Below are 144,179 nucleotides of genomic sequence, written 5' to 3'. Positions count from 1 at the left end.
CCCAATGGATGAATTGCAAAAAGCAAGTGCATATTTACTATCTGGATGGCAGGCTAAAGGAATAAACAAGGTATGCAAAGTGGTGCAATGGATCGCTGGGTCCTACCACCTTGGTGAAAACTTGCTGGGACCAGAGGGGTATATATGCCTCTTGCAAAGGCTTCAGCAGATACCATTGGGGAACAGGCTTTGACCCCATAGGTGATATCTTTTCCCTTCAAGGTTTAGTAATAGAACATCACTGGAACAGAACAATACATCCACACAGAGCAAACTTGAACTAATGTAAACTTCTTACGATTAATATTCACACTTTTATCATATAGTGACCAGTGGTGTTGTAAATACCTACAGAGTTACATATGCCAAGTAAGAAAACATATAAGTGGCTACATGTTGTGTGATAGAACTTCAAGACCTTAGGCATAGTTGTCTATAAAAATCTCATACAGCAATTATGTGAAAAGCAACATGAAAGCAAATAAGAAGAACCCGTCAAAGTCTAGAACTCTTGATTAGTTTGATTCCATAATAACCCAATGGATGATTTGCAAAAAGCAAGTGCATATTTACTATCTGGATGGCAGGCTACACGAATAAACAAGGTATGCAAAGTGGTGCAATGGATCGCTGGGTCCTACCACCTTGGTGAAAACTTGCTGGGACTCGAGGGGTATATATGCCTCCAGCAAAAGCTTCATCAGATACCATTGGGGAACAGGCTTTGACCCCATAGGTGATATCTTTTCCCTTCAAGGTTTAGTAATAGAACATCACTGGAATAGAACAATACATCCACACAGAGCAAACTTGAACTAATATAAACTTTTTCTTACAATTAATTTTCACACTTTAATCGTTGTAAATACCTAAAGAGTTACATATGCCAAGTAAGAAAACATATAAGTGGCTGCATGTGGTGTGATAGAACTTCAAGGCCCTAGGCATAGTTGTCTATAAAAATCTCATACAGCAATCATGAGAACAGTAATATGAAAGCAAATAAGAAGAACTCGTCAAAGTCTAGAACTCTTGATTAGTTTGATTCCATAATAACCCAATGGATGATTTGCAAAAAGCAAGTGCATATTTACTATCTGGATGGCAGGCTACACGAATAAACAAGGTATGCAAAGTGGTGCAATGGATCGCTGGGTCCTACCACCTTGGTGAAAACTTGCTGGGACTCGAGGGGTATATATGCCTCCAGCAAAGGCTTCATCAGATACCATTGGGGAACAGGCTTTGACCCCATAGGTGATATCTTTTCCCTTCAAGGTTTAGTAATAGAACATCACTGGAACAGAACAATACATCCACACAGAGCAAACTTGAAGTAATGTAAACTTCTTACGATTAATTTTCACACTTTATTCATATAGTGACCAGTGGTGTTGTAAATACCTACAGAGTTACATATGCCAAGTAAGAAAACATATAAGTGGCTACATGTTGTGTGATAGAACTTCAAGACCTTAGGCATAGTTGTCTTTAAAAAACTCATACAGCAATTATGTGAAAAGCAACATGAAAGCAAATAAGAAGAACCCGTCAAAGTCTAGAACTCTTGATTAGTTTGATTCCATAATAACCCAATCGATGAATTGCAAAAAGCAAGTGCATATTTACTATCAGGATGGCAGGCTAAAGGAATAAACAAGGTATGCAAAGTGGTGCAAAGGATCGCCTGGTCCTACCACCTTGGTGAAAACTTGCTGGGACCAGAGAGGGTATATATGCCTCCAGCAAAGGCTTCAGCAGATACCATTGGGGAACAGGCTTTGACCCCATAGGTGATATCTTTTCCCTTCAAGGTTTAGTCATAGAACATCACTGGAACAGAACAATACATCCACACAGAGCAAACTTGAACTAATATAAACTTCTTCTTAAGATTAATTTTCACACTTTAATCATATAGTGACCAGTGGTGTTGTAAATACCTAAAGAGTTACATATGCCAAGTAAGAAAACATATAAATTGCTACATGTGGTGTGATAGAACTTCAAGGCCCTAGGCATAGTTGTCTATAAAAATCTCATACAGCAATCATGAGCACAGCAACATGAAAACAAATAAGAAGAACCCGTCAAAGTCTAGAACTCTTGATTAGTTTGATTCCATAATAACCCAATGGATGATTTGCAAAAAGCAAGTGCATATTTACTATCTGGATGGCAGGCTACACGAATAAACAAGGTATGCAAAGTGGTGCAATGGATCGCTGGGTCCTACCACCTTGGTGAAAACTTGCTGGGACTCGAGGGGTATATATGCCTACAGCAAAGGCTTCATCAGATACCATTGGGGAACAGGCTTTGACCCCATAGGTGATATGTTTTCCCTTCAAGGTTTAGTAATAGAACATCACTGGAACAGAACAATACATCCACACAGAGCAAACTTGAACTAATATAAACTTTTTCTTGCAATTATTTTTTACACTTTAATCGTTGTAAATACCTAAAGAGTTACATATGCCAAGTAAGAAAACATATAAGTGGCTACATGTGGTGTGATAGAACTTCGAGGCCCTAGGCATAGTTGTCTATAAAAATCTCATACAGCAATCATGAGAACAGTAATATGAAAGCAAATAAGAAGAACTCGTCAAAGTCTAGAACTCTTGATTAGTTTGATTCCATGATAACCCAATGGATGAATTGCAAAAAGCAAGTGCATATTTATTATCTGGAGGGCAGGCTACACGAATAAACAAGGTATGCAAAGGGGCGAAATGGATTGCTGGGTCCTACCACCTTGGTGAAAACTTGCTGGGATCCGAGGGGTATATATGTCTCTTGCAAAGACTTCAGCAGATACCATTGGGGAACAGGCTTTGACCCCATAGGTGATATCTTTTCCCTTCAAGGTTTAGTAATAGAACATCACTGGAACAGAACAATACATCCACACAGAGCAAACTTGAACTAATGCAAACTTCTTACGATTAATTTTCACAATTTTATCATATAGTGACCAGTGGTGTTGTAAATACCTACAGAGTTACATATCCCAAGTAAGAAAACATATAAGTGGCTACATGTTGTGTGATAGAACTTCAAGACCTTAGGCATAGTTGTCTATAAAAATCTCATACAGCAATTATGTGAAAAGCAACATGAAAGCAAATAAGAAGAACCCGTCAAAGTCTAGAACTCTTGATTAGTTTGATTCCATTATAACCCAATGGATGAATTGCAAAAAGCAAGTGCATATTTACTATCTGGATGGCAGGCTACACGAATAAACAAGGTATGCAAAGTGGTGCAATGGATCGCTGGGTCCTACCACCTTTGTGAAATCTTGCTGGGACCCGAGGGGAATATATGCTTCCAGCAAAGGGTTCGGCACATACCATTGGGGAACAGGCTTTGACCCCATAGGTGATATCTTTTCCCTTCAAGGTTTAGTCATAGAACATCACTGAAACAGAATAATACATCCACACAGAGCAAACTTGAACTAATATAAACTTCTTCTTAAGATTAATTTTCACACTTTAATCATATAGTGACCAGTGGTGTTGTAAATACCTAAAGAGTTACATATGCCAAGTAAGAAAAGATATAAATTGCTACATGTGGTGTGATAGAACTTCAAGGCCCTAGGCATAGTTGTCTATAAAAATCTCATACAGCAATCATGAGCACAGCAACATGAAAACAAATAAGAAGAACCCGTCAAAGTCTAGAACTCTTGATTAGTTTGATTCCATAATAACCCAATGGATGAATTGCAAAAAGCAAGTGCATATTTACAATCTGGATGGCAGGCTACACGAATAAACAAGGTATGCAAAGTGGTGCAATGGATCGCTGGGTCCTACCACCTTGGTGAAAACTTGCTGGGACTCGAGGGGTATATATGCCTCCAGCAAAGGCTTCATCAGATACCATTGGGGAACAGGCTTTGACCCCATAGGTGATATCTTTTCCCTTAAAGGTTTAGTAATAGAACATCACTGGAACAGAACAATACATCCACACAGAGCAAACTTGAACTAATATAAACTTCTTCTTAAGATTAATTTTCACACTTTAATCATATAGTGACCAGTGGTGCTGTAAATATCTAAAGAGTTACATATGCCAAGAAAACATATAAGTGGCTATATGTGGAGTGATAGAACTTCAAGGCCCTAGGCATAGTTGTCTATAAAAATCTCATACAGCAATCATGAGAACAGTAATATGAAAGCAAATAAGAAGAACTCGTCAAAGTCTAGAACTCTTGATTAGTTTGATTCCATAATAACCCAATGGATGAATTGCAAAAAGCAAGTGCATATTTACTATCTGGATGGCAGACTACACAAATAAACAAGGTATGCAAAGGGGTGCAATAGATCGCTGGGTCCTACCACCTTGGTGAAAACTTTCTGGGACCCGAGGGGTATATATGTCTCTTGCAAAGGCTTCGGCACATACCATTGGGGAACATGCTTTGACCCCATAGGTGATATCTTTTCCCTTCAAGGTTTAGTCATAGAACATCACTGGAACAGAACAATACATCCACACAGAGCAAACTTGAACTAATATAAACTTCTTCTTAAGATTAATTTTCACACTTTAATCATATAGTGACCAGTGGTGCTGTAAATACCTAAAGAGTTACATATGCCAAGTAAGAAAACAAATAAGTGGCTATATGTGGAGTGATAGAACTTCAAGGCCCTAGGCATAGTTGTCTATAAAAATCTCATACAGCAATCATGAGAACAGCAACATGAAAACAAATAAGAAGAACCCGTCAAAGTCTAGAACTCTTGATTAGTTTGATTCCATAATAACCCAATGGATGAATTGCAAAGCAAGTGCATATTTACTATCTGGATGGCAGGCTAAAGGAATAAACAAGGTATGCAAAGTGGTGCAATGGATCGCTGGGTCCTACCACCTTGGTGAAAACTTGCTGGGACCAGAGGGGTATATATGCCTCCAGCAAAGACTTCAGCAGATACCATTGGGGAACAGGCTTTGACCCCATAGGTGATATCTTTTCCCTTCAAGGTTTAGTAATAGAACATCACTGGAACAGAACAATACATCCACACAGAGCAAACTTGAACTAATATAAACTTTTTCTTACAATTAATTTTCACACTTTAATCGTTGTAAATACCTAAAGAGTTACATATGCCAAGTAAGAAAACATATAAGTGGCTAGATGTGGTGTGATAGAACTTCAAGGCCCTAGGCACAGTTGTCTATAAAAATCTCATACAGCAATCATGAGAACAGCAACATGAAAACAAATAAGAAGAACTCGTCAAAGTCTAGAACTCTTGATTAGTTTGATTCCATAATAACCCAATGGATGAATTGCAAAAAGCAAGTGCATATTTACTATCTGGATGGCAGGCTACACAAATAAACAAGGTATGCAAAGTGGTGCAATGGATCGCTGGGTCCTACCACCTTGGTGAAAACTTGCTGGGACTCGAGGGGTATATATGCCTCCAGCAAAGGCTCCATCAGATACCATTGGGGAACAGGCTTTGACCCCATAGGTGATATCTTTTCCCTTCAAGGTTTAGTAATAGAACATCACTGGAACAGAACAATACATCCACACAGAGCAAACTTGAACTAATATAAACTTCTTCTTAAGATTAATTTTCACACTTTAATCGTTGTAAATACCTAAAGAGTTACATATGCCAAGTAAGAAAACATATAAGTGGCTACATGTGGTGTGATAGAACTTCAAGGCCCTAGGCACAGTTGTCTATAAAAATCTCATACAGCAATCATGAGAACAGCAATATGAAAGCAAATAAGAAGAACTCGTCAAAGTCTAGAACTCTTGATTAGTTTGATTCCATAATAACCCAATGGATGAATTGCAAAAAGCAAGTGCATATTTACTATCTGGATGGCAGGCTAAAGGAATAAACAAGGTATGCAAAGTGGTGCAATGGATCGCTGGGTCCTACCACCTTGGTGAAAACTTGCTGGGACCAGAGGGGTATATATGCCTCCAGCAAAGGCTTCAGCAGATACCATTGGGGAACAGGCTTTGACCCCATAGGTGATATCTTTTCCCTTCAATGTTTAGTATTAGAACATCACTGGAACAGAACAATACATCCACACAGAGCAAACTTGAACTAATATAAACTTTTTCTTACAATTAATTTTCACACTTTAATCGTTGTAAATACCTAAAGAGTTACATATGCCAAGTAAGAAAACATATAAATTGCTACATGTGGTGTGATAGAACTTCAAGGCCCTAGGCATAGTTGTCTATAAAAATCTCATACAGCAATCATGAGCACAGCAACATGAAAACAAATAAGAAGAACCCGTCAAAGTCTAGAACTCTTGATTAGTTTGATTCCATAATAACCCAATGGATGAATTGCAAAAAGCAAGTGCATATTTACTATCTGGATGGCAGGCTACACGAATAAACAAGGTATGCAAAGTGGTGCAATGGATCGCTGGGTCCTACCACCTTGGTGAAAACTTGCTGGGACTCGAGGGGTATATATGCCTCCAGCAAAGGCTTCAGCAGATACCATTGGGGAACAGGCTTTGACCCCATAGGTGATATCTTTTCCCTTCAAGGTTTAGTATTAGAACATCACTGGAACAGAACAATACATCCACACAGAGCAAACTTGAACTAATATAATCTTCTTCTTAAGATTAATTTTCACACTTTAATCGTTGTAAATACCTACAGAGTTACATATGCCAAGTAAGAAAACATATAAGAGGCTACATGTGGTGTGATAGAACTTCAAGGCCCTAGGCACAGTTGTCTATAAAAATCCCATACAGCAATCATGAGCACAGCAACATGAAAACAAATAAGAAGAACCCATCAAAGTCTAGAACTCTTGATTAGTTTGATTCCATAATAACCCAATGGATGAATTGCAAAAAGCAAGTGCATATTTACTATATGGATGGCAGGCTACACAAATAAACAAGGTATGCAAAGTGGTGCAATGGATCGCTGGGTCCTACCACCTTGGTGAAAACTTGCTGGGACCCGAGGGTTATACAGTATATGCCTCCAGCAAAGGCTTCAGCAGATACCACTGGGGAACAGGCTTTGACCCCATACGTGATATATTTTCCCTTCAAGGTTTAGTCATAGAACATCACTGGAACAGAACAATACATCTACACAGAGCAAACTTGAACTAATATAAACTTTTTCTTACAATTAATTTTCACACTTTAATCATATAGTGAACAGTGGTGTTGTAAATACCTAAAGAGTTGCATATGCCAAGTAAGAAAACATATAAGTGGCTATATGTGGTGTGATAGAACTTCAAGGCCCTAGGCATAGTTGTCTATAAAAATCTCATACAGCAATCATGAGAACAGCCAGAGGTGTATAGTCCAGGGGTCAGAAAGTAGAAGTCCTGCCATATGTTTATTGCACCCATTAACTCAGCCAGCTGATTTAACTAATAAGTTCTATCTCCTGGCTGAATTAGCAAATCCAGTTGATTGGAACAAAATACTGAGGAGGACTTTTACTTTCTGATCCTGGACTTTACACCTCTGGCCAAGTTTGCTCTGTGTGGATGTATTGTTCTGTTCCAGTGATGTTCTATGACTAAACCTTGAAGGGAAAAGATATCACCTATGGGGTCAAAGCCTGTTCCCCAATGGTTTCTGCTGAAGCTTTTGCTGGAGCCATATATACCCCTGGGTCCCAGCAAGTTTTCACCAAGGTGGTAGGACCCAGCGATCCATTTCGCCCCTTTGCATACCTTGTTTATTCGTGTAGCCTGCCCTCCAGATAATAAATATGCACTTGCTTTTTGCAATTCATCCATTGGGTTATTATGGAATCAAACTAATCAAGAGTTCTAGACTTTGACGAGTTCTTCTTATTTGCTTTCATATTACTGTTCTCATGATTGCTGTATGAGATTTTTATAGACAACTATGCCTAGGGCCTTGAAGTTCTATCACACCACATGTAGCCACTTAAATGTTTTCTTACTTGGCATATGTAACTCTTTAGGTATTTACAACGATTAAAGTGTAAAAATTAATTGTAAGAAAAAGTTTATATTAGTTCAAGTTTGCTCTGTGTGGATGTATTGTTCTGTTCCAGTGATGTTCTATTACTAAACCTTGAAGGGAAAAGATATCACCTATGGGGTCAAAGCCTGTTCCCCAATGGTATCTGATGAAGCCTTTGCTGGAGGCATATATACCCCTCGAGTCCCAGCAAGTTTTCACCAAGGTGGTAGGACCCAGCGATCCATTGCACCACTTTGCATACCTTGTTTATTCGTGTAGCCTGCCATCCAGATAGTGAATATGCACTTGCTTTTTACAATTCATCCATTGGGTTATTATGGAATCAAACTAATCAAGAGTTCTAGACTTTGACGAGTTCTTCTTATTTGCTTTCATATTACTGTTCTCATGATTGCTGTATGAGATTTTTATAGACAACTATGCCTAGGGCCTTGAAGTTCTATCACACCACATGTAGCCACTTATATGTTTTCTTACTTGGCATATGTAACTCTGTAGGTATTTACAACACCACTGGTCACTATATGATAAAAGTGTGAAAATTAATCGTAAGAAGTTTACATTAGTTCAAGTTTGCTCTGTGTGGATGTATTGTTCTGTTCCAGTGATGTTCTATTTCTAAACCTTGAAGGGAAAAGATATCACCTATGGGGTCAAAGCCTGTTCTCCAATGGTATCTGCTGAAGTCTTTGCAAGAGACATATATACCCCTCGGGTCCCAGCAAGTTTTCACCAAGGTGGTAGGACCCAGCGATCCATTTCGCCCCTTTGCATACCTTGTTTATTCGTGTAGCCTGCCCTCCAGATAATAAATATGCACTTGCTTTGCAATTCATCCATTGGGTTATTATGGAATCAAACTAATCAAGAGTTCTAGACTTTCACGGGTTCTTCTAATTTTTTTTCATGCTGCTGTTCTCATGATTGCTGTATGAGATTTTTATAGACAACTATGCCTAGGGCCTTGAAGTTCTATCACTCTACATATAGCCACTTATATGTTTTCTTACTTGGCATATGTAACTCTTTAGGTATTTACAACACCACTGGTCACTATATGATTAAAGTGTGAAAATTAATCCTAAGAAGAAGTTTATATTAGTTCAAGTTTGCTCTGTGTGGATGTATTGTTTTGTTCCAGTGATGTTCTATTACTAAACTTTGAAGGGAAAAGATATCACCTATGGGGTCAAAGCCTGTTCCCCAATGGTATCAGATGAAGCCTTTGCTGGAGGCATATATACCCCTTGAGTCCCAGCAAGTTTTCACCAAGGTGGTAGGACCCAGCGATCCATTGCACCACTTTGCATACCTTGTTTATTCGTGTAGCCTGCCATCCAGATTGTAAATATGCACTTGCTTTTTGCAATTCATCCATTGGGTTATTATGGAATCAAACTAATCAAGAGTTCTAGACGTTGACGAGTTCTTCTTATTTACTTTCATATTACTGTTCTCATGATTGCTGTATGAGATTTTTTATAGACAACTGTGCCTAGGGCCTTGAAGTTCTATCATTCCACATATAGCCACTTATATGTTTTCTTACTTGGCATATGTAACTCTTTAGGTATTTACAACGATTAAAGTGTGAAAATTAATCTTAAGAAGAAGTTTATATTAGTTCAAGTTTGCTCTGTGTGGATGTATTGTTCTGTTCCAGTGATGTTCTATTACTAAACCTTGAAGGGAAAAGATATCACCTATGGGGTCAAAGCCTGTTCCCCAATGGTATCTGATGAAGCCTTTGCTGGAGGCTTATATACCCCTCGAGTCCCAGCAAGTTTTCACCAAGGTGGTAGGACCCAGCGATCCATTGCACCACTTTGCATACCTTGTTTATTTGTGTAGCCTGCCATCCAGATAGTAAATATGCACTTGCTTTTTGCAATTCATCCATTGGGTTATTATGGAATCAAACTAATCAAGAGTTCTAGACTTTCACGGGTTCTTCTATTTTTTTTTCATGCTGCTGTTCTCATGATTGCTGTATGAGATTTTTATAGACAACTATGCCTAGGGCCTTGAAGTTCTATCACACCACATGTAGCCACTTATATGTTTTCTTACTTGGCATATGTAACTCTTTAGGTATTTACAACACCACTGGTCACTATATGATTAAAGTGTGAAAATAAATCTTAAGAAGAAGTTTATATTAGTTCAAGTTTGCTCTGTGTGGATGTATTGTTTTGTTCCAGTGATGTTCTATTACTAAACCTTGAAGGGAAAAGATATCACCTATGGGGTCAAAGCCTGTTCCCCAATGGTATCAGATGAAGCCTTTGCTGGAGGCATATATACCCCTCGAGTCCCAGCAAGTTTTCACCAAGGTGGTAGGACCCAGCGATCCATTGCACCACTTTGCATACCTTGTTTATTTGTGTAGCCTGCCATCCAGATTGTAAATATGCACTTGCTTTTTGCAATTCATCCATTGGGTTATTATGGAATCAAACTAATCAAGAGTTCTAGACGTTGACGAGTTCTTCTTATTTGCTTTCATATTACTGTTCTCATGATTGCTGTATGAGATTTTTTATAGACAACTGTGCCTAGGGCCTTGAAGTTCTATCATTCCACATATAGCCACTTATATGTTTTCTTACTTGGCATATGTAACTCTTTAGGTATTTACAACGATTAAAGTGTGAAAATTAATCTTAAGAAGAAGTTTATATTAGTTCAAGTTTGCTCTGTGTGGATGTATTGTTCTGTTCCAGTGATGTTCTATTACTAAACCTTGAAGGGAAAATATATCACCTATGGGGTCAAAGCCTGTTCCCCAATGATATCTGCTGAAGCCTTTGCTGGAGGCATATATACCCCTCTGGTCCCAGCAAGTTTTCACCAAGGTGGTAGGACCCAGCGATCCATTGCACCACTTTGCATACCTTGTTTATTCCTTTAGCCTGCCATCCAGATAGTGAATATGCACTTGCTTTTTGCAATTCATCCATTGGGTTATTATGGATTTAAACTAATCAAGAGTTCTAGACTTTGACGGGTTCTTCTTATTTGTTTCCATGTTGCTGTGCTCATGATTGCTGTAAGAGATTTTTATAGACAACTATGCCTAGGGCCTTGAAGTTATATCACACCACATGTAGCAATTTATATGTTTTCTTGCTTGGCATATGTAACTCTTTAGGTATTTACAACACCACTGGTCACTATATGATAAAAGTGTGAAAATTAATCGTAAGAAGTTTACATTAGTTCAAGTTTTCTCTCTGTGGATGTATTGTTCTGTTCCAGTGATGTTCTATTACTAAACCTTGAAGGGAAAAGATATCACCTATGGGGTCAAAGCCTGTTCCCCAATGGTATCTGCTGAAGTCTTTGCAAGAGACATATATACCCCTCGGGTCCCAGCAAGTTTTCACCAAGGTGGTAGGACCCAGCGATCCATTTCACCCCTTTGCATACCTTGTTTATTCGTGTAGCCTGCCCTCCAGATAATAAACATGCACTTGCTTTGCAATTCATCCATTGGGTTATTATGGAATCAAACTAATCAAGAGTTCTAGACTTTCACGGGTTCTTCTAATTTTTTTTCATGCTGCTGTTCTCATGATTGCTGTATGGTGTATGAGATTTTTATAGACAACTATGCCTAGTGCCTTGAAGTTCTATCACTCTACATATAGCCACTCATATGTTTTCTTACTTGGCATATGTAACTCTTTAGGTATTTACAACACCACTGGTCACTATATGATTAAAGTGTGAAAATTAATCTTAAGAAGAAGTTTATATTAGTTCAAGTTTGCTCTGTGTGGATGTATTGTTCTGTTCCAGTGATGTTCTATGACTAAACCTTGAAGGGAAAAGATATCACCTATGGGGTCAAAGCCTGTTCCCCAATGGTATGTGCCGAAGCCTTTGCAAGAGACATATATACCCCTCGGGTCCCAGAAAGTTTTCACCAAGGTGGTAGGACCCAGCGATCCATTGCACCACTTTGCATACCTTGTTTATTCCTTTAGCCTGCCATCCAGATAGTGAATATGCACTTGCTTTTTGCAATTCATCCATTGGGTTATTATGGATTTAAACTAATCAAGAGTTCTAGACTTTGACGGGTTCTTCTTATTTGTTTCCATGTTGCTGTGCTCATGATTGCTGTAAGAGATTTTTATAGACAACTATGCCTAGGGCCTTGAAGTTATATCACACCACATGCAGCAATTTATATGTTTTCTTGCTTGGCATATGTAACTCTTTAGGTATTTACAACACCACTGGTCACTATATGATAAAAGTGTGAAAATTAATCGTAAGAAGTTTACATTAGTTCAAGTTTTCTCTCTGTGGATGTATTGTTCTGTTCCAGTGATGTTCTATTACTAAACCTTGAAGGGAAAAGATATCACCTATGGGGTCAAAGCCTGTTCCCCAATGGTATCTGCTGAAGTCTTTGCAAGAGACATATATACCCCTCGGGTCCCAGCAAGTTTTCACCAAGGTGGTAGGACCCAGCGATCCATTTCACCCCTTTGCATACCTTGTTTATTCGTGTAGCCTGCCCTCCAGATAATAAACATGCACTTGCTTTGCAATTCATCCATTGGGTTATTATGGAATCAAACTAATCAAGAGTTCTAGACTTTCACGGGTTCTTCTAATTTTTTTTCATGCTGCTGTTCTCATGATTGCTGTATGGTGTATGAGATTTTTATAGACAACTATGCCTAGTGCCTTGAAGTTCTATCACTCTACATATAGCCACTCATATGTTTTCTTACTTGGCATATGTAACTCTTTAGGTATTTACAACACCACTGGTCACTATATGATTAAAGTGTGAAAATTAATCTTAAGAAGAAGTTTATATTAGTTCAAGTTTGCTCTGTGTGGATGTATTGTTCTGTTCCAGTGATGTTCTATGACTAAACCTTGAAGGGAAAAGATATCACCTATGGGGTCAAAGCCTGTTCCCCAATGGTATGTGCCGAAGCCTTTGCAAGAGACATATATACCCCTCGGGTCCCAGAAAGTTTTCACCAAGGTGGTAGGACCCAGCGATCTATTGCACCCCTTTGCATACCTTGTTTATTCGTGTAGTCTGCCCTCCAGATAGTAAATATGCACTTGCTTTTTGCATTTCATCCATTGGGTTATTATGGAATCAAACTAATCAAGAGTTCTAGACTTTGACGAGTTCTTCTATTTGCTTTCATATTACTGTTCTCATGATTGCTGTATGAGATTTTTATAGACAACTATGCCTAGGGCCTTGAAGTTCTATCACACATGTAGCCACTTATATGTTTTCTTACTTGGCATATGTAACTCTTTAGGTATTTACAACGATTAAAGTGTAAAAATTAATTGTAAGAAAAAGTTTATATTAGTTTGAGTTTGCTCTGTGTGGATGTATTGTTCTGTTCCAGTGATGTTCTATTACTAAACCTTGAAGGGAAAATATATCACCTATGGGGTCAAAGCCTGTTCCCCAATGGTATCTGATAGGGATGTCAATTTTCACAAATTCCCATGATCGATCGTCGTTTAAATTAACGATCAATTAATCGATTAATCGTTAGCCTTAATACTGCAATATGCATCAACTGCAGTGGCATGTGGCCAACAGCATGACAGGGTCTGCAAATGCTAATGTTCCTCACCAAATCAATTAGAATGGTTTTAAATATAAATAAAGGGCTAGTAGGATTGTAAAATGTTTCGATGTGATTGATAATTAAATTAATTATTTAATAATCAAATATAACTACTAATACAACACGTCACCAACGCCGCCTCATATGCGCTAGAATGTGTGACTGTTGTGGACGCGCTCTTCCTGGAACAACTGCACGCGCTGAATGAATCTGCTACCGTTAAACTGGAGCACTTTGCTAGCACGTTATTTATCTAAAAGAAACGCATCCTATATGAGATTAATCAGATATATTTAAAATAAACATAATATTACAAATTATATCTGCACAAAATGACGCAAATTCATGCACAAGTGAACTTGAACTAAGTTACGTGCCATTCATTCAGAACTACTCATGTTGTGGACGCGCTCTTCCTGGAGCAACGCGACACGGCAACTAAACCCAAATAATTCACAATGTTTTATTACAGTATTGTTCTCTTTATAATGTTATGTAATATTACAGTCCCAATAGTCATTATTAGTCGTGCACTGCCGTTTGAGCTGCGCGCGCTGAAGCTGACGCTTTACTACAGTGTTCTTAACCAAATGCATCCAATATGAGATAAATCAGATATAGATAGGCATACACAAAATAAACAGTATTACAACTTACATTTGAACAAAACAAAAGGCTGCGAATGCACACGCAAACTTACATGATGATGAAGGTGTAAAATGGTCCCAAACATAACTCCGGCGCGCTCGCTTTACATGTTTCGCGGTTGAGCAGCGCGCCGCGCACGAAGACCTGCTTAATCGATGATCGATAAGTTCTATCGATTAAATGTATTATCGACAATTAATCGATCGTCGATTAATCGTTGACATCCCTAGTATCTGATGAAGCCTTTGCTGGAGGCTTATATACCCCTCGAGTCCCAGCAAGTTTTCACCAAGGTGGTAGGACCCAGCGATCCATTGCACCACTTTGCATACCTTGTTTATTCCTTTAGCCTGCCATCCAGATAGTAAATATGCACTTGCTTTTTGCAATTCATCCATTGGGTTATTATGGAATCAAACTAATCAAGAGTTCTAGACTTTGACGAGTTCTTCTTATTTGCTTTCATATTACTGTTCTCATGATTGCTGTATGAGATTTTTATAGACAACTATGCCTAGGGCCTTGAAGTTCTATCACACCACATGTAGCCACTTATATGTTTTCTTACTTGGCATATGTAACTCTGTAGGTATTTACAACACCACTGGTCACTATATGATAAAAGTGTGAAAATGAATCGTAAGAAGTTTACATTAGTTCAAGTTTGCTCTGTGTGGATGTATTGTTCTGTTCCAGTGATGTTCTATTACAAAACCTTGAAGGGAAAAGATATCACCTATGGGGTCAAAGCCTGTTCCCCAATGGTATCTGCTGAAGTCTTTGCAAGAGACATAAGCCGCTTTTCCACCGAAATTACCCGGAACAATTTGTCCCAGGAACTTTTTTCCCAGGAACCTTTTTTGCCCCAGACCGGTTGCTTTCTGCGTTTACACCGCGGTCTAAAGTACCGGGAAGGTAAACTGCGCGCAACTGCTCCTCCCAGTCTGCGACGGACAGTAATCAGTTTTGAGCGCCACATTTATAAGTATGAAGGAGATTCAAACTGTGCTGCAGTTATTGGTTTACTAACGAGGTAGGCTAATTAACATAACAAAATAGACGAGCACTGATACTAAAGCGTGTTCAGAAAGCTCGTGTGCGTATAAAATTAGACAAGGTACGTTGTGAGATGACTGGGACGAACGCGCAAAAATTTCCTTTTGCGCAAATACTCTTAAAAAAAGCCTGAACCCCGTCTATCAATCATAAATAGTGACAGTCTTGTAAATAGTTGTTTGTTACCAACCTCAATGCGCTATTTCAATCCTGTTATAGTAAATTTGTAACATGGTTTGCCTTGCAATAGATGACAATGTGTAAACATATAATGACTTAATATTAAAAGCTGTGGCAGAAAAGAGACGAGCACTGATAAAGCGTGTTCAGAGCTCGTAATGCTAACGTTAGATATAAAATTGTATGTTATCAGCTATTGCGGACATTGGCCGTGAGATGGCTGTGACGAACGCGCAGAAAGTTTCCTCTTCCACAAATACCCAAATAATAAAGCCTGAAACTCGTCGCCAGTCCCCCAGTTTTTTTTATTAAATTCCATATTTGCAGACAGACAACTTTACTGCATGAAGCCACTTTTTAAAAGGGAGGTTAAAAATAAAGAAAATGCTGCGTGGAGTCATCCAACCAAAATGCGGCGTGAACACAACCAATCAGCTTGTGCAGCGCACAAGTCCCACCCCTGAAAGTTCCTGAACTTTGAAAAAGTACTACCTCGTGAGCAGGGACTATCGGAGGGGGAAATATTTACCCGGAACTTCATTTAGACCCTGGTTCCTGCGGTGTAAACACATCGAGTACCAGCCCAAAGTTCCTAGTTCCTGGGGAAAGTTCCTGCGGTGGAAACGCGGCTATATATACCCCTCGGGTCCCAGCAAGTTTTCACCAAGGTGGTAGGACCCAGCGATCCATTTCGCCCCTTTGCATACCTTGTTTATTCGTGTAGCCTGCCCTCCAGATAATAAATATGCACTTGCTTTTTGCAATTCATCCATTGGGTTATTATGGAATCAAACTAATCAAGAGTTCTAGACTTTGACGAGTTCTTCTTATTTGCTTTCATGTTACTGTTCTCATGATTGCTGTATGAGATTTTTATAGACAACTATGCCTAGGGCCTTGAAGTTCTATCACACCACATGTAGCCACTTATATGTTTTCTTACTTGGCATATGTAACTCTTTAGGTATTTACAACAATTAAAGTGTAAAAATTAATTGTAAGAAAAACTTTATATTAGTTCAAGTTTGCTCTGTGTGGATGTATTGTTCTGTTCCAGTGATTTTCTATTACTAAACCTTGAAGGGAAAATATATCACCTATGGGGTCAAAGCCTGTTCCCCAATGGTATCTGAAGAAGCCTTTGCTGGAGGCATATATACCCCTCGAGTCCCAGCAAGTTTTCACCAAGGTGGTAGGACCCAGCGATCCATTGCACCACTTTGCATACCTTGTTTATTTGTGTAGCCTGCCATCCAGATAGTAAATATGCACTTGCTTTTTGCAATTCATCCATTGGGTTATTATGGAATCAAACTAATCAAGAGTTCTAGACTTTGACGAGTTCTTCTTATTTGCTTTCATGTTACTGTTCTCATGATTGCTGTATGAGATTTTTATAGACAACTGTGCCTAAGGCCTTGAAGTTCTATCACACCACATGTAGCCACTTATATGTTTTCTTACTTGGCATATGTAACTCTTTAGGTATTTACAACAATTAAAGTGTAAAAATTAATTGTAAGAAAAACTTTATATTAGTTCAAGTTTGCTCTGTGTGGATGTATTGTTCTGTTCCAGTGATGTTCTATTACTAAACCTTGAAGGGAAAAGATATCACCTATGGGGTCAAAGCCTGTTCCCCAATGGTATCTGCTGATGCCTTTGCCGGAGGCTTATATACCCCTCGAGTCCCAGCAAGTTTTCACCAAGGTGGTAGGACCCAGCGATCCATTGCACCACTTTGCATACCTTGTTTATTCGTGTAGCCTGCCATCCAGATAGTAAATATGCACTTGCTTTGCAATTCATCCATTGGGTTATTATGGAATCAAACTAATCAAGAGTTCTAGACTTTTACGGGTTCTTCTAATTTTTTTTCATGCTGCTGTTCTCATGATTGCTGTATGAGATTTTTATAGACAACTATGCCTAGGGCCTTGAAGTTCTATCACTCTACATATAGCCACTTATATGTTTTCTTACTTGGCATATGTAACTCTTTAGGTATTTACAACACCACTGGTCACTATATGATTAAAGTGTGAAAATTAATCTTAAGAAGAAGTTTATATTAGTTCAAGTTTGCTCTGTGTGGATGTATTGTTTTGTTCCAGTGATGTTCTATTACTAAACCTTAAAGGGAAAAGATATCACCTATGGGGTCAAAGCCTGTTCCCCAATGGTATCTGATGAAGCCTTTGCTGGAGGCATATATACCCCTCGAGTCCCAGCAAGTTTTCACCAAGGTGGTAGGACCCAGCGATCCATTGCACCACTTTGCATACCTTGCTTATTCGTGTAGCCTGCCATCCAGATAGTAAATATGCACTTGCTTTTTGCAATTCATCCATTGGGTTATTATGGAATCAAACTAATCAAGAGTTCTAGACTTTGACGGGTTCTTCTTATTTGCTTTCATGTTGCTTTTCACATAATTGCTGTATGAGATTTTTATAGACAACTATGCCTAAGGTCTTGAAGTTCTATCACACAACATGTAGCCACTTATATGTTTTCTTACTTGGCATATGTAACTCTGTAGGTATTTACAGCACCACTGGTCACTATATGATAAAAGTGTGAAAATTAATCGTAAGAAGTTTACATTAGTTCAAGTTTGCTCTGTGTGGATGTATTGTTCTGTTCCAGTGATGTTCTATTACTAAACCTTGAAGGGAAAAGATATCACCTATGGGGTCAAAGCCTGTTCTCCAATGGTATCTGCTGAAGTCTTTGCAAGAGACATATATACCCCTCGGGTCCCAGCAAGTTTTCACCAAGGTGGTAGGACCCAGCGATCCATTTCGCCCCTTTGCATACCTTGTTTATTTGTGTAGCCTGCCCTCCAGATAATAAATATGCACTTGCTTTGCAATTCATCCATTGGGTTATTATGGAATCAAACTAATCAAGAGTTCTAGACTTTCACGGGTTCTTCTAATTTTTTTTCATGCTGCTGTTCTCATGATTGCTGTATGAGATTTTTATAGACAACTATGCCTAGGGCCTTGAAGTTCTATCACTCTACATATAGCCACTTATATGTTTTCTTACTTGGCATATGTAACTCTTTAGGTATTTACAACACCACTGGTCACTATATGATTAAAGTGTGAAAATTAATCTTAAGAAGAAGTTTATATTAGTTCAAGTTTGCTCTGTGTGGATGTATTGTTTTGTTCCAGTGATGTTCTATTACTAAACCTTGAAGGGAAAAGATATCACCTATGGGGTCAAAGCCTGTTCCCCAATGGTATCAGATGAAGCCTTTGCTGGAGGCATATATACCCCTCGAGTCCCAGCAAGTTTTCACCAAGGTGGTAGGACCCAGCGATCCATTGCACCACTTTGCATACCTTGTTTATTCGTGTAGCCTGCCATCCAGATTGTAAATATGCACTTGCTTTTTGCAGTTCATCCATTGGGTTATTATGGAATCAAACTAATCAAGAGTTCTAGACGTTGACGAGTTCTTCTTATTTGCTTTCATATTACTGTTCTCATGATTGCTGTATGAGATTTTTTATAGACAACTGTGCCTAGGGCCTTGAAGTTCTATCACTCCACATATAGCCACTTATATGTTTTCTTACTTGGCATATGTAACTCTTTAGGTATTTACAATGATTAAAGTGTGAAAATTAATCTTAAGAAGAAGTTTATATTAGTTCAAGTTTGCTCTGTGTGGATGTATTGTTCTGTTCCACTGATGTTCTATTACTAAACCTTGAAGGGAAAAGATATCACCTATGGGGTCAAAGCCTGTTCCCCAATGGTATCTGATGAAGCCTTTGCTGGAGGCTTATATACCCCTCGAGTCCCAGCAAGTTTTCACCAAGGTGGTAGGACCCAGCGATCCATTGCACCACTTTGCATACCTTGTTTATTCGTGTAGTCTGCCCTCCAGATAGTAAATATGCACTTGCTTTTTGCATTTCATCCATTGGGTTATTATGGAATCAAACTAATCAAGAGTTCTAGACTTTGACGAGTTCTTCTATTTGCTTTCATATTACTGTTTTCATGATTGCTGTATGAGATTTTTATAGACAACTATGCCTAGGGCCTTGAAGTTCTATCACACATGTAGCCACTTATATGTTTTCTTACTTGGCATATGTAACTCTTTAGGTATTTACAACGATTAAAGTGTAAAAATTAATTGTAAGAAAAAGTTTATATTAGTTCGAGTTTGCTCTGTGTGGATGTATTGTTCTGTTCCAGTGATGTTCTATTACTAAACCTTGAAGGGAAAATATATCACCTATGGGGTCAAAGCCTGTTCCCCAATGGTATCTGATAGGGATGTCAATTTTCACAAATTCCCATGATCGATCGTCGTTTAAATTAACGATCAATGAATCGATTAATTAGTGATGTAGTACTCGAGTCCGGTCTCGGACTCGAGTCCGGTCTCGAGACCGATTTCTGCTTTCTCGGACTCGACTCGGACTCGTTCTTATAAAGAATCGGTCTTGACCCGGACTCGACCCTTCAAAGACTCGGTCTTGACTCGGACTCGACCCTTCAAAGACTCGGTCTTGACTCGGACTCGGCATAGGCGGTCTCGTCCCATCACTAGAAAATTTTAATTGACTGTTCGCAAAGACCCGCCCCCCTTAGTTACTGTCGCCATGTCCGACAAGCTACGCCGTTCTCACGCCACACCATGTTCTCACGCAGTGAAAAATACATCGCGGAGCAGAGAGGAGACTGACAACACGCTGACAGACAGGACAAACCAGGTTACTTTTCGGTTACTTTTGATATTAAACATATTAAACAAAGTCTCACCTTTCAAATTTGGTCATTTTTTAAAAGAAATTTAAACAATAAATACCGTTTTGTTGCTCTTTAATGTGCTGTGACAGATCGCTGTAGAGCATCAGTTAAAGCTGCTCGTGAACCGATCATCTCTTCCTTCTAGTTAATTTATAGCCTCAAATAAACATGAACAAACATAAGAAGCAATGTTGTTTTAACCACGGAAAGGCGTCAGTAAACTCCGTGTTTCAAGTTCAAATCCTCCCATGTTAATCTACTAACTCTCCTGACTGCTTTGTCGGACAAAATGGCGGATGGCGAAGTATGATTGGTCAGATCACCTGTCAATCAAGCTCCCTGCGAAGGGTCAAATTGCTCTGCATGTCCTAACTATGATTTAAAAAAGTCAGGGTGGGCTTAGCATGTTGATGACAGAGCAGCACTGTTGAAGCAGTTTAGAAAAATAGGCAGAAGATGATGCATGTGGTAGGGATTTTTTAATGATAGTAAAAGCATAGTCCATATTAAGACGTTAAGACTGCTCCTCTAAACAATTCCCAATCTAGCTTAGTCTGTAGGCCTAACTGTTGATTATTAACTGGGGTGATATTAAATCATGAATATGAAAACTGACATGTTTTTATGGTCTTGGTCTCGACTCCTAAAGACTCGGTCTCGACTCGGACTTGCTTCCTCAAAGACTCGGTCTTGACTCGGACTCGACTGAATTTGAAAACCAGCGGACTCGGTCTCGACTCGGACTCGACCCTTCAAAGACTCGGTCTTGACTCGGACTCGACTGAATTTGAAAACCAACGGACTCGGTCTCGACTCGGACTCAACCCTTCAAAGACTCGGTCTTGACTCGGACTCGGCATAGGCGGTCTCGTCCCCATCACTACGATTAATCGTTAGCCTTAATACTGCGATATGCATCAACTGCAGTGGCATGTGGCCAACAGCATGACAGAGTCTGCAAATGCTAATGTTCCTCACCAAATCAATTAGAATGGTTTTAAATATAAATAAAGGGCTAGTAGAATTGTAAAATGTTTCGATGTGATTGATAATTAAATTAATTATTTAATAATCAAATATAACTACTAATACAGCGCGTCACCAACGCCGCCTCATATGCGCTAGAATGTGTGACTGTTGTGGACGCGCTCTTCCTGGAACAACTGCACGCGCTGAATGAATCTGCAACCGTTAAACTGGAGCACTTTGCTAGCACGTTATTTATCTAAAAGAAACGCATCCTATATGAGATTAATCAGATATATTTAAAATAAACTGTAACACTTTACGGTAAGGGTACATGAATTTTCATGAATTCATGTATAAATTCATGCATGAAATATGCATTCATTCATGCATTAATATCTCATGAATCATCAGGAACTTACACGAGTTCAACGTTTTTCATTCATGACTTCATGGATGAACAACACCTTAATTAAAACATTAACTAAGATGAGTACATCATCATGAATTATGATTTATTACGCATGATCATGATGTTTTCTTTGTTCATACAAAAAATTGGTCTTTACCACCCATTGTGGATAGAGCTATGGTTATGGTACATGAATCATGAATTCATGCATAAAAAAGTATTAATTCATGCATGCAAGACTACTCTTCGAATTATTAAAGGAATGTACAAAAATCCACATTATCTAATGCATGCATACAGGCTAGAACAGTATATCAATTAACGTGAGAACTTTTTTTCTGAATTATGATCTGAGTTATCCAGCATGTTCATGTCTTCTTCATAGCCTGCAGGTAAATGGACAGACCCCAAAATTGGCCAATCACAGCACATAACATTCGAATTCTGTTGGCATTCAAATACAGTAGTCATCATTAACTAAGCATTGTTTATCTATGACTTCATCATGTTTGTGGCCCCTCAACTAAAGTGGTGACTTGGTGCTTTGAAACACTGATGAACAATGTGGCATAACTGTGAAATGACATGAACATGAAAGTTCAAGCCTTTGCAAACAATGTACTGTGGACAGAAATGGACTTTGATCTTAACTTGCAACGTGATCTCATGAGAATACGTGTATTTTTACGTAAAGTGTAGTTCTACCATACGTACATTTATTAATGTTTTATACACAGAGAAATGTATAATACTGACAGTGGACAGCACAAAAACGTAATTTATTTACTTATAAACAACTTACAAACAACGACGTACAAATTTGGGCGTATTCCTATTTAACTTATGCATATTAAAATCGTGGCATTAATGTTTTGACACATAATACACTAAAACACAACATAAATTCACAAAAGAAATCAATTTTATTAGCTTAATGTGATCCAAATCTTTAGAATCCATACGTTGTTTGCAAGAAATAGATCCAAATATGCCCTTTATCCAGTGATCATCTCCATTTCTCAGCAGAGACCGTCAACGTCAAATCCCGCGCTCGTGGTGAATTCAAATTCAAAAATTGCGCCCGAAGCGTTACGACATGTTTTACGGCAGTGATATCAAACGCTCATTGGCTCTCGCATGCTTCGTAACAGATTGCGACATGCCGTGTTTAAGTTGTTTACTACATTTGAAATGGAGAAGCGCGCGCGCTTTCACAGAGCGAACAGCAAACCGAAACCGGATTAACATTTTCATGGATTAATAACTTAAATTCTGCTCTGTAACGTTACCTCATACCATTATATAACGTTACTGCCAGAGAGGACTGCGACACATCGTCATGTGAACGACTTTTGGTACCGGTTTTAACATTTTCTCAATAAATAAATGATTGTGATTGTCTGTCTGCTGTTTTAATTTATAATTGTAGGTACGTAGTTTTAAGAAATGGTTAGGGGTAGGGGTAGGATAAGTGGCTCAAACTATCTTTTAATGCTACATTGTTAATAAAGCTGCCATTTCCCTACACATATCTGTCCATTACGATTTATCCTTTTAATATTATCTATAAAATGGGTATGTTTAGGTGTGGAGTTAGGGTTAAGGGATCATACATTTATAATCTATTAAATGGTAAAAGGGAAATTATACAGATATCTATGATATGAAATATTCGTAAATACTTTCACGTACGTTTTTAGCTGTAAAATTGTAATAATGTTATGTAACTTTACTGCTTTATTCTGAAACCAAACGGTATAAACCAGTTAAATCAACAGCCGGAAAGAGCTGAGAAGGAATTCAGTAGCCTACATACACCATGAACTTTATTTTAAGTGTCTGTATATCTGAAAACTCTTTACAAAACCATAAAGCTGTTTTACAATTTCATGATATGGAGGAGACACATCAGTAGCTTTATACATTACTCTTTACCCAAAAAGAGATCAAGCTGTTTGTGAAACAATTTTTTAAAACAGCTTTATGGTTTTTAACTGGTTTACCATTTAAGAATAAAGCAGTACAGTTAAGATCAAAGTCCATTTCTGTCCACAGTATATTGTTTGCAAAGGCTTGAACTTTCATGTTCATATTCATGTCATTTCACAGTTATGCCACATTGTTCAGTGTTTCAAAGCACCAAGTCACCACTTTAGTTGAGGGGCCACAAACATGATGAAGTCATAGATAAACAATGCTTAGTTAATGATGACTACTGTATTTGAATGCCAACAGAATTCGTATGTTATGTGCTGTGATTGGCCAATTTGGGGGTCTGTCCATTTACCTGCAGGCTATGAAGAAGACATGAACATGCTGGATAACTCCGATCATAATTCAGAAAAAAAGTTCTCACGTTAATTGATATACTGTTCTAGCCTGTATGCATGCATTAGATAATGTGGATTTTTGTACATTCCTTTAATAATTCGAAGAGTAGTCTTGCATGCATGAAATAATACTTTTTTCTAATGCATGAATTCATGATTTATGTACCATAACCATAGCTCTATCCACAATGGGTGGTAAAGACCAATTTTTTGTATGAACAAAGAAAACATCATGATCATGCGTAATAAATCATAATTCATGATGATGTACTCATCTTAGTTAATGTTTTAATTAAGGTGTTGTTCATCCATGAAGTCATGAATGAAAAACGTTGAACTCGTGTTAGTTCCTGATGATTCATGAGATATTAATGCATGAATGAATGCATATTTCGTGCATGAATTTATACATGAATTCATGAAAATTCATGTACCCTTACCGTAAAGTGTTACCCAAATCAATTTATGTACATTTATATGTAATATATCCAAGTCCTTCAGTCAGAATAAATCAAATATCAAAAGGTTAGTTATATATTAAAGGTTAGCTATTCACTTAAGCTAAAGGTGGAAAGCAAACCTGGCTAACAACCTTAGGCTATTTGTTGTTTTTGGTAGGCTTATTGGTATTAAAGGCTGTGGAGGTTTTAAAGACTTCAGAATTTTTACTGCAATTTAAGGCTGTTAATATCTTTTATAGGCCATACATTGGATTCGAAAAAGTGAATTTAAAACTTGAGGAAAATCTGTTAAAGCAAAACATTTAATTTTAATTGAAAATAAAAAGTAACCCCAAAAAAGTAACATTTACACATCTTCGCTAATATTTGGCAGCAGAACATCAAGTAAATTGATTTCATGCCAATTTTAAACTGAAGCTAGCATCTCGTCTATGGCTTGAATACATTCTCAATGTGTATTGTAATGTTTCATTGCTTCATTCTTATATGAAAGCGATTCAAAGGTGCACTCAGTAGGTTTCCGTGGCTTATTCAACAAAGCAGTGGCAGGTCTTTGATTAAATATGGAATGATTTAGTTATGATTAGCATACAATATATTTTATTCCATTCTGATTTCACAGGCCATTTTAAACCACTGCTATTAGTTTTTTTTTTTTTTTTATCCTAAGATTAATGACCTGTATGTCATATGCGCTTCTCTTAAAAAATAAACACAGAAACAAGTACATTAAGATCAAAAGGGTGTTTAATATTTTTTGCAAAAAAAAAAAAAAAAAACGAAACAAGTAAAACGGTTTGTGTTGATTGATTTTTACAAAACAATAAGCATTTCACAAATCTATCACACACTAAATGCCGGATTCAACAATTCAGGAAATTAAAAGTAACAAAAATAACATTTGGCCCCATCCCCTTCACCTAGAGCAACATCATCCTTTAAAGCTGATCTGTGGCCAGTTTTGCCATTTCCTTACAGGACTGAAGGTTTAGAAAAGTGGCGGATCAGAGAACAAATTCATCCTGTTCCCTTCACTCAGCCTCCTTCAGCTCCTCGCAGTAGATTCAACATTTATGGGAAAAACTGCTCAAACAGTATATGCAGGACGCTCATGCAACAAAGGTATGCGGACACAAACCTCTCCCCTAACCCCCCCCACCCCACACCCCAATCAGCAATGGTCTGGGAGTCTTCAGTATGGCCGGCCGCGTCTCTCTTCTCTGTGATCTGCCCTTTAGGATGGAGATTACACACGTCAAACAACATTCATGCTGGATTACGACTGATTGTAGAGATGAGAGGTTCTCTTTACCTTCCGCCAGCTTTGTATCCTCCTCCACCGTAGCCTCCGCGGTCTCCACCCCGGAAACCCCCGCCTCGGCTGCCCCTGAACCCGCCACGGTCCCCGCGGTCACCTCCGTACCCGCCCCGACCTCCACGCTCTGGGAAGAGTGGGTGGCAGCATGAATACAAGCGTTGTGCATCATTTATGCTTGCCATTGAGAAGCCATCAAGTGTTTTAAGTGGTCAAGTGTTTTATTAAACCAAGCGACAACCTTCCCAACTCTCTCGAAACCAACATGGAAGTGACAAACTGCAATTCATTGACCACTAGAGGCAGGGTCTAAAAGAGTCAATTCCATAGTTAAAATGCTCAACTTTACAGCAAATGTGTTTACAGCCTGGTACAAAAAGCTAATTTTGCCCTTCATGAAAACTGTGAGGGGGTGAATTTTTTTACAACTCATCCATTTAAATTATATTAAGCATTAAAGTTGTGCATAATTGAGGGCGTGGCCACTTGAGTGACAGGTGGGTTGCCACTTCTGTCACTACTAGCCATTTGTCTGCTTTCTGTTAGCGTAACGTCAGCTCAGCTAATCCGCCTCTGCCCATTTTCAGATATTCTGGGAGTGACGCTTCAGAAACCTGCTGTGACGTCAAAGACTGTAAAGAAATGTGCGCAGTGTCCATGCATTAAACTTACCACCTCCGTAACTATCACCGCCTTCAGGTTTAGGAGTTCCACACTTGTTGCATTCATATCTTCTGGCAAAGTTCATGTTTCCACAAGAGCTGCAAGGAGAGGTATATAAATGAACATCTGACTACATACTCCTCTTAAACACAAATGCACAAATGACTACATGGTGCAAACCTGTTGGGACAAGGCCAGTCTCCTCCCCTGACATCAAACGAGGGACCCCCACCAAAGCCGCCTCTGCCTCGAAAACCTGTGCGCACAAAAAAAGCATAGAATTAGTAGGGGTGTAACAATATGTCGTGTCACAATACAAAAATGTATTGTGTATATTCACCAAAATTAAAACTCTGTAAACGTTAATTTTTTCACAGTAGTTTTCGTGTCAGTACTACATTAAACTACTATATATAAATGTTGAATATAACATAATAAAAGTATAATGCAAAGGGGGAATATTTGTGTCCTGATAATGCCAAAATGTCTCATGTTACCAGTAAAAAGTGGTCTACATTATTTTAAATATCTAGTCAGCGAAAGTGCAAGAATTCATCTAAAATTAAAAATGAGCCATTTTCAGCTTCAGAATGATCAATTTTTATTCTGGTGTCACTATCGTTTCATGCTTTGGGTTTCCAAAGTCCAAGCCTATTCATTTACACCCACAATGTAACACCAAATTTAGCATTTTGATGGAGTATTGCAATAATATCGTATTGGGAGTTCAGTGTCGTGATATGTATAGGATCATGACATGAGGGTATCGTTAAACCCCTAATAATCAGCATAACCCTCGTTTCAATCCAAGCGGGTCTAAAAGATCGAACTGGTTTATTAGGCAAGTAAAGCAACTAGGAAGGACTAGTGAAGATGTCCAGCACACACCCCCGCGGCCGCCGCCACCTCCTCCACCACCTCCTCCTCTGCCTCCTCCTCTCTGGGTGAACTCTGCCCTTCTCGTAGCAAACGACACCTTGATGGGTCTTCCCTTAAACTCCTTTCCTATTTTCCATGAAAAGGAAACAGCATTGTGAAAAGTGATTTTGGGGCTATCAGAGGCAAAGACACAGCATCGATGTTTCTTTTACCATCAAACCAATCAATGGCAGCTTTGGCTGAGGGGGGATCGTCAAAGGAGACTGTGGCTTCACCCTTCAATCGTCCAGTGGCTTTATCCGTGTACAGATTGATCATGGGAAGGCCAGTCTTCTTATTGAGCTGTTGAAGAGATTAGTTAGAGTAGATTAAGCAACTGTAAGTCAGGGTTCTTCAGGTCACTGTAGTTCATGACTAGGACTCTAGGATTTCCAGGATGCAGAAAACAGACGAATCTTGGAACCCAATCATAAGTGTAATTTACTGTATAATGCAGAACGTCATGGAATTTGGCAAACTTTGGATGAATAAATGAGGGTTGTACACTTAATCGCAACATGTACTAGTGTCAGTGAATTTTACACCGCAAAAAGACATTTAATATAACATTTAAATATGAAGTCTGCATGTAGTGCCACTCGTAGTGTTTTCAGCATCTGCTGTCTTGCTAGATGAGGGCATGAACTTCATCTGACATTTGTCACATGCACACTCAAAAGGTCTTCATGACCACCGACAAAGCTTGGTTTAACTTGACATACAAATACACACTGTATTGTACAGTCGAAGTTACTTCTAAAATTAACAAAAAAATCCTGTTCATGTTAAGAACATGTTGTGCCGCACTTTGTTGGCCAAAGGAACCACTCCATTTTCATTTAATTACATTTTAAAATATTTAATTAATTTATGCCTTACTACCTTATTCTTTATACTTACTACAATTAACAAATATGTATTAAATCAAATCCAGAAAAACTAGTAGAATTTCTGAAAAAAATTAAACATTCATAGGGCCCCAATTTATTGTAAAATAATAAATTAAGCTGTTAAAGTTTTCTGAATTCAATTGTTTAGACATGCTTGATCAATTTAAATTAAACCATTAAAATGTAATCTAGAAAAAAAAAAAAAATCTAATTTGGGAGAAATAAAATGGAATGAGAACACACCCTCTACGCTCCAAGTTATGAATTCAATTCTTTCATTCTTTTTGATAACTAAACTTTAAAACTGAGTCGAGAAAAAAAATTAAATAAAAACATGAATTTGTATAAGAAAAACATACTTTAGGGGAAGAAATAAACTGATTTCATAGGGCCCTGCATGACCTTCTGGCGAGTGAACTTGCCTTTATGATCCCGATTTGTTTGAAGAAGTCACCCACTTCCTGAGTGGTGACCTCTTCTCCAAGACCTTGGACAAAGATGGTATTATTGTCTGAGTTATCCTGATCGCCATCTGTAATTGAGAGCATACATTCATGTTGGAGTCATGACACCATTACAGTACATTTACACACCAGGGTAACTTCCACTACCTTCATGCCAACTCAAATAAAACCACTACATTCTCTCTCTCCCCCCAGTGTTCTCTCACTTCTGAATTTAGGGTGAAATGCTTTGAGTGTGACATTCGCACTTACCTCCATCATCCTTCTGACCATAGTCTCTGGGTCCTGAAAAACAACAAGACACGAAAGAGAAACACAACTTTGAGAACTTATGTCATAAATCCTTATTTCAATACAAAGTCTATGAATAAAAGAAAATAAAACCAATCTGCTTTGCTATGTAGATTTGACCTTTACAGTGACAGTTTAAGCTATGCACCAGTGTCCAAAATTGCTGCACCATTTTTCCAAGACCTTTGTAGACCAGGACAAATTTCTGTGTGTCTAGCAAAAATAAATCCAAGTATTGATCTAAATCATGTTTCTTCTTCACCATGTGCAGGTGGCATCCAGAAGACTGACATTTAATTCAGTTTCCTCATGCAAAGATACCATTTTACAAGAGTAAAGCTGGGTAGTTGTTAGACTTTATCCCACAAGAGTATTACCAGAGAGGACAGCAATAATGATGTTCCTTTGGGTTGACATAACAAGGTGGCTCAAGAGTTCATTTGCCAGCTAATCTTTCTGTATTTCTTATTTCTTTTCCCCCACTGAGACAGTTCTGATGCTCATCACTTACCACCGTAATTTTTGTAGCCACCACGGTCACCACCACTGCAGAGGAAAAATTGAAGATATGATGGCTTTCCTTTGTTGAAACCTGGGAGCGCAAGGCTCCCTCTTTACCAGTATTCATGCCATGGTTTACTACTGAGGAGGAAACGGCTCCCATTGACAGTTTGGTTAAGGATGATGGGCCAAATGTACATGAAACATTTCAAATTGAAACCAAAAGGCAAGCCTCTTTCAAATTAGAATGTTTTTGGATTAACTTCAAGATTTGATGCGCTCTCTGAATTGAGACGGAGATGTAGCTAAAACCAGAGCAGAGCACGGAGGACAACCTCCCTGCTCCCTCTTTCATTTTTTTTTTTCAAGAAACAAAACTAGATTTGAGCGTCTAACTGTTGTGGCACTCGTGTAGACGAGCACACATTTGTCTTCCATTATGAGTGCTTATGAGCTCCAATGGCTGTGGTCCAACTTTAATTTCACTCACTTTGATACCTGTAGTATAAAATGTAGACCAGTTAACACAAAAAGAAACAACACCGTACAGACAGCGATTCATGTGGAGTGACTGAGAATTGTTCCTCGTAGCTGAACCTTCCAATGTGAAAACTCTCCCAAAGGGAAGAAAAAAAAAAGTTGATTGGAACAATGGAGACCAGGAGAAATGAGCATAAAATTAACTGGAATTCGACCAGGTTCCCAATCATCCAATCAGCTTCAGTGGATAACAATGGGCAACTTCAGTTTTTTTTTTTTTTTGCCTTTTTTTCTCTTCCAGAATTAGCATTTAATTCAAGGGAAACCAACCAATTAATTTGGCCTTGAAAAAGTGTAAGAGGAAGGGTTGTGCTTGAGTCTCTCCTACACATAATATTTTACCATAATTAGCTTTGTAATTCTCAATTTAAATTCTCAGCTTGGTCTAACAAAAGTCAGACTTTTAAGATCTCGCCAATTCAAGAGCAGATAAAACCTTGAGGGCAAATATCCATAGATGTGCCAGTTACGCATATCATTGTGTGTTTTGAGCTATAACATGTCCTGTATGTGAATGTGATGCTTTATGCATATATATGCACTACACATGGAGAAACCTGGCTACTGTAGCCTATAAGCTATTTATAATAAAGCATCCAACAACTAACTGCAATTAGTTGACATTATATTGGGTGGAGTGTCACTTCAGAGAAACAAACAGATGGTGTTGTCCATTAAGAGTACAACCACTTCAAATAATAAAGTACAGTGGAAGCACCTTTTGCAGAACAAACTTAATTCTCACCAAATTAGTTATGCATAGCAAAATGTAAAAAAATAAGTTAAAATTAAAGTCTTATCAACAGCTTTCAGGTCTAATAGCATGTTTTTCATCCGAGTGCAGTAATACCTTCTGGGGTGGGCACACTTACCCCATACCGGAGGGTGGGCCTCCTCGGCCACCTCTGTCGAAGCCTCCGCGGTCATAACCACCCCGGTCAAATCCCCCACGACCTCTGCCCCTGTAGCCCTCAGTCCTGTCTGAGCCTCCGTCATCGCCATACCTGCGCGCATCACCTGCAGGGGGGAAGATGGGGGTTTAAAGGCACTTTCACACCTGGCTCGTTCAGAGCGTTTGATTCGGACCTGGTGTTTTCTCCCTTAGTTCGGTTAGGCAGACACATGAAGACAGCAATCGCTCGAATCCACGCCAAAACAACTGCTCCAAGATTGCCTAAATGATCTCAGCCCGACTGAAACCGAACTCGGGGCAGTTCGGTTGAGGTGAGAGGAATCTGAACCAACGAAGCAAGCGGTCTCAATTTGTAACGGGAAATGTTACATAAAAGCTGCCGTATCCGATTCTGTCCGTGAGCTCATTAACCATCGCAGCTGAAAACTAAAGAACGCCTCTTCATCTTAAAATGTTGTGGAACTGCTCTTCTCACGCATTGCAAGAATCCAGACGAAGCCTTGATTCCCGCTATAACTGCATTATTTATATAAATATATATAAAACACAATTTTAAATGTATATAACTTATCAGTACGAGCGGGAATTATGGCTACATTTGTATAAGTGTTTGCGTGAGTCTCAACATATATAAATAAAGATATACAGATATTAAATTTATAAATGAATGTCAATTCATCTTAAAGGATGACGCAGAAGAACCTGACCAATAAGAGGACAGTTTTACTTAATTTTGGTACGCTCTGAAATGTTGCCTTGTGAAAGTGAACCGAACTAAGAAAATGCAAAAAAAAAAAAAAAAAAAGCAAGTGATCTACAGGTTTGAAAACACCCCAAGACACTTCTCTCAAAACTGGACTAAAAATGATTTCCAAAATGCTAACTGGACGCTTACTTGCAACATGCAAGTGTCATGAGACTGTAGCATAGTATATTATAATTGTATCTTACTATAAATGTCTTAATTAAACTAAGGCCTAATCCTGGCTTAGTCTAAAGCCTTGTCTGAGAGACCGGGCCTAAAGGTATTCAAGGCCTTAAGGTTTTGCTGGACAGAAATGCTGACAGGTTAAACTCACTGACGGAATAATATATAAATGTAATTTTAATTATTTTTTTATTATTTGTAGGTCAGATTGGATCAAAGTCTACGCAAGACACATCGCAGTACATCACAAAGCAATTACCATCATTACGGCGCACATATCCACCTTGAGAGCTCCCATAGGAGCCACTGGACTGCCCGTACGCTCCTCCACCGGCACCCGCCGCAGCCGGCTGACCGAAAGACCGAGGCTGCCCGTATGACTTGTCACCATACCTGCAGTGAGAGAGGATGAGGGAAACCATTCACAAGTTGGTGTGGGTAAAAATGTGCACAGGTTCCTTTGTTAACAGTGAAAAAAGGCTAGTAATAAATATAAAAAAAGGTTAAAATTGTTTTTTTAATAAATAAATCATTTAAATAAATCAATTTATGTAGCACTAACTTGGCTTTTTTTGGGGGGGGGGGGGGGGGGGTCATAATTGTAACAAGTGTAAACAATTAAACATCCAGTTTAAGCCAATATGTAAATGTGCATATGATCATATGTGCCTCCTTGAACATTATCATCTTTGCCGTGCAAAGGCAGCTAAAGTGTCAAACAGAGGCAAAAAATAAATAATTCACGCTTGACACAGGAGGACCAAAGTTTGTAATAAGCATCTTTCTGAAATACATTTAAACATTCTCGCATGTCATGCACAACGCCAACTTAGGGCTTGAGAGAAATGAGGTGGTGTGAAAAAGGAAAGCCAGATCTCTCACCCAGGAGAGGCTTCAGATGAAGCCTGTTGACCGTAGCTGTCCAGGCCCGGCTGAGGCTGACTGTAGCCGGCAGAGGAGTATCCCTGAGACGACTGGCCATAACTCTCTCCTGTGGAGAAACAACAGTTACACAACAGCCATCTTTAACTGAACGGCTCTTTCAAATCACTTTATAGGTCACGTACCACCAGCCTGTCCGTAACCACTGAAGCTCTGTCCACCGTAAGAGCCACTTCCATTCCCCTGACCATACGCCTGCTGGAAAAAATCAAATCAAATGAAGCTACAACACTAAGAAGATGCATATTACCAACAGTCATTTGGTCAAGCATTACCTGTCCACTTTGAAAGCCTTGGGCTCCACCATAAGATCCGTAACTGTACAAAAAAGTAGAAATAAAAATTACACAAACTGAAACAAACAACAAATTGGGAGAATCTGATGGTACCAGCTTTACTCTTACAGGGCTAATGACTCAATCATACGAAACACTAAGATTTGAAAATCTTATCGCCACATTTACATATAAAGACTTACTTACATTAATGATTAGTACTATTACTTTGTGTGCGTGTTTGTAGTAAATATCACTTACCTTTGTTGAGCACCAGGCTGACCGTAGCCTGAATCTACGAACAGAAATACACAATTAGACAGAAAATATAAAGTGTAAACAACACTGCATCGAAAAGGTTTTAAATGGGTTTCATTCTAACGTCAACTGAACGCTTAGAAAGTCATCTATGTAATCATGAGTAAAATGCTATGCTAACAATCACACCACGCCGCACCATGAGCATGGAGGCTAAAGGCCCATCTAAAGTCTCACATTAACCTACCAGCCGGCTCGTTGTGTATAATTTAACATATAACTGTTTATTTAAAGAGTCGTATAGCTTATGTCGTCAATGTTGTTTTATATTTAAACAATGGCAAATCCCGCGTCGGCCATTTAGCCGCTAATGCTAATCGTGCTGCGCTAATTATCCTTTATGTCTCACAACATAGAACAGCAAACAAATAAATAACAATTATTGCGTTGTATGAGCTACTTTAGATTATGTATGTATTTTTAAAAAAGTGTTACCTGAGGCCATCTTTTCTGGAGGAAATAAAATGAACTGACCACCTATTCCAAAAATAAGAAATTAAAAACCCGGCACGAGAGAAACGCGCACTGCAGCTCTTATGAACTTTGACCCGAGACCGGATATAATACCTTCTACTTAGCGGGACCGTGTGGATTCATCCATTTATTTATTTATTTGACACATATAACATAATAAATACTGGCGCAAATATGATTAAGCGCAATTTATTGTGAAACTGTTAATAGATAAAGTGAAAACATAACGTTATAACATATAGTTTGTCAATATGTATATGGATAAAGACCCCTGTTTGTTGAAAAGTGGTATCAACTTTGCGCCTTTTCTGTCACGTGATTTCCACCAGGATTGTGTGACGTCACGGTGTGATCGTGCTTACTTCATTAGTTTTCACGTTAATAATTTTACTGTTTTCATAAGGTTAAAATGCCTAAGGTTGCCACCCGTCCAATAAGGGGATTGTCCCGTTTTTAAAAGTGAAGTGATTTTGTCCTGCAAAATGTCTAGGTAATTTGTACCTAACGTTACACATAATGGGATAAATAATGTATTTACAGTGTAGAGAGAATACTAACAGCAAATATAAACAAAACAAGAAATAGCAGAAATTGTCATTTGTGCATGATTGCGTCTTAGCGTCCTTGATTCCCTAGCGACGGACTCTGAGGTCACGCGCCCTAACTTGCTCGTTTTAAACATGCCGATCTCCGCCCATGAGACACAAGAGGGTCTGTGTCTATAGATTTAGAGATGTAGAATTATGAATATATGCTCAAGCTGGACTGTCCGACATAAAGCAGCATGCGGCCGGTGACAGCCTCATCCGTGCTGCTAAAGAGCAAACGACCTAGACTGAAACTGTTCAGTTCCTGAAAAAACAAAAACAAAAAAACAAAACTATATATAACAGTATATATTTAAGAAATATTGGCATGCATATACGTTATATATATTTATATATCATTTATATTATATATTTTATAAATAAATAACACGTTTTCTTAAATGTATAACATGCATGTGTGTGTATTTACAAAATAATTACACAGTACACAAACATATATTATTTAAACACAAACTTTTATTTTGGATGCGATTAATCGCGATTAATCTTTCGGTTAATTATATATATATGAAGAGTTCAGATGCAAAAGCCTCTAAGTGCCATCTGAAATTTTCTTCTAGAATGATCATTTTATCAAGCTTGTATATTTAAGTTCAATAATTTCACTTAAATGGCAGTGCAAATTACCTATTAATTGTCATTTAAGTGAAATTACTTAACTTAAATACACAAGCTTTATAAAAATGATAATTCTAGAAGAAAATTTCAGATGGCACTTAGAGGCTTTTGCATCTGAACTCTTCATATATATACAGTCCAAACTAAAATTTATTCAGACACCTTCAACAATTCTCACATTATCACAGTTTATTTGCCATAGTTTAGAAAATTGTAATAAAATATGACAAGAACTCAGAGTAAAACGTACTCGGTTACTAACGTAACCTCGGTTCTCTCTAGAAGAGGGAACAAGTATTGCGTAAGGTTAGCTTACGCATCGGGAAAGTCTTCTTTCTTCGAGATCTGAAGCCAAAAAATTATCCTTAATTTTGTATACATTGTCAACGCAGTGCAGCAGCCGACAGACCTAGGCAGGCTGATAAGCGTGCTCATTGGCTGCTCGGCGGCAACTGCTTAAGCCTATGGGTGAGCGCTCGGAACGCGGCAACCAATGAGGGCGCTTCGCGCCCTACACACCCTTCTAACCGTCAGAATGGGTGTGGCCAGCGTGTATATATTCAGCGCTCACAGGCTAAATTTCTGGTTTTCGCAGTCTGAAGCGCAAAGCTCGTGGCGCGACACGGCAGGTTACGCAATACTCATTCCCTCTTCTAGAGAGAACCGAGGTTACGTTAGTAACCGAGTACGTTCTCTTACGAGAGGTCTCTCGTATTGCGTAAGGTTAGCTTACGCATCGGGAACCCTTTGTCAACGCCGTGTGCGCCGAGCATCCAGCCCATGAATCCCAGGGAAACCGGGGAAAAACACTCTGCTGGGAAATGTGGCCGGTCGGAGAGACGGGCCAGCGCAGTACAGGTACTTAATGCAGCATATGAAATAGAGCGGCGCGGCCGGTCTATAAACATATAACAGTACAAACATTAGGGCCGGCAGAGCAAGCCCATACAGTACATAAGCACTCATAAGGGTAGGAGAAAAACGACATAGTCGGTCTCACATGAAGAGAAAAAATTCCCGCGCGACAGAGAATAATACGGGCGGCCAGCAGCGCGGGCCAGCACCGACAACAGCGCGTAACGGGAAATAGGACACAGAGCGGATCAGCCGGTCTGAGTCAAACACTTCACCCTGAGTATAGTACCAGAATAGCGCCAGCATATGAACGTAGTCTGCACACGAGAAATGGGCAGAGCATACACATCACTTATACTGACAGTATTTTCGCCTGTAGGGCAGGAACTTCCAGGTTATAAAACCTCACGAATGTTGACGGGGAGGCCCAGCCCGCCGCCATACAAATATCGTGAATAGAAATTCCGCTGGACCAGGCCCACGACGAGGCCATGCCTCTAGTAGAGTGGGCTCTGATGCCCAGAGGGCACTGCAGGTGTCTGGAGGCATAAGCTGCTGCTATCGCGTCCACTATCCACCTGGACAAGCTCTGCTTCGAGGCGGCAAGACCCTTGGTGCGTCCGCCGAAGGAAACAAAGAGCTGCTCTGAACGCCTGAAAGCGGCGGAGCGCGTGATGTAAACTCTCAGCGCCCGGACCGGGCATAGGAGGTTATCACTGTCCCCATCATCGGATGCTGGCAGAGCCGAGAGGGAAATAACTTGTGCCCTAAACGGGGTTCCAATCGCTTTGGGGATGTAACCGTGTCTCGGTCTGAGAATGACTTTCGAGTCATTCGGCCCGAACTCAAGACATGCAGGGCTAACAGATAGCGCGTGCAAATCACCCACTCGTTTGACTGAAGACAGAGCTATCAGCAAAACGGTTTTAAGCGGTTCAAAGGGAAAAGCCTTTAGGGGCGCCAGGACCAAGGACAGATCCCACGAGGGAACCGAGGGGGGCCGCGGGGGGTTCATCCGTCTAGCTCCTCTGAGGAAGCGGATAATGAGCTCATTCCTTCCCATTGCCCGGCCGCGCGTCGTCTCAGCTAACGCTGCAATAGCGGCCACATATACTTTGAGCGTGGAAGGGGATCTGCCCTTTTCCAACAGCTCTTGCAAGAAGGAGAGCACCCGCGGGACCTCGCATGCGCGCGGATCCAAGTTTTGAGTAGAGCACCACTTAGAAAACACCGACCATTTAGACGCGTAGAGCCGTCTCGTAGAGGGGGCTCTCGACTGTGTGATCGTGTTCACGACCCCGTCTGACAGGTCAACGGATATCCGTTGATCACCCATGCATGCAGCGACCAGCGCTCTGGATGGGGATGCCAGATCGATCCACCGGCTTGGGAGAGGAGATCCTTTCTCACCGGGATCGGCCATGGGGGTGAGTGTGACAGCCTCACTAGCTCTGGGTACCAAGTTTGGTTTTCCCATCGCGGGGCTATAAGCAGCACTGAGTGGTACGTTTCTCTGATCCTCGAAATGACCTGTGGCAACAGGGAGATCGGAGGAAAAGCGTACAGCGGGAGGCTGGGCCATGTCTGGGACAGCGCGTCCTCGCTCTTCGAATAAATCCTCGGGCATTGAGCATTGTCTTTCGACGCAACGAGGTCGATTTCCGCTCTGCCGAATAGGTGCCAGAGAAACTGGACTGTCTGGGGGTGCAGAGACCATTCTCCCGGGGGAATGTTGTCCCTGGACAGTCTGTCTGGACCGACATTCAGGTGGCCCGGCACGTGCGCGGCTCTCAGCGAGCGCAGCGAGCGGTAAGCCCACACGAGAAGGCGTTCTGTCAGCCTGCACAGATTCCTGGATCTGACGCCGCCCTGTCGGTTCACATAGGATACCACGGCCGTGTTGTCCGAGCGGACTAGCACATGGTGATCCCGTATGAATGGGAGGAAGCGCATGAGCGCATTCTCGACCGCCATCATCTCCAAACAGTTTATGTGGAGGCATTTTTCCCGGTCTGACCATAGGCCAAAAGCCGGTTTGCCCTCGAACAGAGCGCCCCAGCCTGAGGTGGAAGCGTCCGTCGAGATAACTTTGCGGTGTGAGACAGCTCCCATTGTCACTCCCCGCTGGTACCAGTCGGCCGCTAACCAGGGCTTCAGAGCTGAAACGCAGCTCTGAGTCACTCTGATGCGAATACCGCCGGAAGCCCATGCTCTGTGAGGCACTCTGGCATTCAGCCAGCGTTGTAGCGGGCGCATTCGTAAAAGACCCAGCCGAAGCACTGCTGCGGCTGAGGCCATACAACCCAGTAACCTCTGAAATGTCTTGAGAGGTACGGTGCTGCCCGGCCGGAGGGACGCGGCCAGTCGTCGAATGCAGCGCGCGCGCTGTGTCGACAGGCGGGCCGTCATCGCTACAGTGTCCAGATCCAAACCCAGAAAAGAGGTTGATTGACTGGGCACGAGCGAGCTCTTGGTCCAGTTGACCGTAAGCCCCAGGCTGTCCAAATGGCTTAAAAGCACTGTTCTGTGGGGGATGAGTTCGGCCTCTGACTGTGCTAGGATCAGCCAATCGTCCAAATAGTTCAAAATTCGCATTCCCCGACCCCTCAGGGGAGCGAGAGCCGTGTCCATGCACTTCGTGAATGTGCGAGGTGCCAAAGACAGGCCGAACGGCAGGACGGTGTACTGATATACCTGACCGTCGAAGGCGAATCTCAAGAATGGCCTGTGACGGGGTATTATCTGGATCTGAAAGTACGCGTCTTTTAGATCGAGAGATATAAACCAGTCCCTCGGGCGAATCTGCGCGAGGATTTGTCTGGTTGTGAGCATTTTGAACGGTCTCTTCATAAGAGCCTTGTTCAATCGTCTCAGATCCAGAATCGGTCTGAGGGCTCCGTCCTTCTTGGGAACGAGGAAATAACGTCTGTAAAAGCCCGACTCGCTCATGGAAGGGGAAACCGGTTCTATTGCCCTTTTGCACAGCAGTGTGGCTATTTCTGCTCGAAGTAGATGTGCTAGTTCCCCGTTCACTCTGGTCTCGATACGCGCCTGAAAGCGCGGAGGGCGGCGAGCGAACTGCAGAGTATAGCCTCGTTTTACTGTGTTCAGCACCCATTCTGACGTGCCTGGAATAGCTTCCCACGCTCTCGCGTGTGCAGCCAGGGGCAGAATGGCCTCCGGGCTCTGATCTCCGCTGATCGCGGGCTCGAGAGCTCGAGACGGAGGGGCGGGCGTGACGCGCGCGCTTTTGGTGCTTAGATACGGCGGGTCGCACACAGCGGTGACCGGCCGTTTTACACACAGCGTCCCGGTGGCTTCTGACGGGGAACATATAGTGTGAAGCACGACGCTCGAAGGCGGCGTCGGGGGCGAAGTAGGAGAGAGGATGTGTGAGCGCGTGGAAGCGGGCACAGCATCCGTGTTTATTACTTGACCGGTTGTGAGGGGTTGTGTAACAGAGCGGGCAGTGAGTAGGTGTGGGCACAGCGGGGTGGACACGTGACCTACTTTTATCACTCGAGCGGCTTGTGCCAGCTTTATGCGAGTGGGCTCTGTGAGAGACACGGGGTTTATAGTGCTTGTGTGCAGAGGTGAACACAGATAAGTGGGCACATTTACTGCATTTGAAACACTTGCAGCGCGAGGCGTGCGACCAGGCATAATACTCTCTTTGAGATTTCTCTGGGTCGCTGTGAAAACGGTGGTTGTGTGCAGGCGAGAGGGTGGGTTCACCGGCTCGTTGGCTGCGAAATGAGTGTCTGCAGTAACCGTGGCAACGGGGACTGACAGAACGTGAAGCTTTGACGATGGTCCGGCCGCGGCGGGACCCAGTCGTCGCTTTTCTCCTCGGGCTAGGAGGATTTAGGAGGCTCAGGCTTTACCGCGATCCTCTGCCGGGGTCCCCGGGGAGGCGGCGGTCTGACGCGGCTGGTCGATCGAGAGCGAGGGCGGCCGCCCTGTCGTCGCTGCGAGGATGGAGGTCGAGCTGGACGCTGGGCAGAGCTATGTGCAGGCTGGTCCGAAGGACGGCGTGCAGCAGGTCTGGAGCGTCGAGGCAGAAACAAATTCATTGCCTGTGTGGTCTTTTGAACCTCCGAAAAGCGGTCGACGATCCCGCTAACCGCTGGGCCGAACAGGCCGGTGGGGGAGAGGGGGGCGTTGAGAAACACCGCGCGCTCAGACTCCCTCATGTCCGCGAGCGTGAGCCAGAGATGCCTCTCTGTAACTGACAGAGAGGCCATGTACCTTCCAATGGCCTGGGCAGCGGATTTCGTGGCGCGAAGGGAAAGATCCGTCGCGCTCCTCAAATCCGTGATGGAAGCAGGCTCCGAGCGCTTCTCGTCCAGATCACAGAGGAGGTTAGCCTGGAGAATCTGCAGTACTGCCATAGAGTGGAGTGCTGATGCGGCCTGCCCCGCGGCGGCGAAAGCGCGGCCGACGAGGGCTGAAGTGGTCCTGCATGCTTTGGACGGGAGGGCAACCTTTGAGCGCCAACGAGAGGGCGGGCAAAGGTGCGCTGCGACCGCCTCCTCCACAGGGGGGATGGAATTATACCCCTTCTCAGCGGCGCCGTCAACCTGTGAGAGCGTCGATGAGGCGTGTGAAGACACTCTCGCGGACAATGGAGCATTCCATGATTTAGAGAGCTCGTGGTGAAGCTCAGGCAGGAAGGGTGCTTTTCTGGACGCCGGCTGTTGGCGGCGTTGGTGAAGGAAGCAGCCGTCGAGTCTGTTCGGGGCTGGCTCTTCCGGGGAAGACCAGTCGAGGCCCAGCTGTTCAACAGCTCGCGTGAGGAGGCGTAAAAGTTCCGCGTCCTCGCCCGCTCGAGATCGGCCTGAATCCTGGACTGAAGAGGAGGCGGTAGACCACTCCTCGCTGTCAGAGGCCAGGAGAGAACAGCTGTCCGCGGCGCGTTCACCAGGTTCATCCACATCATCCCCTGACGCGGCGGCATTTTTAGAAAAACGCCCGTGCTCTTTTAGAAGGAGAGGGTGTGTTGCAGTAGGCGAACACACAGCAGTGTAAAAGGATATGACGGCGGATAGCGTAGCAGGCACGGAAGGCTGAAGGCGGCGAAGGCGGCCGGCTTCTTCAGGCGCTGTCCTGGGCTTGCTGGTCGCTGGTTTCAACGGCGGCGGCTTCTCCAGATCCAGCGATGCGAAGTGCTTCGCTGAAGACAAGAAAATCAGAAATTTAGCCTGTGAGCGCTGAATATATACACGCTGGCCACACCCATTCTGACGGTTAGAAGGGTGTGTAGGGCGCGAAGTGCCCTCATTGGTTGCCGCGTTCCGAGCGCTCACCCATAGGCTTAAGCAGTTGCCGCCGAGCAGCCAATGAGCACGCTTATCAGCCTGCCTAGGTCTGTCGGCTGCTGCACTGCGTTGACAATGTATACAAAATTAAGGATAATTTTTTGGCTTCAGATCTCGAAGAAAGAAGACTTTCCCGATGCGTAAGCTAACCTTACGCAATACGAGAGACCTCTCGTAAGAGAACTGTGTCAGAACAAATCCATCTCGATAATGTCAGATAACTTTCATAGAAAGGTTCTGGATGGATTACAATCAACCAAAATGATTGAGACCACTGTTAGCAATATTTACACAATTATCAATACTTTGTTGGGCCACCTTAGCCTCAATGACAGCCTGTAGTCTCCTGGGTTCATGCAAACCTGAACTTCACTATTTTCCCAGACTCGCTGCGGCAGGTTCTTCAGTTCCTGTGTGGTTTTTGGCACTTCCAGACGGAGACGTGCCATCACCTCTCAGAGATGCTCAATCGGGTTTAGATCTGGACTTTGTGGTGGCCAGTTTAATCCTCTTCTGAGTAAAGAAATCAGCAACCTTCTTTGCAGTGTGTTTGGGGTCTTTATCACGCTGAAAGATGTGCCGACGGCCCACGAGCTTCCCGGTTGATGGCAGCATCTGACTGGAGAATTTCCACATACATCTCCATCAATATAATGTAGTTTACCTAGTCCACTAGCTGCCATACACCCCGTCACCATAACATTGCCCCCACTGTGCTTTACAGGAGGACTAAGACACTGGGGTTTCTCCTTTGGTTCTCCACACTTTAGTTTTGCCATCACTGCCAAACATGTTAAATTTGCTCTCATCACTCCAACGGACTGATTTCCTGAATTCTGCATGTGGACATGTGGACATGTGGACTTGTTCTTTTGCAAACTGGAGCCGTTTTATTTGATTTCTCCTGCTGATCAAGGGTTTCCGGGGAATGCAGCCCATTGTCATTCTTCAGCCTGTTGCCTTTTTGACTTCAGCAGCAATTATTTTAGCAGAAAGGTTTTGTTTTTTATTGCTAACTGTCTTATAAGGGTGTTGTGTTTTTCTTTCTTCCACAACAAGGCAAATTCTTCACCTCACCAGTCTCACTAAATTTCTTCACAATGGAAAAGATTGTCCCTCTAGGCAAATCTAACATTTTTGCTATATTTCTGATTGAAAAGCCCTCCTTGTAGAATCTTTCCTCTCAAATCAGTTGATATTTCACTGGTTTTGTCCATCCTTCTGTTAGACTGTCTCACAAATGAATTATGTTGAATAGCAGTCAGCTGTTAAATTTAACTACACAATTAGATAATACCAATTTAGGTCAACAAATTACCCAGCAATGCTTAATTCCGTTCAGTCTGTGGTGTTAAAAGGTCGCATTAGCAGTTAAAGAAAAAACACTTAAGCAAAACATGGTCAGGTCAAAGTGTCTGAATAATGTTTTGTCCCAAACCTTTATACATTTTACTGGTAGTCCACTGTATGAAGGACTTTTGGGTACTGTTTACTTTATTTTGCAATCCTCACTTACATAAATGAACTACAGTGTCCTGCACCCACTAGTAAAAAATATCACAGTTCAGTGATGAGAGTTCAGAGTTCAGTGATGAGAGTTCAGTGATGGTTCACGTGAGAGAAACGCGTCTCCACCCGCGCGCGCTCTGGAGGCGGAACGCGCGCTCTTTATTCGTTGCTTTCAGAGCCGTTCGGCTGCGCGCCAGCTATAACTATTTATATCTCTATCGGCTTTCATCGTGATGGGATCTATTTTCTTAAGGTGATTTTAGAAATGAAGAGTGCACAGATAAAGATGTTTGTGCTGCTGTGCTTTCAGACCGCGGTGAGCTCTCCAATCTCCACAGCTGACCAGGCTCAGGTAAGATCCACTGTCCACCAGTTATCTTGTTTGTATCCTATCTCAAAATAATTAATAATATATACGCTTAAATATGGATATGGTTATATTTTTATTTATTTAAAATACACAGCTAATGAAATAAAACGTATATACACTGTAAAAAATAATAAAGTTGAGCTAACTTAAAAAATAAGGTTAATTTTAAAAATTAAATAATTAACAAAAACTAATTCGCTCCAGTTAAAATCAACTGAACTTGTTTTTTTAGTTGTCTTGACAAAGTTTTAAGTTCAAAAGATTCCCTGGTACTCAATGGATGAACAAAAGTTTTTGAGCCAAATTGAAAAAATAAGGCAACCTATCACACTCAACTTTTTAAGTTAGTTCAACTAAATAGTTTTTTTCAAAACCTTACTTAGATTCTCAAGTATTTGTCCAAAACTTGTCCAAATGTTGTCCCAACTATCCAAATTGAGTTATCTGAACAAACTATTTTTCATGCATTGCAAAAGCATGCATTGCAGCTTAAAAAATTATATTATATAAAAATGATTATTGCTTTGCATTAACCGGCTTGATTTATGCTGCTGCTGTTGTTGTTGTCACTGTTATTTAGCTGTCATGTGTTTCAGAGGTCATATTTTTACTGAATTACAATTGTTGATCATCACCCTGTTTGAGATTTGTGTGCTGAGGTGTTGAGCTATATGTGCTTCTCATTGCAATGTTTGCAACTTAATTGCCCGGGTGTAATTGGTAAACTGTGTGCCTCTAGTTTTAAAAGGCAAATGATGTTCATGTTGTGTTGTTAACTTTAAACATGGAGATAAAAAATTGTAGCTGCTTGCATTTAGTTGCCTTGAAAGAAGTTTTAAGTTCAAAAGGCTACCTGCTACTCATTTCACGAGCAAAAGTTTTTGAGTTAACTTTAACTGGAGTGATTTAGTTGAGCTAACTTCAAAAGTTGAGTGTGATAGATTTTTTCAAGTTGGCTGAACTTTTTTGTTGTTGTTGTTGTTGTTGTTGTTGTTGTTGTCTTGACAAGAGGTTTTAAGTTCAAAAGATTACCTGGCACTCATTAGATTAACAAAAGTATTTAAGTTGATTTTAACTTAAGTGAATTAATTGAGTTAACTTAAAAAAGTTGAATGTGATAAGTTGCCTTATTTGTTTAAGTTAGCTCAACAATTATTATTATTTAATTTTTTAACAGTGTTATGAGCTTCAAGTAAATTAAATCCAAAGTCATGTTTTTAGTTATACAAATGCATACAAGCATGTTGGAGACATGTATTGTCCTGCTTTCAGCTATGGAAAATGAGCCTGCTTTGAGGTCAGAATAACTGGCACAGCCCAAGGGAGGATTTTCATTGTGAGTTCACTGTAATTACATTCCCTTGCATGTTCAACTGCTTGTGTCTCCAGATATGAATGAAATTTAAATGATACCTAGCTGAAAAGATTTGCAACAATCAATATATCAAGAAAAAATTATAAATATAAAAATAATAATATAATAATTTGAGGTTATATCATGCTTTTTAGTTTGCAAGTGTCCTTTCCTCGCTATACACTGGCAGACTTGTTAAATGTATGAACAATGATTCTGTGTTTTGGAGAAAAGCTGCAACAGTTGAATTCTTGGTTTCTCAATAAAGCTATTTCCACTACTTTGATCATGTGTTGCTTCACTGCAGATCTGCCAACAAATTCCAGCAGCTTCAGTCTCATCCTACCTGTGACCTCCGGGTGGTTCAGAAGTGCACTACACACCTACACTTAAAGCAAATATGCAGTTTGCATGCCAATATCTGACTGAGACATTTCCCCTCATACACACATTTGAAAACTGAAAGTACATATACTTGAGTACTACACTTTTTGAGTATCTGTACGTTACTTGAGTATTTTTTTTCTGGAAACTTTTTACTTTTACTTCACTACATTTGAAAGACAAATATTGTACTTTTTATTCTGTCAAGATCCTTGAGTAGAAAGTAGTAACGTCAGTCAGAGGATGAATATTTTCATCTCTAAAACATGATTGTTTTTTGCAGGTGACATGCATATCAGTAATCACTATAGGGTCACGTGTCGTGAAGTTCAGCGATTTCTCATTATTTTCTTTGAACACTAATCAACTGGTGGCAAAATGAACGAAGACAGATCCTCGGCGCAGTGCATGCATCCATGGCAAACAGGTCTTTCTGTTTTGCTGTTTGTTAAAGCAGTATATTGCTGTTGGGCAGTTATACAGCGATGGTTGTGCAGCTGGGTTTTAAAGCTGGTTTGATTTTTTTAAATGTGCATGAATGGATACACATAGATGTGTACTTTTGTTGGGGTGGTAGGAGTGTTAAAAAAAATGAAGATGATTATGGCTGTCTTTTTTGTCAGTTCAGTTCAACCTATTTCTATAGGTTTTATAACATTCTAAAAGCTCTTAATTCCACAGATACTTCTAACTGGTAGGTGGATTTACTAGGTTGCTTCAGAGGCATAAGGTACTGTAAGTATACATACAACAATGCAACAATAATAAAATAATGCATTGACATTTACTTTTGATTCTTAAGTACTTTTAATAACAAGTACTTCTGTACTTTTACTTACGTAAAAAGCGGTCTTTAGAAACTTTTACTTGTAACGGAGTAATATTTGACCAGTAGTATCTGTACTTTCACTCAAGTAAGGAATTTGTGTACTCAAATGATTTCAATGCAGCTTCTTTTATCCCTTCCTGGATGAACATTCAGTATTCTCGTCTAGGGGATTCACAATAAAGTGAAGGGCATCTTCTAAAGTATCAGAGGCACGGAGGCTTACATCTTCTTAAAGATTGTCCTTTTTCATGCAGAGGTCAATAAATGCATCTCAAACAATGCTCATATGGGTAATGGCTACTGTTGTGTCTGTTATGGTATGGTCTATGGTACTACTTCATTCCAAAATATGTTTAATTTACAGTGCCAACAATTTGCCATTTTCCATAAGTGATGTCCCGATATATCTGGTTTTAGTGATCTCCGAGGTGAATTCGAGCTGCTGTCACAGGGCTGATTGAAATGATAATGACGTATGACACATGATGTGTGTGTGTCTGCAGGGTTTTCTGGAGCGATACGGATACCTGCAAAAGGAGAAGGAAACTCATCATAATGCTGAAGTAGAGTCTGCCATCAGGTAAAACCTGTGACCTTGTTAGCACCATGATCTTTAGTTGTTATTGTCCTTCGTAATTCAAGACATAGGAATATGAAGCTAAAGCTGACATGTTTTTGTTAACTAGCAAACTTGGTCATTCATCAAAACTGCATAAAACTGTGGGTGTCAGTTCATTGTCTTAACCTGGTATAAAATCATACCAGCTATCAGAAACATCATAACTGCAGTTCCAGAGAATTTGGGTCACTAATCTAGTGAAGTGCAGCTGCTTATTCGTGTGGTCTCTTGTCTTTCAGAGAGTTTCAGTGGTTGTCTCAGCTGTCTGTCACTGGACGGCTGGACAGAGCCACGCTGGAGAAGATGTCATCAGCTCGCTGCGGGGTTAAAGATGTCGGGAGCGATAGTTCCTGGAGCCGAAGGGTCAACAGGATCTTCACAGGCCACTCGGGCAGACATGGGCGACACGAGCAGCATCTCCGTAAGAAGCGTTACACTCACATAGGTAAAGACCACGGGGCTGTTGAATGCTTGAATCTGACAAATGTTCTAAGGTCTGAAATTAGTTTCAGGGAATCGCACGGCTAAAGTAGTTCCAGGCAGGTCTTGACCGCATAACATGTCCATATCACTTCACCAAATGATTTCAGTTATTTTAAAGGTCTTTACAGCCTAAAACAGTAAAAAAAAAAAAAAAAAAAAAACACAAGGACACTGACCAAGCAAAGAAATATAGTACACAATAGGATAAAATCATCAAATTATTTACATGTTTTTTTGCCACAAAATTATGTTTTATTATGTACGGAAAACACATACTCTCTTTTCTCTCACTCAAATGCACACACTACAGTACGGACACACACTTGCACAGAAATGGGTTGTCAGCGCTACTCTGAAGATTTTATCAGTAAAATAGTTCAGCAATTTACGAAACATTTCTCACTAGCGATGTAATAACGGCGCTGTTCTTGAAGCAGATAAACTTCAAGAGTTTTGATCATTGTTCTGAATCTGATCCAGACGTAGTCTTTGACAAAAAAGTAATTTTCTTAGCTTTTTGCTTTTTGCTTTTTTTTTAAGTCACCAGCCTGTTTTTAAGGGACATATCTCGAATGTTTGAAGACGCTCTCTAAGTGTTGGGCACACCTTAAAACTCTGAAATCCCATTCTGTTCCACACATCGTGTGTATCTTTAACAAAGGACAGCAATAAAGACTGAGAACAAGAACAGTAATTCAGTGCAAATTATTCTTAACGTATTGAACAGAACAGTGATGCAAACTGAATGAATGCATGCAGGTCATGTTTTCATTGTTTGTTTTTTACAAAAAAAAAATTTGATGATAAGGGGTAGACACAACATTTTCTGTCAAACGGTCCTTTGGTAAAATGGATTTGCATGGAGTTGTGAGGTAATTCTGTGCCTGCTGGGTGGGGTGTATGTAATTCTGAGCCGAATAATAATGGGTAAATACAGTGGTAGTCATAATTACTGTCCATATCGAGTGTATACATGCCTAGTAGGTTAGATCATCCACTTGTGGCCCACCGCAACAGGCAAATTCACACAGTTTGCCAAGAGCTGAAGTTTATAAAACTTTTATAAACTAAAAACAGATTACACTGACAGTGTACTGATTACCTGTTTTCAGTCAGGTATTTGGCAGCGAGTTTTGCAGAAGACATTTATTATTTATTGAGTGGGTTAAAACGAACATACACATCTCAGATTTTTGAGCTGTGTTGAAATAAAAGCTCAGTGTTTGTATGTGTGAATTGGACCTGTATATTCAGACCTGTCAGTTTGAAAATGTGCTAATACCTCAGGAATGCAGCACCATTGGTTTAAGTATGTGTGTGTTCATGTCAGTACCTGATGTGGGTTCTCAACACAAAAACAAAATCTGTAGCGACTGTCTCGTGATGACAATATATGGACAATATATGGACAATAATATATGTATATATACAGTATATACACTGTGCACTAAAATATGAACTAGCAATTGTGGTATATTAGAGAAAATCCTAGCATGTTATACCTCAGACAACAGTGTTTGTGTTTTGGAAGTCTGTAATTATGTGTCTAATTCACAAAACCTCTGTCACATGTTAAGCTAGTTATTTACTGAGCGTAGCTCTTGTCAGTTTAAGAAGATTTGGAGAGAGAATTTTGATGTTTCTTAAGTAAAAGTGCACTGAACACTTAATTACTGATACTAGATGTCTCTGTAAAGGGAACTATCTGAACATTTTAAACTCAGCTTGTCCACTCTTTCTATATTTTTAACTGAGTTAGAACATACATTTATGATTAACCTGAGATGAAGAATTTGTGCAACACATCCTACTGTTACGGAATCAGATTCAAGAGAAGGAGATGGAAGTTAACAAGGAGTTTATTTAGACAACAACAGAGCAGGAGAACTGATGGCAGGTAAGTGGTAAGTGCAATAATCGACCTCTTCCTCTGGGTGCTGGACGATCAGGATGAGCAGTGTGGAAGGCTTCAAGTAGAGTGGGATCGAGGATGTCGGCTCTGGGAACCCATGATCATTCTTCGGGTTCATAGCCTCCCCAATCTATTAAATATTCCAGGATACCACCACGGCGCTGGGAGTCCAAGATCTCCTTGACCTGGTAGGTTCAATTCATCTTCGAGAATTGACGGAAGTGGAGGTTCCTCTGCTTGGCCAGGCTTTGGGGAAACAGAGACGTGAGAGTGATGAGGTTTAAGGAGTGAGACATGGAAGGCAGGATGAATTCTGTAATGTGCTGGAAGATGGAGGAGGTACATATTGATCTGCCTGATGATGGTGAAGGGACCAATAAATCTGGGACTGAGCTTCTTGCAGGGCAGACGCATCCTGATGTCCCGGGTTGACAGCCAGACCTTCTGACCTGGCTGGTAGGAGGGAGTTTCAGCACGTCTTAATTCGGCTGTCATCCTGCGCACTGCCTGCGCACTGCCTGTTGAAGCTGGTGGTGACCAGACCCAGACCCTCTCGCTCTCTCAGAACCAGTAGTCGACCGCTGGGGCGTTGGCTGGTTCCCTTGACCATGGGAACAACGGTGGCTGGTAACCGAGTACACACTGGAAGGGAGTGAGTCCAGTAGACGGTTGACGGAGGGAGTTCTGGGCGTACTCGGCCCAGCCTAGGAACTGGTTCTAGGAGTTCTGGTGGCCCTGGCAGAAGGTTTGTCGGAAACGGCCAATTTCCTGGATCTTCCTCTTGGTCTGCCCGTTCGACTGTGGATGGTACCCGGATGATAGGCTTATGGTCACACTTAGTAGGGAGAAGAATGCTTTCCATACCCTTGATATAAAGTGCAGTCTGAAACAATGTCTTCTGGGATTCCATAGTATCTGAAGATGTGATTGAAGAGGAGTTCTGCTGTTTCCATTGCTGTGGGAAGTCCTTTGAGGGGGAGAAGACGACAGGATTTGGAGAATCTATCAATTATTGATTCGCGGCGGAGCGGCGTTGGAGGCATTGGAGGAGGTGAGTGAGTCTGAAGACCACTGGATGGGGCTCATGATTAACTCGGGTGGCAGGATGGGCTCAGGTTTTTCACTAACCTCTTCTGGAGCAAACAGACAGGAAAGAGCGTCAGCCTTCACATTCTTTGAACCTGGATGATAGGAAATAATTAATAATTCCTTACATTTATATAGTGCTTTTCTGGGTAATCAATGCGCATGGAAGGGGGAATCTCCTCAACCACCACCATGGAAATGGAGAAATTAAATCGAGTAAAGAATAAGGCCCAACGGGCCTGGTGGGGATTAAGTCTCTTGACTTCTTTTAAGTACTGAAGGTTTTTATGGTCAGTTATGACTGTGAAGGGGTGTTGTGCACCCTCCAATCAATGCCTCCACTCCTCTATGGCGAGTTTGATGGCGAGGAGTTCTCGGTTGCCAACATCATAGTTACTCTCCACCAGGCTGAGTTTCTTGGAGTAGAAGGCACATGGATGGAGTTTGGCTGGGGTCCCCTGCTGCTGGGATAACACCACTCCTACCCCGGTGGTGGAGGCATCCACCTCCACGATGAACGGTTTCTCGGGGTCTGGGTGGATGAGGAGTGGTGTGCTGGTGAATGTCTTCTTCAGTAGATGGAATGCTTCGTTGACAGATGGTGACCAGGTCAGAGACTTGGGCTTGTTTCTCAGGAGACTTGTAAGGGGGCTGGTTATGGAGCTGTAGCCATGGATGAACCATCTGTAAAAGTTGGCAAAGCCAAGGAAACGCTGGAGTTCTTTGATGGTAGATTGTGTGGGCCAGTTCCGGATGGTTTCCACTTTCCCCTCATCCATCTGGATACCTGTGTCGCTGATGTTGTAACCAAGGAACTGCACTGAGGGTTGGTGGAAGGAGCACTTCTCACCCTTGAGGAATAGATGGAATTCCCTCAGGCATTTCAGGACCTCTGCAATGTGGTGGCGATGGTCGACTATGCTCCGGGAGTAAATGAGGATGTCATCTATGTAGACGAGTACTGACCGGTGGAGATACTCCCGGAGCTAGAGCCCTGCACGGGCCTCAAATCTAGGCCCGAGCCCGGCCCTGTCCCGAGATGCTCAGGCCCTAGCCCGACCCATGTCCGACAGCTCATCAGAATTATCAGCCCGACCCGAGCCCGTTTTTTTTTTTTTTTTTTTTTTTTACACAGCGGCATCCTGCCCTATTTGCAGCCATTAAAATAGGTCAGTTTTGTTAGTTATGTTTCTTTTCATTTCTTTATTAAGTTAATTTAGACAATATTTGGAGCATTTTTTTTTTAAATGACGACCAAGCAGGCGAGCCAGTAGCGAGTAAAACATGTTTGAATCAAATCAACGCTAATACTTTACTTGGCTACAATAAAATCAATAGTTATAAAACACTTCAAGCATATCACACAGACAGTTAGTTTAATAAATGTTTATTTATTAAAACACAGTGAGTAAAACAAAAAGTTTTGAATTACAGAGGCAGGCTCAGGCTGCTCGCAACATCACTCGCAAACGAAATGAGCACTAGCCTACAATCTAAACAAATTAAATTAAATAACTTAAAAACAAACTTGCAGGTTATCTTACCTCAAAAATGCACCACAGAACATGGCCATTCTTTTTTCCAGTAGTTTCCAACAGTTAAATGAAAATAAAGTCCAATCAAACGAAAAACATCAGTACTTTCCAACAGTTAAATGAAAATAAAGTCCAATAAAACGAAAAGTTAGAACAGTCTCTACAGAGCATCGTGGAGAAAAAGAATAGCATCCACAGTGGAAGATTTTAACCCAGTCCTCCTCTCTTCGATCACTCTTCCCGCTGCGTTTTAAGTTTGCCATCTGCGATTTTTCTCTTAATATTCTCCATTATTTGCACATGAAGTGAATCGTGGATAAGGAATTAATAATTCCTTACATTTATATAGTGCTTTTCTGGGTAATCAATGCGCATGGAAGGGGGAATCTCCTCAACCACCACCATGGAAATGGAGAAATTAAATCGAGTAAAGAATAAGGCCCAACGGGCCTAGTGGGGATTAAGTCTCTTGACTTCTTTTAAGTACTGAAGGTTTTTATGGTCAGTTATGACTGTGAAGGGGTGTTGTGCACCCTCCAATCAATGCCTCCACTCCTCTATGGCGAGTTTGATGGCGAGGAGTTCTCGGTTGCCAACATCATAGTTACTCTCCACCAGGCTGAGTTTCTTGGAGTAGAAGGCACATGGATGGAGTTTGGCTGGGGTCCCCTGCTGCTGGGATAACACCACTCCTACCCCGGTGGTGGAGGCATCCACCTCCACGATGAACGGTTTCTCGGGGTCTGGGTGGATGAGGAGTGGTGTGCTGGTGAATGTCTTCTTCAGTAGATGGAATGCTTCGTTGACAGATGGTGACCAGGTCAGAGACTTGGGCTTGTTTCTCAGGAGACTTGTAAGGGGGCTGGTTATGGAGCTGTAGCCATGGATGAACCATCTGTAAAAGTTGGCAAAGCCAAGGAAACACTGGAGTTCTTTGATGGTAGATTGTGTGGGCCAGTTCCGGATGGTTTCCACTTTCCCCTCATCCATCTGGATACCTGTGTCGCTGATGTTGTAACCAAGGAACTGCACTGAGGATTGGTGGAAGGAGCACTTCTCACCCTTGAGGAATAGATGGAATTCCCTCAGGCATTTCAGGACCTCTGCAATGTGGTGGCGATGGTCGACTATGCTCCGGGAGTAAATGAGGATGTCATCTATGTAGACGAGTACTGACCGGTGGAGATACTCCCGGAGCTAGAGCCCTGCACGGGCCTCAAATCTAGGCCCGAGCCCGGCCCTGTCCCGAGATGCTCAGGCCCTAGCCCGACCCATGTCCGACAGCTCATCAGAATTATCAGCCCGACCCGAGCCCGTTTTTTTTTATTTTTTTTTATTACACAGCGGCATCCTGCCCTATTTGCAGCCATTAAAATAGGTCAGTTTTGTTAGTTATGTTTCTTTTCATTTCTTTATTAAGTTAATTTAGACAATATTTGGAGCATTTTTTTTTAAATGACGACCAAGCAGGCGAGCCAGTAGCGAGTAAAACATGTTTGAATCAAATCAACGCTAATACTTTACTTGGCTACAATAAAATCAATAGTTATAAAACACTTCAAGCATATCACACAGACAGTTAGTTTAATAAATGTTTATTTATTAAACCACAGTGAGTAAAACAAAAAAATTTGAATTACCGAGGCAGGCTCAGGCTGCTCGCAACATCGCTCGCAAACGAAATGAGCACTAGCCTACAATCTAAACAAATTAAATTAAATAACTTAAAAACAAACTTGCAGGTTATCTTACCTCAAAAATGCACCACAGAACATGGCCATTCTTTTTTCCAGTAGTTTCCAACAGTTAAACGAAAATAAAGTCCAATCAAACGAAAAACATCAGTACTTTCCAACAGTTAAATGAAAATAAAGTCCAATAAAACGAAAAGTTAGAACAGTCTCTACAGAGCATCGTGGAGAAAAAGAATAGCATCCACAGTGGAAGATTTTAACCCAGTCCTCCTCTCTTCGATCACTCTTCCCGCTGCGTTTTAAGTTTGCCATCTGCGATTTTTCTCTTAATATTCTCCATTATTTGCACATGAAGTGAATCGTGTATCGCGCTGATGGGAAACCTTCTGTGTGCGTGCGTGCGTGCGTGCGACTGTCATGTCAGTCATATGTCAGTGTAATTATAAGATTATGAAAGTTATGAAACGGTTATGAAATGTCTTTCTATGTTTGTTTTTCTATCGCCGTCGTCAACTTCTCATATTTTTTTTTAATTAATGTCTAAAAATATAAAAAGAAGGATAACCCAAAAAAAGCCTGAGGCCCGGCCTGCATGTGAACTATGATGTGAAAATTGGCCCGAAGCCCGGCCCTAGGGGCGTAAATAAGTCGGGGCCCGTCGGGCTCGGGATGAAATGCAGGGCTTAACCCGGAGCACCTCATGCATGAAGTCCTGGAATACGGAGGGGGCATTTACCAAAACATATGGCATGACCAGATACTCAGTGTCCAGTAGGGGTCACAAAGGCGGTCTTCCACTCGTCCCCCTCATGTATCCAGATGAGGTTGTACGTGCTATGCATAGTCAACTTGCATAGGTTCGATGCCTGGTTCTGGAGTGCTGAGGTGCTCTGGCTGGAAGAGGAAGATAGATGGCGTTTGACCCTGGTGATCTTCGAGACACGACTGCATATGGGTGGTGAAGCGGATGGACAGTTGGATGAAACGTTCAAGCCCGATGGCATCATCGTATGCAGCAAGATGCAGCCGCACTCGGGGGTCCAATCCCTGCCGATAGGTGATGAGGAGCAGGCACTCATTACAGCCGCTAGCGGCCGCGAGGGTTCTAAACTTGAGAGCATAATCATTTATTGACATATTCCCTTGACGGAGATGATAAATTTGCTCACCTATTGATGAATCTCCAACGGGTTTGCCGAAAACTTCACGAAAGTGTGTGACAAAATCATTCAGAGACTGGGTTATAGCACTGGATTGAGTCCAGATGGTTTCGGCCCATTGGAGCGCTCGCCCCTTCAGCAGGGAGATGATGAATGTGATCTTAGCCCGGTTGTTGGTGAAGAGATGCGGCTGCATCTCAATAAACATTGCAGGAGAAATCCATTGTGGTGACAGCTGGTGTGATGGGATCAGTGTCGTCTTGGAGCGGTTCCGGTGAGCTCAGGATGTTGTCTATCTGTATTGGTCCGGTCTTCTGTTACGGAATCAGACTCAAGAAAAGGAGATGGAAGTTAACAAGGAGTTTATTTAGACAACAACAGAGTGGGAGAACTGATGGCAGGTAAGTGGTAAGTGCAATGATGATTTGGAGAGCTGGATGCTGGCAGTGAATAGTATGTTTTTTCTTACAGGAGTGATGAAAGGCAGATAATGCAGAGGATGGCTGGAGCTCTGAACAACAGGAGATTTGAAAGCACAGAGAAAGGACAAGACACTGGAGGAACACCACGGAGGAGAATTGAGACCAGATCACTGGAGATGTCAGGTAGCTTGTTTGCTAAGGCAAGGTAAGTAGTCCTCATCATACGAACGAGACCAGACAATGAACTGTGGTGAAGAGTGGGATTAATAGTGTCAGTGATGAGGGTGGGGATGAGATGCAGGTGTGTGTGTGATTAGAACTCTGGTGAGGGAGTGCATTGTGATTGGCTGGTGAGAGAGCCTGGCAGATCTGTAACACCTACTCCATGTCCAACACATTTATAAGGGTTCAAGCACCAATGGATATTGTGTTTGTACTGATTTTATTCTTCTTCTTCTGCTTCTTTTTCTTCTCTTTTTTTCTGTATGGATGTCAGAGACCGTAAATCGTAGAGAACCCAAACTTGGCAGGATTGTCTCAAACGTGTGGATCTACTCAGACGCACAGACATCTGGTGCATGGAATCGATTTGCGTTTAGGAACCCTAAGAACTCTCTAAGAACAAAATAATTTTTGGGTCAAGCCCTTTCAAATGTATATCTTTGATTTAATTTCCATCAATAAAATTGTTCTGCCATTTTGCATTTTCTCAAGAACCTTTTTTGAACTCACACTAATTTTGCACACAGTTCAAACACAGTGCAATACAGTGCTGGCAAAAAGTGATAACATTTTTTGGATTTGTTGAAGTGTTATGAACATGTATGTGAAGGCTTACACTTGTGTTATGAAGCCATTGCTTGTTTTTTTCACAAACTGACCTAAATCTCCTGAATGCAACATTGATGCACATAGAGCACAGGATGATCTGAGGAGCACACGAGTCATGTCAAAACTTTACGGGGCACTACAACTGAAATTTCTTAACATAACATAACCGCATGTTCAGTAATCTATTAATCTTCTTGTGTAAAAACAATAATATGTAACAAATTATGTGAAAAATGGCCGCACCGTGGTGATATAATAACCATCTTTATGTTTTTGCTAATTACTTTTGAATGGAAATAAATACTGGTTCATTTGTAAATCTATGGTGCACTATTAATATTTTATATAATTAGTTTACAAAGAAATCAGTCAAGATGCCAGCCATGGTTAAATATAGTGCTGTCCACTTATAATGAAGAGAACATTTTATGTATTTTTCAAGAAAAGATGGACTATGATTGTCTTTGTTGTACATTTTTAAAGATGTCATTAATGTAAAATACGAAATTAAATATTAATTTAGTATACAGTAGTACATATAAATAGAATTTGTATGAAGATGTTTGAAATGTTCTTAACTCAATGAATTATAGTAATAAATGTAACATACATTGGTTTGATACTTGTTCATACTTCCATAGGAGAGAAATGGCACAAACGTCAGCTCACCTATGGTATCATGAACTGTCCGCGGAGTCTCTCTCCCAGTCAGGTGCGTGTGGCGGTGAACGCAGCATTCCAGCTCTGGAGTAACGTGTCCGGGCTGCTCTTCCAGGAGCTCCAGCAGGGTCCCACCGACATCAGGCTTGCTTTCTTTGAAGGGGAACATAATGATGGGAGAGGAAATGCATTTGATGGGCCAGGTGAAGGTTTCTTTCTTTCTTTCTTTCTTTCTTAATAATTTCATTTAAATAGTTACCATATTCTGTTCCCAATGTCTATGGACAGCATTTGTGCCATGTTGTGTATTAGCATTTACATAAAAAAAATTGGGAAAAGTGTTTAGAAAAAAAGTGTTCTTACTGGCAGTTTAATGTTTAAAATTTCCGGCTATCCATGTTTTCACAGTTATTTAGTAGGGGGCGCTATTACACATCTTCTGAAAGAGTAGAGAATCTCCAGATCAAAACACAGGTGAAAAAGCAGAAACAAGCGATAGAAGCATTTCTTACACACATGTAAAATAACACACTCATCAAACATTAAACAGCATATAAATTGTCTAAAGTTACCAAATGAAATGTCAACCTAGTGTTGATGGACGTGATCTACTCCATATATGATTTAATCATTGTTCTGAAATGCATCAGGAAGAAGTGTTTGAACAAAAACTTTTTGTTCAAAATGTTGCTTCTTTATGAAACTTACCCACATTCAAGTGTTGATGAATAAATAAAAAACAATCTTTACACTTTATTCTTGTTAGCATGAGATTGGTGTGATATTATCACTTACCAACCCTCTTTTTGCAAAGTTATAAAAAAACACTTTAGATACACAAAGACGGTGCACTCATATTACTATGAATGGGAGAAAGGAACACACAATATGGCTGAATAAGGCCCGCCTTCGAAATTAAAGAGCCAATCGCCAATTAGTAAAGTCATCGCATCACTGCAGCTGTCGTCAGAAGCTGCGGTTGCTTACGACTGCACATGCACATTGGCTGCTCAAGCCTGTTGCCTTACAGGGACTTAACAATGTCTTTACAGTGATAGCAAAGCTGGCTATTGTGAGGAAGTTTAAGAATCTGTCAGGGTTTTAGCCTTTTCTTTTAGAAAATATGTGCATCTTAGATGGTGTAAAATACCTCTATGTCTTGCTCTGAGAAGTTAAGTCACCTTTATTTTATATTTATTTTACGCTTAATACAATACAGCTTATTTCAAAGTTTCAAGTTTCAAACTCCATAAGCAGGAAAATCGATGATTAAACCATCTAATATGACATTGGCTGCTCAAGCCTGGGAAATGCAGGGGATTTTTTTCATCATGATTTCAGTGTTTAGAAACAAAATGTATGAGACAGATTTCATTGGTGATTTCAAATATGAAATGAAATCGTGAACTTGGTGAACAGCTTTGGAGAAAGAGATAAAAGCTGTACTTGTATGACTATAATAGAGGCATTTCAAAGATGGCCTGCGAGTGAAATGATTTGCCTTACAGGGACTTTGGTTTGGTCTTTCAACCAGGATTATTTCTTTATTTTTTTAGGTGGCACTCTGGCTCATGCATTTTTCCCATTCCGTGGTGAAGCTCATTTTGATATGTCTGAACGATGGACCCTGAGTGGTCTTAAAGGACACAACCTGTTCCTTGTGACGGCCCATGAAATTGGCCACACTCTGGGTTTGGTTCATTCACCAGTTCGTCATGCGCTCATGTCACCGTACTATAAGAAGATGGGCTCTACTGCTCTGCTCAGCTGGCATGACATCACTGCTATACAACAACTCTATGGTAAACGAGCCATTCTTTTCTTGTTAGAAAGCTGTGCAAGTGTTGATTTTGCAATATTAACTTTTAGCAGCAAAGAATAGGGCTCTGGTCTTTAGTAACAATGTCTTTACAGTGATAGCAAAGCTGACTATTGTAAGGAAGTTTAAGAATCTGTCAGGGTTTTAGCCTTTTCTTTTAGAAAATATGTGCATCTTAGATGGTGTAAAATACCTCTATGTCTTGCTCTGAGAAGTTAAGTCACCTTTATTTTATATAGCGCTTAATACAATACAGCTTGTTTCAAAGTTTCAAGTTTCAAACTCCATAAGCAGGAAAATCGATGATTAAACCATCTAATATGAGTTTAATTAATTTTCTGCTGTAAAAAGACAATAGTGTCAGTCATTAGACAATAGTGAAATTATTCAGTCATTCCATTGTTGATTCAGTTCAGTTAAAAAATCGTGCAGTCAAATAAATAATATTACTGAATAATAAGTGTCTTTTAAACTGCAACTAAGCAAGTCGAAGGCAAGGCAACAGTGGCATGAAACCCAAACTCAGTCAGGTGACAGAAATGGCCAACAGTACGAACAGCAACGAATATAAATTATCATAGAAAGTCTTGATCCCATTTTTTGGCTACAGAAGACAGAATAATCATGCAATGTTTGCCTTTGAAAAAATACCTTCACAGAAAAAAGACACATTTCTTAACACATATTTTTTAGGTGAACGCATCTCAAAAACATTTTATATGTTGCATGGATTCTTATGGAAAGAGAGCATGATTGCATACAGAGAGATTTTTTAGATAACAAAAAAAAACATCAGTGAATCAAGCTATTTCATGATGATTATAAAGACTTCAACAGATAACCATCATCACCTGATCTCATTTCACTTTAGCTTTCTTTGCTGCTTCAAATATGTTTAACAAACACATTGTCACAGCGGCCAAAAAAAGACAAAAGATATAATAAGAGTTAAGAGCCCAACTAATGGAAACACTAATCACTATTATGGTGACTTCAAATGAAACACATTAGAGTTAAAACCTTGTTAATTCTCAATACAAACTTTTGTAGACGTCTGACAGAAATAAAGTCAGTCTGGTTAGTAATAAGTGAAGCTGGTAATGCTGTTTGTGGAGTTGTTTAATCATCCTCTGCTGAGATCTTCACAGATTTAATGTCTTCTTTTCTCTTCAGTTGATTTAATCTAAGGCTGTGGCTGAAATCAGTTGTAGTTCTTGTGTTTCAGCTCGTCTCTTTTTCTGTTCTCTTCTTTCCTTCAGTGATTCTGCTTGTTAACAGGCTTATTAAGGCTGAGATGACTCAATATTTAATATACACAGACTTTGTGGCTCAGATAAGGTCCAGTTCTGGTTTATTTCTTTGCTCTTGGCTGACATGTGGCATTGCTATGGCCTGCTTGTGGCCCAGATCTGGCAAACAGGAGTGAGCCACCCAAAGGCCGTCATTCCACGCTACATGTGGGCCAGATCATCTTTCCACAAGTGCTAGATGTGGGCCGGATATGGGACGTCACAATGTTGATATGTGGGCACATATATGACACCCACACATAGATTTTTGTTAGCAGCAGATGATATCTTAAAAAATGAGTTTTGTGATGAGGCCTCTACGTGGACTCATGTTGGCCTCCTACTGCTTTAAGGATGAATGATATACAGAAGAATATATTAATATAGTGTAGTGCTGCCACCAAGCACTATGTATGTCTGTGTGTGTGTGTGTGTGCCCTTGTTTATATTACATTGTGGGGACCAAATGTCCCCATAAAAATAGTAAAACCTGAGATCACCTACATTGTGGGGACCAGCCAGCGGTCCCCACTTTTCAAAAGGCTTATAAATCACACAGGATGAGTTGTTTTGAGAAAGTAAAAATGCAGAATGTTTCCTGTGATGGGTAGGTTTAGGGGCAGGGGCAGTGTAAGGGGACAGAATATACAGTTTGTACGGTATAAAAACCATTACGTCTATGGAGAGTCCCCACAAAGATAGTGAACCAGACGTACGTGTGTGTGTGTGTGTGTGTGTGTGTGTGTGTGTGTGTGTGTGTGTGTGTGTGTGTGTGTGTGTGTGTGTGTGTGCTTGCGTGTGTGTGTGTGTGTGTGTGTGTGTGTGTGTGTGTGTGTGTGTGTGTGTATTAATATGGCATCTGATTTTTTCCTGGAAGGCTTAAAGTTTTCCTGGCACACTGGAATGGAATCTTCAGTTATGATCAGGACACTGAGGGAGGGTGGTGTTGGTATGAGACCCTTCTCACGCACTGAAGATGGATGGTTGTAGGTTTTCTCCTGAAAGCACTGTGGCGTGTGTAAACCTGCCTGACACATGCTTGAGAAACAGCTGACAGTCTTACTATCTTTCAGTGTAAATAGCTGTCTGTATAGTTTGTTTCACTACAGCCTAGCAAAATTAGCTGTATAAATTGTCTCGCTAGGTAAAGACTGCTTGTGTGAAAATATCAAGAAGGGTTTCATGATATGACGAACTGGTACATTTGCAAATGTGTTTTTGGGTAAATCTCAAGAAGACAGGGCAATATTACACCCCAAAATCAACAGAAAAAGGACAATCACTTTCTTATTGCTGTAATGATCTTCAGTAATTAATATCACAATATAACACTTTTTTTTTAATTAAAATTAGCAAATAAAGTTAAGTACTAAAACACTATCATGATGTATATATAACAGTTTTAATAATATTATTGTTTCTTCCCTTAACAATAAAAAGTATGGCATTTTGCTTGTGTTACAGTTACAGTAACGTGAGTAGACAGGGAAGGAAATGTGCTTAATTGTCATGAAAATAATGTTGTAATACAAACAATCCTAGAATATGATCCTAAAATAGTCAAGTCAAGTCAAGTCACCTTCATTTATTTAGCGCTTTTAACAATATGGACTGTTTCAAAGCAGCTTTACATTGATAATAGGAAATTACGGTAACAGAGATTGTTTTGGCTTTACAGCAGCTCTAGAATAAAGTTATTGTCCAGCTAAAGATAGTTTTGATCAATTCACTTCCGTTGCAAAGATCATTAGTTATTAACTTAGGGTCCGCTAACACGACACCGTTCTAGCAGAAAACCCTTAACGCGCTAATATAAATATATATATTTTTTTTTATCCCTGCGCAAGCTTTAAAAACGCAAACCTGTGAAAACGCTGACGGCATGCACATGTGTATTACGTATTTAGTCTATAGGTATGTGCGTTTCAATATATATGGCCCAGATAGCAACATAGTGTCGGCCCACATCTGGTACACGTGGATTCCACAACGTTTTATCTGTAGAGAGGTAAAGGAAGGGAAGGAGGCCTTCACAGGGGAGAGACTAGTTGACATTTCAGGACTGCGTTATTGTCGTGTCTAGACGCAGGTCCTTCATCAGATCTGGATACGGCCTGGATCCGGCGGAGTGCGGTAAACCTCGGGATAAACAGAGAGACTAATATTAGCATTGACGTGCAATACTTAAGCAGAGCTCACTGGATAGTGGCACTATCGCTTGGCTTATGCGAGCCAGGGGCTGGAAGGCCCCCCTCAACATGAGAGCTCACTCGACGAGGTCTATCGCCTCATCATGGACCATGACTAAAGCACGTCTTTAGGGTTGAATGGTTTGCAGCCGGCTGGTCTTCACAGAACACATTCGCATGGTTTTACAAGTTGAATGTGCTTTCGGTGAGTGATTAACCTCACTTATCTCCTAGTCTTGTTATTGACTACGTGTGCACACTAGTTGCCACTACGGCTGTTTATGCTGTGCATATGTGCATACTGATATGTAATTACTGTGGTTAAGCTGCCCTGTATTCTTCATTGCAAATTGCTATTCTGATTTGACTGATATTCTAGCTGATATGCAAAGGATTGATTGATTCTGTTCCCACAGCATCAAGCTGACGCGATACTGAAGTGACCTCTCTCGAAAGGTAACGTCTCTGGTTACTGTCGTAACCCCAGTTCCCTGAGAAACGACGTGACCTCCGTTATCGCTTCTTTGATAAGCGCTCTGGCTGTGCTGCTGCGTTGTGAGGAAGTGTGTGCATATGCTATACTGCTACTTACGCTGGTCCCAAGCTTTTCTCGCCTTCTATGCTGAACTGTTGATTTTCATAAAGGTTTGTAGTGTCGCTTACACTAGTCACTGTACACCCTGGCGCTGACACCGGCCATAGCCCTCATGTTGCACGGACTATACTGCTTTCCCAATGCTATGTCTCTCTGCGCTCGCTCTACGAAACTGTTATCTAGCCATGCCTCAGTCCCTTGCATTGAGCCTGAGCCAGCTATAAATCCAAAGAACGATCGTGGCCGTAAGGCCACCTTTTGTATTCAGAACGTAGTTGCTTTTGAGCAATTACTGTTCTGTTGTGCGGTGTGACAGCTGTAAGACAGGTTCTACATCAGAGAAATTCCCCCTTTAGCTGATGCATTCACGACACAACCATGTTTTCCATTGTTTCTAAGGGCCACTACGGTTGTAGCTACGGTTGTACGGTTGTTGATTCCTAAGTGAGTCTGATAGATGCTGGAATTCCAAATGTTTAGTGGAAAATGTAGAATTACAGGCTTGCTATAATTAATAATACAAAATTATAGCATGTCAAAAGATTCAATTCTGGATGGCATCAGTGAAACAGACTAGCCAAGAAATCTAGACGCACCCTAGCGGCCGCAAAAATTATTTTGCAGCCAGGGTAATCTAGCAACTCTCCGTTGACTTTCGTGCTGGGAAAACCTAAATTGGGTCAGGCCAATCACGTCGTGTATAGAGTAGGCGGGGCGGGCTTAACATGATGACGACAGAGTTGTGACGGTTCCCTGCTAACGTTACTTGAAAACAAAGAAGAGCTGCTGCTGCTGCTGGCGAACAGTCTTTCGAATCGGCTTTGGCCGCGACTCTGGAGGACTTAGAGTTAAGTTTTTCTTTGAGAAAAGAGTAAAGAACGGCACTTAAGTCATTCTTAAAAAAGGAAGATGTGTTCGTAGTTTTGCCGGCCAGATATGGCAAAAGTTGAATCTATCAACTCTAACGTTAGGTCCGCTGTTGGGAAAACGCTCTGGTTGGTTGAAGCGCTGTCCTATTGCGTGCAGAGGGAATTTGAAAGACAGCCGTTTATCCCGCCCCTCGGATTGAGCCGTGTCTATGGTGAGTTGCCAGACCTAACATCTTGATGTAGGTCTGGATTGCCAGGCTAGAAACAGACCTATATGATGATATATATATATATATCTTTATCATCAAGAAGACAGTATCATCTGATCACATTTTCTCTTGCTTCTCTTGCCACAACAGACACAGTTACAGCAGCCAGAGAAAAACTAATGTTAAAAAGTCAAGTCAAACTGTCCAACTAAAGAAATACGATCACCATAATGGGGACTTCAAACCAAACTATTATTTTCAATAAAACATCAATATCTAAACCTATTCTTAATAAGAACTTCTGTAGACGTCTGACAGAAATAAAGTCAGTCTGGTTAGTAATAAGTGAAGCTGGTAATGCTGTTTGTGGAGTTGTTTAATCCTCTTCTACTGAGATCTTGAGAGATTTAATGTGCTGCCATGCATTTCACCCTTTTTTGCAGTGCGGTGCTTATTCCAAAAAAAATTCAACGTCTCTCTGATGTTGGAGCTTGACGTCAAACAAACGTTGGGTTTAGACGTCAACCCAACTTTCACTTTCAACCAAAATATAACGTTGGATTAGTTGGAGTCCAACATTTCTGAAGTCACATTTATGTACTGTGTTTGCTGGGAAGAGGCACAACTTAGAGTGTCACATACACTGGTACTATATAAGTAATAAGTTCATTGGCATTCTGCATGTGTGTGCAGGTCAACCACCTGGGGATACAGTGAAGCCGCTGGCAGGACGGGCTCTGAGATGGCCCATGCAGGATTGGCAGATTTCTCAAGATCCTACGGGAGGTTCCCTCATACCGCACTACTGCCAGGGTTTCTTTGATGCCATCACTATGGGTAAGAACTGGACATTTTAATTGACACATTAACACTTTTCCTCGAACAGCGTAAAGCTGTCGTTTTTTTCTGTAGACGAGAATGGGACAGTGCTGGTGTTTCAGGGCCATCATTTCTGGACGGTATCTAATGGCAGTGTGAGCGATCCTCTTCCGCTTCAGACTCGCTGGCCGCAGCTGCCGTTGGCTATTGAAGCAGCTGCTTTCTCTCCGCTGGACAGCAAACTCTACTTCTTTAAAGGTAAATACCTCAGGAGTTCAGACCGTTACCTAAACACAGGTAATGCAATATCCAGGGCAGTCACCCATGTTCCAGAGTGCAGTTTTGCCCAGGGTACATCTGGTCTCATGGTGATATAGTGTATGTTTAGTGTATGTTTAAAACTGAATGCAGTGTCAACCCTCAAATCCCCAAAAGCAGGTTTTGTAATTACAACTTCTGTTGAAATTCCATATCATAGAAAGCAAAGTGTCTCAAAAAAACAAAAAAAAAAACAAAAAAAAAACCACGCTGCTCTGCCAAAACGCTCTCAAGAAAAACAAACCATTTTTATATTCCACAGAAGAAAGTAAGTAATAAAGAATTGATACAATTCAAAGTGATTTATAAAGCGCTTTTCACAATACACTGTTTCAAAGCAGCTTTACAGAAAATCATGATGCTGCAAATGTTTATAAAATATTAAAATCTGAATGCCTTACAGTCACATTTAGCAGATTAGAGCTTTTTACGAATATATATGTATATTTAATAATTAATTGAATAATTAATTGAAGTGAGTGTACTCTATGTATGCATATAAAGTTGGATGTACAATATATAAAACTTTTAATAAATTGCCTGGCGAATATATAATTAGCATTTTGCGACAATATAAACAATCAAGCAGTTAAGATTTGCTATAGAGTATATATCAGCTTACATGAGTGTGTATCTAGGTATAGTATTTGATATAGTATTTGTATAATTCGTTATTATTAATTCGTTAATAAAATCAAAGAGTGAGTAAAGGTCATTTTTAGGTTAACTATTCCTCTAAAGAAGCATATTCTCAACGCATCTCCATGTTTTTTCTCCTGGTAGGAAGACGGATGTGGCGTTACTCAGGCTCTGATCTGGACCCTGGATTCCCCAGGAAGAATAGTAAACTGGGCTTACCTTCGCACCCAGACTGCGCCTTCTTCTACCAGCCTCTGGGCCACATGGTGCTCTTCAAAGGGTCCCGCTACTTTGTCCTGAACCTGGAGTCTCTGAGCATTGAGCCGTACTACCCTCGTGCTCTGAGGGACTGGAAGGGTGTTCCCCGGGGGGTAAACGGCGCCTTGACTCGGCCCGATGGAAAACTGTATTTCTTTAAAGAGCAGCAGTACTGGAGGTTTGATCCTGGGAAGCTGAGCATTACTGCGATTGGACAGTGGGAAGAGAGGCTGCCATGGATCGGCTGCCACGCAACTCCATCATAATGAGCTACTCTGACCAGAAGAGGCAGTCAAACTAGATTCACAATATTAAGAGGCGTTTGGGATATGTGCAAATTATGTAAGGCATAAAGGTTTTGTCTGGGAAAAGGACTGAAAAACAATCTACAAATGCAACAAGAGCTGGGCAAAGTCATGTACTCTGGCGAACAAAGAGTTCAAGTCACCCTGTGATGAAAATCAAGCTTTAAATGTTGTTTATATGTCTGCTTTAAAGGCACACTATGCAGTTTCGGTTTTTCTCAAACAGCGACCCCTAGAGTCTCCATAGTCTATTTAACGTTACTGTTATAAATACCACTCACGCAGAGCCGTCTCTGCACTCTTCCGACTGCGCTTCGTTTTCTTTGTCGACTCTGCCATGATTCACGTCTGAAATGCGTGCTAGTGTCTTCCATAGAGGCTGCTGCATATGTTGTTGATGTATGTGACGTCGTGCTGTAAAGCAAGTTGTGATTCTCGTGAGATTTGTTGGGGCACCACCTCTCAAACTTGCATTGCTGGTTTTGCCAGCGCCGTCATCGAAATGATTTCGAAGCTGTTATATTAAGGTACAAATCTTGCATAGTGTGCCTTTAAGACAAACCATGTGTAAATTCATGTCAACACCATTGCTGAGTATTTTCTCCTTAAAACTGCTGTGAGTGAGTGGAGGCGGGGCTCATTTGCAAATTCATTCACCACGTATACTAAATGAGGCAAGGGTGTAGAGTTACATTCAAACTATTTTAAGACATGAAGAAATTAATGTCATTTTGGTGATCAAAGATGAGTTTTAAGGGATAAAATTATTGACTACAGGGGGACTTTAAGATTTTTTATTTAAGTCTCTTCTGCTCACCAAGGCTGCATTTATTTGATCAAAAATATAGGCTAGTAAAACAGTAATGTTGTGAAATATTATGACAATTATAAAATGAACTATTTTCTACTTGAATATATTTTAAAATGTAATTTATTCCTGTTATCAAAGCTACATTTTCAGCATCATTACTCCAGTCTTCAGTGTCACATGATCCTTCAGAAATCATTCTAATATGATTGAAAACAGTTCAATGTTGAAAACAGTTGCTTCAAATATTTTTGGGAAACTGTGATACACTACCATTCAAATGTGTGGAGTAAAATTGATCTAAAACAATAAATAGAAATGAATACTTTTAACTAATAGCATCAGCAGACATTAAGACATTAATGATGTTACAAAGGATTTATATTTCAAGTAAATGCCATTCTTTTGAACTTTCTATTTATCAAATAATCTTCATTAAAAGGAATCAGTTTCCAAAAAGTATTAAGCAACAGAAACAGTTTTCAACATTGATAATAATAAAAACCATTATTTATTACTGATTACCCTTAACCCTTTAGAATTCCTGCAAAATTTGCCCTAAAACACCTAAAAAGGCATACCCAAAATACATTGGATGCTGTTCTTGAACCATTTGGAGCATGCTTTCAGTCTCTTTTGAAAGGGGACACTTTGAGGTTTGTTCCTAAACAGTCAGAATCACTGTACGTCTTACTGGTATTGAGTAATAGAACTTTGAACACTAAAAAAGGCGGGAAAAATTTCCACCTACATTTTTTGTTTGTAAACAGATGCCTGCAGATAACTATAGCTGGGAGGTATTAGCTGGAAAACACAGTGGAATCACAACATGAAGCCTTACCAAGCCAAATTTAAAAGTCGATAACAATACCTTAGATAATGAGTGTTTTACACATGTACAAACAACAACAAACTTCAAAGTGTCCCCTTTCAAAAGAGAACATGCATATACTCCAAACGGTTCAAAAACAGCATCCAATGTATTTTGGGCATGCCTTTTTAGGCGTTTTAGGGCACATTTTGCAGGAATTCTGAAGGGTTAATAAAGCAATAAATAGTTTACTCAGTAAAAATAATTCTCAATATTATATGTTTGTTTGTTGAGCTGTAGAGATCCCTTGCAAGGTTTAATGTTTTAAATGAACAACACTACACCTGAGAGAAAGTTTAACATTTAGAATACAGCAGGGGCGTCGCTAGACACCTTTTACTGGGGCACGTGCCTCAGTATAAATCTGCTGTGCCCCAGTAAATCTGAAGTTTGAGTTTAACAATTTATTTTATTTGTCAGTGTATTTAATAGAAATTATATTATAGGGTAATAGAAATTCTCTGTTTGCAACGCAGTAATAAAACAATCAACGCTTGTAAAAGCAACGCAGTTTAACCGAAAACAGAAACTGAACCGCGCGAAAGAAATCCATGTCCGCGCGCGTCTGTTTCCAAGCAACTGCAGTGCAGCGCGCACATATTTGAAAACACTGAAGTCCGGTCAGGTGTTGACACGCTATTAAGGTAGGCTATGAAAACATGACGAAACAAAAGTTTGTAAATAATACAAAAAAATCGTATTTGTATTCATTATTGGCTTCTGTAGATGTGTGTCATGTAGATGGACATCAGAATTTTTTTTGTACGAAGCAGGGACAGGCAGTAGCGCGGGAAGGGGGGTGCTGCGAGGGCTACAGCCCCCTCGTCATAGCATCAGCACCCCCAAGTGGGGGGCTGTGAACTAACATAATATTGTACTTTAAAAACGTGAAATAAAAATAAACAAATGGACAGCGTTAACTAACTCTCGTATGCCTAATGAAGTGAGTGTTCAAGCTACGGAGAAAATGAAATAAAGTTTTAATTTGTCATGCTTTGTTACGTTCAGAGCACGTGAGCGGAGAGGGCATTTCTGAATATTCCGCTCGCTCGCTCATTCCGCCCAGGGTCGCTCGCTCAACCTGGTTCAAAAATACGTGGAATAATAAGGGCTGCCTCCGACTAAAGTTTTTTTTCTAGTCGACTAGTAGTTGTTCATTTAAGCCATTAGTGTACAAATCGCCCCTTTATATTAATTGTATTACTTAAATAGTCTATATACAGGATAATGAGCGTGTAGCCTGTACATAATATAGCCGCACTCAAGCGCACACGCATAAAGATTGCCACAAAGAACCGGCAAAATTATGAACGTGTCAAAAATAGCAAGGAGACATTTAATTGTTTATTAATAAACTGGTGTTTTCTGTGATGCTGCAAAGATGGAGTTGGCGATGCAGACACGCCATGAACGCCAGAGAGAAATGCATGTGAAATACACATTCCATATGGATTATATAATCAGAGAATAGACTATTTATTTTCGTTTTGAATATTTTCGTTTAAAAGTAGACTTTTCAAGCTTTCTATAATAGATAGCCTATATTTCTAAAATCTGTGATGCACAAGCTGAGTTTCGGCGCCCTCCAGTTCACGTGCAATGCAATCCTGTCGGCGCCTTATTACACTGTCTGCTATATATTTGCGTCTTATTTATTAAATAGCCTTGAAAACATTTAAAACATTGATCAAAATTAAGATACAATTTATACAAAACGAAAATCTTTTAAAAATAGTCTTTCTACAAAACAAAACTCAATGAAGTGGTAAAAATCATGTCTTACCCACTCCATGTCCCCATATATATTGCACATCTCATGATGTAGCCTATCTTTATCTTTCTCATGCTGCATATGCTCACTTTCATAATCAACATTGATTAAATTAAAAAATAACATTAGCCGTTTATATTTAAACATAAATATGAAACTAAATGTTTTCTTTAATGGCTACAACACATGTACAGAGAAATTTCATGTCTTGTCGTTGGCCACAACATAATGACGTCACATATTTTCCAACCCAGCCCCCAGCCCCCCCTCCATGAAACAGCTTCCAGCGCGCCTGGGGACAGGGAAGCAGAAAGGAGAGATGATGAGTTTGAGGGAGGTACGGCTTGATAAACAATTTACATCATCAGACATCAGATGCAAAAGCATCAAGCCTCAGAAAAACCCATATGAAAAACCTCTGCCAAGAAATGGAATTGCACTTTACTATAGGCAAAAACTTTTATACAGAAAAAGAGTGCACAAGTCTCGCATTAGCCTACTATGAATGAGAGAAAGTGCAACGTGCATTATGGCGGAATAAGTCCCGTATTTTGTTCCGATCAGCCTGTAAAAGAAGACGGCCGACGCCGTACTCTCTTCCATTGAAAGTGAAGCCGCCAAAGTCTCCGAGTCTGCGCAGTAGTGAGCGTGAAGTGAGAAACTTAGTTTTGAGAAAGAAAGAAATAATTTTTACCCCCTTGAATTTCTGTTTATATGCATTCTGTTTACATGCATACATAGGCCTACATGCATACATACATACATACATACACACACTCACACACACACACACACACACACACACACACACACACACACACACACACACACACACACACACACACAGTGCTTTAGAAATAGAGTTGAGTTTCTGACTTGCCATTTTTGCATATTCAGTGTGTGAGTGTGTGTGTGTAGATCCGTATATATTTATATACATATATGAGCTACAATATATTGTTTCACAGCAGCTTCACAGTAACAAATTAAAAAATCGCCTGAAAAGCAGCTTGGCCAACAAGCCAGTAGTGTCAATATTCAGTTAATAGTCACTTCAGTGTTGATTCAGTTCAGTTCAATGACTGTAACATTAATCAAACATCCTGTATAATACAGTGTTTTTGGGCACATACATGTACGTGTGACAAACTCCCATACACTTCCACTGCACACTGAACAAGCAAAGACACAAGATAGTAGTGTTTACATAATTCATATCTGTGTGTATGTGGGCTAATCATTTTATGTTTGTGTGTAGAGTTACTACGCAAAAACAAAATTTTTGGAAGAGTTAAAATAGTTTTGAATGTTGACAATACACATTAACATTTTGTGGATCATTCTTTGCAACATTTATCCTTTTTTTAAAAATCTGTTATCTGCTTGATAAATCATTTATGCTATGCTGCCCACTAACATTCTTTTAAAGAATGTTATCCAATTTTTTGCCTTTCAAACACCTTAAAATACACATATGTAGGTCTGAGAAATCCAAATTTTCTCGGGGGAGCATGCCCCCGAACCCCCCTAAGTTACCCAACTACCCAGCCTGGTGTTTTTAAAAAAACCGCCCCTGTCTGCAGCGCTGTATAGCACAGAAAATACACACAATGTTGTGTTCTGTACTACTGTCTTTGATTGTTTGTGATAACAATGAATCATTCTTTCGGATATGAAATTTATATTTAATTGACCTATCGGTAAGCCACGGCCTCCTTAGTTACTTTTGCTATCTCAGACAAAAATGGGGAACCTGTGCCCCAGTAGAGCTTTATGTCTAGCAACGCCCCTGGAATACAGCCTCTTTTTTTTTTAATGCATTTATTCAGGAGACATGAGTCATGACTCTCCATTTGTAGTCAGATTGTCAGATCTGCTAGAGGGAGATCATTCACTGTCAGACTCGTCTAGTGTCTGGAGTCTCGTAGGTCAGCAATCCTGATGCTACACAACAGCTCAGAGAACAACGGGAATTGGCCATTCTTTTTGCATCAAACCTGTATAGAAAACAGATGCAAGGAATGCAATGAAATATAGTCTCTTAATCTGTATTAGACTTTTAGACTTATATTTATATCTAATGCAGTGTAAAGTGATCTGTAAGATTTAGTGTTTGTGGAAGTTACCATTGATCTGTCTTCTCATCGTAGCGCTCCACATCAGAGATGTAGCTGAATCCATTAAAGCCTCCGACAGCAAACAAATGACCATTAACTACCTGGATTTTGAGGAAAGTAAAAAGGAAAATAAATAATGTACAGCTAATGTCTTTAACTTTACATTAATAAATCTTATTATAGATGCACCACTTAATTTAAACATAGTTCGAATGTTTTGACACACATTGATCTTCGAAGCCTTCTACAATTTTAGGGTGCAACTTTCCAATTTTTCTCAATATGGAAGCAAAAAAAAAGTCCCCCATATTCATTATCATCAAATCATTATTTTAATGTTATTTCATAGTTTCACCAGATACAGATTTTAACTGTCCACATCTCACCTCAATGCCAAAGTAGCAGCGTGGGTTGCACATTGATGCAACATCAGTCCAGATGTTAGTGAGCGGATTGTAAGCCTCCGCACTCCGCAAATCACTGGCACCATCAGAACCACCAACCTTTAAATAAATACAATTTTTATTTATGTATTCTGTGCATGTGCATATGCATGCATGCATTTACATACGTGCAGCCTTTAAACTGTGATTGTTCCATATTTCTGTATTTGTGTCATGGTTATCATAGTTAATTAAAACTATAAAACTGTGTTTAATACTCACAGCATACACTCGATTTGCATAAGCGATCACACCAACAGCATTGCGGTGGGTACTCATGGGAGCGATGAGAGTCCACTGGTTTGTTTCAGGGTTGAAGCTCTCAGCAGAGGAGAGACACTCGGTCCCATTAAAACCACCACAGATATAAATCTGACAAACACAAACAAAACATGCATGATGTTCGTGCACAATCACCACAGACTGATCAGAAAAGCAGTGTTTAAAACACTCAGTAAATTTTATGATATTCCTTTCCATTTTAACACTATTCCTTATGCCATATCTCTATTTCACATTTCCTTCATGCTTTACAGGCATTAAGAGTCTCCAGCAGAAGAGTGTGGAATCATGGGTAAGTGCTCTTACCCTGCCCTGCAGTGAGGTGGCGCTGGCGCTACTTCTCTTTCCATTCATGGGTGCCATCATTGTCCACTGATTGGTGTTTGGATCGTAGCGCTCTACTGTTTTAAGCGCTTGTCGTCCATCAAAACCACCAATGGCATAAATGAGCCCGTCCAGAACAGCAACACTAATAAAGCAGCGGCGTTCATACATGGGGGCCACCTACAACACACCAAATACATCAGTGTGCGAACACACACCAATACACCATCTCATTGGTTCTGTCCTATCAGTTGCAAATTAGTACAATAATACAATTATTATATTATATTATATTATATTATATTATATTATATTATATTATATTATATTATATTATATTATATTATATTATATTATACAAAGCTACAACAATTGCTGGAACACACACAAAAAAAAAAATGTATCATGGTTTTACCACTTTTTAGACATGTAATACGGTATTCTTTGAAGTAATGTGGAGTACAGCACATCATTCAGCACTATGGTCCATATCAAAGTACAATCCGGTACCATCACTGTACCACAATACTGTTTTGTAAAGGAAGCTAAATTAAAGTTACATGTTGAGCTACAGCATTACTCACCTCATGCCAAGTCTGAGTGATAAGATTGAATTTCCTCACGCAATTGAAACAATACACATCCTCAAAACCACCAATACAGTAGACAAACTCATCCAGGACTGCTGTACCATGAAAGGCTCTAGGATGGTCACCCTCTTGACTCACACTGACCCAGCAGTCTGCCTTTGCATCGTATGCCTCAATCTCATTGGTGGGAAGGCCGTCACTAAATCCTCCGATGGCCAATAGGATCGATGAGGGCAGACGTGGTTCATCCATGTTGAGGTCAAACAAAGTCTTGATTACACTGATGATTACAGGCATGCAGGCTTCATTCTCCATCACTAGGTCACCTCAGGATTTTGTCTTTATGGGACTTTTGCTCAGGAGAGTTCTATAGAATGTCTCTGTGACATCATAGAGCTTGAATATATATTTTTTTCAGTTTGTGTCTTGGCCACATAATTATTATAGAGTTTTGTTTTATCGACTCCTTTTGAATGAAACATCTTCACAGTAACAAAGATATTAAAATTGATTTAAAAAAAATAACTCATGGGATAATTAGTCATTTGAATATGCAATCATCCATTTTGATTGCACAACATACACACTAGTGAGTTTTTGACACAAGGATTTTTCTTGTCAGTGACAGTGACACCAAACAAGTGTACCAGAGGCCTGTATGAAGAGGATTGTTCTTCCCAGATGTCATATTCCCATTCCATTTCAAGGTCACGCAGCATTATGCCACATCATGAGTGCAGTGTCTTGCTTTTATTGGTTAAATCTGTAAATTTAGAATTACTGCCATTATAAGTAAAATTACATATAAATGACCAAGCTGATTTTTTTTTTTTTTTTTTTTTTTACAATATTATCAACTGGAAATATTCACCAAACAAGACTTTGAACAGTCACTAAGACACTACGGCTGTATCTGAAATTGTCCCTTACACTGTACCAGCAGTTCTCAACTGGTTTGGCCATGGGACCCACATTTTCCCATGGACATTAAGCCGTGACCCAATCATTTTATTTATTTTTTTCAGGAATCTGACCTAATATATTTGGTATTATCACGATATTGAAATAAGCATTTTCAAACAATAATAGGTTTTATATATTTTTCTTAAAACAAAAAGAACTCTAAATTACATTTAAATCCAATAAAGCAATACACACAAAAACTGCATAAAGTAAAGTGATTCAAGTGTTATAAAGAATTATAAAGAACAATAGGCAACACTTTACAATAAGGTAAAGTCAGTTAATGCATTAACCAACATTAACAATGAGTGAAAGCTACATTTGTTACCATAGTTATTCTTTGTTAACATTAGTTAAAAAAAATACAACTGATGTTAGTTCATGTTAGCTCAGGTCCATTAAATCCTTTTGCATTTAATAACTGAGCTGCAAATCAGCATATTAGAATGATTTCTGAAGTATCATGCGATTATCACTGGATTCAATTACAATTTAAAATAACTGTTTCCCATGTGAATATCTATCTATAAATTACAGAAACGTCTGTCTGTCTGTGTGTGTGTCTGGATGAGAAAAACTAAAGATATCGTTAAAAATATCAGTAAAATAAGCACTTAGTAGGTTGTGATTTAAAAATAAACATTCTGACATTAGAGGGTTGTATCATTCAAAGAAGCCCCAAGAAGGTTGTGGTTTAAAAATAAACATTCTGACATAAACACTATGAAAACCACTATTTTCTGTTTCAAACTTTCACATAGCATCTTTAGGTTATAATAACATAATATAATTCAAATCCAGATTTTGATTTTCAAAGATTTATTATAAAAACTGATTATTTTCCCCCAAAAATGCAATAAATTCATGACACTTATTTTTTCAAAATGCAATTAATCCATTGAATCAATATAAAAGTTATTTTTTATCATACTGAAACTGTTGAAATCAGCCATCGCTAAGAAATATCTTTATAGATTCACCTGTGATCACTCCGAAGGAATCACTCACATTAGCTGTGCACTTGTATTGACACATCAAGGATGTTAAGAGGCTAAAAGCAGGTTTAAAACTTGCCCCATTGAAGTCAACAGGGTGCAAATTTTAAAAAGAGGATAACACGGTGTAGGCAACACCGATTTTTGTCGTTGTTCTCTGTATTGACAGCACTCCAAATTTACAAAAAAAAAAATAGCTCAATGTTAAAATTGAACGGAGTTCTCCTTTAACTGAATCTGTAAGTCAGCTATGCTGTTTACTTCTGAATATTATATCTCATTCTGGTGCGCTTAACGTTATCGCTACTGTGTAATAGTAGCCTATGCTATTCACCAACTAAACATATCCTATTCAATGCGTTCACAGTCTCTTTCACGGGCATCATTTGTAGTAGCCTATTCACAAACTGCTCAAGCATAGCGTTTTCTTGGAGTTCACTGTGTGCTTTGTAACAATGAGCATTCAATCACACCAAACCAACAATTACTAAAAACACAAACAAAAACTGATTTTGCATGGCCATTTTGCACTAGTCTATCTATAAATTACAGAAATGTCTGTCTGTCTGTTATTCGCATATCTCTCGAACCATTAGTCCGATGGATTTCAAACTTGACAAGTGTCTTGCTACGGGCAAGAGTAAGTGCAGCACCAAGTTTGACGTTGTTTGGATTAGAAATGCAAAAGATATCGTTAAATATATCGGTCAAAGAAGCCCCAAGAAGGTTGTGGTTTAAAAATAAACATTCTGACATAAACACTCTGTCAGCTACACGGTTTACTTCTGAATATTATATCTATCTATAAATTACCGTAAATTCTTTCTGTCTGTGTGTGAGTGTGTTATTCGCATATCTCTCAAACCGTTAGTCCGATGGATTTCAAACTTGACAGGTGTCTTGCTACGGGCATGAGTAAGTGCAGTGCCAAATTTGACGCTGTTTGGATTAGAAATGCAAAAGATATCGGTAAATATATATCGGTAAAAGAAGCACACACTGACTTTTGCCATTCTATCTGCTGGCCACTCCCCCTCTCACACGGACACTGAGTGAGCACAGCCCATGACCAGAGACAGAGAGGGTCGAAGCAAGCAGCGGAGCATAAGTAGCATTTTCTCGGTGTTCACTGTGTAGCCTGCTCCCTCAAGCGTGTAGTTAAATTTTCCACATTGATTGTATGTCATTATGTCAGTATCAGTATTTGCTTTCTACCATACACAAATAAAAATGTCTCTGAACTTTTGCTGTTTAATTGTAATGAGCACTCAAATACACCAAACCAACAGTTACTAAAAACACACACAAAAACTAATTTTGCACGGGCACTTTGCACTGCTCCCTGAATCGACGCGCTTATTCATTTGTGGACGTTAATTGAATCTGTAAGTCAGCTATGCTGTTTACTTCTGAATATTATATTTCATTCTGGTGCGCTTAACGTTATCGCTGCTGTGTAATAGTAGCCTATACTTTTCACCAACTAAACATATCCTATTCAATGCGTTCACAGTCTCTTTCACGGGCATCATTTGTAGTAGCCTATTCAAAAATTGTTTGCCCAAGCATAGCGTTTTCTCGGAGTTCACTGTGTGCTTTCTACCATGTACAAATAAAAATGTCACTGAACTTTTGCTGTGTAATTGTAACAATGAGCACTCAAACACACCAAACCAACAAAAACACACTCAGAAACAGATTTTGCACGGGCATTTTGCACTAGTATTTTGCCCATGCAAACGGACAGACGGTAGATGTGATAATCATTTGCGGAAAGCTGTGCAAAAATCTTCGTGGCCTAGAAATCCATCAGGCCAGAATGAAATGTTTGGAGCGGGAGAGTGAGGTGCAACGCACAGGTCTTGAACCTGGTGAGACACAGGAGGAGCCCGGCCAGGAGGCAACCCACAGAGAGAGAGCCAGGAAGCGAGCAGCCTTCATCACCAATCCCTTCGGTTTCACAAAACAACTGCTTAGGGATAAGCGCAGTGGTCGGCTTGAGTGCTCAATAGAGGAAGTGAATCGCTTCCTACAGGACACAGTGAACGATTCCATGAGAGAGCAAGAGCTGGAGCCCAACAGAGCTCTCATCAGCCCCGCCCCCCCAACAACAGAGTTCAACCTAAGGGAGCCAAGTTTGAAGGAGGTTGAGGAGATCATCAAGGCAGCCCGCTCAGCATCTACCCCAGGCCCCAGTGGCGTACCTTACTTGGTATATAAGCGCTGCCTAGAGCTTCTCCGGCACATGTGGAAGATCTTGAAGGTGATTTGGCGAAGAGGAAGAGTTACGGATCAGTGGAGGTGTGCTGAGGGAGTGTGGATCCCTAAAGAGGAGAACTCAAAAAACATCAACTAGTTTCGATCCATCTCACTATTGAGTGTTGAAGGGAAGGTGTTTTTCAGTTTGTCTCACGAAGACTGCCAGAGTTTCATTTTTACATTTACATTTATTCATTTAGCTGACGCTTTTATCCAAAGCGACTTACAATTGCTATATATGTCAGAGGTCGCACGCCTCTGGAGCAACTAGGGGTTAAGTGTCTTGCTCAGGGACACATTGGTGTCTCACAGTGGATTCGAACCTGGGTCTCTCACACCAAAGGCAAGTGTCTTATCCATTGCGCCACAACACCCCTTAAGGAGTTTCTCCTTAAGAATAACTACATCGACCCCTCAGTGCAGAAGGGGGGGATTCCTGGAGCTCCCGGCTGCTTGGAACACACTGGTGTAGTTACACAACTCATCAGAGAGGCCCATGAGAACAGAGGCGATCTAGTTGTCTTGTGGTTGGACCTGGCCAACGCCTATGGATCCATACCACACAAGCTGGTCGAACTCGCCCTACACCTCCATCATGTTCCCAGTAAAATTAAGGACCTGATTCTGGATTACTACAATAATTTTAGGATGCGGGTCACTTCTGGGTCAGAAACATAAGACTGGCATCGCATTGGGAAAGGAATAATAACAGGCTGTACCATCTCTGTTATTCTTTTCGCTCTTGCCATGAATATGGTGGTCAAGTCAGCCGAGGTGGAATGCAGAGGGCCTCTAACCAAGTCAGGCATACGACAGCCCCCTATAAGAGCCTATATGGATGATCTTACTATTACAACGACATCGGTCCCAGGGAGCAGGTGGATCTTACAAGGACTTGAGAGACTCATCATCTGGGCAAGGATGAGTTTTAAGCCATCCAAGTCAAGGTCCATGGTGCTGAAGAGGGGGAAAGTGGTTGACAAGTTCTGTTTTTCCATCTCAGGAACTGTCATCCCAACCATCACTGAGCAACCTGTCAAGAGTTTGGGGAAGCTCTTTGACTCCAGCCTGAAAGACTCTTCTGCCATTCAGAAGTCCAGCAAAGAACTTGGCGCTTGGCTCACCAAGGTTGACAAGTCTGGTCTGCCTGGTAGATTTAAAGCCTGGATCTACCAGCATTCCATTCTTCCCCGAGTCCTGTGGCCCTTGCTGGTCAATGCAGTCCCAATGACAACAGTTGAGTCCCTAGAAAGGAAGATCAGTGGCTTTCTTCAGAAAGTGGCTCGGTCTTCCACGCAGTCTAACCAGCGCTGCACTGTATGGGACGAGTAACATCCTGCAGCTGCCCTTCAGTGGCCTTACTGAAGAATTCATGGTGGTACGCACCAGAGAAGCCCTACAGTACAGGGACTCCAGGGACTGCAAGGTGTCACAAGCCGGCATTGAGGTGAGGACAGGAAGGAAATGGAAGGCTGGGAAAGCAGTGGAGGAGGCAGAGTCATGCCTGAGACAAAAGGCACTGGTGGGTGGGGACTGTGGCGACAGGCAGGGCGGGCTTGGGCTACTTCAAAAAGACTCTGGTCAGCCAGGCCTGTGGCAAGGAAAGGCACCATCTACTCCAGGAAGAGGTCCGAGCAGGCATGGAAGAAGAGTGAGTGAGCAGGGCGGTGGGACTCCGGCAGCAGGGAGCATGGACTAGGTGGGAGAGCACATTGCAGCGCAGGATCACCTGGGCAAACATCTTGCAGGCAGATTTCCATCGGGTCCGTTTCCTGGTACAAGCTGTCTACGATGCCCTGCCAAGCCCAGCGAACCTTCATGTCTGGGGGAAAATCGAGACACCTTCCTGCCTTCTTTGCTCTGGAAGAGGCTCTTTAGAACATCTCCTCAGCAGCTGCCCAAAGGCTCTGGCTGATGGTCGCTATCGTTGGCGCCATGAACAGGTGCTTAAGGCAATTGCTGAGAGCTTAGCCTCAGCCATCAGCACCAGCAAACACCATAATGCTCCAAAGAAGACAGTCCCCTTTATTAAAGCTAAAGAGAAAATCCGGGCGTGCCCACAATTAACAACAGGCCTTCTACATACAGCCTCGGACTGGCAGCTGCAGGTCGACCTGGAAAAACAGCTGAGGTTCCCTCAGAACATTGCAACAACAAGGCTCCGCCCAGACATGATAGTTACCTCCGAGGTTTCAAAACATCTGATCATACTGGAACTGGATCATACGGTGCCCTGGGAAGAGCGTATTGAGGAAGCCAATGAGAGGAAACGTGCTAAGTACCAGGAGCTGGTTGAGGAGTGCAGGGAAAGAGGCTGGAAAACCTTCTATGAGCCTATAGAAGTCGGCTGTAGAGGCTTTGCAGGACGTTCACTTTGCAAGGTCCTCAGTCGTTTGGGCATTACAGGGGCGGCCAAGAAAAGGGCCATTCAATCCGCGAACGAAGCCGCAGAGAAAGCCACAAGGTGGCTTTGGATTAAGAGGGCTGATCCGTGGACTGCTACAGGGATGCAAGTTGGGGTTTGATCAACCCCGGCTGGGTCGCCTGGGTGAGGGTGTATGAGGATGCGTCCCAGTGCATCCATGAGATGTTTCTGCACAGGTAAATTTTAATGACATTTCACAATATTACTGTTTTTACAAATAAATTCAGCCTTGGTGTAGAGTGATGCTGAGTGCTCAAATGTTAAAGATGACATTGTAGGCGCTTCATCCCAGTGAGACTGTGTCCTTCTGAGGCATCTAGACTCCTCCTTAACCCTGAACACTAGAACGAGACTGTCTAGTGTGTCAGAAAGGTTTCCTCCACAGTCAGGCGTGAAAATTTGAAGTGAAAGCTCAAGGATTCTCCAGATTGAGGCGTTATTCAATGGCAGCCGAGATCCTAGAACGCAGCTTTCTGTTTCAGAAGCAGCCGGAGGCTGAGACAGCAGATCTGGCTAACATACAGCCTCATAAAACAGATGGAAAGTCAAAATATCATCACTCGTGGAACACATTTAGACAAATTTGAAAACATAAAGAAAGAAGAACAGATGTAAGCAGCCAAGAAAAAGAAACAGACAAATTTGTGATTTCTGAGTCTATTACATCAAACAACACTTCTCTAGTTTATTCCAAACATCCTTCATACATAATTATTAAATTAGTTTGCTACCAACATACAATGAAATTATTTGACATGTAATAACTGTAATGAAATACAAAGTACTATATATTTAATTACACATTTCATAAAATTGCAGTCAAATATCCAAATACACTCTAAAAAGTATTTTTTCCTGCTGAGATTTCATTTTTAGTGGTAATAATAATTTAGTGGACATACTATAATAGTTCTGAGACAAATACAGTGCTGTGTACAGAATAACATAAAACCTGCTATCTAGGGTTTACTAGCTACATTATATACAATGTCTGTTTACAACTTTAACAAGTAAATCATATTTGGCTCATGCACTACAGCAGAGGTGTCCTGCAGAGTTTGCCTCAACACACCCGTCTGAAGTTTCTCGTCAGAGCTTGATCGGCTGGTTCAGGGGTGTTAAACTCTGCAGGACAGTGACCCTCCCGGAGCAGGACTTCAGGAATCCAGGATGATCCATGACATTTGGCAGGATGTGTAGTATTCAACCGGAGCAGAATGCATGAGGAAATTTCAAATGATATTTAAAAAACTAAAAACTATTCTCTAAGCGGTACTCCTATTAGTAGGATTTCTTTACTAGTATTCCTTTTTGAACACATCCTGAACAACGTTCTCAATGTGTGTTCTGATTAAACTGACACTAACATTACATCATCTGACAATTTCAACACCACTAAAATACTATTCACAAAATCCTATGTTGTATGCGTTTCCTTTCATGTGGAGTCCATTTAAAGCTAAAGGGGGACATACCAAAAGATATTCTGGAAATTTAAATATCGACTTCATGTTTAACAATTCATCTAAATGAAATAGTTGTGTTGATAATGGAAAATAGAATCATTTCAAACATGGACTTTTGAACTATTATAGCCTATGCAAAAGACAAAATTCAGTTAAGAAATTATATTAAATGATCATATATTGATATTACGTAATCGACCATGAAAGGGAATGCATGAACTGATACAATGAACTGAATGCACTGTAAAGGCGCCGATGCACTTCAAGCATAAATCGAAGAATGAACTGGTGAGACGTCATTTCTAAAAAAAAAACAGGCCAGAACCAAATTAGTTTGTTTCAGGAGTTCAAAACAGGTTTACAGAAACTTTAGGGAAAAGTTTGCTCCGGCTGGTAAACGAACTACCATTGGTCGGTGGCGATGATGTAATAGGTGTGTGTGTGTGTGTGTGTGTGTGTGTGTGTGTGTGTGTGTGTGTGTGTGTTGCTGAGGCTCCGCCTTCTTTGACAAGGAAATCTTCTCCAGTTCATTTCTTCTGTTGACTCCGTCGAGTAAAAACATGAACACACTGCTTTATATTAGAAAAATAAGTTGTAATTCTTATTTAAAGACACACTGACAGTTGCTCCATGTTTAATACTGTATACCTGCTTGCTTCTAAGCAATCTATTGTATAAAGTGCTATATTAATAAAGGTGATGTGACTTTACTGGAGTGCTGAATTGCAGAGCTTGTGCAAACATATCCAGATCGCTATGATCAGATGCTTTCTTGACTACTGTTTTCTCACCGCTGTCATTTTTGTTGTGTTTATTTTTGCTATTGAGAGGAAAGCGTGCAGCACATATTTGCATATTCATCTAAACGCCGCTCTCAGCAGCGTGGGCGGTTTCGGGATGTTCAGTAACTTCTTTTTACCCTTGAGTAAAGAACAAGAAATTAATTATATCGGGGCCTTAAGTCGCTTTGGATAAAAGCATCTGCCAAATGATTCATGTAAATATGTGCTGCTTTTCCAATGGGAATGGTCAAATGAAGAACTCTTCGGCTTGTGCGTGTTGATGGTGACTCTGACACGGAGAAGCGCGAATCTCTGCTTCAGACGTCCACTGCGGCTCAGACAGCACATGTTTCAGGTCCCGGGACAGGGTCACCAGCGCAGACACTCCTACAGCACAACCCGTGTCCACGTTGGTCTCAGGCTCCTCCTCTTCCAGCAGAAGGCATGATGTAGAGGTGTCAGAGGTTACCGCCGGCTCACACCAGTTCACAGACTGGCCTGCCGGGCTGCTGCGCTGGGACGAGTAACAGGAGCTTCCCGGAGGAGTGCTGCAGGTGCCGTCTGATCCCACACTCTCCCGACCACACGCCACTGACCTCAACCCTCGAGGACACCGTCCCACAGACTGCTCCTTCACACGGGACGGCCTCCTGCAGGGGGAGGTGGCAGCCGCCCCGTTCCTCAGCTGCATCCTGGGACAGCTCAGGGGAAACGCAGACGTGACGAGCGCCTGGGGTTGAGCTGGCGCGCGAACCTGCAGAAGAGGCCACACTTTATCAGTTCAACACAATTTGCAATTTTAAGGAACAGTTGCCATTAAAAGAAAAAGCTGGCACTATTTACTTTACCCTCGAGTCATTCCAAAACCACACTATACTATGTTTTACCACAAAAAGTATAAAGATATATAATCGTACATTATACTTGCATGGTAGCTTTGTGTAATTGATTACCCTCATCCTTCCCTCGGGTCATTTTGACCCCAAACTCGTTTAGATTTTTTAATTGAGTGTTCATCAGAGGGGTCCAAGACCCTAGGACTTTTATCGAAAGACCACACGACACACACACACACGAAGAAAAAAAATGTAATGGATTCGAGGTGTTTTGTGGTTGAATTTAAAAAAAGTAACAAATCCTTCCCTCGTGGGTAAATTTGACCCCCTCAGGAATTAATGGAATGCGAGGAATGCTTCAGTACACATAGAACAACCTAAAAATGCTCAAAATTCAAACAAAAAATGCTGAAACTATACCAAAATTAGTTTTATAAAGTCTACATGTGTATCTGAATGCATCCTGAAGAAACTGACTTTAGCACCCAGCAGAACAGCTCATTTGCTCCATATAGAGCTATAAGGCCATCTAGTGGCAAGAATAATTAAATAGCATGTTATATTTCTTTTTTTTCCACAAGAGGTCGGCAAAGACACCCAATATAAGATATTTTGAGCTGAATTAAAAGTTCTGCATGAAATTGTGAGTTATTTTGAATTTAAGTTGAAAGAATGTGAGGAATGTGCTTAAATTATTATTTATTTATTATTTATTGATCAAATCTAGTCATTTAAAGGTAAATGAAAAATACAAATAAAATAAAAAATCTCCCAAAAAAATGCATACAAATTTTGAACAAAATATTATAAAAAATGAAATAAACTTTCTGGACAAAAATAATTTTAGGGCTTAGGGTCTATTTTGACCCGCAAGGGAAAGATGTGTTACAAAGTGTGAGGGAAGGATGATACATTATTCATTGTTCCCTCCGCAACTCTCAGTCAAATATAGAAAATATTTACAATATAGTTACGTCAGGCTTGACATCTACAAAATTTGGTTGCAAAACATGAGAAACAATGACATTTGATGTGACTGGCCCTGTCCCAAAATAATGTACACGTGTGGTCTTGCGGACTTCAATTTGTGAAGTTATTTTAGGTTGCAGAAGGTCACTCTCTAGACACTTTTATGCATCCTTGATGCGTTTATGGCTTTTATACATTTATTCAATTATTTCCAAATTATTTGCTTGCTATTTGCTGTTTTAGAACAATAGACTTTCTTTAAAAATCTAAAATTTCCTAATGGGGTGCAGTTGGGGTAAGGTTTAGAAATATTTCTGAACAGATACATACATCAACTTTAAAATAAATGCATGTACAAAATGTAACCTTTATGTCCATGTTTTCAGTCAGCGTAGTTTGTCACATAAGCGCGGTGTGGGATAAGTTGACAATTTCAAAACAACCTTAATATGTAGCAGATAAATTTAGGAAAATTATATCAAAATTTGTGATAAATAGCACACACGCACTCACACACACAGGTTAAAGCAAAAGTCCCTTTCAGGAAAATCACTTTTTTTCTTTTACGTTTCAGGGTTTCTTTGATTCGTTTTTCTTTACTTAAAATATATTGTATGAAAGCAATAAATACACAATACGGCCTCCAGCTCCTCCAAGTGCATTAAACTAAATAGCATTCATCATCATGATCGCATTAACATTTATATTCATATCAACACAACCTCTCACGTTTTATTGCTTGTTGCACCCTTGAATGAATGTGCATTTCGCTAACTCTAAAAAACTCTAGATGAATATTAAAGAGATGTCAGCTGAATGCAGTTGAAATAGGCTACTTCTAAATTCAGGTTTTGGGAAACACTCTCATTGGTCATTCTCAGCATATTTTACACTGCATGGTCTTACACTGATGGAATCTGTCATGTATATCATCCATCATTTATAAATAAATAAAAAGTCTCAAAACTGTTTGGTAACCAACATTCTTAAAAATGTCTTGTACAGGTTTAAAACGACATTAGTAAATGATGACAGACTTTTCAATTTTGGGTGTCCCTTTAAACAATAATGCTTGACATATTATAATATGAATTATCAAGCAAATACACTGTGCATATACCACAACCTGCAGCATACAACCTTTGACTTGAGATGACTTGGTCTTTTGACAAAATAATTAGACAAAATAGCTGATTAGAGTTTGTTTCATAAATGACAAATTTTGTGACATCCACACTGTCATTGAACTAAATTGTATGGAGCGAAATATGTGCCATAATTTAACAAACAAATCCAGCATTTTGCAAACAAACACAATCTACTTTGCAAAGGAAAACTCGACTCGCAAACAAACTCAATCTACTTCGCAAAGGAAAACTCGACTCGCAAACAAACTCGATCCGCTTTGCAAAGGAAATCATCGCAAACAAACAGAAAGCAATGTGCAAGCACAAAGGTCACAAATGCGTGCAGGCAGATTTTCTCACAAATGCGTCCAGGCAGATTTTCTCACAAATGCGTGCAGGCAGATTTTCTCACAAATGCGTCCAGGCAGATTTTCTCACAAATGGGTGCAGGCAGATTTTCTCACAAATGCGTGAAGGCAGATTTTCTCACAAATGCGTGAAGGCAGATTTTCTCACAAATGCGTCCTGGCAGATTTTCTCACAAATGCGTCCAGGCAGATTTTCTCACAAATGCGTCCAGGCAGATTTTCTCACAAATGCAGTTGAGCAACTTCCTCCTCTAAAACAGTAGATGGCGCTAAACTATAGGCTAATTTAGCGCTAGTCTCCCAGGAGAAGCACTGATTTGAAACTTGCCTTTGCCTACAGCTGAGGAAAATGACCGGTGAACGGGTGTGTTTCTGTCTTATTTGATCTATAATGAACCTTTTTGAGGTTTTCTCTTGCCAAACGTTTATTGCATATCTAGACAGAAATCCACATTAGCACCATAAATTAATGATTATGTCTACTAGGCATGTGCCGGTATCAACTTTTCATGCTGCGATTAATTGATTGAGTTTTTACCACGGTATACGGTATTATCACGATATTTTAATTGCTCAAGAGAAATGAATGGATTGGTGGGGGGGATGTAGAAAAAAAACTACTAATAGTTTTTTAATAAAAACATTACAATAGTGATTGTCAAAACATTTGGTAACTAAATAGAATTTTACACAATTTTCACGCTTTCAATTCTTGGGATTTGATTTCAATCTTGATTCAGTATTGACTTTTTGGATAAATATTAGGTAGGCTACAGTAGATAGACGTTAATTTTTCTCAAGAAAAAATATATCTCACATAATGCTTTAAACATACAGAGAGCCCTGTCAGCTGGTATTATTAAAGGTTAAAAATTAACTAATTAAATTAAATATAATTTGGTTTTCATTGTAATAACAATTATGACACAAGTAAAAATATAATAAAAATGTAATATAGTGCACATATTGTGCAAAATACTCCTCTCTATAGCTATTTTTGTCTAGTCAACTAACGTGTTGGTCATTAAATGGCTTTCCTGAGGTAAATGTAACGTTCTGTGACATAATTGTTCACCTGCAGTTTTATTAACCTCTTTCCGTGGTTGAAAAACACTGAATGATCGATATTATGTATGAGGCATACCTTTCGGTAAGTTGTAGCCTACTGTAACTTTAAATAAAAAGTAACAGATGATCGGTTGAACTGAGGCGCTACAGTGATCTGTCAAGTCACATTTACAAGCACCAAAACAGTATTTATTGTCTGAATTTCGTAATAAAATGGACAGAACATGAGAGCTGAGAATTGTTTTCATACCATAATAACCTGCTCTGTCTAGTCTGTCGGTCTCCGTGTCCTCTTTGCTCCGCGATTTTTCTCTGCGTGAGAAACTGCATGTGGCGCGAGAGCGTTTGAAAAGTGTAAATTGCGTGAGTCTCACGCTGAATGCGTATTGACAGCTCTGCTTTTAGAAGGGGGATAAATCGTCGGCAGCGTGCCTCCTTCCGCCATGCTTCTTCTCCATGTGAGGGTTGTTTACATTAGACTAGAGTGCGCACTGCGCCGCATGCACACAGTGCTAATACATGTGGGGATTGTTTACATCAGAGCGCGCACGTGTTTCGCGCAGCATACGCAGTGTTTGTTTAAGCGGTTGATGGAAAATAAGCTAATACGCGTTCTATAAATATAAATTCTGATCTATTATTTTTCACGGTATTTTGAAGTGCCCACGATAACAATATCGTGCATTTTCATTACCGCGATTTATCGCATTACCGAATACCGGCACATGCCTAATGTCTACACTTGAACGAATCTATTTCTTTCGTTCTCCATAAATGAATGAGAACATTTCATTTAATTGAGCGGCGGGTTTCATTTGTGTGTCCAAAATAATAATTTGGGCACTGCATAGGCTACGTCACAGGCAAGATAAGAAACAATTGTATATTGTTTTTTTGTTTGTTTGTTTGTTTTTTGCATTAATTATTTTATTACATTAATTGTTAAGCTGACTGAATTCCAACTAGGCTAAATAAATAAATAAGTGGGAGCCTCCTTTCAATTAAATTAAATGTTCTCATTAATTTATGGAGAACGAAAGAAATAGATTCATTCAAGTGTAGACATAATCACTAATTTAGTAATTTCGCATGAGTCCGATGCAGAAAAAAATGACAAAAAGCAAGATGGCAGAGCTTTCAGCTTATAGATTCCCCGATCCTAGAGAGTGAAGTGCTACTAAGTGCTAATGTGGATTTCTGTCTAGATATGCAATAAACGTTTGGCAAGAGAAAACCTCAAAAAGGTTAATTATAGATCAAATAAGACAGAAACACACCCGTTCACCGGTCATTTTCCTCAGCTGTAGGCAAAGGCAAGTTTCAAATCAGTGCTTCTCCCGGGAGACTAGCGCTAAATTAGCCTATAGTTTAGCGCCATCTACTGTTTTAGAAGAGGAAGTTGCTCAACTGCATTTGTGAGAAAATCTGCCTGCACGCATTTGTGAGAAAATCTGCCTGCACGCATTTGTGAGAAAATCTGCCTGGACGCATTTGTGACCTTTGTGCTTTCACATTGGTTTCTTTTTGTTTGCGAGTCGAGATTTCCTTTGCAAAGCGGATCGAGTTTGTTTGCGAGTCGAGTTTTCCTTTGCGAAGTAGATTGAGTTTGTTTGCGAGTCGAGTTTTCCTTTGCGAAGTAGATTGAGTTTGTTTGCAAAATGCTGGATTTGTTTGTTAAATTATGGCACATATTTCGCTCCATAAAATTGAATCAACATTAAACTGACTCAAAATTAATAATGACACTATTGTCTTCTGTCGAGCTGCTTATAGCTGAATTGAATTCATTTCATAATTGAACTTTATACGGTTATTGAATGAACTGAATAATGACACAGAATATTTTGTTAGAGCTGCTTTATGGCAGATTTTGAATTTGAAAAGTTTGCATCATTGATTGGTATTTTCCTGTTTATCACTGTGAAGCTGCGTTGAAACAATCTGTATTGTAAAAAGCGCTATATAAATAAAGGTGACTTGATTAATAAAAATATTCAGTATATATAGCTTAACCTGTATATGTATATAGCCTAATAATGCAATGGGGGAATATTTGTGGGTCCTGATTATGCCAAATAACTTCTGTTACCAGTAAAAAGTGGCCTACGTTATTATAAATATATCTAGTCAGTGACAGAGTTCAAGCATATTCGTCTAAAATAATTCTGTGTTTTCAGCTTCAGAATGATGAATATTTTTATTCTGGTGTCTCTATTGTCCCGTGTTTTGGGTTTCCAGCACCAAGTCCAAGCCTATTCATTTACACCCACAATATAACACCAAATTTACCATTTTACTCAGCAGTAGTGTTGTCACGATACCAAAATTATTGTTTCGATACCGATACCAAGTCAAGTATTGCGATTTCGATACTTTTTCGATACTTTTCCTGAAAAGGGAGAAACACTCTCAAATATCATTGCTGTGCTTTATTTTAAAACCGGGACAACATTTAATCATATAACACACTAATAAATGAACATATGAACAGCAGATATATTAAACATTTGAACAAAATATGAAATATCAAAATATAAAAAATAAATTAGAGCAATGACATTCAAGGTAAAAAAAAATATACATTTAGCAGCATTATCTCATTTATCATAAGAAACACAAGAGCTTTATCTTGATTCTGAACTTTGAATAAAAATATGAACAGCGATTATATTAAACAATGTTTAATACTGGTATGATAAGCCTTATTGGTGATATATTTGACGTGGGGAGAGAGTTGTGGAAGGCCTATACTTCATGTTAAACATAAATATATATAGCAGCAAAGACAACGTCGGCAGTGTTGACTGCAAAATAGGCTACAGAATAATTCGTTCAGTATTGAGAGGTGCAACCCAGCGGGCACCTTGATGTCAATTTGACATCAAATTGATGTCAAAATTACGTCAAGAAATTGGTCAAAAATGAAAATCAAATTGACGTCAAAGTGTTGATGTCAATTTGACGTCAAGAGTTTGACCTCTGCTGATGTCATTTTGCCAAACAAAAAGGTGAAACGCATGGCCGTACACTTATTACCAGCTTCACTTAAACTAACCAGATTTACTTTATTTAATTTCCGGTTTAAATAAATATAATATTTAAATAGTTTAAAATATATTAAACATATTTTGATGACACCATGATGGTGGTTAGCGTTTGCTTTAGTTGTGCTCTTGACCCTTTTCTCTGGCTGCTATAACTGTGTGTTTATAAAGCACAACTGTTGTAGCTAAAAAAAGCCACCAGAAACTGAGATCAGGAGATGTTGGCTGTTTATTGATGAAATCATCATGTAACTGCCTGAATCCCTGATCATGTTCAGTGTCTAATGCTTTGATTATATGGGATTTGTGGTTTAAAAGCGGTTTTATTCATGACAGAAGTAATTTGATTCTACAGCATGTCTAGCAGTGTTGTTTATCAAATAATGTACTTGGTTTTTAAAAACTATTTAGTGCACAAAACCCTGTCATCTATGGCATTAATTAGACGCACACAGACATCAAGAAACACCGTATGAATCTCAACAATGGTGACAATCAAACAAAATATCCAGATAATCAGATCAACTCCAGCTGCATAATTTATTAAAGCTGCAATGCATGCTGGGAGATATGGGTGAGTTTTGATTGGTGGTACCCAGCATGCACTGCAGCATGAAGCATTTCATTGATTGTCACCATTGTTGAGAGTCATACACTGATTCTTGATAGCTAAGTAATAATGTTAAGTTTAATGCATTAAATGTTTTTAAAATCCTTTATTAATTAAAAAAAAACATTATTCTCATGCTGTTAAATTAAATGGCTTATATTATAATACAACATTAAAATCACAAGTCCTATATAACCAAAGATTAGACACTGAATAAGATCAGCGATTCAGGCAATTACATGATGATATTGTCATCATCTTCAATAAACAGCCAACATCTCCTGATCTCATGGCTTTTTTTAGCTACAACAGTTGTGCTTTATAAACACACAGTTATAGCAGCCAGAGAAAATTTATATTAAAGAGTCAAGGGTCAAGAGCACAACTAAAGCAAACGCTAACCACCATCATGGTGTCATCAAAATATGTTTAATATATTTTAAACTATTTAAATATTATATTTATTTAAACCGGAAATTAAATAAAGTAAATCTGGTTAGTTTTAAGTGAAGCTGGTAATAAGTGTACGGCCATGCGTTTCACCTTTTTGTTTGGCAAAATGACATCAGCAGAGGTCAAACTCTTGACGTCAAATTGACATCAACACTTTGACGTCAATTTGATTTTCATTTTTGACCAATTTCTTGACGTAATTTTGACATCAATTTGATGTCAAATTGACATCAAATGCCCACTGGGAATATTTGAAAATCGATCATATGTTTTAAATTACATTTTATATTGTATTTGTCAAATCTTTCAAACATCAAAATGTCATTGATTAATATGTATTCGTGTCAAAATGACATAGAAACATCTTTTCCTATTCTATTTTGCCTGGAAACGCTTCCAACACGTGTGCGTGTCGCGTGAAAAATAGATTTCTAGAATGCACGCGTTTTCCGCGCGTCTCGAGCTGCACCCAGACGCGTGTGTCACGCAGGCAGTTAACATCATGGGAGCCGAAATAAAAACGGACACGACACGCAGCCAGTGTGTGTCAGGCCTTTACAAATCTGGAACGCGGTCATTCTTAGAAGCGATAGCCTACTAATAAATTAAGGAATCGTGACGTATTTCATTTCCGGTTTTCTTTTGAAGTATCGGTGCACCGTGCAACAGAGCAAGGTAGGCAACTTACTTCCATATGTCACTCCTCCTCGCGTCATCTTTTTCTACGAGTCGTGGACCACTTGTGCTCATAGACAGTATATAAACGATTATGCTCGCACATGCAGCCATCTCTGTAGTGTTTTGTCACATGACACTGACAGCAGCAGGTTCTTTGCTGCGTGCGTCAGGAAAAAAACACAGACGTCCATAGGGAGGCTTTTTTTTTTTTTTTAAGTATCGATACTGATAAATGTAGGTATCGTGACGTTTTTAATTTCCGAGTATCGCGATACTTTTGAAGTATCGATACATCGTGCAACACTACTCAGCAGTACATTTATTGTTAACCTTTTACCATATGTTTTGGAGTATCGCAATAATATTGTATATATATATAGATATAGCTGGCTGTAGTAACTAAAGAAAAAATTTAAGTCAAATATCATATATTTAAGAAACCCATAGGTTTACATCATTGTTTGCCAGTATAAGAGGGGATATAGAAACCAGAACACATTCCCTTGCCCCACCTGAAAGAGGATCTTGTTGCCGTCCAGGTCTTCAGTGTGCCATCGGGTCGAGCTGATGGGCGAGCAGGTGTTGGGCAGCAAGGGCACGAGCTGTCCAATCTCTCCCACCCTGAACTGCAGCACGGCGGAGCAGCACGGCTCCACTCGGACCCCAGGCGAGAGCTGTTTGATGGCCAACTGCAGGCTGAAGCCCGGTTCTGTGAGCAGAGTGAACCAGACGAACCCGGGCTTCTGCTCCTCCGCCCTCCTCCGCAGAATCGTCTCGTACAAACGCACACTGTCCTCAAAGTTATCATAGGTGCTGTGCAGAGTCACTCGCACCACCTCCTCTCCGTAGTGCACCGTCCGCACCCCCCACACCGGCATCCCCGCGCCCAGGCTGGAGAAGTCCCGGCTGGGCAGGAGGTAGGGCCTCAGTGGGGCGCTGGACGGGGAGTTGGCGTCAAAGCTCTCCGTGTGGTGGATCTGCCAGGGCGGGCGCTGCAGAAAGTCCAGCACCCTGAGGATACGCTCCTCCCCGAAAGACTCGTGCAGGAACATGGTCACCGCGAGTGAGGGGAAGCTGCCGACAGGGCACAGGTCAGTCCTGGAGTCGTCCTGAAGGGGACAGGCGCGCTCGGACACCCGGAAGAGGCGCAGACCGGGCCGGACCCACCGGAGCAGGCGGTCCAGAGTGAGCTGGAGCAGGAGCGAGTCCCCGGGGTTGGTGAGCAGGTGCAGGGTGACCAGGAGACGCTCCTCCTGACCCGGGCTGGACACGAGGTCAGCTGTGTCACAGGCAGACAGGAACATATCAGATCACAGATCTGGCAGAATCACACGCCTGGCTGTTGATGTGATAGCCTATTAAATGTAATGTATGGGAAATGGACTTACTGCTGCTGCTACTGCATGACATTTTACTGCAGTCAGATCTAAAGAAAAAAACAGCAACAACACAGAAACACTTGGTTTCACTTTATTTCGATAGTCCACTTTAGACATTCTACTACTAACTATAAGTACCTTTGCAAATACATGTCAGCTAACTCTCATTAGAGTATTAGTAGACTGCAGTAGACTGATAGGTTATGGTTAGGGTTCGGGTTAGAAGAATAAGTTAACTTGTAGTTGCCAAGTTATTTATAGTCATTAGAATATCTGTTGGGGAGCATCACAATAAAGCGTTAGCAGATATTAATCAGATAATCTACTGACACTCTAATGACAGTTAGTTGACATGAAGTTGCAAAGTTACTTATAGTTAGTAGAATGTGCAAAGCGGACTATCGAAATAAAGTGTTACCCTTTATTTTTGATGGTCCCTTTTGAACATTCTTTTGACTATAAATTACTTTGCAATGTCAACTGTCATTAGAGTATTAGTAGATTATCTGATTAATATCTGCTAACTCTTTATTGTGATGCTCAACAGAATGTGTTAAAGGAACCATCAAAATAAAGTGAAACCAAAAACACTTATTTTAATGGGTTTAATACTGTTCTAATGATATCCATCCTTTAGCATGGCGTAAGTTCCTGAAACCGGTTTTAATTATCATTTTCATCAGTGTCCCAGAAACCAAACAACATTAAAAACTTTAAAGTTTAATTGGTAACACTTTACAATAAGGTTCATTAGTTAACATGAATTAATGTATCAATTAACATGAACTAACAATGTGCAATACATTTGTTACAGTATTTATTCATCTTTGTTAATGTTAGTTAATACAAATACAGCTGTTCATTCTTTGTTTATGTTAGTTCTTACAGTGCACTAATGTTAAAAAATAATGATTTTAATAACGTACAAGTAAATGTTGAAATTAATATTAACTAAGATTAATAAATGCTGAAGAAGTAATATTGTTCATTCTAAGGTGGTCAACTAATGTTAACTAATGAACCTTATTGTAAAGTGTTCCCGTTTAATTCAAATGTTCATTCAATCAAAACAAATAACTCTTGGTAGGTTGCATTCAAACGAATAATAGTTGTGTGATTTAGACTTTACTATTTGATAACCGCATTAAATAGCGCATATTTGAAGGCAAAAAGTTGTTTGTATTGTTGCAATGTACCGTTTGTTGCTGCTGACGTCATTAAGCATTCATCGGCTGCTGTCGGTTACCGTGTTTCTCCCCCTTAGAGACGCAAACAAAAGTGAGTTTATCTTTAGCTTTCTTCGCTAACTCACCCCGCAGTCTCCGCGCCCGAGTCCGCAGTCTCATCCTCCGTCCTGCCCGTGAAGAGAAGCGGCTGTCGGAGGAGCATAATGTGCGTTTACTCGAGCGCAAACCCCGCTTCAAACATGCTCGAGATCTTCGGCGATCGCTGAACAAACCCGTTTGTGTTCGGGGAGTCGCGTTCACGCTGACGTCACTTCAGCGTTTATAATTTATGATGATGAGGCACTCTAACTAAAACCCTAAATATCACCATAACAGCTCTTTTAGATGGAGTCGTTACAAGATGAAGTGTCTTTCGAGAACTCAGCTGAAGAGTGAGCAGGAGTCGGGGGAAGGGCTCTTCACAATAACAGTCGAGGGACAGGGGACTGAACCCGAGCAGATGCTGTCATCGGACGTGCGTGCGTGTGTGTGTGTGTGTGTGTGTGAGACAGACAAACAGTCGATACAGAGACTTTAAAAAGCATCTTCTGAAGCAGTAAGCTGTCTGGAGTAGGCCTATGTTTGCAGGGTTGCCACCTTTAGTGTGGCAAAATAAGGGACACCCATTCATCCCCATTCAAACTGTATGTGCCAGGATTATTATACAGTACGCTACTGTGCAAAAGTCTTTGGCACGTTAGTATTTTCACCCCAAACAATGTTTTTTAAGCCAGTTATTTATATTTTTGATGTAGTGTGTCAGTAGGAAATATCATTTCACATTTCCAAACATTCATTTTGACATTAATTGTAATAATCCAGTGAGATTTTTGTATGCACTTGTTGCCCCAGTTCTTCTGGATTTAGTCTGTCTCAGTTTTTTCTGTTTCTTCATTCTTCACAAACAGACAGATTTGATACGGGACGCATCATTTTACCTTTAAATACGGGACGGGATGCAACCCAACACACTTATGCCATTCCAAACCTGCATATACGGTGTCCTAGACCCATGCTATCAAAACTTTCATGCTTCAAAGTTGATAAAGACAATGCAAATCTAATCCATAAGAATCTAGCGGTCTTCTGAAGAAAAAAGAAATGTTTAATTTATTCACTTGTAAACATTGATCAATGCTTTTATGTGCAAGAACAAACATTATTAGTCCTTCTGGAAACTCCAAAGTGCTTGTGTTTTATGCGAGAACTCCCTTCACTGGTCATTTACCATATTTGATGTACTCTTATGTACGTACGTACGTACGTTATTCAATGATTATATGTGAATAAAAAGAATGAGAAAATGTTGTGTGAACAATTGAATGTTGAGTTGAAATGTGTAATTTCACACAGCTATCACTTCTTTCATGTTCTAACTTCCAGGAGCCTCCATTGTGAAGATTAGAGCAAGACGAACAGTCTGACCCAAAACGGCCAATCCTTTTATTGTTTTTTTTTTTCGTTCTTTTTCTACATTTATTGATGAAAACAAGGCCCTGTACAGTTCACTTCAGCATCGAGTACAATAACAGTTATTTTACAATTTATACACATTGAAATATAATAATGCTGAAAACCCAAACTGCTCCCCCATCTGTTTAAACTGCATTCAAAAGAATTCCTTTAAAATAAAACGCTTTTAAGTCATCTTACAATTGGCCATGTCAGACATGAAAAAAAAAAAAAAAAAAGGAAACTGCGAGGGAAAAAATACAGCCAAACCACCTTTTTGTAAGCTGTGCAAGTCCACCTGTGTCCCCTCTGACAATCTGACAGGGAAAGCACAGGCGACCGGCAGGGAGAGATGAGAACCTGAACAAACTATAAGGTGCCATAAACCAAACTCACTTACACAGATAGAAGAAAAGAAAAAAACAGAAAAAAAAAAAAAAAAAAACAGAGGGAATTTCCTAATGATATGAATGCTCTTAGTGATATCCAATGATGGGACACTGTGTGACTTACTTTATTAATTTAGTTGTATGATTATAAGGGACAGACACACACACACACAAAAAAAAAAAATTCTCTCATAGAGACCAAGACCTTCTGTAAAATCTTTGAATCTAATCCAGTGGAAAGCCTTGTGGGAATCGGTAAGAACAATTTAAAACAAGGTTTTCTTCTCAGTTTATTCCCAGTACGAATGACAACAAAGGCAAAAAAAGGACATAAAATAAAATAAAATAACATCCCATGTGAGGTGTGTGACTAAGTCCCAAAAACGATGCTTGCTTGCTCACTCTCACTCGCTCTTTCATGCCAGATTCAACTTCGCTCCTTCATGCTACATATGTGTACACTTTGCGATCTTCTGGTGTTCTTGCCAAGTATTCTCTCTCAATTAGTCCTTCAATACGCTTTTTAATGACCACGGGACTTGGGAGGAATCGTGCCTTCAGCTGCTGGGTTACCTAAAGGCAAAAACACACAAGACAAACTGAAGTCCTACAAGCAAAAGTCCAAAAAAACATTTCTGAATACAGTGAAACTGAACATGTTGATGATCTTATTTTACGTCCCCCACAAAAACCACAGACATCACCGTTATTCTCAGATAAAGCCAGAATGAAGTATAAATTAAAATATAGAAGTATATATAAAAGCAAAGTTCACACTGACACTCGTAAGTGTTGCTTCATATGAAATGAAAGCTTGGGTTTAATCAGACCTCATATTATATTACATTATATTGCTGGGGTCATATGTGAATTTAACGTGGCTGAACAACAACAAAATATTACTGCATCAAAGTTTTCAAAGCATTTATGAAAAACTTATTTTTATTATATGATTCCAAGTAAAATATGAATAGAGGTCTGCGTGTAATATTGATCAAAACTGTACATGAACAAAACCGATCTGATGATTAATCATTGATCAGAACTGTGCTGTCCTACTCTAGACTTCAGAAGACCTCAACTTCATTGTGCTTTTATATGCTATATATTTCATTATACTTTTTACTATATTTAAATAGATCATATAGACAAATATTTGGAAGCTTGTTTCCACCACAGAATAAAACATTTAAAAAGATAATGGTGACTTTTTATCTCACAATTCTGACTTTTTTCTCAGAGAAAAAAAATAAAATTTTCTCCTCAGAATTGCACGTTTATATCAGAATTCTGAGATAAAGTCACAATTACCTAGCCTAGAAATCTAGACGCACCCTAGCGGCAGCAAAATGTATTTCGCAGCCAGGTGGGTCTAGCAACTCTCAATAGACCTTCTAGCTGCAAAATCCTAAATTGGGTCAGGCCAATCACGTCGTGTATAGAGTAGGCGGGGGCGGGCTTAACATATGACGACAGAGTTGCGACGGCTGCCACTTGAAAACAAAGAATGGCGGCTGCTGATGGAGAACAACGGTCTTTCGAATCGGCTTTGGCCGCGACTCTGGAGGACTTGGAGTTAAGTTTTTCTTTGAGAAAAGAGCAAAGAACAGCACTTAAGTCATTCTTAAAAAAAGGAAGATGTGTTCGTCGTTTTGCCGGCCAGATATGGCAAAAGTTGAATATATCAACTAAGCTCCGCTGTTGGGAAAACGCTCTGGTTGGTTGAAGCGCTGTCCTATTGCGTGCAGAGGGAATTTGAAAGATCGCCGTTTATCCCGCCCCTCGGATTGAGCCGTGACTATGGTGAGTTTCCAGACCTAACATCTTGATGTAGGCCTGGCTTGCCAGGCTAACAATTACCCTTTTTTATTTTTTTAATCTGTGGCGGAAACAAGCTCCCATTACAAATATCTATTATTATTTTTAATGCTCAAACTATTGTCACAAAAAAAGTGTAGTCTCCGCACCTCTGCTACAAGAACATTGTGCTGCATTTTCTTTCTGGACTTCATGATCCGAACAATAGCTGCCTCAATTTCATGTTTCCTGTCGTCATCCACTTTTTGTCGCGTCTCCTTCCTCTCAGGGTCCGATTCTCCCTGTTTGGCTGCAACTGCAGGGAAGAGACACAAACAGGTTAGTGGAAAATCTTTCCAAATGATTACCTAGGAGAACGTCTCTATTGTCCATACTAGAGCTGATGCACATTTTTAAGGCTTTTTAAGACCTGAAGAAATACAAATTAATATTGTACATTAGGGATGTGCGATATTGACGACTGTGGCGAGCAGGACGAGGTCGAGGGCCGTGGGAGGACGGCACGAGGCCGGTGGCGCGATTGCAAATGAGCGACACCTGCGCGACGCATCGGTCTCGCATCTCTCACGGAGGAGCGGAAGCATAAAGGAGGAGCGACGACAGTGAAGAGCGAGAGAGGAACAGGCCTGAGTTTTATTTGATGTGTTGTTTCTGTTTTGTGTGGCCAGCAGTCGTCCGTGAGGGGCTGCTGGCTTTTACTTTCACTTTGTATTTGTTTTATTTTTATTATTAAAAGTCTTTAAATGTTCGCCGGTTCCCGCCTCCTTCTTCCCATAACATCTGAACCTCGTTACAACGACAAAGTTCTCTCTCGATATTTTCACTTTTGTTTTATATATATATATATATATATATATATATATATATATATATATATATATGTCAGTATATATACACATGGATAGTTACACCCAACAAGAGCTGCAGTTTTGGAGATGCTCTGACCCAGTCGTCTAGCCATCACAATTTGGCCCTTGTCAAACGCAAATTCATACGCTTGCCCATTTTTCCTGCTTCTAACACATCAACTTTGGCCTTGTTTACACTGCAGGTCTTGATGCCCAATTCTGATTTGTTGGCTAAATCCATTTTTTTCCCCCGTCCGTTTACACAATCTTTCAATTGTGACCCATATCCGATTCATGCGTTTACACTTGCCATACTTTCTGAAACATCGTGCATGTTTAAAGGGTTAAATTCTCTTGCACAGATGGACGAACGCGAAATATGCTTAATGCTAGCTCTGCGATATATGCGAAGTTCACCAAACACCACTTTTGAATAAGAAACCATATCAAGTCTATGAAACTCGTCAAAACTCCACGAATCACAACAAGCGCATCGGTGAGAACACTCGTTAAAACGGCATACACACACCCGAACCTGACTGCACATCACATATTTGACATTATTGATACTGCTTTAAATCGCAATTCAACGGACCGGTCTATGGGACATAAATTAAGCCTTAAAATAAAGGGGTTATTGGGCTGTTTACACTGTCATATACAATTAAGAGCCTGCACAGCGACAGGAAATAGAAATGAACACAAAAACCTTACACAACATTGACGGTGGAGTTGCGCTCAGGAGAAGAACAGCTGTGGACAATTTTTATTTTTTTGAGCGGCTGCGGATTAATTTTTTCTATACACACAATATGACGCCACACTATGTGCGTATGTTTTAAAAAATATAATTTAACATGTAAATAGTCCTAATACTTTTTAAATAGCCCACTTAAAAGTGTTTATTACAAATAAATTACTAAATGCTTACAATTACAATCCTGTAAAAACACTTCCCGTGCCCGTCCACATTCCTCTCCTACGACGTTTCATCGGGCTGTCCGTCCCTTTGCAGATGCGCGTCGGGGGTTGCTCTCGTCATTAAACCGCAGAGACGTAGCCTAATGCCTCAGAAAATCTGATCTGCCTGTTTGCATGACAGTCGCATTGTCACATATCTGATTTATATCTGATTTAATACCACATATGAATGAGGCCTGAAACCGATCTCGAAATATCCGAATGCATGCTTTTTTCCTGTTTACCAGGTCATAGAACACATCCGATCTGTGTCACATCGGATGCAAAAAATCGTATTGGTCACATTTCACTGACAGTGTAAACGAGGCCTTAGAGGACGAAATGTTCTCTTTCTGCCTAATATATATAATATAATAATATATCCCACCCACTAACAGGTGCCGCGATGAAGAGATAATCAGTGTTATTCACTTCACCTGTCAGTGGTCATAATGTTATGCCTGATCGTTGTGTATATACAGGGCTCCAGACTAACTTTTTGCCTTGGTTGCACTGGTGCGCCTAACTTTTTTATTTAGGTGCACCAGCACAAAATTTGGGTGCACCCAAATTTTTCCTCGGCTGTATCGCCTTTAACGCCACAATTTTAAGGTCACCTTTTTTATCACGCTCTATACACATTCATATATATTATGTAAATGAATTTAAACAAGAAGGTGTAGGTAAAAACTTTTATTTATTTTTTTGAAGCACAATTATTAACGGTATTCCTACTCTTGCCGATACTGCTTATCGATACAGTACTTTAACTGTATTCTTATGGTTCTTTTTGTTTTATATATAATAAACAAAGATAAACAATAGATAAACAATTAAACAAAGATACACTTTATATAGGCCTACACAGTGCTTTAATTTCAGGAAGACCTACTACTGTTCAGGCATGGTCTAAAAAGAAATCTAATAAAGTAATAAAATGTAAAACACTGTAAAATTTATCATAAATAGATTAATGCTTATTAAAGCTGAAGTTATTCTTTCAAGAGCTGTGAGTGATTTTTCTCTTGTTGTTTGATTTGCAGTAATGGCGCAATCGTCAGCATGTTTATTAGACTGCGGCCCCTTTAAGACCGGGTGCAGATCTAATAGGCTACTGATGCACCATATTCTCATATTCCAACTATTTCCATAACTACGTCCATTTAAGACATAAACTGTTTTTAGTGAATCTCAAAGCCGGTAATTTTGACACGCTTTTGTGTACAATTGATCGTTTAGACGCGCACAATCTGCACATGAAACCGAAAGTATAATTTGCTTGTCTCGGTCTGTTTCGGAGCGCGCGCCGCCATGCAAACAACATCTCTTGCGCAGATTTGTGTGTTTTTAATAGCTCTTTCAATTATTAAACGCGTCCCGCAATTTAGCAACAGTAGCTAGACTGCATTTACAACAATCACCGATCGTGCTGATTCTGATTCTGAGTGTTAGGGAGAAATGACAGCGTAATGCTGCGAAGGGAAGAAGTTGCGCGTAGTTAGATAGTTTTTAATTGTTTTACCTCAATATGTTATTTTTTATAATCTTTGGAAGCCGGAATTTAAAATAAAATCAGACTAATATAACAGACCTTAAGTGTAACCAGGCTACGTTTGAATGTTTAATTCTGTCCTCCGTCGTCACTCATTAAGCAGGGCTGTCGTGTTGTGCGAGCTGAGGCATCGCGTGAGAGAAGAGTGTGAGTTCCGTCAAAGGAGAACAAACGCCAACAAACGTTCGTGGAGAGGCAGCGGATGCGAGGACGTTAGGTGCACCGGTGCGACCTAGGAAAAATGTTAGTCGCACACTTACAAAATTTGGTCGCATATGCGACCAAATTGGTCGCACTCTAGAGCCCTGATATATATATATATCTTGGTGATGGGCCTTTTAAGAGTCAGATGAAGTTAAGGATGAAATTCTTAACAAATTAAAGGATGAACAATCTATTAGAATATTTAAAATGTTAAATAGTGTTAAATAAAGGTTATTTCACACCACAAGTGATGAGAAAAATAAAATAAAATCGTCCTCACACACTAAGATGAATATGCAATTTTTTGGGGGTTTTCATTATTGCTGATCATCTTGACTGGGCTTACAGTCATTTCTAAAGCATCAACACAAGATGACTGTTACCAGTTTGAATCTTGACTCTGTGCAGTCTGGAGGTGAACTGGTCGTTGACAGTGAACACGTGGCCGCTCTCGATCTCTTTCGACTTGGGTTCTTTAGTGAGGACTCGCTGTGTGGGCTTTCCACAGGCCAGAGACTGCAGTGCCCGCACCAGCTCTCTCTCTGGGATATCAGTCTCTTGCTGAATCTCCTGCCAAAAGAGGAAAACACAACAGGGACATGAGAATAGGGATATGGGGAAAGTATGGTGATGCCCTTACTTCAGGCATTTTTAATTATTTTCCTCTTTATCTCTGTGAAGCTGCTTTGAAGCAATCTGTACCGTATAAAGCACTGTATAAATAAAGATGATTTGACTTGAGGGTACAGGCTGGTTACTAAGTACAATGGATGATTTTTTTCAATTTCTGGACCCAGTTGTTTAAAAAGTTTCATCTGAATCTCAAAAAATTCAAAGGTTTTCAGGGTGAATGCAAAGTTTCTTTGACCTCCTCCCATCTCATATTTTTCCCCCCATTACCCTGTCCCTTTCAACCCGCACGCTTAATAAACAGACTCGGCTTGTCCAAAACGCAGCAGCTCGAGTTCTTACCAGAACCAGGAAGTATGACCATTTTAGCCCAGTTCTGTCAACACTGCACTGGCTCCCTATTAAACATCGAATACATTTTAAAATATTGCTGATTACTTACAAAGCACTAAATGGTTTAGCTCCGCAGTACTTGAGCGAGCTCTTAACGCATTATAGTCCTTCACGTCTATTGCGATCTCAAAATTCTGGCCAGTTGATAATACCTAGAATATCAAAATCGCCTGCTGGTGGTAAACCCCTTTCCTATTAGCATCTAAACTCTGGAACTTTAGGATGTCTTCCTAACATTGTCCGGGAAGCAGACACAGTTCAAAGCTAGACTAGATCTCTTTAACCTAGCATACACATAACACATTATCAATTTCTATTATTCAGATCAGTTAAATGATTATTAGGCTGCATAAATTAGGTCAGCCGGAACCGGGAACACTTCCTATAACACTTGATGTACTCGTTACATCATAAGAAGAATGGCGTCTACGCTAATATTAGTCTCTCTGCTTATCCCGAGGTTTACTGTAGTCAGCCGGATCCGGGCCGTATCCAGATCAGATGGAGGACCTGCGCCTGGACACGACGCACCTGCGCACATATGCATTCAAACGCACATGCCTATCGACCAGTGGTTTTCAGCCTGTGGGAACTCTGTGATACCCGCCTTTATCGTGAATGAAGTGCCGCGTGGAGTTTGGACTGTCTCTGCTTGTTCACAAGGGTAAATAAAGAGCTGGTTATTTTAATATGTACAGCGTTTTTATAACTCAAGAAACACTACATATACTGTATAAAGGTTAATGTTTTATGTATTTGTCGTCGAGTCAGTCAATACAGCCTTAAATAGCCTGTGCGTAGCACTTCATCCTTAATAACATGAGATTTTGGCTAAATGACAGAAAACACTGAGCGCCCACATAGCTACAATAAACTTCATAACCTGTAAGTTGATGAAAACATAATTCGATGCCTCAGGTGCGGCCGTTCTAATGGCAAACAAAACATGCATGTCCAAAACTACTATTATTAATGTTTTTGAAATAAGTATCTTATGCTCATCAAACCTGCACTTATTTTATCCAAAATACAGGAAAAAACTGTAATATTGTGAAATATTATTACAAATTTAAAAATAATGGTAATAATAAAGATTTATATTGTTAGAAAATATTTATATCACTTTTACCAATTCATCCTTGATGAATAAAAGTATTAATTTCTTTTTTTTTTAAAGAAAGAAAAAAATTACTGATCCCAAATTTGTTAATGGTAGTGTATATTGTTACAAAATATTTATATTTTAAATAACCACTGTTTTTTTTTTTTTTTTTACTTTTTATTCATCAAATGATCCTGAAACAAGTAATAAAAACTCAGTGAGTGTTTTAGCGCAATTTTCTCACCTCATGGGATCACAACACTAAGAGATAGTAAATCTTTTCCTGGATTTTTTTTGTGCGTTCCCGAGATTAGACCTTCCTTAACATAATGCCGAAAACCCGAAGTCTCTAGGTGGTCTGGTTGAGGAGTAGATAGAAGTGCAAGATCGGTGCGCACAGACGCACAGAACAGAAATCATGAGTTAACAATCGCCATTTGTCCGGTGGAAAATTGCGCTAAAAAGCACAACTGTTCCCAACATTGATAATAAATCAGCATATTAGAATGATTTCTGAAGGATCATGTGACACTGAAGACTGGAGTAATGATGCTGATGAAAATTCCGCTTCACATCACAGGAATAAATTGTATATAATATTTCACAATATTACTGTGTTTTCTGCATTTTTGATCAAATCAAATATGCTTGATGAGCATAAGAGATTTCTTTCAAAAACATTAATGTTTCCAAACTTTCGACCGGTTAAATTTTCGACATTTCGATTATACATAGATATTTTTTGAAGTTTTATTACTTTTTGTTCTTGAAACTATCCATTCTGCTGTGATGAGGATAATTGAAGATAAGGCATCTCAATCTTACACATACTGATGGTTTGATCCAGTTTTAAACAAAGATCGGGCTGTGATCTAATCCAATTTCAGATTTTTTTTCTTTTGAACAAGGCAAGGCAAGGCAAGGCAAGTTTATTTATATAGCACATTTCATACACAATGGCAATTCAAAGTGCTTTACATAGAAGAAATTAAAATAATAAAAGAAATAAGAATAATTAAAACAGTTTAGAAAAATAAAATAAAATACAGTACAAACAGTCGGACGAATATTGGCACAGTGCTCATTCAGTAAATGCATAGCTAAACAGATGTGTTTTGAGTCTAGATTTGAATGTGACTACTGTAGGAGCACGTCTGATCTCCTCCGGAAGCTGGTTCCAGCTGCGGCTGGCATAATAGCTAAAAGCGGACTCGCCATGCTTAGAGTGAACCCTTGGTATTTCTAGCTGATATGATCCTAGTAATCTGAGTGATCTGTTGGGTTTATATTCAGTGAGCATATCTGCAATGTATTGAGGTCCTAGACCATTGAATGAACAACCCATTTTCAAAGTTTGATCAAATCTTGAATCCTGAAATCCGTTCAGATTAAGTTTGAACAACTGGGCCCTGTGCATAAAATGAGTAATTATTGTACTTCAACAAAGATATAATTGAAAGCCAGGTCTAAACTTACTTATTATTAACAAATTTCAAGTGAATTGTTAAGTAAAACTAAAAAAAAAACCACAAAACCAATTCTAATAAATTAGGTGTGCCTTTATGGTGTTTCAATAATCTTTCAGCTCTCTGTTTGAAGAGAGTTCATGATAAACAAGTAATAATACTACCATTTCAAACATTTGATATCAATGTTTTGATGCGACGACAGATTCTCCCAATATGTAAAAGCATGCATAGTTACTTCCAAACTTACACCTGTCTTAGGGGGCTTTCACACTAGAGGTTTACTTTGAAACAGAGCATGATTTTAACGAAAGATTGCAGTGTCGAACCTGACACACCTGTAGGAAATGTGTTCGGAAATCTGGCTGCACTCGGGTCTGCACTAAATTAACGTGATGATGTTTTAGCTGATGATGACATCAATAAAAAAATAAAAAAATAATAAATAAAAAATGTAGAGGATGAAAGTGCAGATTATTTACCTTGAATACGAGTGAGATTAATTGTGCAGTGTAATCATGCACAGTGCATGCAAACAGAGTGCTATCGCATTAATTAATTTAAATGTTAGTACACAGTAGTTAAAGACAATTTATATAAAGAAATGTCATTCAAAATACACATTTGTATTGTTATCGTGAGACAGGCAATTTCAATGGTCTGACAGAGTCCGAAACAGGAGAATACACGAGGAACACTCCTGTCATCCGAGGATTTCACTGCAGAGCACAGTGGAGTTCACAATTCAGATATAGAAAGAGATTGGGTAGCATTTAGAAAATTGAGAAACAAATGTACAGCTCTTATACGTAGATCAAAATCTGATTATCATCTAAATGAAACCTCACAAAATCTAAATAATCCAATTAAATTTCGGAAAACCATCAAATCACTTTCTCCCTCCACGTTATCTAATGATTTTCCTGCTCAAATTTTAGTAAAAGATAGTCTTATTACTAATAGGACGAATATGGTAAATAGCTTTAATAAGCATTTCATTTCTTCAGGTTCTATTTTTAATGAAATTTCAGTGAGTGATATACCAAATCCATCTCCTCTTCTGAGAGAAGATAGCCCTACTTTTAGCTTTTCTCCAATCTTAAGAAATTAAGTTTTAAAGGCCTTAAAAAACCTGGACATTAAGAAGTCTGCAGGGCCTGATGAAGTTGAGCCATATTTTTTGAAAGTAGCTGCTGAGATCATTGCTGGCCCACTAGCTTATATTTTCAATTTATCATTAGAACAGAATGTTGTCCCTGATGTCTGGAAATCTGCTCTGGTTGTACCCCTGTTGAAAGGTGGTGATCCAACCAACTTAAAAAATTATAGACCGATTTCTAAGCTATCAATTATAGCCAAAATTTTAGAATCTATTGTCAGTGAACAGCTAAAAGAATTTATGGTTAGTAACAGCAATTTGCCTAGGTTTCAGTCTGGTTTCAGAAAGAATCATAGTACGGTAACTGCCACTATGAAAGTTCTAAATGACATTACCTGCGCCCTAGATAATGGAAGATCATGTGTTGCAGTGTTTATTGATTTAACTAAAGCTTTCGATACTGTCAATCATGGTATTCTTCTATCGCGTCTACACAGTATCTGTCTTTCTGAAACCGCATTAGGTTGGATTAGGAACTACTTAAAGGGGGGGTACAATGGTGTTTCATGTATTCAGAGTTGTTTACAGTGTTAAAGAGATGGATTCTCATGCTAAACATGGGCAAAGTTTAAAAAATATATTTTGGACGAATAACGGAGAATTTCTGTGCCGAAAATCTTACTTCCGGGTTGGTACAAGTTTCGGCTGGTTTTTTTCGATTGTGGATCTAATGACGTAGATGAGAGTGGAACTCCTTATATGAGCATTTCTCCCGGAAAAGCGCGCCCGCGCACACGTCGAACAGAGGAGAGCGAGACCGCGCACATCAACGCGCTTCAACAGGAAATCATCGGCGCCCGCGCTGCATAGGATTTGTTCAAGAATGTCTCCAAAAAAGTGTGTTTTTGGATGTGAGGGAAAGCTTACCGTGTTCAGCTTTCCAAAGAACCCAGTGTTACAGGAACAGTGGATGCAGTTTGTTTTTCCGGGGCAGCAACGGAGTGCACCAAGTGCGGTTGTGTGTTCTGGCCATTTCAGTGACGAATGTTTTATTAACAAGGCCCAGGTCGACGCTGGATTTGCAAATCGTTTGCTATTAAAACGTGGAGCGGTCCCAGTGATAAAAGACCCCATTCATGTAAGTACAATTGGATCAGATTTCTGTATTTTGCTGGAAATCAAGCACTATGACTCTATAGCTCCGCCTCCAGGACCTCGGCTTTTTCCGGAGAGAATCGGAAAGCTGTATTTTTCTTTAATAAATATAATAGAACTAAACACTTTTTGGAGATATTAAAGATGCACTACTACTCCAGTGTTTCCCCTAAAAAAATTTCCAGCAGCGGTGCTGTTACGTTTTGTTACGCGGGCATGCACCTCCGGAAGATTTTTAGCGCAATTTTCCACCGGACAAAATTGCGATTGTTAACTCATGATTTCTGTTCTGTCTGTGCGCACCAATCTTGCACTTCTATCTACTCCTCAACCAGACCACCTAGAGACTTCGGGTTTTCGGCATTATGTTAAGGAAGGTCTAATCTCGGGAACGCACAAAAAAAATACAGGAAAAGATTTACTATCTCTTAGTGTTGTGATCCCATGACGTGAGAAAATTGCGCTAAAACACTCACTGAGTTTTTATTACTTGTTTTTAAATAACCCCTTAAACCATGACTTCTGGCAAGTTTTGTGGATAGAAATGGACATTTTGAGACATACAAATATACCATCAACAGATTCAAGGCATGATTATTGCAGCACGTACCTTGAACTGGTCACAAACAGAAACCGTAATTTTATAATTCATGTTAACAGGATTATTCATGTTTTTCTTTTGTGTTAATTTTCAGCTATAAGGTAGAAATTGATAGGGGAAAAATGAAACAGAACAACCCAGAGAAAGATTATTTACAATTTATTGAAAATTTGATCTTAATGGCAAAGGCCACACCCAATCTGTGAGCACTTAATTTTTCTGGGCTTTTCATAGAAGATCTCTAAGGCTCTTTGGTAATTGAATACTATTGTGGGGGGGGCATTAATGGTGACACGCATGCACGTGGCCATGCTGTCCTTGTAGCCTATTCCTCAGGTCTGTCTTCACCTAGAAATAACTTAAAGGTGAATATTTTTTCAGTGATTTTTTTTTTTCACTGAAATTTTTTAATATTCGGTAAAAATTAGGGGTGGAACGGTACACAGAAGTCACGGTTCGGTTCAGACATCACGGTTCGGTACGAGTTCGGTACAATGGAGGGAAAAGCAAAACAAAAATGCAGAAGGCTTGTGCATGTCTCAGGCTGTACCACCAAAGGAAAATAAATTACTTAAGCCTTGTATTTTTTAAATAAGTTTTATTAATAAAGTAAAGGCATAGAACCAGTTTATTTGTAGTGCACTGACAATAGTTTTATATAATTAGTTTATTAATAAAATTAATAAAAGACCTTGAGATATGTTTGGTAATTGTACCTGAATGAATTGAAAATTAATTTGTTACATTTCAGATTAATATATTTGTTTTCCTTAAAATTTTAATTAGCAGTAACTTAAAACTTTGCAGTTTGAATGATGTCCTGTATAAACAAAATGACGGGAGTATGTTTTTATTTTTCACTGTTCGATCGCGCCCGCGCCACACACACACACACACACACACACACACACACACATATAAGTAAACACTTTACACGCCTCTCTCTCTCGTGGCGTCTGTCGTTGCTATGCAAACGTGAACAGAGAGGCGCGCCTGGAAAAACGAGCGCGCCGCGTCTACATTTTAAATTTGCACGCACAAAAAACGCGCTATGTGAACGGCCTCTTATGGCAACGTGACATTAGCCTAATCGAAAATATTTCCATATGTGGCTCTTTCCTCTTTTCTTGTCAACAAGTGGATTCAGAGCCACCGCATTAGCAGCGCCGCCGGTCGTCATATCTCAGTGTTTTTAGGTGTGTAAGTGAATGAAGTGAATGCCGTGATATTACTGATCATGTGAAGATTTTGCAGCGGCGCTGAAAATCCAGTGGCGGCGCTGCGCCGCTGCTGAATACATTGTAGGGGAAACACTGTACTCTATAGATACTCAAGGTACTTAACATGAGATTAGGTGAAACTGTGCATGTTATGTACCCTTTAAAGAATAGGTGCCAAAGGGTGCAAATTAAGGGGTCTCTTTCTGATAGGCTCAGTATTGAATCTGGTGTGCCACAGGGGTCCATTTTGGGTCCCCTGTTATTTCCACTATATATTAACAATCTTGGTGATAACAAGTAGATAACATCAGATGCAAGTATTCATTTATATGCAGACGACACCATCATTTATTGTTTTGCATCCTCCATTGATAGTTGCATTTCAAAGTTGCAGGAAGCATTTGTAATAGTTCAGTGCAACCTCCTCTCTTTAAAACTAGTTCTGAATGATAAGAAAACAAAATGCATGGTCTTTTCTAGGAAACATAAGCGTGAATCTTCTCCACCACCTCTTTACACTCTGCAGGGTAAATCTATAGAACTGGTCTCCTCCTACAGATACCTAGGCTTTGTGTTGGAGGAGGACTTATCATTCAAGTTACATGTTAAACAATTGCTATCCAAGTTAAGGTTAAAGCTGGGGTTTTATTTTCGGAATAGTGCCTGCTTTTCACAGTCAGCCAAGAGAAAGTTGGTGGAAGCTACCTTCTTACCTGTCTTACAATATGGAGATGTTTTTTTACAGAAATACCACTAAGGCTCTTTTACAATCATTAGACTCTGTTTATCACTCTGCTCTAAGATTTATAACTCGTACAAATTATTATACTCATCACTGTGCACTGTATGAAATGGTTGGTTGGCCTTCACTTCACTTAAGAAGGTACAAGCTTTGGCTTATACTTGTGTACAAGGCCATAGTTGGCCAGCTTCCTCTGTATATGATTAGTCTATTAACTGTCAATAGTCAAGGGTATAATCTGCGTTCAAGTAGATATATTCTTTTAAATGTTCCCTTAATGAAGAAGTTTGGAAGAACTGCTTTTATTTATAGTGCACCAACTGCTTGGAATGAGATTCAAAGATCATTGAAACTTACTGTATTTATTTCAATCAATGAGTTTAAGTTATATCTCAACCAAACATTCCAAACTGTTTGTACCTGTTCTTAACTTTTAATTTTGTTTTATTGTTGTGTGTGTGAGAGTGTATGTGTGTGGTTGTGAGTGTGTGTGTGTGAGTGAGTGTGTTAGTGTATGTTGTGATTATTGTTTTATGTACTTAATTTTATTTTGTTTGTTTTATTATGTTCACTGTGTGCTGCTACCTTGGCCAGGGCTCACTTGTAAATGAGATATCTATCTCAATGTGATTTTCTTCCCTGGTTAAATAAAGGAATAATAAAAAATGCACTGATACACCAATAAAAAAAAGAGAAGGTAGATACGCCTCAGCGGTTCTTACTTTAGACCGTTCCAAAACAGGAGAATACAGCCGGACTCAACATGAAGGGCCTAACACGCACCAAGTGTTGTAACCATGACATTGTGCTCGTGTGAAGCCAAGCACTACTTTCCACACTTCAAAGCATTGTTGCACGAATGAGAATCTATAGTTGAAACGTTCCACATGATGTAACTGACAGAATCATCAATGGAGTGAAAAAAATAATGACCCAAGTTGAAAGAGATTGGATCGCAAGTTTCCCGGACTTGTATACAACTCCTCACAGCACTGCGGTCATGAGCACCACTCCCATGCTTCACGGGCACCACTGCGTGCAGCATGAGCAAACTGCTGAAAAATCTAGATTCAAAACATAGTTGAACTGTTGTCATCTGAAACACAGCATGTGGTGGAAATGACAAAGCAGAATCAATCATGGCCAGGCTGATCACATGTCCACCAAAGCGTTTTTAGCCTAGCTGTGGGCGCTTGAGAGCGTTTAGGCACGTTGAGACACTTTGCTTGCTAGTGTTACTAGTATCTCATTTCACAGATAGTTTGTTTCTGTATTGTTTCTATATAAAAAAATTGATACAATGTAAAAGTATTTGCTCTGGCTCTTGTTTTTAATTTTTCTGTTCTGTTATTATGCTTGTTGTTGTCCTCTGTTGAGGTGTACAAGCAGAATGTGGCGATTGGTCGGTGTGGTATTTGTCCCACCCCTCCTCATCTGTGATTGGACGACTGGGTAAAAAAGTGACAGTGATGAGCGCTGCGTTTTACCCAGAGTTGAACATTCTTCAACTCTCGGCGACCGTTAAAAAACGCAGAGGTAAAATTAGGTCAAATTCTTCTTTAGCTGTTGCTAAAGTCAATGTCACAATGCATACCTGCTATGCAAAATGCGTACAGGTTGGCAGGTCTGCATTATGTATTAAAACAAATGCCTGCAGGGTGCCAATGGTCTGGTGTCTAATAATGCAATTCATGAATTCTCATCAGTGGAATGCGCAACTTGCGGTATTTTGCTGGTTATTCCACACGGGTAAACTTCAATTGAGGATTTATTTTAAGCGAGTACTCGAATTTAATCGAGGAATCGTGACAGCCCTAATTCAAGTCATCTGGTGAAATTAATTTCATATCAGAAAAACTAAATATTGCAATGTCAGTTGTTCCCAATATAGAGCAGCCCTACAGACACAAACATATTCAAACACGGGGAAACAGAGAAATGAGAACAGGCAGATCATCCGAGTTTTGATGGCACAAGCATGTTCTTTTGAGAAATCAGAGGAACAGTGTTTTGGTGGGTGGTGCCAGCGCCATCAGCCAACAAACTGCCATGATTCTTTACGGGCTTCAGACAATTGTCACACTTGAAGGGTTTGCTCCATAGAGTCAGCTAATTATGCAGCGATGAGTTAACCTATGAAAGGGAACTTTAATTTGATAATCCACAAATTCAATACTAAAATATTTAAATGGACAGTTCACCGAAAAATTAAATTTATGTCATCATTTAGGCCGCATTGACTCTGCATGTTTCAAGTGAACCAATTCCGATTTCTTCCGGATCGGATATGACCCATGAACATGTAAGCACAAAAAAGCACATGGATTCCGATATTCTCAGATCGGTTTCAGGCCTCATTCATATGTGGAAATAAATCTGATAAGATTCGGATATGTGCATTTGTTGCGCCTGCCATGTAAGCGGACAGATCGGATATTCCCGTCAATGTGAGTCGCACGTCAATGAAAAAAGTGACTTTTTGAAATATTTCGCGGTACAGATATATCTAACACAACTTAAACATCTCTAGTTGACTAGCAGAGTATTTATTTTGTGCGTTTGTGTTAAATAAGTGGCGATCTGCCACTGAAATGTGTTGCTTTTGAAATCATCCTGAGTGTATAATCAAGGTATTAATCAATATATTTCCTTCTAAATATCAAATGAGTTGAATGACTTCTCAGGAGATTTTACTTTGTTATAGAAGTTACCAGTGTGATCACTGAAATGTTCTTTTCATGTATTCTTTAATGTCAGTATTTGATATCTGAATGCAGTAACAGTGCTTGCTCATTTAGCCCGGCTTCCAGAAATGAAATAGGGACTTGTTTTGTGTTTGAGAAAGGTCTTCAACGTGTTAAAACATATAGGGGAAGCCAATTGTTTAAGGGACCATTTCTTTGTTAAAGCCTTACTTTCCAGTTAGACTAAAGTGTAGCTCTCCTTGAGAAAGAATGCATTATCCTGATGTTTTGAGAGGACTCTCCTGTTTATAGTGTTAGAGCCTGGCCAAACCCAACCTTGGAAAAGATGTGTGTCGGTGTGTGTGTTAGTGGTGTGTGTGTGTCTTGGTTACAGGTTAAGGAACCACTGGCATTATTGGAGATTGACTGAGTTGTTGTTCTGGACATGCTGGCACCCAGCAACCCAAATCTGCGACCTGGAAGGTCACGACGTGCCTAACTTCAGGGTCCAAGTGTCAGCTGCATAATCTATGGAGATATGCCTCAGTCTATCTGTATATGTGTGGAAAATTACTACGTTTATCTATTTCTTAGCCAATCAGAAACTGCAACCTGAAGCAACTGCTGTGTGTGTGTGTGTGTGTGTGTGTGTGTGTGTGTGTGTGTGTGTGTGTGTGTGTGTGTGTGTGTGTGTGTGTGTGTGTGTGTGTGTGTGTGTGTGTGTGTGTGTGTGTGTGTGTGTGTGTGTGTGTGTGTGTGTGTGTGTGTGTGTGTGTGTGTGTGTGGTGTATAAGTGCTGTGATCTTTGTAACTGTAAGCGGGGCGGCCTACGAACTCCTGTGTGAGTTTTCAGACTTAGGCTAATGAAACTGCAAACTATCTTCAGTAAAACTTTTCTTCAATTTATTACAATTCTGACTCCGGGTCTTCTTTCAAACATCTGGTCCTTGGGTCCTAAACTGTTAAGCCCTAACAATTCGTTCCAGTGAAATCACAAAATAAAATGCACACAAACATGTTCCTGCTCTTGATATACAATCTCTGATGAACACATGTGGTTTTAATGAGGAAAAAAAAAAAAAAACACATATGAGGGCGAAGTCGAACCTCTAACATGCTTAACAAATGTTCTACCACGAGGCCATTAGTACACACTAACTTTTAGTTCGGATCTGTGTACATAATTACTGTCTTGAAGAATTTGTACTATATAATGATTTTGATACAAGGATGAAACTATTGTATTGAAAATGTTTCTATGAATTCCATGTCAATAAATTAAACTCAATGTACTATTGAAATTGATTTCTTGATATCATAATGTTATTTTTTGTTTGTTTCGCCAAGTGTAGTGTAAATGCAGATATGGGTCACTTTTAAAAGAAGATTGGGTTGTCAAAAAAAAAAAAAAGTCTGGATATTGTCAAAAAATCGGAATTAGGCATCAAAACCTGCAGTGTAAATGCGGCCTTATTCACCTTCATGTTGTTCCAAACCTCTATTATCATATTATCTATTATTATATTAACCTCTCTCTGTTATCCTTCAGAAAAACACCTTCAGAGTGCCTGTGCTCTCACTGCTGTACTCCAGCAAGAGGTGTTTTGACATGAAAATGCAGTAAGCAATTGCAATATAATAATACTTCCTTTTTCCCTACAAGCAATGTAAGTATTTTTTCCTGATTTCCATCACACTGGTTTGTGTTCGGTTTCAATAATACTTAATAGCTCACACATAAATTACGAATTTGGTTAAGAATACTATGTTACAGGTACTGAGACTTTTTGTTTGACTTTATCATTACTGATTTTATCATTTTAAGGTCTGTGTTGCATTATTTAGGCTTATAGATGAGCAAGCACTTTTTGTGCTCAACTATTCTGTGTGGTGAATCATGCATTGGTAGCATTCTTTATTCTTGAGTCGCCAACTTCTGATTTCAACCAACGTCCCCGAAGCAAACTAAAAACCACTAAAGAAAAAGTTTTTGTTTTTTTTTACTGTACAAATGAAGCCTTCCTCTGCATGAAAGCAAGTTCTACTTTTACTACTTTTCATATTACTTTTTCCTTTTTTTTTCACATACATTTGCTGAGAAACTACCTTCACAAACTTTACAAAACGTGTCATGAGTGCAGTACCTCAAACGTGGATTTCTCTCGGTTGTTGAAAAGCATGAGGATTGTCATCTGGAATGTGGAAACCTGCAGAATGTGTTTCCTAGTATTAGAGCCTGTAACCTGAGCCCCACCGACCATATCTGAGCCATCCTCCTGCAGGGAGATGTAAATGGGGCTGGGAGTTAGAAAGTTAAGATCTGTAAGTTCTTTGACTGTCTGTGATTGTTTGTTAGTGGTGTATGAACCTTTTTTATTGGCCCATGAAAGGTGGCATTGAGGTCTGCTGAACCCATGTGATGCTGCAATGTGAGCTGCCTACCACTGTGCTTGGCCAAATAAAACCTGCAATGAAAAAGTCAAGAGTCACTGTGAACACACACAAAACCCCACGATTGACTTCGAAAATTAGAGTTCTTCACAAATGAGCTTCCTAAAAAGGTAAACTACAAAAAGGAACTAAACTATTGCAAAATACAATAATAAACACCTTCTAAAGACCTCGAAAGCATGTCTTGGTGAAGGTGGGATGTTACATTTGGGAGTTGCGGACTGTGTTGGCCAGTACCCTGTCGTCAGAACCCTCACTGTGAGGTCAACACCACCTAAAGACACCTGAGAAGAAACAAAGACATTTCAAAAGGTCCATTCAAATCACTACACATTCTACTGGTAATGGCATGCAGTAAGCGGACGTAAACATTAGCAAAATCAAATGCATGTGCACTAGGGGTGGGGGAAAAATCGATTCTTCGATGCATTGCGATGCGGACGTGGACGATTCTAAATCGATTCACAAATGTCAAAAAATCGATTTTCTAAAAAAAAATATATATATATTTTTTTTTCTAATAACGTAATATTGACGGAACGCAAAAGGTGGAACTATAAGCGGACGTGCAGTGCGCGGACAGTCTGTGGCGTGCACATAACAGAGACGCGCACATACATAACAGACTCATGATGGCTGAGCGCCAAATTCGAACGGCACCTTCTTCGTTAAAAGCTAACGTATGTAAAATTGGCAATTTCATTGTTACCTATTTAGTATTTTTGTATGAGAGCTGCTTTCTGTATTGTTTAGTTTTCACATCAGTACACTGTGTAAACCGATCTGTTATACGTACGTTATAGCCTACTGCAATATGTGCAATTTCAGTCACAAAAAGTTACATTTTGACTGTGCTCTCTGCAGATGTTCATTCACTTTTTTTGTATAAGCTGTTTTTGATTGTAGTATACAGCAAACATTTCAAGTCATAACTCTTTATTATTTAGTTGTGTATAAAAGTGGCTTTGTATGTTACTAATTGAAGCTACAGTAAGTTGTTCAAAAATGTTCATTTTGTCTTCTTAATGATTAAATTGGACAATTTTCTTCTAGAAAGACAAGGTGTTCAGGTGGAGAAAAAACTTTTTCTTTACCTTGACATGTTTCGACTGCAACCTGCAGTCTTCCTCCACCTGAACACCCTGTCTTTCTAGAAGAAAATTGTCCAATTTCTACAGTATGTTGGTTCTGATCTACTTCCTAAAGGAAATAAGCCTTTCATTTATTTGTTATTGTTTAGTTCAACTTGATGAGTGACAACACAATGTGATGTATTCATTTCTGTGTTCTACAGAACATAAGCTACACAAATAATTCTGAAGTTATAACTACACGACACAGAAAGTGCTTTGAGTTGTTGTTACTCAATAAAAGAGTTAAGTAATTCAGCAGCTGACTTTTTTTAATACTGCAATCACTTTGTAGTGTATTTTCGTTTACTGTTGTGAAATGGAGAATCAATAATCGCTAATCGAGAATCGTTAATAATCGAAAATTGACTGTAATCGAATCGGGACTTCAATAATCGTAATCGAATCGAATCGGGAAATCAGACAGATTAACCACCCCTAATGTGTACAGTATCAGTGTTCTAGATCTGTGCATTTGCCTTTAAGTGACAGCAGCCTAATATTCCTGCTGCTGTCGGTGTGTTTAATCAAACAAAAAAAGACAAACAATCACTCACTGCTCTTGACTGAATAACTTTTATAACTTTAAATAGGGATTCATTTAAGATTTAATTTATACAGTAAAGACTATGCAGTTTAATATGTTCCATTTGATAACTTTATTCAATTTCTCTTCCTGAAACTACTGTTAGACCTGCCTGAAAAACCTGAATGGCACTGATTATTTCATTGGTATTTTGTTCTATTTGGACTATTGCTTGTAATTTGATTATTTGGTCTTATTTTATCGCTGGCTGTTTTCTTGTCTTTAATAATATTTAAAATGTATATTAGTTAGGCTAGTATGTATTTGCTGTGGTATCTAAATTGGAATAGAGAATTAATCTCAAATCAATATCTCTTATCCCCATAATTATTTATGTGAAAAAATGCTGTGGTATGACTGTACCCTTAAATGTCCATCTAGTTTGAACTCGCCACTTGCTATCAACTGCTTTCTCTGTGGAAGCCTTGCATTTAAAGACCTAATAAAATATTTAAACTCAAGTCAATATTTCGGGTCTAATTATTTACTTATGTGGCAGATAGATAGACAATTAATATAGATGGGTTGTGCAATTTGTGCGGATGCCACAACGACATATACAGCCGGTATAATATGCAGTTGCATCCCTGAACCGCTTCGCTTCCGAAGAGAGAAATGAGGGCTGTCAAGCGTGGGAATATATAAGTGTTAAAAAGAGAATAAATAACGAATAACCTATGTATGTGCACAACCTATTGAAAAGTAAATTTCAAAAGAAATTCTTGCAAATATGAAACAATGATGTCACAAGATGAACAAAGCATACTAATCCATATTTTAGAAATCTAGGCTACCACTCTTAATGCTGCCATGCAGAGTAATCCACCTTTCCAATCATTTTTATTTTATGGAAAGGAGAATATAATCGTGAAAATGCGCTTTGACACATTTGTCTATGTCATAACTTGTCATAAGCCTATGGTTATGGCACAGTCAACAGGAGTAAATGCATTTGCCGCAGAAACGGCAGCAGTAACCGCGACTTATTCTGGTTGAGTACCATTTGTATCTCACCCCTGTTGAAGTAAGGTGCTGCCGAAACTCATCCATGGTTGTGTTTGAGATGCTCATGTCCCTGAACATGCCTTCCAGTTTAGATGTGAACTGACAGCCACACTCCGTCTGTGGAACGAGAGACAAATCAAATAAGACTTATACAGTATTATATGCACACTGACCTTCTACTCTGTTCAGCAGCAGATCTTGCCTTTAGCTTTGAGATCATGTTTTTTTCTGAGTCATCAGAGACACTCTTGTTGGTGAGGAGTCTTCTGGCCAGGTGCTGCTTGTAGTAGCGCTCAAACACATCCTTCTCCTGCATAAACCTGAACAGCACCATGGCTTTGTCCAAGATAGACTCCACCTCCTGCTCTGTCAGCTGAAGGAGGGACAAACAACACATTCACCTTAAATTAACTACTATTAATATACACACACACAAAAAAAAAAACAGATTACTCTAACGGTCAAAGGTTTTAAAATGCCTACATTTTAGTTCTCCTCTTCAAATCTGATTGATCAATAGTTGTGGTTTACTCTGAACAACCCATCATAGTCACCAAGTCAATTTCTCATCATCTTTCCATTACTTTGAATACCGGTCTGTCCACGCACATGTATGCATGTCACACGCTCGTCAAAAACTCTTATATATTTAGATGGCCACCAGTGTTGGGGTAGTTACTCAAAAAAAGCAATTAGTTACTAGTTACTTCTGTAAATTGTAATGAGATTACTTTACTAGTTACTGCATTTGAAAAGTAACTTCACTACTTATTACTTTACTTTCCCATTTCTTAATTTACCCTGTAGATACATGGACAAACATCATAGCCCTATCATCACTTAGCCTGTCCGCATAGTGTTTATAAATGTAGCCTATACAAAATGGCATGTAAAACCATATGAAAGAACAATATCCATGTCTGCACAAAGAAATATGCCTCACTGTAAAATCCACAAACAGGATAAAGGACAAATGTCCGCGGTGGTAGACACATAATCAGGGCTGGACTGGGACAAAAAAATCGGCCCTGGCATTTTGGCCATAATAATAATAGCACACTAATAGACATATATTGTAAAACAAATGCACTGAAAAATAAAGGAAACTTTCATAATTAGTTTTGTACTAATTTCTATAATTGAAAGAGATATAAGCATGTGATCTTTTATTTTGACGGAAACTGCATCAAGCTTTTATTTTGGTGGAAAACATGGTTTACAAACGCGTCTCATTAAATTTTTAGTAAATTACGGTAATCGTCAACTATGCAGATGTGGAAATAATGCGTTACTGGGTAATGGGTTCCTACACTCATGACATAGCCTAAGTGTTTTGAAAGTAACTGTTAGTTCTGCTTACCGCAGGCTCTACACTTTCTCATCTCTGTCCTGATCCTCCTCACTATCCTCATCATCAGCCACGGGAGCTGATGAAGGTCCTGCTGCTGCAGAAAACATTTTGACACATTTTACAGCGTCTGCTTGAAGGGCCTGTGTCTATTTTTCACGCTATTTCTCTGCACATTCCTTGCGTTTCTTCTCCATCTCTCAGACTATTTTGACAGATACACACTGACACACTGCACGCTCGCTCAAAGCCCAAAGGGGGAGGTGTTTAAAGATGTGATTGGACCAGCCCAGTGTCAATCAAGAAAAGATCCAATGGGCCAAGGTGTTTCATGGGCCGGTCAGCTATCAGAAAAAAAAAACTGACGCAAACTTTTTTTAACTAATGCATTACACTGGCACGCACTTACTTAACCCAGCGCCGCCAATTAAGCAAAACGAATGGGCCACCGATGAACGTGTTTTATGGTCCGTTAAGACAAAAAAACAGAAAAAGAAAAAAAGTATGAGATGTCGGCCCAAAAGGCACGTCAGCCCACTGGGAATCTCCCGGTAGTCCCGATGGCAAGTACTTGCTGCCTGGGCATAGAGTGCATTTAAATATTTTTGTCCTTTCGAGCAATAAACTGAAAGTAATGTGAATATCGCCACTGGCCGAAACCCCCTGTCTCTGTCTCTGTCTCTGTCTCCATTTCCCGCTCCCCTTCGCACCAGCAGCTACGTCACTCAAATCGATCTCTATGACAACGGTGCAAGCACACACACACAGGCATGCACGCACCACTTAAACAGATCAGAGCTTTATACACAGGCAAACACGGCTTGGGTAACGCAGGAAAGCGCGTTCCTATAGTCTAGTAAAGTAGTGTAGTTACCGATATTTGTAGTGTAATGCGTTACTTTACTTCGTTACCCAAAAAAGTAATATCGTTACTGTAATTCGTTACTTTGTAACTCGTAACCCCCAACACTGATGGCCACATAAGCAACTTTAACCAGCAGAAACAAAGGTATGTTAAATTGCTGTTTTATAACCCCTTAAATCAAGGTTGTCCAATCCTGCTCCCAGAGTTCATCTTCAATCCTAATTAAACACACCTGGACCAGGATTGGAAACCCCTGCCTTAAATGGTGTAAGGAAAACAGCATACACATTTACACAGTTTCATATCACTGTTTTCAGCAAAGAGCTGGAAGGTGTCCACTAATCAAGTGACTAGAGAAAATGACTCACTCCTTTCACTCCTTTTTTCAGCTTATCGTCAATGAAGAGCGAGAGATACTCCGGTGAACGAGAGTTCAGGTTCAAGAAATACTCAAAGTCCCCTGCAATGGTCTGCTTGAATAAACGGTCGTTGTTGAAAGACTCTTGCAAGAAGCGATCAAACCGTGACTTCAGATCGAGAAGGCCCTACAGAAAGGAAGCAGAAAGAAGAGGGAGGTTTTGACATAAATCTTTTGTGTTCTTCTAGTTAGGTATGGTTCTATTTCTTATCTTGGTACCTGGATGTAGTCAACAGGGTTCTTGCCTTCTCCTTCCTCAGACACCAGAGCTTTGCCCTGCTCCCTCAGATATGAGCTCATACATTCGCACATGGTCTTCAGGCCATTTGGCACCCTACTGAACAACTTGTACATGCAGGCCAGATCTGTGCACACACACACACACACAAATATTCTCTTAATATTCTCATAGAAAAGATCCCAAACCATTGAAGTCAATATCCTATTAATTTTCTATTTAATGTTAATTTAATATGTAATTCATGCTCATTAAATGTTTCATTTTGAACTTAGGAACAAAATGTAATCTTTAATTCATCAAATTCTTTTATCCCAAGCAAGGGGTCATGTCATGATCAACATTTCTTGATTTGTGGACACCGCAAGGTGAAAAAATTACATAAGTGGACCTCAGGAAAAATCTCCTGATCCATTTTTCAAGTCTCAAGAAATAATCATTCTGAAGTTTGAATGCACAACCTTCTCATCAACCACTAAGCTATACTGCCGACGTTAAAACAACTGTAATGATAAATGACAATGATGAGACAGCGCACCTTCTGTCTTTCCATTCTTGAGCATGTGTACCAGGCCAGAGTTCTCCATCTCTACAATGGTCTTCATGTGTTTGGAGATAAGCTCTCTCTCCACCACCTTTACGATCGGCTCCTCCGTCGTTTTATCCAGACAGTGTATCACTCGCTCAATCTCCTCGTTTATCCGTGCCTCCACTTTCTTTATGTACACACTTGCACTGTTCTCGGCTAAAAACTTTTGACTTTCCATCTGAAAAAGATTCATATATACAAAAAATATAACAAATAAATAGGTTTAAACCAAAAGGAAAAAAAAAAAAAAACTTCATACTTCAGTACATCTTTATGCACAAATAAAAAAAATCTGTCATTATTTACAGTTGTGCTGCTTAATATTTTTTGGGAACCTGTGATACTTTTCTCAGGATTCATTGATGAATAAAAAGTTAAAAAGAACAGTTATTTAAAATATAAATCTTTTCTAAAAATATAAAAATATATTAACACTTTTTACCAATTTAACTCATCCTTGCTGAATAATGAGTATTCATTTCTTTAAAAAAAAGAAAGAAAAAAATTACTGACCACAAACTTTTGAATGGTAGTTTTAAATACACGCAGTTTAAAAAATAAATAAATTAATTAATTAATCAAAGACTCACAGGTTTTAAAAAAATATTAAGCAGCACAACTGTTTCCAACATTGATAATAAATCAACAGAGTGATTTCTGAAGGATCATGCGACACTGAAGACTGGAGTAATGATGCTGATGAAAATTCAGCTTTGATTCACAGAAATAAATCATATTTTAAAGTATATTAAAATAGAAAAACATTATTTTAAATTGTAATAATATTTCACAATATTACAGTATTTTCGATCAAATAAATGCAGGCTTGATGACTTCTTTTAAAAACATTAAAAACATTTTTTTTATGTGATCCTTATATGTCATTTATTCCAACTAATAGATAAATACTACTGCAATAAAGTGTAATCTAGCTTTACAAACCTGAAAGAATTCAGCAGACATTTCTAAGAATGGGGCCTCAAAATCCTCCTCATAAACAGAACGTCCTTCCAATCCCAAAATCATTAACATTTGACAAGCGTTACGAATGGCCCCCCTGAATGAAGACAAACATTTATTTACAATTTATATAAGAAAAACCTACGGTTAGATAACTTTTCCTGTTACATTTAATACATTCTGTCTGTCTGATGGTTGTGGAAAGCAGCAAATCATATCATCTGTTCATGCTAAAACTAAAGAACGGGTGGAGCTCCAGTTGTCTTCTGCATTGCAATGGCAAAAATTTTATTTGCCTGCTCCGTGCTGTCTAACATTAAACATGCTGTTTGCAATGAGGACTTATGTGCGAGTACCGAATGGTTTAAAATTGCTTGAAAGTTTAAATTGGCAAAACTTGACAATTACAAAAAAGTGACAATTCTGTCAACTGTCCGGAAGCGAGAGAGAAAGTCTTATGTCGCAGTGTGCAGATGGGGGGGGGGGGGGGGGAGAGAGAGAGAGAGAGAGAGAGAGAGAGAGAGAGATCGTAAATTCAGGCCCTGATTAAACATATATTCTATTATACAGATATTTGTGGAACAAATGTCCAGAACTTCTCCAAAACTTTCTGGATTTATTTAACTATTGCAGATCTGGAAATTGCTATTTTCCAGGTTTTTCACGACCATACGAACCCTGGTGTTTAAAAAAATGTGTGCAGTTTAACATCAGAAACATGAATACGGATTGAACTTTTAACAAATGCTGCAAAATTGTTTGTGCATTCAATAACTTTTTTTTTTTACTTTTTTTATAGTATTTACATTGTCACAAGCAGGAGAATCCATTCTCAGACCTTTACACCATTTTTATAAACATGCACTAAAAACACCAAAAAATAAAAAAATAAAAAAATCAACGGTGTCATAATTAAAAAGTTTTTTTTTTTTTTTTACATTGCGAGAACAAAAGACAAACACGAGCTTCTTCAAAGGGTGATGGTGCAATAATTAGCAACGGACTTTGAATAACTATTGAAAAACATCACACAAAAACGTTGCTTGTGTGATTATCACGTTTACTACAAAACACTCATGTTTATTATGAACAAAGGGGATTACGTACTGAAGATTGACACCCATTCCTGGGGTGCAAAGTACTTGAAGTACAAACAGGGGAATCTTTAGTTCACTGGACTACTTTCACTGGACTACTAGGGATGTACCGATATGAACATTTTTACAGATATTTGAAAACCGATAACCGCTATGTTGGCTGATAAATCTAAATCCAAGTTTTTTTTTTTTTTATAATTTTTGAGAGCCTGATTACAAAAACAAAAGTCTCATCATTAAAAGCCATGACCTAAACACACAATTATGATGTTCTCATGATCATTTTATGTAGCCGATATGACAGATTTGCGCTGCACATGTTGCACTGAACTGTATTTTCCTTTTTGAAGTGTTTCCAATCATATTTGAAGCAATTTAAAACCATCATGTTGAACAGTGCACATCTGAAGCATCTCAGCTCAAGGAAATAATACATTATTTCTCGGCTTTAATATATCGGCCAAATTTTCTTATCAGGCCGATAACGATATTGGCCAATACCGATATGGTGGCCGATATATCGTGCATCCCTACTTATGACTACAGGTACCATGACCAGAACCATCATCAGTCGGTGAGTTGGTCACCAGACAGTTAACAGCTTAGCAGTACCGTAAGGCCATTTCTTTTTTTTTGTATGATATACTTTCAAGAAAATAAAAAAAATAAGGATAGGGATTTGAGAGGCTTGAAACATTTTTGAAATAAAGATAATAGTAAATGTTTGACCAAGTTCTGATTTTAGGATGATTCTGACAAAACTTTATTTTTCTGCAAGCTTTTTTTCCCACAGTAAATGTAGGTCTTTCCAAAAAGTTAATTTGGAGATTCCAAAAGGACATCTGATATCCAAATGATATAGAGTTAATTTAATTGTAAAACATTCCAGAACATAACTTTCTATTTTAATTAATTCAATTTAAAAATAAAAAACTGGAAATAAATGTTACATTTGTTTAGAGCTTTTTTATACAAGTCAAAATCAGTAGTGATTTTTCACTATTATTTACAACAGAATCTGCATTTTCATGGGTTTAAATTAGGGCTGTCACGATTCCTCGTTTAATCCTCGGAAAAATAATTTATAAACCTACACCAACACAAGAGAATGCATCAATATGTTTCTAAAATCGCATCAGAATTTGGTGCAAACAACATGAAAGTATGTTTCCGTCCTGCCTTGTATCAGCGGTTCAGGCTAGTGGTGGTGTAATGGTGTGGAGGATATTTTATTGACACTAATTGAGCATGGTTTAAAATCCACAGCTGACCTGAGTATTGTAGCTGATCATGTCCATCTCTTTATAACCACAGTGTACCATCTTCTGATGGCTAATGATGGGTGATGCTATCTAAAAATTTGGGATCTGTAAAATTTATTTTTTAATGTTTAAAAAGAAGTATCTTATGCTCACCAAGGCTGTATTTATTTAATTAAAAATACAACAACAAAAAAACAGTACTATTGTAAAATATTATGACAATCTATCAAGATTAAGATCAAAGCTGACTTTTCAGCATCATTACTCCAGTCTTCAGTGTCACATGATCCTTCACAATATGCTAATTTGATGCTCAAAATACTTCCATTATTATGATCAATCTTGAAAACAGCGGTGTAAAAAAAATATTCTGGATTCTTTGATAAATAGAAAGTTCCATTTCATTTATTTGAAATAGAATCTTTTGTAACATTATAAATGGCTTTGCTGTAACTTTTAATCAATCAAAATGCATCCTCACTGAATAAAGTATTGATTTTTGTATTGAATTATTGTGAATTAAAGTATTGAATTCTTACTGACCCCAAACTTTTGAACGGTAGTGTATAATGTTACAAAAGCTTTCTATTTCAGATAAATGCTGTTCTTTTGAACTTTCTATTCATCAAAGAATCCTGGAAAAATTGTACACAACTGTTTTCAACATTGATAATAATAATAAACTTTTCTTGAGCATCAAATCATCATATTAGAATGATTTCTGAAGGATCATGTGACACTGAAGACTGGAGTAATGATGCTGAAAATTCAGCTTTGATCACAGGAATAAATTACTAATAAATAGAAAACAGCTGTTTTAAATTGAAATAATATTTCACAATATTACTGTTTTTTTTTTGTTTTGATTTTTCTGGTATTTTTAATCAAATAAATGCAGCCTTTGTAGGAAGAAGAGACTTCTTTAAAAAACATTACAAATCTTACCGATCCCAAACTTTTAATTTACACTTAAAAGATTAGTTAAACTAAAATGAAGGACACGTGCAGTAGGGTGTCTGTAAGAATGCCTGTGTAGAAAGAGTAAAGAACTACACGTCTAACTGGATCCTTCACAGAAAAACGAATGAGCAAAAACTACATCAAAAACAACATATAGAAAAATCTAAACAACAATTTCTCGCTATTTACTGATATGCAGGATTTTTATTCACTAGAACAAGAAAATAGTCTGTTCAAACGTCACAGCAATCGTCCATGCAGTCTTACTTTTGTTTAAGATGCATAAACGATATTACTGTATACCGTGCAGGGCTCAAGTAAATTTTCACTAGCCCCACTAGGATTGGGCAATATGGCCCAAAAAATCATCACAATAAAAAATTTGTGCCACCATTTTAAATAAAAAAATATGGAATCTGCGTTTTTTCCCCTTCATGCAATACCATATTACATATCCAAATATCAGCTTTATATGAAAATTACTTTTGCTTCTAATGGCGATGGCGACTGCTAACCCTTTGCTCACGTCACATCAAAAATGGACAGAGAAAGAAAGCATTCTGTGGCATAGAACAGAAAAATGAAAATAAGAAAGATAGGAAACAATGTCCAAGTATATAAAGAAAGATTGGTAAAGCTTAACTTAAAATTGTATTGCTGAAATTCTAGAATAAAGACTTAGTTAACCAACATCTAACAAACTGATGAAGTTCAGGAGTAGGGCTGCACTATTCTAGAAAAAAGTGAATTAAATATGCAGTAACTCATTAAATAATGTGATATTCGATATTCAACACGATGATGCTTTAAGGATGTAAAATAAATTTACATTATACTTAAAAAAACAACTGGTAATTGATATAACCAACATGCATGTTCTGTGAGTGCTCACCAAGACAGGACTTTTGACATAAATGTGTGTATTTGGCCATATAAGCTGCAGAAATGAACTGAATTCTAAAACGTAGAGTTCCCGTAATCTTTTGAAGTATTAAAACCATTCAGTTATTGTAAGCCATTGCGCTATACATATCATTTGTACATTTGCGATATTTTGATTATTTCTATATGGTGCAGCCCTATTCAGGTGATATTAATATCCGTTCATTTTTGAGTATCTTTTATGTCTATGTGAAGCAACAAAAATTAAAACAATGCATTTTATTGTTTTAATGGACATTCAGTTGCTTTACATTAAGAGGATGAATATATCCCTATTATTGGGGCTCCTCCTCATATTTACCGATGCTAATGCTTTGTAAACTTGTCACAGTGTCATATTTTTCATACCAGTGTAACAGTTACCCTGTTACAAGGATGAAAGTGTTCATCCTGGCCTCAAGAGGGCAACAAAAGGAGGAAATGGTTTAAATATTGGGAGAGATAGAGGGAGAAATGAGGGAAGCATGGTGATGGTTTGGGGTTTGTTGGGGGGAAAAAGAGGTGGAAACCCATTGGGTTAAGGATGTTTGCAGAGAAGCTCACAGAGGACTCTGTAATGGAGCTTTAGAAGAGAAACAAGAGTTGTGATGAGATATACTTTTCCTGTGTTGGATTATGCTACCTGTGTTGGATTACACCAGTGGAATTATTTGAACTGATTGCCTATCTTGATTGCCTGCTGGGACATTGCAAAGACTGGGACTTTCTACCAACATTCAGATAAGAAGATTTGCGTTACAGACTGTATTTCTCTTCTCATACTGCAGTTACACCTTCCATACCTCATGTCGCCTGTTTTGTTTATTTGTGTTTTGGGTTTGAGTTTGATATGTTTATTTGTTTGTTTACAGTATTGAGCTTGGTTATATGAAATGTTGTTTTGGGTTCCATCAGTATGTCTATTGTTATCAGTAGCATTCATTTTTAATACATACTATTCATTTTCACTCCCTTATTGAGACTCGTATTTAATTTGAACACAACTATAAGCAAAAGTGAATCCCCCTTTTATGTAACTTATAGTCTATGAAATAAAAAGGCGAGATAGTTACATAGTGGTGGCCCGTACGGGGAATTGCATTTGAAGGTTGTTGTTTAATTAAAAAGTCACTTCTGCCATGGCTGACCTCTGTTCTGGTACAGAAGGGGAGTTTGAGATTAATCCAGATTTCACGGCCGGACCATTCGTAACCAGAAGAGAGCCGGTGAGAGAACTTATTACTACATTCAGTGGCCTCTATATAGATTCTGATGGAGAGCCTGAGGCAGAGAGTGATAAATGTGAAATCGACGATGATGATATCAACTTTCCTCTTCCACCGCCACCAGAACCTGAGATAAGTGACCAAGATATGGTGGAAAATCTTAGGAGAAGAGTCGTCTTCTTGGAAGAGCAGTTGACAAATTGTATACAGAAGGTGAATGAGAGGGTTACCAGTGACCAATTAGAATGTAGATGCAGAGCAGGAGAGGATAAAATGTCCTATCGTGTTGAAAGAGCATGTGAGAGGGTCAAGAAGGCGTTGGAGCTAGACATACAGGATCTGGGGAAATCAATGGTTGATTGTCTTGCTAGACGTGATATCCAGATGGATAGGAAGATCAACGCTTGTATACCCTCGACATCTACTCCAATACATCTAAACCCAAGTTCACTTTCTAATCCTGCAGTCTCTCGTATCTCCAATAAAACTTACAATGTGCAAAGAAGTCATCCTCCATTTTCATCTGCATCCATCTCACACCGTCCTCCTGTTGATATTGAGTTTCCTCGTTTTGGTGAAGATGAGGCTGATGATCCCATTTCCTATATTGAGAAATGTGAAGAATACTTAGCTCTACGACCTCTTTGTGAGGTAGAGTTGTTTGCTACCCTCTCTTCTGTGTTAAAAGGAACTGCAAAAGCCTGGTGGGCAGCCGAGAGGAGAAATGTGAGTTCCTGGAATCAATTCAAAGACGTTTTTCTGAAGTCGTTCCTAACTGAGGACTATGAGGCGGAAGCTGCGAGATTGCTGAGAGAAAGGAAACAAGGAGTACAAGAGAGTATCCGTGACTTTGCCTTCCAGTATCGTGCTTTGTGTCTCAGATATAGGAGGGACATGCCTGAAAAGGAAGTCATCCAAGCTATCCTAAGGAACTGCAACCCAAGGCTAGCCAGTTTGCTTCGAGGAACCGTGAAGAGTGTGAGTGAGCTGGTAAGGATTGGAACCCAGATTGAAAGGGACTTTGAGGAATCAAAAAAATATTGGAGCAGCATAAATTCTGAATCCCAAAGGAAGAAGAATCAGCACGTACAAAGTCCATCCATCCGGTCATCAATGGCTAGTACTAATACCATACAGTCTGAACCATTTGTTACCCAGCCCAGTAAACAAGAGATGAGGATGCTTACCCTGCCTATTCTTCTACGGGGCCGTTATTTCCATGCTATGCTCGACACTGGGAGTACATTTTCTTTGATCCAAGAGTCCTGTTGGAGGCAGTTGGAATCTAAGCAGAAGTGGAAATCCAGTGGAGGACAGACGTTTTTACTAGCAAATGGACAGGTTCAGACTGCGTTAGGACGTTCAGACTGGGAGTGTGAGGTGTTTGGACAAAAGTTTATAGTCACCTTATATGTGATGAAGGATTCTGATTTGACATTTCCTCTCATTTTAGGAATGGATTTTTTGATGTTTTCGGGGATCATTTTGGATTTTTCTAGATCTCAGTATATACTACCCACAGCTTCAAAGGAAAATGATCAAGTTCATCCATTTGTTACTAAAGAATCAGGTTGCCCACCTAATCTAAACTTTTACCTTGCTGTACCTATTCCTCCAGACACTGTAGATACTAACCAGTTGATCCATCAACTTGTGCAAGCAGCTGATACCACCAACGAGAGTAAGGTTTCATTGCAAGGGGTCCTGAGAGAATGGCCAACTGTATGCACTATTGCCATTGGCCATACTAAGATTGTGAAGCATTCCATCATTACACATAATGAAGTTCCCATCAGGAAAAGGCCATATCGGGTTTCAAGAGAGAGACAACAGATTATAGATCATGAAGTTCAAGACATGCTGACTAAAGGTATTATTCGTCCATCTGTCTCTCCTTGGGCCTCTCCTGTAGTGCTGGTACCAAAGAAAGATGGAAGTACAAGATTCTGTATCGATTACAGGGGTCTAAATGCAAAGACTTACCTGGACTGCTACCCCATGCCTCAAATCCTAGAGATCTTAGAATCACTGCATGGAGCCAAAGTATTCAGCACTTTGGATCTGAAAAGTGGATACTGGCAACTGGATATGGAGTCAGTCAGTATTCCCAAGACAGCATTTGTTACATCTTCAGGGCTTTATGAATTCCTCCGTCTTCCTTTTGGCCTGAAAAACTCTGCTGCCTCTTTCCAAAGGTTGATGGAGATTGTGCTGAAAGACTTAAAAGGGAAGTGTTGTTTCGTCTATATAGACGACATCGTTGTTTATTCTAAGGGTGAAGAGGAACATCTAGAACACCTCTCACAAGTTTTCAGATGTCTTCAGAAAGCAGGTTTAACACTTAACCTCAAGAAATGCAACCTGGTTCAGAAATCCCTTGTATTTTTGGGGCATGTGGTGTCCGCTGAAGGTGTGAAGACGGATCCAGAAAAGGTGAGAGCTGTGAGGGAGTTCCCAACCCCTCAGTCACTCAAAGATGTACAGAGATTTCTTGGCCTAGCTGGATGGTATCAGCGATTCATCCCTGGTTTCGCTGAGAGAGCCGCACCTTTGCATGCCTTGAAGCGAAAGGGCGCCATGTGGGTCTGGTCTGAAGAGTGTCAGAAATCTTTTGACGACATAAAGCAATCACTTACCATAGCTCCAGTGTTGAGTCCTCCAGAATTCTACAGACCATTCAGAGTTCAGACTGATGCTAGTCAAGTGGGTCTTGGAGCCGTGTTGACCCAGGAGTATGAAGGCGAGGAACATGTTGTAGCATATGCGTCCAGATTACTACATGGTGCTGAAAGAGCATACTCAGTCTCTGAGAAGGAGTGCCTCGCCGTAATCTGGGCCGTGGAAAAGTGGCGACCTTACCTTGAAGGACAACGCTTTGAGGTTATCACCGACCATGCAGCTCTATCTTGGGTTTTCAACCATCCAAAACCTTCCTCCAGACTAACACGATGGACCATTCGGCTTCAGAGTTTTGACTTTGAGGTAAAGTATCGGAAAGGGCAATGTAATATCGTACCTGATACCTTGTCCAGAAGTAAGGATGACATAACTTCTCCAGCAATGCTTGTTGTATGCAGAGCCCCGAAAGTGTCGGATAATTATGCAAGCCTTCAGATTGACTGGGATGGATTAGCTGAAGCACAACAGAAAGACCATGAAGTCAAAGAAATGATGGACAAAGTTACATCTCAAATTGACCGTGACCTTTCAAAAATACATTACACCAATGAAAATGGATATTTATTCCGTAGTGTGCCAAGTCAGCAGCAGGGACATAAGTTTCAGTTAGTCATTCCGACATCTTTCCGGGAGGAAATTTTGAAGTTTGCTCACGATAGTCCTTTGAGTGGGCATCTTGGAAGGATGAAAACTCTCCTACGGCTGCTAGAAGTGGTGTACTGGCCAAGTATACGCAAAGATGTCTGGAATTATTGTAGAGACTGCCAAGTATGCCAACAATACAAACCCTCAGTCACTAAATTGTCTGGGCAGTTACAGTCAACCCCAGTGGTGGAGCCTGGGCATATGCTGGGTGTAGATTTTATGGGACCATTTCCCAGAAGTACTAAACAACATGAATACCTGCTTGTGGTGGTGGACTACTGCTCCAAGTGGGTGGAAATGTTCCCAATGCGGAAAGCTAAAGCACCACAAGTGGCAAGAATCTTGGTTGAGGAGATCTTTACTCGCTGGGGTACCCCTGCCTACCTTGTGTCCGATCGAGGGGCTCAATTTACATCTCGTCTCCTCACCCTAGTATGTCAACAATGGGGAGTAGTTAAAAAGCTGACCACTGCTTACCACCCGCAGACCAATTTGACTGAGAGGATTAACCGTACTTTGAAAACGATGATGGCATCGTATGTAAAAGATCACCATCGACACTGGGACAGGTGGTTGCCAAATTTCAGATTTGCCATAAACTCCGCTTGGCAAGAAAGTACGGGGTTTACTCCAGCAGAGATTGCTCTTGGGCGTCCTCTCAAGGGACCTCTTGAAAGAGCTATACCAACACCACCTCAACCTGACAGCCCTACCTATGAGCTATTGGAGAAACAACGACAGCTTGTGGAAACTGTAAAGGAGAATGTTGAAAGAGCTCAGCATAAACAGAAGCGGAACTACAACAAAAGGAGGAAAGTGGAGGATTTTCAAGAAGGAGATCTGGTATGGGTTAGGGCTCACCCTTTGTCCAGGGCAGAGGAAGGTCATATGGCAAAATTGGCAGCAAGATGGAAGGGTCCAGCCAAAGTTTGTAAACGGTTGGGTCCTGTAAATTATTCAATTTCATTTCTGGATGCCCCTCTGGTTTTTGACAAATTTCACGTACAAAATTTAAAACCTTTTTATGGTATGGTAAACTCTTCCAGTGAGGGGGGAAGTATGTAACAGTTACCCTGTTACAAGGATGAAAGTGTTCATCCTGGCCTCAAGAGGGCAACAAAAGGAGGAAATGGTTTAAATATTGGGAGAGATAGAGGGAGAAATGAGGGAAGCATGGTGATGGTTTGGGGTTTGTTGGGGGGAAAAAGAGGTGGAAACCCATTGGGTTAAGGATGTTTGCAGAGAAGCTCACAGAGGACTCTGTAATGGAGCTTTAGAAGAGAAACAAGAGTTGTGATGAGATATACTTTTCCTGTGTTGGATTATGCTACCTGTGTTGGATTACACCAGTGGAATTATTTGAACTGATTGCCTATCTTGATTGCCTGCTGGGACATTGCAAAGACTGGGACTTTCTACCAACATTCAGATAAGAAGATTTGCGTTACAGACTGTATTTCTCTTCTCATACTGCAGTTACACCTTCCATACCTCATGTCGCCTGTTTTGTTTATTTGTGTTTTGGGTTTGAGTTTGATATGTTTATTTGTTTGTTTACAGTATTGAGCTTGGTTATATGAAATGTTGTTTTGGGTTCCATCAGTATGTCTATTGTTATCAGTAGCATTCATTTTTAATACATACTATTCATTTTCACTCCCTTATTGAGACTCGTATTTAATTTGAACACAACTATAAGCAAAAGTGAATCCCCCTTTTATGTAACTTATAGTCTATGAAATAAAAAGGCGAGATAGTTACACCATAAAGACATTTTGAAATTATAGTTCACCCAAAAATGAAAATTCTGTCGTATTTACTTACCCTTATTGTCGTTGCGAACCTCTATGACTTTCTTACTTCTGCGGAACACAAAATAAGATATTTTGAAGAATGTTGGTAATCCAACAGTTTTTTACCATTAACTTCCACTGTATGGACAAAAAACACCAAGACATTTCTCAAAATATCTTATTTCGTGTTTCACAGAAGAAAGTAAGTCATACAGATTTGGAACGACCTGACTCTCTGTAAATGATGACAGAAATGTAATTTTTTTTGGTGAACTATCCCTTTAATGAAACAAACCCCTCTACTTCTTGATTTAATTAAAGATTAAAGAGTCCATTAAAAAATACATAATAAATAGAAAATAGTAGGGCTGACTTCTAATAGTCGAGGATTCGACGATTCGATTCGGAGAGGTCTGATTCGACTATGAACCTCATAGTCGAATACATGGGCGTCAGTTTGGTTTGAAATGTGCTCGGGACAGAGACGCATTCGCATTTTCAGAAGGGCTGGGTACCATTTTTATTTTATTTTTTCGCTTTCGCGCAGGTCATGTTTTGAAAGACGATGTCCTGTAGCTTACTAATGTAAATAAATAATTCAAAAATCTGCTTCACATTTTCAGCAGGGCTGCGGAGCGGCTGTGAGTTGACTCCACGCGGTTCTCATGGGCGTGAAAAAGCTTTACGTGGTTTAATGTAGGCTACCTAAACCACGATTACCAAATTTCTCTCTCATATTGCTCCTCATGTTTATGAAATGTTATGATATATGTGTGATATATATGTGTTTTTTAGCTCTTTTGTTTGAAATAGAAAAAATCTAGCTGCTATCTAAAAAAAAAAGAAAAAAAAAAAAAGGTTTGACTATCAGTCGACTACGGCAAAATCTAACGAATCAGATTCGACTATGAAAATCCTTAGTCGAAAACAGCCCTAGAAAATAGAATTAAGTACAATAAATTGTGGAATTTCTTTTTTGTCCTCACTCAAGTGTTATGGCAAGTTTGACTTTTAATATTTCAATATATAATTCTGCATATTACCTATTTTATGTTAAATTTCTCAGTACTTTTTACACCCCAGTCCATTCGAGGGTTTAAACTCAGACCTTCCAAGCCAGGGGCTCATGCTTTGATGTTGTGTGTGAACAAAAAGGGAACAGCAAAGAGAGCACATATGGGGCTCACATCAGGATGTATAAAATCTACTTGGCGAAGAACTTTGCAAATGTAGGGTTTGATCAATAAAAAAAAAAAATATATATATATATATATAGTGTACCGACATATTGCTATGATGAATTACACACAGATTTCTGCATGGTCTATATCTGCCATGCAAGCACACATCATGTGTAGAGTAGACCAAAACAAGAAGACACCCACCTGTCCACCACCTCTCCTTTTCTCTCACGGGCAATCATGTCTAGTAAGGTCTGCCTTAGATGGTCCCGAATGCAACCATATCGAACCACCTGGTCTCTGAAGATGATGAGACCTAGATTATAGACGTTCTCTACATTATTCTGCTGAACATACACCCGGTCCTATACAAAGACAGAAGGGGAGACAGAGAGAGAGGGATAAAGCTAATAAAGGAGATAAAGCTCTTCTCCAAGCAACAGTCAAATTAGTTGGAAACATGCACAACCACCCAGTAGGAGAAACTAAAATACATCTGCAGTTCCTGGAAGAAATTCAAGTGCTTGCGAGGCAGCAAAAGAAGAGCTACTGTGAAGTTGATCAGGAATTTTTGTTCTGCTTTTATTAATCATGATTTCTCAAAATGGTGCGCTTGTGTGCTTTTCCTAGACGTCAAGTCACCTTTATTTATATAGCGCTTGTACAGATTGCATCAAAGCAGCTTCACAGTGATAACAAGAAAATAATACAACAAAGTTTGTTTCTAGAAGAAAATTGCATCATCGTCCACCTTAAGTAAGGCAGATCAATAATATTGTTGAATATTAAATGTCCCCAACTAAGCAAGCCAAAAGCCAAGGCAACAGGCGTGAGGGCGCTAACCGCTGCTCTCATAAACTCTTATGAATACGCACAGGAGAAAAATGGCTAAGATTATCATTATTATTATATATTTAGATAAAAGTAAATAACATTTCAGTTTGTTTTTCACCAAACCATATCATGTCTTCACTTGGAACACAAGGCACAAGTCGCACGTGATTATTGTATGATACTTTTGCATCTTTTTTTAAGGGATAGTTCACCCGGTAATGACAGTTCTGTCATCATTTACTTACCCTCATGTTAATCCAAACATGCATGACCTTATTTCTTGAGAAACACAAAGGATATTTTGAAAAATGTCTCATTAGTTTTTGTCCACACAATGAAAGTCAACGGTGTCCAATCTTGTTTGGCCTCAACCCCTCTTGTGTTCTGGAGAAGGTTTATGTGAACTCCAGAAAAAATTGTGGTTACAAAAATTCCATGTATAATCGCGTATGAAACGTGGCTTTGCATTTGCTAAAGAAAAGATGAGTTCTTCAGGAGCGCATTCATCCCTGCCACAGTCACAAGATCCCAACTCGCCAACTGAACGATTTTATCAAATGGAACAGAAGTTGATTTCTAGTCATTATCTTAGGAGGGAGTTGCATTGCTGCAGTTGTATAAGGTACAGTTCACCCAAAAATTACAATTCTGTAATCATTTACTCACTCCAAAAAATGTCACTACTAAAGCATGAAGGTTGAATGAGTAAATGAATCCACACAGATAAACGGATCAAAAACACATGCAAATGGCTTCAGATCACCACAAGCTTTCACTCACATTTATAATCAATGAAGCAGTCTACATTGCTCAGCGCACAGCTGTAGATGTAGTTTTGGCACACCACTCGCTCAATACAACTTTGACATGAAAAACAAGGCACGTAATATTTACAATGTTTGTAAGCTTTAAGCAGAAAGTACTCTTCGTTTTTTTATGCATATGCGCAAAGTGGAACGCACAGCCTTGCAAAGTATACTTCTTTTGACTCATACTTGTACACAGACATTCGATCTCAAGAGCAATCTCTCACCACGAGTTGCAACCCATGTAAATATCTTTGTATTCTTTCATGCTAGAGTTGTACAAATGAGGGTACTTTCTAACCTCTTCAGTCTTCACACAATCTCTTGTCAATGTAAGCCTCCATTGACGCTGTAGCTTGCATGCGTTATGGTCTGGTCTTTTCATGCAGTTTTAATTCGACTACCTTGTGAATCGACACCCCCAGGGCACGGTTGGCACCTTGTGGATAAACTAATCACCGCAAAAAAAATGTATGCGCATGTGCGACCTGCAGGTTCATGTAAAAATTTACTTATTTTTTTTACAGCATCCAGGCAGAGGCGAGCACATGTGTCACAAGTAATTGATCCCCAGTCTGAAAGACTAATTTTCATGTTTGTTTTTTTCTCTCTTTCGGTTTTTAACCATCGCTTCCAAATCCTTACGGTTTAATATGCTCATTTTAATTGCGGTTAATCCTGAAATTGGATAATCACGACATCCTGATTCCCTAGTCATGATCGCAGTCTGTGGTTTTTCAAATGTCAGCTGAGCGGCACCTATTCACTTGCATTATTTAATATTCAACAATATTATTCAACAATATATTGATCTGCCTGCATTGACACCATAATACAAGAACTGAACTGAGATGGACGATGACATCACGGTTTACTACAGAGCACTATATATATAAATGAACTAAATTAATAACTTTTTTACAACAAAAATTAAACATCACTGAACTTACTTAAGCTGGACTGTGATGCTATTTTCTTCTGGAAACAAACATTTTTGCATTATTTTCCTGTTATCACTGTAAAGCTGCTTTGAAACAATCTGTATTGTAAAAAGCGCTATATAAATAATAATAATAATAATAATGTGACGACATTATATATGGCCTCAAACAGACATATTAATTTCCAAAAAAAATGTGTTTGTGCTTATCTGGAGAAAGAAAGTCATAAACATTGGGGATGGCATGAGTGCGAGATAATGATGAGATAATTTAAATTTTTAGGTGAACAATCACTTTTAGTTACCTTTGTCATCAATTATTTTTGCCTAATTTATTAAGTGTTCTGTTATGCATTACAGCAACGTCCGTAGTAACCATTTCACTCCAAAAAAAAATAAGAGTGTGTTCACAAATGTAGTTCGGTTCGTCTTGGTCCGTAACAAAAAAAATAATAATAATTTAGTCCTGGTCTGCTTAGTGTTCAATTTAAATACATTCACAACCTGATTGGTCGGCTTTTATGACGTATTGCCTATTTTGAGACGGAACTAGGGGTGAAACGGTACATGTATTCGTATTGAACCGAAAACGGTACGGGCGTCACGGTTCGGTGCATAAATTTATAGGGCTGGGTAAAAAATATCGATTTCTCGATTTTAATCGATTCTCATTTTTATGAAACAATATCGATTCTTAAATCCCAAGAATTGATTAGTCATCCTGTTTTCAGTTGATGAATGAATGGATCATTGTTGCGCACATCCCATCCAATAAATCTCAATAATCTTTGTGCTTTGTTATTATTGATATGAAACAAAGTCTCAGATTTCAAATTACGTCCATTTTCTTCCGAAATTCAAAAACATAATTACCGTTTTGGCGCTGTGGCGTGAGATCGTTCCGACGCAGCTCAGCTCAAGAGAAGCAACGGAAGCAACTCTTCCGCCTTAATAACACCAGTTACAGAGCGAAATAAACATGAATGAGCATCTGAAAGTGTGTTAAAAGATAGAGTACAACTTATCGAAGTCCGTATCATGTCTCATGGAATCGCTCAATCAGTGTTTCAACCGTGCAAAGACGTTAGTAAACAATGTCATGTAACGTCACATTTACCTCAGAAAAAACATATCCAGTGACCATAACGTTAGTCAGCTAGAAAAGTTAACTCTAGAGAGGAGCATTTTGTTAAATATATGCACCATATTATATATTCATTATAATTTTTAATGTTCTTCAATATTTAATGCATGTTTGAATAAATCTGGAAAGTTTTTTTATGACAGCCATCATTTAAAATTTTATATAATTTCATATAACTTTATTATTATAAAAATAAAAAGTGTATTTTAAGTGTTTGTATACAAATCAGTTAATTTTTAACTTCAATATTATAGTAGGCTATAATGAAGCCTATACAGGCTACAACTGACTCCCATGGTTTACAGCATTAGTTAAGAGATTTGTTTTCCTTGAGAAAATTTGCCATATATTGAACCTGATATCCAAAGTAATCGATATTGAATTGAATCGAATCGAATCGTAATCGAAATCGAATCGAATTGCAAGCTTGTGAATCGAAATCGAATCGAATTGTGAAATTTGTGTCAATAGTTACCCAGCCCTATAAATTTACACGGAGAATACACGGTATAAAAATAAAACTCGCGTGCAAATTAATTAATGTAATGCGTAACTAATGTTAGAAACGCGGGTTCTTTAGGGACACCTAATCTGTAGCGCCGCCTTAGCTCTGAAGCAGGCTGCGATGTAAAGATTGCAATGCTGGAGTATCTACTTATATTTGTGTGCGTGTGTGTGTGTGTGTGTGTATGTGTGTGTGTGTGGCGCGCGATCGAACAGTGGAAACATAAAAACACACTCCGTCATTTTGTTTATACAGGACATCATTCAAACTGCAAAGTGTTTAAGTTACTGTTAATTAAAATTTTAAGTAAAACAAATATATTTATCTGAAATATAGCAAATTAATTTTCAATTCATTCAGGTACAATTACCAAATAAGGTCTTTTTGTCTTTTTATTAATTTAATTAATAAACTAATTATATAAAACTATTGTCAGTGCACTACAAATAAACTGGTTCTATGCCTTTACTTTATTAATAAAATTTATTTTAAAAAATACAAGGCTTAAGTAATTTATTTTCCATTGGTGGTACAGCCTGAGACATGCACAAGCCTTCTGCATTTTCGTTTTGCTTTTCCCTCCATTGTACCAAACCGTGATGTCTGAACCGAGGTATGAACCGAACCGTGACTTCTGTGTACCGTTCCACCCCTAGAACTTACTGAGCATCCAAAACAATGCTGTGTGCTGTGTGACTAAATGCTCTCGCTGTATGTGCGTAGTCTGCATGTGATGGTATTTTGACCAGCTGAGCACTCGTGAAGAGCTTAAAAAATGTGTAAAAGAGTTAAAACAGCGTCAGGAATCCCTCCGTCACACAGACACAAAAGATCTGCCTGTACCGAACTGATGGCAACATCACGACTATGACGAGAAAAAACGACATGCGTGAGCATTGTGTCCTTTTTAAAGTCTCATCTTCCTGTTTTTGGTTGATTTACATGAACCACATGCAGCAGAGTTTGTTTTAATCGAAAATTAAATCAAAGGTAATTAAATTCATGAGGAACATACTGTGTAATTCTACAGAGCCAGAGTGGAAAAAAATCAAGGAAGGTTAAATTCTGTGTTCTTTTCGAAGAATGTCTTTTTTGTTCCTGGTCCAGTTTGGTTCATGTTTCTTGTTTACAGTCGCACACAAAGTGCCGTGACAAGGGGCATCTCAAGAGGTTTCGAACGAAATGAGAATTACAACTAGAAAATGATGCACCTAACCAGAATTTTTGAGGAATTATCAATACAGTGATGCCTTGCAAACCCTGTAATAAGCTAACATTCACACAGACAAGTACCAAGACAAAAATCAAACAACACACAATGAAAGGTTGCCATGAGGACCCACCATGTACATCAAGATGTCTCTGATCATCACCATGGCCGTCTGGTGGTCATTCCAGGCTTGATTCAGTGTTTGCAGAAAGTTGTTATTCAGGGATTTTAACACATCATCGCGTACCTTTTAAAGGACAAACAAAAAATTATATAAGGAAAGGATAAACAACCTGCTAATTCATATCAACCCAGCAAGCAGAAACCCAACTTGGTGCAGGGCTCTAGAGTGCGACCAATTTGGTCGCATATGCGACCAAATTTTGTAAGTGTGCGACTAACATTTTTCCTAGGTCGCACCGGTGCACCTAACGTCCTCGCATCCGCTGCCTCTCCACGAACGTTTGTTGGCGTTTGTTCTCCTTTGACGGAACTCACACTCTTCTCTCACGCGATGCCTCAGCTCGCACAACACGACAGCCCTGCTTAATGAGTGACGACGGAGGACAGAATTAAACATTCAAACGTAGCCTGGTTACACTTAAGGTCTGTTATATTAGTCTGATTTTATTTTAAATTCCGGCTTCCAAAGATTATAAAAAATAACATATTGAGGTAAAACCATTAAAAACTATCTAACTACGCGCAACTTCTTCCCTTCGCAGCATTACGCTGTCATTTCTCCCTAACACTCAGAATCAGAATCAGCACGATCGGTGATTGTTGTAAATGCAGTCTAGCTACTGTTGCTAAATTGCGGGACGCGTTTAATAATTGAAAGAGCTATTAAAAACACACAAATCTGCGCAAGAGATGTTGTTTGCATGGCGGCGCGCGCTCCGAAACAGACCGAGACAAGCAAATTATACTTTCGGTTTCATGTGCAGATTGTGCGCGTCTAAACGATCAATTGTACACAAAAGCGTGTCAAAATTACCGGCTTTGAGATTCACTAAAAACAGTTTATGTCTTAAATGGACGTAGTTATGGAAATAGTTGGAATATGAGAATATGGTGCATCAGTAGCCTATTAGATCTGCACCCGGTCTTAAAGGGGCCGCAGTCTAATAAACATGCTGACGATTGCGCCATTACTGCAAATCAAACAACAAGAGAAAAATCACTCACAGCTCTTGAAAGAATAACTTCAGCTTTAATAAGCATTAATCTATTTATGATAAATTTTACAGTGTTTTACATTTTATTACTTTATTAGATTTCTTTTTAGACCATGCCTGAACAGTAGTAGGTCTTCCTGAAATTAAAGCACTGTGTAGGCCTATATAAAGTGTATCTTTGTTTAATTGTTTATCTTTTGTTTATCTATTGTTTATCTTTGTTTATTATATATAAAACAAAAAGAACCATAAGAATACAGTTAAAGTACTGTATCGATAAGCAGTATCGGTAAGAGTAGGAATACCGTTAATAATTGTGCTTCAAAAAAATAAATAAAAGTTTTTACCTACACCTTCTTGTTTAAATTCATTTACATAATATATATGAATGTGTATAGAGCGTGATAAAAAAGGTGACCTTAAAATTGTGGCGTTAAAGGTGATACAGCCGAGGAAAAATTTGGGTGCACCCAAATTTTGTGCTGGTGCACCTAAATAAAAAAGTTAGGCGCACCAGTGCAACCAAGGCAAAAAGTTAGTCTGGAACCCTGTGGTGCAATTCATTAATGAAGCACTGTTCTTTCTTTTTCAACTTAAACACGACATACATTAAAAATCACACCTCAAACCCACTTAAGAGAGTCGTTCTTATTTCATTAATCCAATAATGCCTGTTCACACCAAGACAAATGTTCAGAGTCAAAACATTTTCATTTGAGTGAATGTCTGTTAACGTATCTGCAGACCAACACACACATTCACCGCCAATGTGACAGATTATCTTTATTCTAATTTCTAATTATTTTTGCGAAAGGACAATGAATAGCAGAAGAAAAATACGGAACCAGTTCTCTTGTCTCTGTGAAATCTGAACGGCTGCTGGAGAACACGTTAATAATGTTTGACCTAATTTCTTCAGAAGAGTGTCAGAAACAGAAAGTTGCGCACCACTGGACTTTTCCATCAGCTTTTCCATAAATCTACGCTAACTTGAAGCTATCCTAACTGATGCAATACTATGCGTGGTAGCTCGTACCAAGGGAGGGCGTGGTGAGCTGGAACCTGCTAACGTCACGTAGTACCGCTTACGTCACGCAGCACCGTGTACAAAAACGTAAATTATAGTTTTTTATTTGTGTATTTATTTCATTTGTATTATTTCTTCCCCAAGCTCATAAAATAAATTTGGGTCGCACATAAATTGACAGGGTCGGTCGGAAACCGGAACCAAACTAATTTTTTTTTTTATGCCTTAGCAACACCAAGGCCATATGATAACATTGCATGTAAATGCATGAACTTTGGACGAAAGCATCTGCTAAATGCATAAATGTACATGTATCAGTTCTTGTGCCAGATCCAGGACTCGGCCAGGGGATCTACGAACTGTGAAAATGCACAGAACGGTACCAGATCAGACACCAGCACCCTCATGGTGGAAAAGAGGAAAGATAGAGACATATGGCTCTTACTTTGTTGATGAGATGTTCTGTGACCACCTCCCTCAAGCCTGTATAGAGCTTCTCTCCGTGTTTGTGAAGGACCATGGTGTAGGCGTTCCTGTAGAGCTCCTCGAAGCTCAGCCCACTGTTGTTTTTCCTCTGGATCTCCTGAATGGCATTTTTCAGGAGATCCCAGATGTTGTTGACATATTTCTCATCCATGGTCATCTGTAATCAGGTGGAGATAAAATAAGTGGGGAAAAAACATTAAGAGAGAAAAGGTGATACAAGTTGCTCAACTTTTGAAAGTAATGTGATAATTAAGGTTGCCCGATTCAAAATATAAAGCATCAATTCATAAGGCTTACAGAAGCAGTACCTTCCTCTTGCGATGACTCAGCATAACCTTGAATTGGCTACAGATTATGAATCTAAGCTAAATTAGACATTAAATGAATACACAATGTAAACAAATGTGTGAATGTGCTTGCATTACATAAAACAACAACAGACAAAGCGCTTTTTTTCCATAAAGAAAGAAAACACAAACACCCTTGTCACGCAGTACATTTCACGAAATGACAAAATTACTGTGCCATTGCATTTTCTGGTTGTCATGATGAAAATGGCCATAGTTAATATGATACACTATGAGTAACATATGGTTACTCTACTTTAGGCGATGGCTCAGAGAAGTTAGTTCTAAGAAAATATACAATATCAATGTATTTGTTTGATTGGACAAAACTTGATTGATCATACATTGTAGCTTGACCATATCCATAGTCTACTGAGGCAGTGCAGAAGTCTTGGCCAACAGGTGATAAAGGGGAGTCGTCTCAATGTTTGAGTATCTTAAAACCTGAATATTCAGCTCAAACAGTTGTGAACAAATCAATAGATGTGATTCAGAACAAGAATGCTCGTCAGGATCGGTTTATTTTGGGTTTACAGTATTGACTCTTTAGACCAGGCCAACTGTAAACATCACAAACACTCTTGCAGCATTAGTGCTAGTGAACTTGTTTCTTCGCTAGCAATAACTCAACGCTCTCTAAAAGCGTGTCACATCACAGATGCATTTGCGCTGGTCATGTGTGACATACACAAGTAAACGATACATCATGGAAAAAGTTATCATAGACAAATCAACCTGCCAAAAACAACATTACTAGAGCAAATCTTTTAGATTAGTGTTAACTCAAAGTGACCGGTGATTGTATATGCTCACTGAAGGAACCTCTGCAGTAAAAGCATTGTATTTGGGTCATCGCGCATTTATTTATGATTATCTAACTTACTGCTGTTAAACAGGTTAGCCAGCTAACAGGCTCGTTGGGCTGTGTCATTATGACCAAAAACAAAAAACAACGCAAGAGATTCTAAACCTAGATCAATCTGACACTCCTCTCATGATGGTCATTTGATTATTTGTGGGATTTGGGAAAACATCGAGGCAGTGTGAAGGGATTTGTTCACATAGGCCTGTCTGCTTGCATCCCCGGAGCTCGAGTGAATGTCCCGCCGGCTCTGAACGCTCATACTCACAGGAAAGGCTCGTATCCTCATCTTGGTGTCTTTTTTAGTGCCCCCTTTGCTGAGATTTGACATGTCTGGTTTATTCCCCGCCGTTGTCTCCTTTCACATGAAAGTCTTCTCTGACAAAAGACGGGGAACACGTATACTGAGGTAGCGCTGAGCCCCCACTTGACCTTCTTTACGAGTCTCACTCTTCGGACTTGTTGACAACCGCTACGCGTTCAGCTACTTTCGGGCTCTAGTGATGGCGGACGCGCAACTCTCACAGATTCTCAACACTGAGGTGAACTCACGCGAGATCTTATACTTGACATTTGAAGATTCTTTAACATAATATGACATAGCCCATTAAATATAGGTAGCCCTCAATATTTTCGAAACTTGTACTTAATTAATAACTGTATTTCGGATTAAGTAAATGTTATTGGCTAAAAACTGTGCCCTATAAGTTAGGATTTTTTAAATTGGGGTCTGCTGACCCCCAGGGGACTGCAAGGGAGTGACAAGGCTAGAGAGAAAAATGACAAAAAATATATAATAATAATAATAAATAAATAAATAAATAAATGCGTAAAACAATGAATTAGTTCTAAATAAATGCATAAATAAATACTTTTATTAAAATAATAATGGTGAGTTCGTTGTTTATCTATTAAATAGATTAAATTAGATTAAAATAAATGAAATAAAATATAATATTTTATATATTAATATAAATAAATACTAATTTGACTAATATTAAATCATCAAAAAATAATTTTAGATGTAATTTTATAATATTAAGTTTTAATGTGTATAAAAACTGGATGTTTATAAAAGACAGATGCCTTGTACATTTTAGGGTGGGGGTCCCTCACACGGGGATGATCATATTTGGGGGTCCGTGGATTGCAAACCCCTGCAGTAACAAAGTTGCATTCCTCAAGGAGGCGCTTGACCGCCCAGAAATGCTCCTTTTTGAGTCATATTCTCGTCATTTTGTCTAATTCGAGGGGTTGGTGCACACCTAGGCTAACATTTACAAAGATTAGTAGCTGCTACAAATGGAAATCTGTCCCAACAATTGCTATAAATAGCATGTCTTAATTTATCCATTAAACACAAACAACTGTAATTGGTCCATTTGGACAGGCACTGGGAAAAGTAAGTATCACGTGACAACGCTGTCTTCAGCAACGATAATAATTTACTCCAAATAATGCAATACTAATCAACAGCACACACTGAAATTCATGGCGTTTTCAACACAACTTCTGCTCACGAATTTAAAGGCTTCTATTGGATCTTTCAAACGACCCAATAGAAGCCTTCAGATTCAGTGGGTGGCGCTGTCGCCTCACAGCGAGAAGGGCCCGATTCCAGGAGGCCTTTCTGGCTGGAGTTTCTGCCTGTGTCTGTATGGGTTTCTCCCACAATCCAAAAACATGCATATGTTAATTGGAGACGCTTGGAGTCTGTGTGTAACCTATATGTGCATGCATTTTGGGCGACCAAAATGCATGCTTGTGACGAGAGATGGCCCATGCAATATTGTCACGATACCAAAATTATGACTTCGATACGATAAGCTACCAGACCAAAATACC

The 144,179-nt window shown here is 39.4% G+C and overlaps 4 protein-coding genes across 6 annotated transcripts; 1 reads left to right on the top strand and 3 right to left on the bottom strand.

The window, feature by feature from the left end:
- Positions 1-25,213: 25,213 nt before the first annotated feature.
- taf15 (TAF15 RNA polymerase II, TATA box binding protein (TBP)-associated factor) lies at positions 25,214-33,998 on the bottom strand. Of its 2 annotated transcripts, none has more exons than XM_081370422.1 (16): positions 33,878-33,998; positions 33,386-33,419; positions 33,125-33,167; positions 32,975-33,047; positions 32,790-32,898; positions 32,191-32,300; positions 30,939-31,083; positions 29,537-29,571; positions 28,987-29,019; positions 28,693-28,802; positions 27,554-27,683; positions 27,351-27,467; positions 26,643-26,718; positions 26,472-26,560; positions 25,797-25,926; positions 25,214-25,716 (listed from the first exon to the last, which is right to left on the bottom strand). In XM_081370422.1, the coding sequence occupies exons 1-16, from the start codon at positions 33,885-33,887 to the stop codon at positions 25,677-25,679; spliced, it is 1,284 nt and encodes a 427-aa protein (XP_081226548.1). In that variant the 5' UTR covers positions 33,888-33,998; the 3' UTR covers positions 25,214-25,676. The 2 variants fall into 2 exon arrangements, with proteins under 2 accessions (XP_081226548.1, XP_081226549.1); XM_081370423.1 differs by having other exon boundaries at positions 32,975-33,044.
- Positions 33,999-43,052: 9,054 nt separating this feature from the next.
- Positions 43,053-65,433, top strand: mmp28 (matrix metallopeptidase 28; the record flags this gene model as incomplete). The annotated part of the gene is made up of 8 exons (XM_081371325.1): positions 43,053-43,176; positions 46,265-46,341; positions 46,620-46,825; positions 56,145-56,366; positions 57,720-57,965; positions 63,827-63,970; positions 64,046-64,210; positions 65,054-65,433. Exons 1-8 carry the CDS (start codon positions 43,090-43,092, stop codon positions 65,431-65,433), a joined length of 1,527 nt encoding a protein of 508 aa, XP_081227451.1. The 5' UTR covers positions 43,053-43,089.
- A 14,531-nt stretch (positions 65,434-79,964) lies between these two features.
- On the bottom strand, positions 79,965-93,837 carry fam124b (family with sequence similarity 124B). Of its 2 annotated transcripts, none has more exons than XM_081370740.1 (4): positions 93,297-93,837; positions 92,110-92,147; positions 91,234-92,000; positions 79,965-82,322 (listed from the first exon to the last, which is right to left on the bottom strand). In XM_081370740.1, exons 1-4 carry the CDS (start codon positions 93,323-93,325, stop codon positions 81,816-81,818), a joined length of 1,341 nt encoding a protein of 446 aa, XP_081226866.1. In that variant the 5' UTR covers positions 93,326-93,837; the 3' UTR covers positions 79,965-81,815. The 2 variants fall into 2 exon arrangements, with proteins under 2 accessions (XP_081226866.1, XP_081226865.1); XM_081370739.1 differs by having other exon boundaries at positions 79,972-82,322; positions 93,413-93,601.
- A 902-nt stretch (positions 93,838-94,739) lies between these two features.
- On the bottom strand, positions 94,740-143,066 carry cul3b (cullin 3b). The gene is made up of 16 exons (XM_081370542.1): positions 142,603-143,066; positions 141,085-141,282; positions 138,568-138,681; positions 133,200-133,360; positions 121,214-121,328; positions 120,221-120,449; positions 119,664-119,809; positions 119,395-119,571; positions 117,016-117,186; positions 116,823-116,930; positions 114,252-114,376; positions 114,010-114,106; positions 113,786-113,917; positions 100,933-101,119; positions 97,135-97,280; positions 94,740-95,740 (listed from the first exon to the last, which is right to left on the bottom strand). Exons 1-16 carry the CDS (start codon positions 142,663-142,665, stop codon positions 95,609-95,611), a joined length of 2,301 nt encoding a protein of 766 aa, XP_081226668.1. The 5' UTR covers positions 142,666-143,066; the 3' UTR covers positions 94,740-95,608.
- Between the last annotated feature and the right edge of the window lie 1,113 nt (positions 143,067-144,179).

This window comes from Scardinius erythrophthalmus (assembly GCF_964197995.2).
Source record: "Scardinius erythrophthalmus genome assembly, chromosome: 7".
Lineage (NCBI taxonomy): Eukaryota > Metazoa > Chordata > Actinopteri > Cypriniformes > Leuciscidae > Scardinius > Scardinius erythrophthalmus.
This window is presented reverse-complemented; position numbering and strand designations above follow the sequence as displayed.

What these genes read in the sequence shown, in the direction of transcription:
- taf15 (XM_081370422.1), bottom strand. An exon ending in CTCCTATGGGAGCTCTCAAG is followed by an intron (nt 31,084 to 32,190) that starts GTGGATATGTGC and finishes TCCCCCCTGCAG; the next exon opens with GTGATGCGCGCAGGTATGGC. An exon ending in AGGTGGCGGCGGCCGCGGGG is followed by an intron (nt 26,719 to 27,350) that starts GTGTGTGCTGGA and finishes TTGTGCGCACAG; the next exon opens with GTTTTCGAGGCAGAGGCGGC.
- fam124b (XM_081370739.1), bottom strand. Translation starts at nt 93,489, where the DNA reads ATGCTCCTCCGACAGCCGCTTCTCTTCACGGGCAGGACGGAGGATGAG. An exon ending in GTCATGCAGTAGCAGCAGCA is followed by an intron (nt 92,001 to 92,109) that starts GTAAGTCCATTT and finishes CCTGTGACACAG; the next exon opens with CTGACCTCGTGTCCAGCCCG. An exon ending in GCAACAAGATCCTCTTTCAG is followed by an intron (nt 82,323 to 91,233) that starts GTGGGGCAAGGG and finishes CCTCTTCTGCAG; the next exon opens with GTTCGCGCGCCAGCTCAACC.
- cul3b (XM_081370542.1), bottom strand. Translation starts at nt 142,665, where the DNA reads ATGTCAAATCTCAGCAAAGGGGGCACTAAAAAAGACACCAAGATGAGG. An exon ending in TGAGGATACGAGCCTTTCCT is followed by an intron (nt 141,283 to 142,602) that starts GTGAGTATGAGC and finishes ACCTGATTACAG; the next exon opens with ATGACCATGGATGAGAAATA. An exon ending in TGTCTGCTGAATTCTTTCAG is followed by an intron (nt 120,450 to 121,213) that starts GTTTGTAAAGCT and finishes AATCTTTTTCAG; the next exon opens with ATGGAAAGTCAAAAGTTTTT.